This window comes from Prosopis cineraria, unplaced genomic scaffold (assembly GCF_029017545.1).
Source record: "Prosopis cineraria cultivar Desert tree isolate PC_DT_omini unplaced genomic scaffold, ASM2901754v1 PC8, whole genome shotgun sequence".
NCBI classification, from domain to species: domain Eukaryota; kingdom Viridiplantae; phylum Streptophyta; class Magnoliopsida; order Fabales; family Fabaceae; genus Prosopis; species Prosopis cineraria.
In genome coordinates this window covers 5,748,048-5,866,660 of record NW_026555339.1, presented here as the reverse complement: position 1 = coordinate 5,866,660, position 118,613 = coordinate 5,748,048, and the positions used below count along the sequence as shown (strand labels likewise).

At 31.4% G+C, this 118,613-nt stretch overlaps 9 protein-coding genes across 17 annotated transcripts; 4 read left to right on the top strand and 5 right to left on the bottom strand.

Annotated features, from left to right (window-relative positions):
* Window positions 1–10,190: 10,190 nt before the first annotated feature.
* Window positions 10,191–13,908, bottom strand: LOC129317759 (uncharacterized protein ycf20). Of its 4 annotated transcripts, none has more exons than XM_054962125.1 (3): window positions 13,723–13,904; window positions 12,107–12,175; window positions 10,191–11,139 (listed from the first exon to the last, which is right to left on the bottom strand). In XM_054962125.1, exons 2-3 carry the CDS (start codon window positions 12,141–12,143, stop codon window positions 10,637–10,639), a joined length of 540 nt encoding a protein of 179 aa, XP_054818100.1. In that variant the 5' UTR covers window positions 12,144–12,175; window positions 13,723–13,904; the 3' UTR covers window positions 10,191–10,636. The 4 variants fall into 4 exon arrangements, 3 of the variants coding, with proteins under 3 accessions (XP_054818100.1, XP_054818101.1, XP_054818102.1); XM_054962126.1 differs by having other exon boundaries at window positions 12,107–12,159; XM_054962127.1 differs by lacking the exon at window positions 12,107–12,175.
* An 11,500-nt stretch (window positions 13,909–25,408) lies between these two features.
* Window positions 25,409–26,520, bottom strand: LOC129318996 (cyclin-dependent protein kinase inhibitor SMR9). The gene has a single exon (XM_054964028.1). It carries the CDS (start codon window positions 26,482–26,484, stop codon window positions 26,041–26,043), a length of 444 nt encoding a protein of 147 aa, XP_054820003.1. The 5' UTR covers window positions 26,485–26,520; the 3' UTR covers window positions 25,409–26,040.
* An 8,653-nt stretch (window positions 26,521–35,173) lies between these two features.
* LOC129318003 (chaperonin-like RbcX protein 2, chloroplastic) lies at window positions 35,174–38,477 on the top strand. Its single transcript, XM_054962488.1, has 5 exons — window positions 35,174–35,743; window positions 36,162–36,253; window positions 36,734–36,791; window positions 37,940–38,005; window positions 38,126–38,477. The coding sequence occupies exons 1-5, from the start codon at window positions 35,426–35,428 to the stop codon at window positions 38,246–38,248; spliced, it is 657 nt and encodes a 218-aa protein (XP_054818463.1). The 5' UTR covers window positions 35,174–35,425; the 3' UTR covers window positions 38,249–38,477.
* A 2,085-nt stretch (window positions 38,478–40,562) lies between these two features.
* LOC129318002 (uncharacterized) lies at window positions 40,563–47,585 on the bottom strand. Of its 3 annotated transcripts, XM_054962487.1 has the most exons (11): window positions 47,057–47,585; window positions 44,978–45,363; window positions 44,644–44,824; window positions 44,473–44,496; window positions 43,361–43,456; window positions 43,199–43,282; window positions 42,542–42,776; window positions 42,266–42,426; window positions 41,559–41,837; window positions 41,317–41,478; window positions 40,563–40,848 (listed from the first exon to the last, which is right to left on the bottom strand). In XM_054962487.1, exons 1-10 carry the CDS (start codon window positions 47,420–47,422, stop codon window positions 41,428–41,430), a joined length of 1,863 nt encoding a protein of 620 aa, XP_054818462.1. In that variant the 5' UTR covers window positions 47,423–47,585; the 3' UTR covers window positions 40,563–40,848; window positions 41,317–41,427. The 3 variants fall into 3 exon arrangements, with proteins under 3 accessions (XP_054818462.1, XP_054818460.1, XP_054818461.1); XM_054962485.1 differs by having other exon boundaries at window positions 44,644–45,363; XM_054962486.1 differs by lacking the exon at window positions 44,473–44,496 and having other exon boundaries at window positions 44,644–45,363.
* Window positions 47,586–53,503: 5,918 nt separating this feature from the next.
* Window positions 53,504–57,399, bottom strand: LOC129317755 (uncharacterized). The gene is given in 3 exon segments (XM_054962122.1): window positions 53,504–53,975; window positions 53,978–54,462; window positions 56,546–57,399. Coding segments are annotated over 3 exon segments (1,395 nt in total). The 5' UTR covers window positions 57,295–57,399; the 3' UTR covers window positions 53,504–53,814.
* Window positions 57,400–69,838: 12,439 nt separating this feature from the next.
* On the top strand, window positions 69,839–76,208 carry LOC129318698 (neutral ceramidase 1-like). Its single transcript, XM_054963604.1, is given in 12 exon segments — window positions 69,839–70,099; window positions 70,338–70,747; window positions 70,945–71,006; window positions 71,009–71,152; window positions 71,824–72,168; window positions 73,117–73,161; window positions 73,164–73,380; window positions 73,476–73,743; window positions 73,852–73,977; window positions 74,580–74,643; window positions 75,089–75,252; window positions 75,526–76,208. Coding segments are annotated over 11 exon segments (2,337 nt in total). The 5' UTR covers window positions 69,839–70,099; window positions 70,338–70,397; the 3' UTR covers window positions 76,078–76,208.
* Window positions 76,209–77,859: 1,651 nt separating this feature from the next.
* LOC129317965 (probable sugar phosphate/phosphate translocator At3g11320) lies at window positions 77,860–94,459 on the top strand. Of its 4 annotated transcripts, none has more exons than XM_054962421.1 (13): window positions 77,860–78,234; window positions 78,415–78,569; window positions 79,351–79,525; window positions 80,514–80,585; window positions 80,688–80,804; window positions 82,063–82,143; window positions 82,817–82,893; window positions 83,249–83,352; window positions 84,155–84,253; window positions 84,351–84,436; window positions 84,978–85,064; window positions 85,459–85,656; window positions 86,323–86,659. In XM_054962421.1, the coding sequence occupies exons 1-13, from the start codon at window positions 78,130–78,132 to the stop codon at window positions 86,386–86,388; spliced, it is 1,422 nt and encodes a 473-aa protein (XP_054818396.1). In that variant the 5' UTR covers window positions 77,860–78,129; the 3' UTR covers window positions 86,389–86,659. The 4 variants fall into 4 exon arrangements, with proteins under 4 accessions (XP_054818396.1, XP_054818395.1, XP_054818398.1 ...); XM_054962420.1 differs by having other exon boundaries at window positions 84,966–85,064; XM_054962423.1 differs by lacking the exons at window positions 77,860–78,234; window positions 78,415–78,569; window positions 79,351–79,525; ... (7 more) ...; window positions 84,978–85,064; window positions 85,459–85,656 and adding exons at window positions 90,976–91,409; window positions 92,378–92,481; window positions 92,630–92,858; window positions 93,758–94,459 and having other exon boundaries at window positions 86,317–86,368.
* Window positions 94,460–99,558: 5,099 nt separating this feature from the next.
* Window positions 99,559–108,639, top strand: LOC129317964 (pleiotropic drug resistance protein 3-like). The gene is made up of 24 exons (XM_054962418.1): window positions 99,559–100,209; window positions 100,522–100,645; window positions 100,811–100,896; window positions 101,251–101,335; window positions 101,615–101,774; window positions 101,872–101,948; window positions 102,024–102,077; window positions 102,165–102,255; window positions 102,518–102,819; window positions 102,905–103,186; window positions 103,278–103,591; window positions 103,684–103,844; window positions 103,977–104,080; window positions 104,160–104,313; window positions 104,416–104,556; window positions 104,658–104,731; window positions 104,823–105,155; window positions 105,240–105,530; window positions 105,691–105,774; window positions 106,170–106,303; window positions 106,424–106,651; window positions 107,034–107,205; window positions 107,286–107,540; window positions 108,138–108,639. The coding sequence occupies exons 1-24, from the start codon at window positions 99,836–99,838 to the stop codon at window positions 108,402–108,404; spliced, it is 4,347 nt and encodes a 1,448-aa protein (XP_054818393.1). The 5' UTR covers window positions 99,559–99,835; the 3' UTR covers window positions 108,405–108,639.
* A 3,824-nt stretch (window positions 108,640–112,463) lies between these two features.
* LOC129317966 (proliferating cell nuclear antigen) lies at window positions 112,464–114,812 on the bottom strand. Its single transcript, XM_054962424.1, has 4 exons — window positions 114,291–114,812; window positions 113,285–113,437; window positions 113,099–113,196; window positions 112,464–112,950 (listed from the first exon to the last, which is right to left on the bottom strand). Exons 1-4 carry the CDS (start codon window positions 114,607–114,609, stop codon window positions 112,720–112,722), a joined length of 801 nt encoding a protein of 266 aa, XP_054818399.1. The 5' UTR covers window positions 114,610–114,812; the 3' UTR covers window positions 112,464–112,719.
* Window positions 114,813–118,613: the final 3,801 nt, after the last annotated feature.

Sequence of the window (118,613 nt, the reverse complement as noted above, 5' to 3'; positions counted from 1 at the left end):
AGACTTAAAACATGACCTTTTTTATGTGAAGTGATGTTTTTGACACTCTATAAATTAATATAAAATATAATTATTAAAATTTAAGCTGAGATTGTTGACAATAAAAGTATTATTGTTAATATAAAAAGTTTAATAACTACTTCCATTTAAAAATATAAGATATTTTTTGAAGAATTGAATATTAAAAAATATAAGGTATTTTTAGTCTTTTGAGATATAATCATTATCTTTTTTTCAAAAGTGTCCTTCTTAATAGTGACTTTATATTTAGTATAAGATATTTAATAGAGATAAATATAAAAATATAAGGTTAATTTGAAAGTAGATAACTATTTTATTAAGAAATGAGATTTTGTAAAAAATGTTTTATATTTTTATAAAGAGAGAATATTATATTACTGTATTAAAGTTATGAATATTTGTGTTGTTAATACTTAAATTGAAGTTGTTAATCACTAAACTAAAGTTGTGAAGATATCGTATGACTAAACTAATAATTATGTTTTCTATATTAATAATTTTATTTTTATTATTATAATTATATGTTTTATTATTTCATAGAAAAATATATCTGTAGATCCTCACAGTTTCACTTAATTTTGAATTAGGTCCTACAATTTATTTTGTTTTAATTGAACCCTTATAGTTTGATTTATCATACTTCTTCATTAAAAAATATAAGACATTTGTAACTAAATCTTACCTCTAATAAAATAGTTACTTGTTTTTAAATTAACCTTATTTTTTATATTTATTTTTATTTAATAAGGTGTTTTATCCTCAAATAAAGAAAAAGTAATTTATTTAATAGGGGTACTTTAAAAAAAAAGACAATGATTATATCATGAAATACTAAACATGATTTATAGTTTTTAACATCTAACTCTCAAAAAATATCTTATATTTTTAATAAAGAGAGTATATTTTAACCCTTGAAGGTTAAAATTAATAATAAATTATTAATTTTTAAAAATAAAAATACTCTTAAAGTTTACAGAAAATTCAATTTAATATTTTTAGCCAAAATTAAAAAAAGAAAATTTGATTTAATTTACTGTTCAGATTTTATTAATTTTTTTAAAAAAAATTCTATATGTATAAAAAATATTTAGAAGACAACCTAATTATATAAATTTGAATAATAAAAATTATGTAATTAATTCTAAAATTACATAATCATCTAATAAGAATATAAAAGTTTTAAATTTTGTTTTTTAAGAAAAAACCTAAGGACTTTAACTTTTAAGGATTGTAAAAATTTAATTGATCAAACTATGAGGATTCAATTAAATTAAAATTAATTATAATTTTTAATTTAAAATTGAGTAAAATTATAAGAAGCTGCAAATATATTTTTTTATTTTATTTAGGATAGAAAACATAATTTTGTAAAAAAAATATATCAGGTAAGTTACTAAAAAATTTGGAATAATTATTCCATTTTGTAAGATTCTTGTATGATTTGCATGAGATTTATTTGTAAAAATATCATACACGTGCTTTTAAATGTTCACATCTCTTTGTTAGTGGAAAAAAAATGCACAAAAAAATAGTAAAAAGAAAAAAAGTGCATCAAAGTCATGATGAGGGAAAGAGCGACCGGCGAGATCAGGTTGCCAGTGGAGTGATGACTGACGAAAGAAAAGTCCAAAGGAAACAAACAAAATTTCTGGCCCACATGACACGCACTTGACTATCAGGAAACCGGGAAACGCGTGGCCTTCAAGTGGGGACCACACCGTCGTAACATTGACAGCAACGTCAGCCACGTGTCTCTCAAGCATCTCAAACCCAGTCTTCAACTGTTTTTTTTTCCCCTTTTAATTTTATTTTAAAAAGTTTTCTCGGAATAATTATGAATTCCCCACCACTAGAAGTAAAGTCAGGCTAAGTTGGTAAAAATAATAATAAAATAAACCAAATTTAGTACGGTGAACAATAATTGAATAAAACCCAAAAAAAAAAAAAAATCAACCAATGCGGCTTAATTTGAACTTCATACATGAGCTCACTCTATTTTTAAATATAAAACACTAAAATATCCTCCCTCCCTTAAAAGTGGAGACTAATTATTTCAGTGCTATGGAGTATTTATTAAGAGTTTACTTAGCCTAGTTAAATGTGTTCCACAGACAAATACTAAACATTAGATCCATCAACCACATCCTTAACATACAAAAATTTTTCCTAGGCAGGTCAGTCTAATTTGCAAGCTCATCCTAATTATAAATTATATATTATATATAAATATGCAGTTGTGGGCAATGTTGACGTCACATGCTAACGGGGTGGCATTGTCATGGCAAATAGAGAGTGAAGCAGAAGCGATGGACCTTTTCTTTGTCTAATTAATAATTATTAATTGATAAGTCTGGATAATTGGTGATACCTTAATGGATAGGGAATCTGGATTCGTTACTTTTTTTTTAAATCAAGCAGGTTTAATTAAGAATTGTACAACGTGGTAGCACTATTACCATGCTGTTCCTCATCATGTTTGTCGGCCTTTTTTGTTTCATTGATTCTCCTATTTGTGAGATTTCTTATTTTCACAATGTTTATCTTAAATGTACACACAATTCATCAACGAAAAAAAGTTCAATAACAAGACCGTAAATACATAGTTTTATTTTGAATTAAACCATAAATTTCATCAATGGCACCTTGGAATTCAGCTAGCCAAACATTGGAATCTGGATGATTCGATGACCATGGCCGATCCAAAGTCCAGTGAATTAGACATTGAACCTAGTTTTTTATTTAGAAAAGTATTTAATTTAAAGCCTTTTTTATTTGCGTAGCATTTGATATTCAATACTAATTTCATGACCTAAAAAAGGAAAATTGATAATTGTCTTCAATTGTGGAAAGCTAGGTTGTTTTCTCAACCAGAGAGTTTAACCTTAACTGAATCAACTCTAAATTCTTTATTGGTTTATCCCCTATCGCCTTCCTAAATCCTTTTGTCGCAGCCTTGCAATGAAAATTACTATTTTTTTTCTTGAAACCATGGTGGGAACACCAATTCTGTACACTTGAAATTTCAAAGATTAAATTGCATAAGATAAAATTCAGGAATTGATTGACAACCGAATCAAAACTTTAAGAACTGAATTATAATAAGTTAAAGTTGAGGAATTAAGTTATAACTGAATCAAAACTACAATAATCAAATGATTAATTTTTTTTTGGCTAAAACTACTTGGCGAGTGATAGATAGACTGGATTCCTTATCGGGGGAGGTTTTTAGGATTAAATATCTTCAAGATGAAGATAATTTGATCTTCTGTTTTAAATCCACTGCCTCTCTTACTTAGAAAAATATCTAATCAGAACAATTTTTCTTGCGATGGTTCAATTTGGACTTCTTTTATTGCTAATCAGAATTGGATATCATCTCTATCAACATTACCGCTGATTGTTTTTCTTTCTAAGTCCTCTTACTTTCCTATAATTCTAGGATCTCAATGATTATCGTTTAGAATTTATATTTTGCAAAAGGATATCAGGGCTTTGCTCCCAATATTCTCCATCAACTCATTAATTTTAATATAATTTACTTATTTACTAAAAAAAATTCCATACCATTGTATTAAACTGAACATTTTGCTACTTAGGATTAAATCCAAGCATTGACAAGCTTTAATAGAGGATAACTTTTTCAAAAGCATTTTTGACATTTAGAACCCAGTTTTCATTTGTTTCGTATTTTTATTCCCCAATTTCATCATAAAGGATGAACACAAATGGCACACAATATATTCTAAAATGATACTATGCATGTTTGGATTGGTGAAGCTTTAAATTTGAATTTAGTTCAAGTCCTTCCTTTGAATATAGAGAAATTTGTGAATTTGAAATTCATTCAAATGCAAATCTATTTTTGTTATAATTTTTGTATAATTTTAAATTCACTTCACACTTTAGTAAGTTGAAATTTCAATTATTTTAAGCATTCCATTCTCTTCGTGTATTATTATTTAGGCCTCTATAACTCTCACACCTATTTTTATGCATTGTTTTTATATCTTATCAATTGAAAAATATAAGTAAATTTATTACTTTTAATTTTTTACTCTAGTTTCAAATACCAACTCATATATCTTCAATTCATTTGAAATTTTTAAACATATTCAAATAAAAAATTTAAAATACTTGAGCTTAAAATGTGAGATTTTAAATTTAGAATTTAAATTCAAAATCACAAATCCAAACATTCTCTTAACTTACATTCTTTGCTGGGATAGTAGAGTTGATGATTAGGAAGTCCGCATGGATTGACTTCAATTTGTGAATAAAATTGACTGTTTTAAAGAAAAGTGACCACAATTATACACATTTTGTAGCAAAAAGGTCTAATTTACAAGTGTCAAGCTATCGGTATGGCATCGAGTGTTTTGTAAGAGCTCCGGAGATATGGACATTCAGAATATAGAGCTTTTCAATAAAGCACTTTTGCTTAGTAAGTTTGAATAATTGTTTTTGGTAATTTCCATCTTTTTGTGTCTATAGTTTTGATCCTAAAATGTTCTATATAGGAAAAATATGTTTAGAACTCTTACAACATAATTAAATAATTTAAAATTCACTAGTGCATAATTATCATTTTGTTGTAATTAGTTGTCAATGAACTTTATTTCTCAATAAGTATAGATAAGTGTTAAGTATTTTTTTGCGGAAGTGAATAGAAATGGAAATGAAAATAAAAGTAGAAATAGAAATAGAAGTAAAAATAAAATAAAATAAGGATTTAAAATCATGTTTGGTACATAAATGGAAGTGAAATAAAAATTATATTTAATTAATGTAGTTATATTTTGAAAAGATCAAAGACATAAAATTTTTAAAAAATTCCATCATCTTCATCATCCACCACCACCAGTTAGCATCGTTGTCACCTCCACTAGATCTCAAAATAGGAATGCTTCTTTTATTTGTCTTGACTCTCAAGCATAGAGATCGTACATAAGCTCTTTCATCAATGGGTTCTCTTTAGCGATTCCCATCCAATGCTTCTTCCCTACTAATGCATAAAGTCATGCTCTAGAATTGGTTACTATGACCTTAATAAACCTTCACGAGCATATTGAAGAGCCAAATCAGAGAACTTCCACCATCGTTGTTGTCTCATCACTACTATCATCAAAGACTCCACCATCACTAAAGAAGCTTTGTCCTTGTTGCCTTAACACCATCGCCATCAAAGAAACAAACTGAACATGGCTTACTTTGTTGCCTTTCACTCCTATCATTAATGGCATTGATCTCAAAAATGCACTCTCTAGCTATGGTTGGGAGTTGCCATTGCCAATCAAGCACCATCGCATTCTCCATGTCATTGCTTGTGAACATTGTTGACTAAGTTGGGCCAAACATGGCAAAAGAGAGATTGACGTAAAAGATGACAAATTGAGAGGAAGTAAGGTAGAAAGCTAATTTTATGGGATTACCTAAGAGCCCCATTCCATCATATTTGGTGGAACTCACTTCCCTAGAAAATCTATTTTATGCAAACCAAACACATAAATTTACGGAATCCACTTCCACTTCCATTTCTATTTATTCAATTCCTTACTACTAAATGGCCATTATAATATTTGTTGTGACAAACTTGGGTATACTTCTTTCAAATAGTTTCCTAATAAGATGGAAGCTAAATTACAATAATAATAAAAAGTCTTATGCCTAGTGTAAGAAAGGAATTTCTAAAACTAAAGAAATTATTGTCAATAATCAATAGTAAAACATTTATTATTATTATTTTATTTGAATAAAAGGCCATGTAAAAGTGGAAGGAAAAAACTAGGTAGTTACATGTAGCTAACAACCAAAGTCTTTTAAAAGAAAGCCTCTAAACTTTAAAGGGGCAATATTCACATAAATGACTTCAACATCCGATTGATGTCCCTTATAAGCTAGTAAATCTATAACGCGATTTGCTTCTCTAATTATATGGTTGAAGGTAACAATCTAATATTGCATAGGAAGTTGTGCATTTCTCTTATCTTAATTATTAAGAGGGTGATGTTTAGAGAGCTCATTATTAATGAGACATATGGCTTCAATGGAGTCACTAATGACGACAACATTACAGTGGCCATAGTTCCAACTTAATATTAAATCTTCAAGAATCTCTATAATCCTTATAGTCGTTGTCGCCACATAACCAAGCTTTTTGATTAATCCTAATTTCTCATTTCCCTTGTCATCATACACAAGACCACTACAAGTGGCCTCACCATCTTATAGCATGAAGCCGTCAGTATCTAGTATTAGCAAACCTTCTCGAGGAGGATTCTAATTGGCAGGCATGTCCTTGTATTTAGCATTGAGAATGCTTTTGAGAGCTTGGAGTGTATCCTTGACAATCCTCTGAGTAGCATAAAAGGCACTATCTTTGCCAATATGGGTTCAACAAAAATCCTGTTGCACTTGTCTTTCCAAATATCTTAACAAACATGACAAAGAGTTTCTACCAAGGGATTTTCCTAGTATTTTGGTTTCTTGCTTCGTCTTTGAATTCCATATGATCCATTCCTATATAAACAAGGAGAAAACGAAATAGTAAGTTTAGATTGGTTTACTAATTTAATCCAAACTTTCCTTACTTGAGGATAATCACGAAGAATGTGAGTAAACGGGTCACATAAATATAGCCAAAAGGACAAGTCCTTTTATCTGTGTCGAATCCACAAGATCTGAACTTGTTAACTTGCAATTAGTTCCCAACAGCTTCTTAAAAAAAGTTATCCCCCCCTCCCCAAAAGTTGAGTAATTTCCAGATTTTATCGCAAATGAAGAAGGGGTACCTATTTTCATTCCTCCCTAATAACTAGGTGTAGGCAATTTTGATGAAGAAGTTTCTGTCGGTGGATGATCTCCAAGAGATGGCATCTTCCTGACCACAAGCGTCACAAGGCTTCACCATGACAACTTGTCTAGCCACTCAGGGGAATATAATTATTTATATTTTTAAAATTATTCTTAATTTCTGTAAATTAGTTATTCAGATCTTATATTTAGAGTAAATGATATATAAATTTTATAGATGAGATAACACATGAAAAATATAATTTTCTTATTTATTTTTATAATAATTTAAGAGATAAAATACTTTATATTGAAATTTAAATGTGAAATTCGTCATTAATCTCTTTCTCCATATATAAACTTTTTATGGGCTAAATGGCTACATATATTCCTTAGCTATGCCAATGATTCAATTTTATCCACCTTTTGTTAAACAACAAAGAAATTAAAGAGAAAGTTGGAGGCATATAGTGCGCTGGACTAAACTGAACATCGTACCAAATGCAGGAGGTGGGCCCCAAGCGACGGGAACAAGAAGACGCGTGTGCAGCTCCTCTCATCACCTTCCAGTGGTCCATAGCTCTATGTTTGATGTTTAGGAGTTTCCTAGATCAACAAGTGGCTTGAAACCAACATTATTGCAGCCTGCATATGAGCATCTAAAAAAACTTTTCATTTTCTTTCACAGAAGCCAAGGAAAAACACAATATATATGCATCCTCTTTTGTGATGGAGGATATATTTGCCTCTTGAAAAGATTGACATATCTTGCCTATTGGCATAGGGTACCTGGTATTTTCTAAAGAAAAATATATAAAAAATATTTTAATATTTTAAAATATATAAATAATAATAAAATCTCACAAAATAAAATCTCATAAAATATTATAATTTTTTTTTGAGTTTTTAAAAATCTTAAAGATATTAATATTTTTTATGAAATAATTAAAATATCATAAATTTAAAATAAAAAAATAAATATTATTGATTATTTTAGTTTAAGTAATAACTAAATTAATTATGAATATTTACTTTTAAGTTGAAACATTTTTGCCTTTGTAATTTTTTTTTCAAAGAGCACTATACACCATAAATGAAGCACTTTTTTCTCATAATTAATTTTTAGAGGAGTAAAAATTTCCCTCCACTAGTAATTCGTTAATGGGAGAAAATTTTTGCTCCTCTAAAAAATAATTTATGAGGCAAAATATTGAATTTATTAGTATAGGGTGTTTGATATTTTTTAAAAAAAATTACATGAACAAAAATACATTTTAACTTTAAAAAAAAAATTTTGTCAACTCCATTCCGAAACAACGTTCATAAGCACATCCACACTCAGGAAAATAAATAATTACAACTTTTCAGGAAGGGTTTTCAATTATTCATTCCAAAACCTCAACTGTGGCAAAAACACAAACAAGACAAGAAAAAGAGATCCTACAAGATATTACAATCTATAAGAAAATTTATTTAACACGTGTTTCAGATTTAATCTTCATCAACATATGTAGTTGAGAGATTGAACATTTTGAAATATCCAGAAGTTTCTCTTTCCATATGTAATAAGCCATTGCAGTAGTAACAGCACGTAGGACGCATTTTCTAACTTTGTTCTTCTTGAAAGAATGCAAAAATGCTTGCTTCCAACTACTACACCTTATGCTCACTGATTTTAGCATTAATCCCATTCATAGCACCCCTTAACCACTCTTTAGACCATTCACAGGTGAAAAGCAAGTGTCTTATTGACTCATTTTCAGCTTTACACCACACTGGTATGAGAATCAATGTCACAGTTAAAAGGCCTATCTTGTTGATCTCTGTAATATTCCAACCTTTTCAAAAATGATGTTCCCAAATCAGTACTCTATATTTTTATTGTCACTGTAGCATGCAAAACAACAAGAGTATACCTCACTATTCACAATTTGTAAATAAGGTGAATTGCAATGTATTTTTTAATATTTTATAGTAATGTTGATGTTAATAGTGATTTATTTCAACAGCTGCATATTTTTAAAGGATAAAGTGCGCTATACTCATGAAATTTGAATCAACTAGCCCAACTCCACGGATTAAACATTTTGCGAAAAATAAATACAATATACAACAATTCAACGTGATTTAACTTTTATATAGTATGTACATCTTTCTTCCAGCGATGCATGTGATAGATAAAATACTGCTAAAATGTAGAGGTAAAAATTATAAGAAAACGAAAAAGAGTTGTACAACATTATATATATATAGATGGAAAAAGGTTGTACTGAAGTTTGAGAAAAATTACATTGTAATCCATAATTGAGTGATGTTCAATAAATTTTATGTTTAAAATTAATGATGCTGACGGGGCTTGTCATGTCATGTGTGCCGTGATGTTCCTGGAAGAAGAAAAACATTTTTAAAATAATTAATTACTGCGTCTATCCTCTTAATCCCTTCCCACCATCAACCGTAAAAGTCAAATTTATTAGTTGGAGAAAATCATTCCAAAAAAAGAAAATGGTGGGAGAGAATCAGTCAAGATTAAATTAGTGGGAGAAAAGGCATAATTAAAAAGGAGGGGGGTTACGAGTCATTTGTTCTTGAGCTATAATAGAAAAATCACAAATAATCATAAATTTAATTATGAATTAATTTTACTTCTCAATTTTAAAAATTTTCTCTATTATCATCCTAGTGTCAAAAACACTTAACGTATATTAGTCATCAATAGATTTCACTATTTTTAAATATTTTTTATTAAGTTAAATGTCATTTTTGCATGTCAACTTCTATTTAAATGGTCATTTTTGCCCCTTAATTTAAATATTTTATAATAAAAAATATTTAAAAAAATAATGTGGAGCCCGGAGTCCACTAAAGATGAGAGAACAGTAGGGTGATGAAGTGGGAAATTCTTAAAGTTAAAGAATAAAATTGATCCATACTTAATTTTAAAATTATTTATAATCTTTTGTGTACAGTTCAAAAATAAAAATAACTCTTAATAAAAAATAAATCAGAAATCAATGGCCAAAAAGGGAAAAGAGGGGAGAGTCAAATACCAAGTACTCCATCCGTTAAAAAATGTTAAGTATTTTTTAAGAGATTGAATGTTAAAAAATGTAAAATATTTTTAATCTTTCAAGATATAATTATTGCTTTTTTTTAAAATGTCTTTATTAATAATGACTTTATATTTATTATACGGTATTTAATAAAAATAAATATAAAAAGATAGAGTTAGTTTGAAAGTAGGTAATTATTTTATTGAGAGATAAGATTCGATTAAAAATATATTATATTTTTAAATAAAAAGAGTACTTCATAGCTGCAGTGAAACTTCCCTTCAAGTTTAATGCTATCACCTAAACATTGATAAAGATGATATCAACTCTTGAAAAGTCCACAGCTACGAAGTTGCTGCTGCTGCCACTTTTGCAATCACATGCACTAAATATTATATACATATCTCTATCCAGAGTTAAGGCCTACTACCCATAAGCCCAATAACTAGATGGCGTTCATGTATGCTTTTCTCAAGATTCATGCGTTCTTATTGTTTGACAGTGATAAATAGTCTACAATCTCTAATTAATTGCTACTACTGGAGAAGATAGACAGGTTTCAAGGGATTGGTGGAATGGATCGGTAGATTGCAAGAGGAGCCAAGGTAATTACATATATCATCCAGCGCCTTTAGAGCCCAAGGTTCATGCAAGCCTTTACAATAGAATACTCTGACTTCCGATGCCAGACTTAAGACCTTGCGATAGAATTGTCAATTGCACAAGGTTTGGTGGGCAAAGGATCAGACTTGAAGAGTTCCATTAATCTGTGGTCAACTGGCTAGTTTAAAGGCATCGATGAAGAGTCCATAAGTGAAACCCATTTTAAAGTTGTTGAGAAGGGCAATTGGGAAGGTAACCTTTGGCCGGCTGTAATAGAACTTGGTCACATATTCTGTCAGAAGAACACATACTACAGCAGCAATCACATCATTTACTCCAAGAGCACCAAAAGATAGGGAAATTGTTTGTGCAACATAAAATCCACCCAACAAGGAGATTCCACCAAATAGTGCCCTCCGAGAAGGACTTCTGAAGTAATTTCTTGAGAGTTCAGGAACAATTCTAATGATGTCCACAAGTCTCCGTGATCCACCGTTCTCTTGAACTGCCCTAATGCGAAGCCCTCTGGAAGATCTGGGCATAAGCTTTCTGGAGACAGCATCTTCGGTTATAGGAATTGAGCCAAATCTGAGGCCTACTGCAATGGAGCTCATTGAAAGTGCCATTTGACTTTCTTGTGTTATGAATAGTACGGTTGACAAAGTTAGCCAACCTAAAAAAGTTGACAAGTAAAATGTTACATCTCAAAACAACCTCAAAATATTAGTAACAGCAACGATGTCACAGACAACTGATATACAGAAAAAATAACCATCAACTAGAATAAATGCACATTATAGGGGATTTATGGTTCATCTTGTCCACAAATTTATTTTTTATCAATGGAAAGTCATTCTTAGTCTTCTTTCTAGCTTTTACATTATGGTCTTTTATTGATGTACGATCCTCCACTGTATATAATCCGGAGTATTACATTTCGAATAAATTATTGAAACACATATGATGTTACCTGTCCAATAAAAGTATAGAACTAATGAAAGAACAATCAGTAGATGTTAAAGCAAGCAGAATTTCAAAAGACTTGAGCGAAGTAAACTTCGTGAACACAGCTAAGAACTGAGCAGACCCATAAGCTAAATGATTCATTTACAATGGACATGCAAGGATCTGTAACAAATTCTGAGAATCTCCGATCATAAAATCTTGAAAATTGAAGACTTAATGTCAGATATGTTCTACTTGTCCTCCTTATGTCTTCAGTATAGTCTGAAACTTGTTACACCTCAGGTTCGCTGGATCATCTTAGAGAAAAATGTTGTGTCGATTTCTGACTTTTCACTCATATAGACAGCTTTCCAACTATTTCCTTTCTCATTAACACCCTCTCTCCCAATCTCTTCGCTCCTACCAGATATGTTCTACTTGTTCTCCTTAGTGGCATAAAATATTTCAATTTTTGAAGGCTGTGAGCAGTAAATCTGCCAAAATCCAGGTTTCCATGTACACAATGAGTCCCAAGCAGTAAATATCATACTCCATCATTTGCCTTGGTGTTCACACCCTCACCATGTCAAAGGCTGATCTAAACCACCTCAACTAGGCAATTGCAGCACCAAAGGTTCGGTCACAATTTTTAATCATGAATTTAAAATAAATTGTCAAATTCAAGCCCTGATTACCTGAATGCTCAAAGACCTTAAAACCTCCTCTGCACATTGCCTGACAACAAAATCTGAAATGAAGGAGATCTGATAAACAAGATCAACACAATCAATAGCTTTGAACATTTGCCCAGAACACCCTTCCACATTTGGCATATGTGGAAATCAAAACATTTAGAATGTACCAACAAAGCTTCCTGCCACTTGCAAAGTAGCAAGATTGGAACATGCACTTAAACCTCAAGCAAAAGTTGAGAGATTTCCTGGAAACTATACCCAGTGTCCTGAAGGATCTTTATTACTCTATCTATCAGTCCTGCCTGATCATAATATTTCATGGAACTGTATCTTAATGGGATTTTTTTTTTTTAGGCAATTAATGGGGTCTGCCAATAACGATTGAAGGCTTAATCCCTTCTTCCACACCGGTCATAGCCTGCAATCATGTTATTTCAACAAATAGCGTCATGTGTATCAATTTGACTGGCATCACATATTTACTGATCCCAACAGCCATGCCATTTGTGTTGATATGACATTGTAAAGCGTCCAATAAGAAAATCCATGCCCCTCATCAAGCTTGCCAGCTGCCAGCATATCCATGACCATTAATAATTTGGGGAAATTGCACTTTACTTTTAACTCAAATTGCAATGTTCCCCCTCGTCTAAAAATATTGCAATCAGATGATAGGTGGTAAAATTTGTCCCATTACAACATGCCCCTATCATCTAAATTTGGAAATTACAAATTCAAAAAATTATTAAAATTCCTTTAGTCCTTTCATATGAGTGAATATAAATTGGCAATTGGAGGCAAAAATTAAGACAGGCAGGTTCAAATGCAATTTCTCCAAACAATTTTAATTGATCATATAAATCTTCATGAAGCATTTTCTTGAACAGCCAAACGCCTTCATCAATTTCGAAGTCTAGACATGAGCTGCAATGATTGCATTCCGGAAAATCACATCCTTACTAAGCATGCAACCAAAGAGTCTCCTACCTAACCACTTTTACCTAGTTGGAGAGCTTAGCAAATTCATACAACCTTGTAAGACGATAAACAAGATCAAGGAATAATTTTTTTTAATTTTTCTTAACAACGGCAAAGAAGAAATCAGGTCACTGAGCCAACAAATGGGTCACATAAAATTCAACAAAACCACATTCATTGACTTGCACAACCATGGTGTTGTCCAATCGCTGCCAAAACCCCCGCCCCCAGGGGAAGACGCAGATAAAATGTTCCAAGAAACAATGTTTCTCCAGAATTCGAACCATTTAATGAAACAATTTTGTAGCATCAGTTTTAGACTATTGTTATGTTCAGACAAAACCTTCAAAAGTGAGGTATATTAACAAGTGACGACAACAGAGAACGAGAAAAGTACATTACAGGCAAATGAATGCCTCATAATACAACATGAACGAAATTTGAAATCCTTCATCAAAGTCAAATAAGAAGAAGAGAAAGTTCAAAACAATCAAGAAATCCCATTCTCACCATTAAAAGTCCTAAAGACGAAAAAATAAAAAGTAGAAAGAAAGAAGAATCAGGTAAGGCATCCAGAGGAAGCAACAAGGGTTTTAATCAACACCAGATGAAGTAAATTAAACTTCGGATTAATTTACCTAATTATCCGGAATTTGATCCTATCAGATTCAGCCTCCAAGTTGAACTGTTACAGAGCATGAGACTGACCAATGTGCGATGTATAAGGTAGACAGGCAATAAAGGGGAACAGGTGAGAATGAAGACTCGGGAGATAAGGGAAAGTGGTCGTTTTGTTTTGGCGCCTCAAATGCGGAGGAGCCGCAGCTAATCGGCTTTGTGTCAGAGTAAGATGGGGTCATGGAATGGACTTGGAGAACCGCAACGCAACGGTGTCGTTCTTTTTCTCTCTTCTGGGCTGGGCTCTTCATTTGGTAAGCCCGATATGAAGGTGGGCCCAGGAGGATAAGAGCGCTGGACTCGACCTTTATGCAATACTTTTTTGATATAGAATAACTTTAGGGAAAGAACTTTAAGATCCCAGTTATTAACAACTAATCTAAAGGTGATTAAAGGTATGGTTTGATTCAATTTTAATCAAAATATAAACCAAACCAAATTAATTGATTTGCATAAAAAATGACACTTGATTGATTTTTTATTAAGATCTATTTGGTTCAGTTTTTAAGCAGTTCGGTTTATACATAAATTCTAATATATTTTTGACTCATTTTTTTTCTTTCATATTCCAACATCAAGTCACATTTTCAACTTTATTATTTATGAATGAAAATAAATTTCATATTGAAGATAAAAATATTAGAAATTTTTTATTAATAAACAATAGAGTATATGCATTGTATTAACACGAGTTAAATTTCATTACAAAATTATCTTAATATTTATAATGAAAAGAAACTTATTTTAAATTGATAAAAAGGAAACGTGTTTCAGTAGCAAGTAGTGAAATATTTGATTCTTCTTAATTAACAATGGCAACACATCTCTACTAGTCTAGACCATCTTTTATTCTAAAACTAAATAGTAAAATTGAGAAAAGTAGGTTTAGGAATTCTATTGAAATATTTTGGGCTTGTGCTGGATTTTAATTGAGGTTTAAATTTAAAAATAATAAACACTGATTAACAGTCTAATATTAATTGTAGAAACACTAATTAATTATGGTTTAGATTTGGTTAAGGTTTTAAAGGATAAAAAACCAAAACTTGAACTCAATCATTTAGTTGTTTAATTTATAAAGCGAAATAAATTTTACTAATGCTTGGTTTTATTCAATTTTGATTAGATTAGTTTGGTTTGATCGATTTTGATTTTGTTCATCCTTGAACTAAGCCTATAAAAATGACAATGACATTCTTTTGAATTCAATTGCCAGTGGACTTGAAAGTAATTAATTATCTTAAATAAATCTTGCACTTAATTCTCCCATAATTTCATTCAATAGGTGGGTTGATGGGGGAAAAACCAATCAATAATCATATGGATGCATCATATTATAATCTTTTGATACGGAAATTATCAATCTCCTGTCTTATTTACGGCAAAAAGAAATCTTAATTTCCTTCCATTAATTATCCTAATCCATTGGGCCAATTACATAATTACCTTTGTGAAGTCTTGTCCGTACCTAAACGAAGGGGTTAGTCTAATTGTAATCGCAGTGTTAATTTTTTGAGCAAAATTTATTAAATGCAAGACTTAAAGTATGCCAGTTTTTTTTTTTTTTGCCACGTAAAATATATGCTAGTTGAAATATATATCCGAGACTCAAACTCTATACATACCAACTATTTGATGTGCACATGTTTAAATCTTGGATATATGAAAATCATATATAGTATTGACATGAAACCTTAGTGTGTAAGAATCTGAAGAAACAAAGTGAAGTGGATTAAAGTGCTAAAGTCTCTCTTTATACAAATACGCATATTGATGGATTAAGTCTTGACCACCTTGCTATTTGCTTCGCTTTATGGGAAAACACAAACACAAATCTGTCTTGACTTCTTGGGTAACGATCGAAAGCAGCCATGACTTTCATCTGCAAACCATTAATGCATTGAATTCTATGGGCATCTTTTATCGATTTGAACGAATCTGTACGTGCATGATGTTTTCAATATTCTTAATCATAAAAAGCAAAGCAAGATCTCGATTCTTCATTTATCCCAAAGATTAAAAGCAGGTTTAGTTGAAAGACTTCACGCTGTTCGGAGTGAATTCTTTGGGGATCGTCCATATGTCATCAGTTCCATAAACCAATGGTTTACGTACCGAGCAATCCTCAATTCTCCATATATATCCTTTAAATTCTTTCTTTCACTTTCTCTTTTATTTTCTTTTTTCTTTTTCCAATGTAAAAGCACCCCAGATACTGTCTTAAGTGGTATTTGGTGAAAGAACCCTATCTATATACATGCACAATTATCGTCCACGTGTTGCTGAACAGAACTCAAAAGAAAGAAGGTAGAATTTTAGCAAAAGACCGTAGATGTGACATAAAAATGAATAAGATCTATTAAAATCTGAAATTTCAATTCAAGGATTAAAATAAAATTAATTTAAATGATGAAAATATTAAAATAGCTTCTGCTTAAATATTAAAAAAAATAGAGGTCAGATTAACAGGTAATGTTGGGAAATTGACAATGAAAATTGAGAAATTAATAGCTGAAGTTTTTTTATAAATTTGGATAAGTTGATTGAATAAATTTTCTCATTTTTTCAATCATTAATAAGTCAAGTAAAATAATTTACAAATAATGTTAGTAAATTAATAAGTAAAGTTGTAATATTAACAAATGATATTGCTTCATAAGTCAAGATAAATTGATTGAACAAATTAAGGACTATCGAATCAAGTAAAGTAATGTATAAGTGATGTTGGATAATAAACAAGATAGAGTTAAAAAGTTAACAACTAATATTGATTCATAAATTCAGATAAATTGATTGAAGAAGTAACTTATGAAGCAACTTTAATTGTTAATTTCCTAGTTTTGATTGTTAATTTTTTAACATTACTTGTAAATCTAATTTTTATTTTTAATGTTTAAATAGAGGTTGTTTTGGTCCTCTCACCATTTAAATTAATTTTATTTTAAACCTTCTAGACTAAATTAACATTTTATATTTTGATGGACTTTATTTGTTATTATGTCACATCCCAAGTCTTCTGCTAAAATTCTCCTAAGAAAGAGAGTGAGAGAGCAAAAATAAATATTAAATTTAGGCTAACCCTATAAAGAGGGATAAAGGAAGATTAATAAAGAGAATGCTTATTAAAATTGTTCAAAGAAACTTCTTGATAAACAATATTCTCAAAGGTTTAATTGATGATAGAATACAATAACGTAATATAATTCATGTAGTCAATTCCATTTATTAAGATAAAACTTATTGCTATTTTGGTATTGATTAAGTAAAGAGTTTTTTTCGAAATGATTTAATTAATATCAGATATCATGCGAAATCAATGATATGAATTCAAACTGTACTAAATTACAAACTAATACATTTCTTAGCATGTAGTTTTTTCAATTCGTGACATCCACATTTTCAAAATTAAACTTAAAACAATGTCTAGTCTATAATACTTCTATACATAAATCTGAGTCATGAGACATACCTGACTTATGGTGATCATCGTCTTCAGAACGCAACACACAGAAATTTTTGCTCATTGTATATGATAAAAGACCCAAAAAAGGTTGAGTTTCTTCCCCTTGATTAGACCAATATTAGTGCACCCTCTACCCCCTTTCCAAAATACAATATAGGATGTTTTCTAGAAGCTCTACTTAGTACAAAATATAGGACATTAGGTAGCTTTTATAATTATTTTTCCAACTACATCCCTACTTCATTTATTACTTTTTTGAACAAATATAATGGTGCATTGAAATTTTAATTATCATTATCAAAGCACCTATAAAGAGTATTTAATGAGGGTAAAATTAGAAAGATGTAATTTTTTTAAGAAATTAAAGTTTCAACTAATATTTTTTAAACCCGTGAATTAATTGGTTATCAATACTCTATTATTTTGGGTTAATGAGCAAAATGAACTCTAAAGTATTGCGCAAAAAGCGTCTTAAACCCTGAACTCTTAAAATATACAAAATACCTTAAACTTTTAAATTCATAGCAAATTAAACCACACCTTTAACCTTTTTTAACATTGTTACTATTCATTTATTAATTAACACCACAGACCATAAACTATTATGTGAGTAGCATCCTAAACCCTGAACTTTAAAATTTTGAGCAAATTATCCTTACTGTTTATGTATAAAACATTAATTATTATGTAAACCAAATTAACCTCACTGTGACCCATTATGGTGAATACATCGTTGGCCATGACAAAGGACTCATAATTTTATGAAATAATTTTTTTGCCCTTTTTTTTGCAATATTTTTTAAATGACTGATATCTCATGCTTCCATATACTCTGTCACTCTGATTTAATCTTATTTTGAATAATGTTTGTTTATTTAATGGTGAAAGCTCAGGATCTCATTTGAAAAGAAATTTAAGTATTAGAGAATTTTACAAATGATGGATGCGAAAGTTGACGATTTCATCAATGAATTTAAAACTCAAATTAATCGGTTAATTAAAATTCTTTAATATTTAAACTTTTTTCAATGGGATCTCAAGTTTTAACCATTAAATAAATAAACATTATTCAAAATAAGACTATATTAGAGTTATAGGGGATAGGAAAGCATGGAATACCAATTGTTTGGAAAGCTTTACAAAAAAAGGGGGGGCAAAAAATGTTATTTCATAAAGTTATGGGTTGTTCATCATGGCCAACGAAGCTTTTACCATAGCAGATCATATTTAAGCTAATATAATCTACATAATAGTTAATATTCTTTGCATAAATGGTGTGGGTAATTTGCTCAAAATTTAAAAGTTCAGGGTCTAGGATATCACTCTGGTCATAGTTTAGGGTCTGTAGTGTAAATTAATAAATGAACAGTGACAACATTAAAAAAGTTAATGGTAGGGTTTAATTTTTCATGAATTTAAAAGTTTAGAATTTAATTTAAATATTTTAAAAGTTCAGAGTCTAAGACACTTTTCGCACAATATTTTAGAATATATTTTGATCATTACCCCTATTCTTTTTTATATCAACAATATGCCATCAATATTATAGGTTCGTGGTTGACTTTGAATGTACTTAATTGGCTATTGAATAAATGTGAATTTGAGATGTCTATTGTACCTAATGCTCAAAATCTCAACCCTTCATTTTGGAGGATTAGATAAAATATTCCTGACCATTAATTGAAATAAATTAAGTATTAAAATTTTGCACATCAAGAAGACAACACTCCAAATCCAAACAAATATATTTCCCCTTACCACAAATAAGATATTTTCTAGCAGCCGTACTTATTTGATTCGAAATACAAGGCATGGGTGGATTTTATGTATTTTTTTAATTATACTTTTGCTTTATTATACTCCACTCAAGTAATTAATAAGGATGTTTTGAATAAGTTAGATATTTATATAGTTTATTCAAATTGAAAAAATGTAACTTTTTTATAAAATTAAGATTTTAACCATTTTTTTGAAACATAAATTAATTAACAGGAATTAAAAGTTGGGAGGAAATATGGATTCATAATGGGCATTGATTGAACATTTTGTGCTGGGTGGCTATATAAAAAACACAAAAAAAAAAAAAAGACATGGTGTCATACGTAATCAATGAGCTAAGTGTCTAAGTTAAATTAAAGCTAGCAAGTGAAGTGCCTAGGATTCTCCTTTGATTCCATTGTTTATGCCACATTCTTAGCTCCTGCATGTATCCTAATTATTTAAATTTGTTTCAAACACTTCGTTCTGTCTTGCAACTTGCAAAACATGCATGGACGTTTATATCCTGACAATACTACTCATTCAAGCTCTTCAAAATTTCAGGTTGATTAAAGTTATACTTTACAATGCCCTTTTATATGTATTCCTTATTTCTTATGATATTTCCATATAACACATGCGCCTTTTACTTTTCCAAAATATTAACTACTTAAAATTAAGTCCAAAAGTAAACTCGTTTTGCTCATTTTATGATAAGATTTGTAACATGCAAATTCATGTATTAATGAAAAAGGAAAGAAAATTAAACTGACGAATCTACATGTTCCATGATCCAGCTTCGACTTATATTTATCTACAAAAAATTTACTTTATTATTTAAATCAAGTAAGCAAGATTTTCAAACAATTATTAGGGTTGAAAAGGGATTACCTGCCCTTGGTTGATTGGTACGTAATTGTCGACTCTGCAAAAACGCGTTGCCAATTATCACTTCACTGGATGCACAAACTCGATCCATGTGGAGCTTTTACCTCAATTATGTGATGATTTGATATATTTAATAAGTTTAACACGACATATTAAAATATTAAAATTAAATAATTTTATAAATAAAAAGTCATGAAATGGCAAAACATTCTTCTAAATTACTAACGTTTGAAGCAAAAGTAAGTGGAAATATATCGGAAAGAGGATCCAAGTTGTACCACCAGAATTATAACTATGTTTTGACTAAAAAAAAGTGATTAAACAAGGTTTGCATCTTTTTGAGAAACAACATGTATGGGCACACAACCTCGGATTCTTGAAAAATTGGCATCTAATGAAACTTTGATTAAAAAAGCCTTAGCTAAGCTTACCCGTGTTTGGTTAATTATATTAATAAAAAAATGGTCACGTCATTGGAATTGGTAACGTACACATCAATATGCAATGCCAAAAAAAAAATATATATAATCTATCATACGCCATTCACTCCACTCTTATGAACATTTCCTCATTCCGAGGCATCTGATACTGCTTGTCTGACTTTCAGTATATCTTAGGGTCATGAAATTATTTAGTAAAGTTAATTAGCGTATACACGCTTATTTAGTTTCACCCTCTGCAGTGAATTGTATTCGAAACGATCAGGTTAAGAGGGAAATCATGTATATATAAGGTTAATATTTCATTCCCCGCTAATTACAGTTCTTATTTTTGGCATCTGATTTATGCGGTTATGATAAAGAACTTAATAATAATAATAACAATAATTTAGAGTCTGCTTATGGATGTATACATAGTACAAGAGGGAATTAATCGGATTATGAAAATTGGACACTTAAAATATACATGATTTGTATATGAAACAAATCTGACTGAGAATGATCTACCTTTCCGCACACTATAAAAGTATGAGCGTACACATTCATATTTTCTTGATCTTATCTACAAGTCATTTTTAATATATTTTACTGAAATTTAAAAAATTAATTTTATCTAAAAATTTAATTAGTTTCTAGCTCTATTCTTATCAAATTCAGAGTATACCTAATGCAATAACATCTTTCCTCCAACATTTAATGAATCAATAATAAAAGAGAAAAATGTAATTAAAAATAAAAAATAAAAAATGTGACTCAGAAATAAAATTAAAATAATTTTTCTCCCTCTATATTATGAATAGGGCCAGAGAGAGTAAGGCTCAGGGTTATAAACTTGTGATAGTTCGTGACTCTAACAGGATTGACCACCACTAAAAACTAATTAAATTGGGGTTAATTAATTTTGTTTGGTCATCTTTCGAGAGTGCACGTGTTAAACTGTCATCCACAATTAATGCACGTGCATGCATGTGTATTGTATTGCTCATCCATATATTTTCCAGAAAAAATTATTTTGGACCAAATTAAATTTTAACCATATATAAATTTATTTTCTTTTTAACATATAAATTAAATTAAAATAGTAAATTTAATAAACTGAAATTTAATGTGAATGATTAAAAATTTATGAGTAGAAGTAGGAAATCGAAGCCAGATTTAGAAGAAAGAATGAAAACGCCACCAAATTTTGAGCAGCTTCCAATTAATTAGGGCTCAGTTAATTAAAACCTTATTGAGGATATACCTATTATATATTCCAAAATTAAATATGCAAAAGCTTCCCCTTTTCAGAAAAGATGTATAAATTTTAATAAGAGGAAATATTCAAGCAAGCGTCATGACTCACCGGTGGGATCGTGTGAGGATTTTTATTATGATATCTTAGAATGAATTATAATATTTTTTTTTAGAGTTGTACATGTTATTGTGCCTTAAAAAAACCAGCCAATAAATGTTGGTCTAATTGATAAATATTTTACATATAGCTCACAAGCTTGTAGTTTTAAATACCAATGTCAATGTAAAAATATTATTGATAGATGATTTGTAAATATTTCTGTAAATGTTTTGAACCCTGTGTCTAAGTCATAATAAACTTTTAAAACCTAACTTGTCAGAATTTTTTGTTATTAAAAAAACTGGCTTGTTACTAATTATTTCAAGTTAAGTATTGCTAGACTTAAAATATTAATAGTTATCTCAAGATAATTTTTCCCATCAATTATACTTACCAAATGAAAATTCTTTCAGTCTCAATCCAACCATGTATAGTTGGTATTATATTTTTTTTCTTGAATCAAAGATATTTCTCATCAATGATCGGAAAAAAAATATAATCAAGCTGGTTTCATATAAAATATACTTATTTTTTACTATGAAAAAAATAGAATGAAATATTTATTTATGAATTTAAAAGAATGAGGTTGAGGGAACCAAAAAATTAAACAAATAAAAAAGGACAGGAATATGCATAATAGGGACATGACTAAAAAGAACTGCAGAAAGCAGGCAAAACAACAAAGTGCTGAAATCAGATATGATTAACGAAGAGGACAAAATGATGATAAAATTCTTCAGATTCTTTAATTATATTAATAATTCGAAACTGATTGAGGAAAAGGATGATATGGTCAGAGCCCCACGAGAGATCTCATTGGATTCTCTCACGAATGTCAGCCTCACCTCCCATCCATGGGTAACCATATGCGTTCATTAATTTTATTATTTCAAATTCAAATATTTTCACCTATCCAAACAAATATATATATATATATATATATATATATAGTTTTTTACTTTTTTATTCTAACGGAATCCAAAGAAGACTTTTCCCCGTAAATAACTTAGGCCTATTTAATAATTTATTTTAAAAATATTTTTTTATTATCTAAAACATAAAAATAAAAAATTATCTGATAATATATTTTTAAAAAATATCCTGAAAAATAAAAAAATAAAATATTATTTTAAAGAATAAAAAAACACCTTTAAAATATTTTGGGATTATTGTTTTAGAAAATAAAGAAGAATAAAAAAATCTATTTTTAACATTTTTTATTCTCAGAACATATTTTATAAAAATATTAATTCTCATAATAATAAAATAAAAATAATTTTAAACAGATATTTTGTTGAGTTTTTCCCAGCAGCCTCTATAGTAATTCATATTCTCAAATTCATTAGCGCAACTACTAATTTAATTCCCTGTCATGGTGTTTGTTCACCTAGAGGAACAAACGTCATGATTTAGTATTTAGTAACCTTCGATATAACCCTATTTGTAACATTCACGAAAATTATCTGTTACTGCTATATTTATTTTTACTACAGTCATATGTATGGTATTGTAAAAATATAAATTTATTTTTTGCAAAACATAGTATTGCACACTCGTAATATTTGAATTTTGTCGCATTTGTTTGGTTTTCTGTTTTGAAAATGAAATTAAGTGCATAATTATTTTTTGGTTGATAACCACAAAATCATATTTTGGTGGAAGTAGCTTTTACCAGAACACGATTTTAGATGTTTCCAACTGGAAATCAAAGTACGCTTTAAGACTATTTATCCCTCCCCTTATGTTCCCTTTACAACACTTCAATTTAATTATAATGGTCGACCTGAAAACAGAAGAGATCAGTGCCTTTTACATATGTCAGGGACTCAAACTTTATAAATAAAAAAAAATTGACTTATGTACTTAGATTTATGTATTGAATATATTATTATCAAATCAAATCAAAACATGTGAATTTAATGTATTAATAATATTGATAACAAAAATTTATTACAGAATAAATAATTTATAAAACAACACACATGTATGAGATTATATAATTGAACATAAGCATTTTAAATATATAAGATCAAATATATAAATTTTTCTTGTAAAAAAAAAATACATATCTGGAGATATGCTTCTTATCCAAGCTTGACAATGCATAAAGCCTAAAAATAAGTTATTAGTCATGATAAATACCAGACGATTATTGGAGAAAGTGAATTTAATTCAAATGATTCAGAAATCCAAATTTTTTAAAACTTGGTCAAATCTGGGCAATTTGGAAAAAAATCTAGTGGGCCCAAATTTGCACCACATGTTTATCTTTAGAATAAAATCGTCTAAACCATTATTTTGAATTCTTTAAATTTAAATTTTAAATTTTGAACTTATATTTTTTTACAAAAAACGTATAAGAGTTTGATTTCTTATTTTATATTTTATTTCCATTGAACGGAAAATACAACTTTGTATCCGTGAATAATCTACCAATTAATAGACGAAAATTACGCTACAGATCTAAATCAAAGCGGGGGAAAAAAACGTGTGTGCTTGTGTGCGTGGGATAACGATAACCGCACATTAGTCTCATACAATGAATTAAAGAAGGGGCAGTGGTGGGCCCTATAAAGTTTGAAAATAAATAAACTCTAAAAGACATTGATTGAGCTTTATAAATCTCATATATAATATTAATAATTCAAGACAAACAATAGTGCCATACGGGCTAGTGGGGTTTAATCAGCCCTACCAATTACGCTTAATTTCCCTTAATTATTGGTCAAAAGGGATAACCTGATCATAATTTGAATTTCTCACACAAATTTTGCAATCATACCTTGGAAAAAAAATAGTATAAAGTATATCTTCTGATTTAGACAACTGAACATTTTTCCACTTCTATAACGACACATTAGTATCTACTGTCCACGCTGAGAGTTTTAAGTTGTCGTGTAACGAGCAACATGACCTCAAAAATAAAATCACAAACACAAATTCAAATCACATGCATATATTCATTGTTATCAAATTCTTAAGTTTTTTTTGTCAATTAAATTAAATTCCTGAGTTTACTCTATAAGTTTATTATTCTTATATTTATAACTTATAAAATCATGTTAATTCGTTCATAAATTTAAATTAAATAAAAATTAATTAAACTTGCAAGTTAACTCTTTAAATTTATCATTTTTTACGTTTTCAATTTATAAAATGATATCAGTCTGCTCACAAGCTCATTAAGCAAGATATATATATATATACACACACACATTATGTAAAACTTAATTTATAGAAGTGGGAGATTTTGGTTCAATAAAAAAATAAAACTTAAAAAAACAAATATTAACATTAATAAAAAAACAAAAAATACCAAAAATAAGTTATCATATTTTAAAGTTTTTACATTGAGTATAATAATTTATAAATATAGTTAGATTTAATTTTAATAATTTATATTTAAAATATATTTAAATTAAATTATGGTTATATTTTATAATTTAATTATTTAATTATGTACTTTTAAAAATTATTTATTAATAAAGGTGAACTTTTACAAATTTATTATTTGAGTTTATATTTTAAATTTACATTTCTATCATGAGTTTACTTAAATTTTTGAATTTAACAACCTTACATATATTATGTTGAGATTGTCCAATCTATTTTATTAAATTAGTTTAAAATCATTTGCACATTGATTAACGTCGTGTAAAAAATATATAATATTAATTTCCTAACTATCAATTTTAAAAATAATAATTTTAATTAAAAATAAAAAAATAAAATCAGACTATGTGGACGGAAGGAATTAAAGAGACAACGAAGAAGGGTTTAATTTGCTTTGCGGGCATATACAAAAAGGAAAGAATATGTACGACTTTGCCTTTCCTCATGTTCACTGAAACAAACAAACTGAAAAGCTTGCAGAGATATGGAAACTGAAACCCATAATTCACGAACCTCGGATTGAATCCTTAAATCATACTAAAAAAGTCCGAGAATATTCTAATGATTCACATAACACAAACCAAAACCATTACATTAATCTGCACTCATCACACTTTAATTCAAATGTCAGGAGATTACATCTTTTCTGTAGGAGAGCAAAAAAAAGAAAAAAAGAAAGAAAAAACCTAAATTTAGCCATTCCCAGCTAAATTAAGAAGATTATGCAGATAACTAAAATCTCAAGACCATTGCCGTTAATAATTCCCTAAGTAAGACCAATTAACCACTCCAAAAAAAACTCTCAAGCATTAATTAATTAACACACCTCTCATCGTTTGCTGGGGGTAATTAATTAATTAGAGACCAGTTTAGAAGAAACACTTCAAAAGCGCCGTCTTCTGAAGCGAGTGACAATCGCGATCGCGATCGCTATCATATATAACCAAACTATCTAACCCTAAAGTGTATCAACTCTGGAACTAATTAATCAAAGTTGAAATCAAACCGAGATATTATCAGGAAGAGCGAGGAAGAAGAAGAGCTCCAGGTCTGGCGGTGCGAAGAAGGAGATGGGAGACCTCCGACGTGAGCAAGTACCGGAAAACAGCGAAGATGGCTTCTTCTTCTTCGGTGCCGGAGGACAAGTGGCAATCTCCGGTATTCGAAACTTCCGGCCTTTCGGAGTGGAGCAGCATGAAGAAGAAGCAGAAGGACGAGGTTCGTCCGTAGTAATTATCTCTGAAGACGACGACGACAAAGAAGACGGAGAAGGAGAAGGAGGAGAATCTTCTGAGGACACGTCTGGAATTTTGGAGATTTCTGGAGGAAGAGGAAGGTTCTGGTTCTTCTTCTTGAGGTTGTGGGTTCTTGTGGCCTTGAGGTTTCGTCGTCGTAGTCTCGTCGTCGTCATTGAGGAAGAAGAGGTTGGCGCCGGAGGTGCCATTATTTCTGAGACGATCGAAGAGGAAAGGGAAGTTTGAGCGAGGGGTTTAGTGGTTTTATATATATATATATATATAAAATAAATTGAGGAAAATCTGGGCAACGTGGGCCCCCACTGCCCGCTGCCCCATGAATAGTTTACTGTTAGTTGTAAGAACGTCAGATTCCTTTTCTTTTCTTTTCTTTTTTTCTTTTGGAGAAGAGAAACCAACAAAAATAAAATCTTCTCAAATGAATGCAGTTCAAATAAGGAAGTAGGATAAGAAAAGAAGAAGAGAAAAGAAAACCAGGCGTGAGTTGTACTCCCTCCTACTCACTGCATTAGTCGTCTTCTAAAATAATTGGATAGATCTAGATATTAGTTATTTTAGTTAAAAATGTGAAGTATTAATTAGCTTTTTTTTAATAAAGAAAGTCTTATTTATAATCAATAGGTTTTAGTCCTAGTGGAGGGGGCTATAACCGCTCAAGTACGAAGTCTTAGAAATCTGACTTTTAATTTTTTTAGAAAAATCAGCTTTTAAACTAGAATAGAGATAAATTTAAAGTTATTTTATTCTCATATCATTAGTAACAATTTAATTACCTCTCATTATTAAAAATGTTAGGAATAGTCTATCTAAAAATTAGAAGAGGGGTAAGATTTGGACTTCGATTCAAATTTTCCCTGTTTAATCTAACAAGTGAGACATTAGGAGAGGATCAGAACAGAAAATAAATCTATTCTAGATGAAAATAAATGAGTTTTGTGTATTATTCGGAGTTAGAAAAATATGACGTTAATTCATTTATAGCTTATTATGAAAGTTTTTTATATTAATGATGATTGGTTTAAAAATTATAAGTTTTTTGTAGATCAGCCGATGAGGTATGATGAGGGTGAGGAGACAAGACTTACCTCTTTCTCTCTGATCCTTCAACTAATCAACAACTTAAGGAGATGCAAATAAAAACTAAGCAACTTTGGATTATATATCCAGTAATGTTTTGATGTCACTCTTAATTCCAAATTTGGTGAATTGTTATATTATAGGAGTATTTGATTTTTTTTTAAATTCCGTAAAATGTAATTTTATAAGAATAATCCACATGAAAACATTCCGATTTATAAGTTGTAAACCTTCAAATTATATAAAAATGCAATAGTTAGGGAGTGAGTGATTAGAATTAGAAAAACTTGATGCATTTTCAAATGCTCCTTGTGTAGGGGATTTTATTAGTGGTTAATTTATAATTAATTACTTACACAAACGTTCTAAATCATCAGTTTTTCGAGCACCAGCTTAGATTGTCTGGAATTGATTACATTTTAATTTTATGTTTTCACAACTTTATATTTTAATTAATAACAAATCTTAAATAAAGATAACTTTTTTAAATATCATTATGTCAAAAATAGCTATTTAAAAAGTTGCTAGTTAATGTCATAACAAATTGCCAATTATCTTTGACCTAAACCATCTGAATTAGATTTTTATTGTCAAGTTCCCATCAAAGCAATAAGCACTTGAGTATCCAAACCACACTCATAAATGCTCTTTGAACAATAAAATGCCCTTTTCATTTCTATGTATAAGAAAAAATAAATGCATCACATAATTTAAAGAAATTAATTATTAATTATTAGCTGTAATAATTATGTTTGAAAATAAAAAATTTAGACTAAAATATCTCTGCTAATCCAAATAAGGATACATTCATTTTTATCTTGTGTATTAAAATGATGAACTTTATGAGAAGTCATTTAGCCAAACTGCAATAAAATGTTTATTAAAATATATAATTTTACTTATAAAAATACAAAACAAATGACAATTTCTTTTATATTCAGGAATGGAGGGAGTATGTCCTGACCTTTTATGAGTCTTAAAATCAAATTCACCTAAACTCTTAATTAGTAATAAAATATCACTCTTACGAATCATTCAAAATATTACATTTTAAAAATACATCACTGTGTCAAAAAAAAGTTATTTAAAAAGTTGCTAGTTAATGTTGTAAAAAATTGCTAATAAAAAAAATCTCAGACCTCAACCATCCGAATTAGATTTATATTGTCAAGTTTTCATCAAAGTAACAAGCACTTGAGCATCCAAACCATGCTCATAAGTCATAAATGCTCTTTAAGCAATAAAATACTTTTTGAGTATGTCCTGACCTTTTGGGAGTCTTTTAAATTAAATTCACCTGAGCTCTTAAAAATAAAAAATCACCCTTATATATCATTCAAAATATTACATGTTAAAAATAAAAATTCCATTTGAATATAGTATGATTATAAAGTTATGGAATCAGGGATTGTATAATTATTACAATTCTATGCGAATAATTTGTATTTTTTTGGTCAAACTTTAATTTGAACTAAAACTTGTCCATTTATCTTTTTCTTTGCAAATGGGTTTTAGAGACCGTGAGTCCGTGACCGTAGATAATTTTGTGAGCTTAAAAAATATCCCAGATAGTTTACTTTTCAATTTTGTCAAAAGGCACAATCCATGTCAGGATTAGAAGATAAACGAAAAATAAAATATAACTGTATATCATATATGTATATATAGGCATAAACTATTTTGCACTTGAGCGTATATACATGATATGGGATGAGAAGGAATCTTAAGAGAGATAATCTTGTTTATCTTCCGTGATACTATAAAAACAATTACTCTTGTAGGCTTGTAGCTAGAGAGATAGTGTTAGTTATGTTTTATTGTGCTGTAGTTATACTTACATTTAATTTATAAATGAGGTTTATTAGAAGGCTGCAAAAATCATATAAATAATATCATTTTTCCTGTCGTATTATGCGAGACCTAGTGTCATGTTAGTGTGTGATAATTTTTAATTAATTTTAGGAGTTGAAATAATTGCACAAGATTCTGGTTGCTAGCTAGCTATCCAAACTATCTTGTCTTTGTTTGAATTAATAAATCTGACACGTTATATTCTGAATTTCTCATAGGATCCTAGCATAGAGTGTTTGCTAAATAATTAATGAATTAATCTCTGCTCTGTTTGCTTAATGAAATAAATTTATTTGTTTGCCACCAAAAATTAATTATAAATTAATTATTTTTTTTCAAGGGCAACTTTTTCAAGTTAAAATTACATAACATTGGATTCGGACAAACACAAATCCAGGGGAGTTGTGCTATCTATGTAGCATTATTATTAATTATCAGACGAAAATAACAAAGTGCACAAACTAACAATGATTAACATCCTTCTTATGTAATTTTAGCTAAAATTACCAAAACATACAGTAGTAGCTTTAAAAATGGAATTATTGACTCATTAAAACCCCTACTTTGTTTTCTTTTTTTTTTTGTATGAATTGGATTCCTTATTTATATCGATATTGCACCACTTTATACAATACAATGATTTGAAATTTTTTTCAAACAATCTCTTTAAAGTGCAAGGATACATTCTAAAATCTAAATTTAATCTAAAAATTTAAAATATCTTAATTATCAAGAATTAAAATAAATAAGCCTCATGTAAATTTGCCCAGAGTACTCTTTTATATAAAAATACCTCAAATTTTAAATTTATAAAACATTAAACCCAATTCACATTCCAACTCTACTCGAGCAGTATGAAAATATATGTACATTTCATAAAAAAAAAAAATCTATATACAATTTTTAAAAAAGTTAGCGGGCCTAGCGCGATTTTAAAATTGTACTATAGAATTATAAATTATAATAATCACAATGCGGACAACGCCTTTTTTCTGTGGCCAATGCTATTCAAATGAAAGAAAAATTTGGATAGATTAAGTGCATCAGGTTATTTATAATATATTTAATTAAAATATTTTAAGTAATATAAATACAATTTTATGTGATATTTTATTAATTAATTTTACTTTTATAATAAAATTTACATTTAATTTCTTACCTTTTTTCTTTATAAGTAATCTATTGAAATTAGTTTGAAATGGATTAGATAAACAATGAATTCAGCATACGTAAATGTTTTAGGATATTGAGTGCGAAAATAAAAAAAATTGAATAAAAACCAAAAAACCACGAAACAAGCGATTATAATATATTTTGCCTCTTCTGTCACTTTTTGATTTAAATTTGGAAGAATCCGATGCTCCTGTGCCGGCCCGTCCCCACATTACCATGCTTCGGTTGGGAAGAGTGATCTGTGATTGATCATGATGACTGATATAGTGATGTGGAATTACTTGGCATTTAAATATTACAAATTATAAAATTAAAGCAATGATAAACGAGCCTAATATAATACACGTAAAAAGAAACTTGGACTCTAGTCAGGTTTGCTTTGGAAGGTGGTGAAATATTATTATGTCTATGTTAATATTTTATAAGCCAAATGAATTGTTTCTAATGTATTTTTAGTTAATATATGTTTTAAAATAAAATTTTTAATCAAAATTTAAAAAGGGAGAATGTGACAATAAAGTCTTGTAATAGGAATTTATGACAATTATATTCCCCGCTAAATTTTCTAAAACAGTATGAATATTAATTTAAATAATTGCAAGCAGGAATTTCAAATAAAAATTTAGAATTATTGTTAAAATTTAAATATATTTTTTAATTAAAGTTACTAAATTTATAACTGCTTAAATCAGTGTTTTCCATTAATTATCATGAATTCATTGTTTTGGAAATTTAAGTATTTAATATTATTCTTTTTTAATATTGGTTGAATTAAATAAAGATGGTTAAGCCAAATTGAAGGAATTTGATATTCCTTCAGCAAGGCTCTGGATTCTTTTTTTTTTTTAATGAAAAATTATATCAAGACAGTTACTCAATAATTATTGAATTTATGCTGGAACTCTTTTTAAAATTTCAAGTTAATCATGTGAAACTAGAAGCAGAAAAGATTTATACTTGCAATATTGCAAGAGTACATGTGTAATTTTTTTATACACACATTATATATTCCTTCTGTCATAAATTATAAAATATTTTTTAAAAGATTTGGTGTTTCAAAATAAAAGATACTTCAAAAAAAAAGATTAATAATACTTTTTCAATATTAAATAATACCTTTCCTTTCTATTTTTTTATAAATAATGTATTAAATGAAAGGTGTTTTTAAAAGTTTATATTTTTATTTTTTAAAAAATAAAGTTGCAAAGTATTTTTAATGATTTTTATTAATATATATAATTTTATTTAAAAATATTTTATAATTTAAAATGAAGAAAGTATTTTTTTTTTTGGGGCTGAACACACGCCATATATAGGAGCCATAGATAATTCAAATTTTATCAATTTTCCATTTTGCACAGATTTTATTAAGCTTGAAGTGTGCATTTAATTCAGCGCGCTTGGCTACGTGAGGGGTTCGGGACTGGCAAAGCATTGAGCACTTGCATGCATCACTTGTTTACGGTGAATTCCATGCATCCACGGCACAATTATATATATTGCTCCTAAATTATAAAGTATTTTAAGACAAAATTTTACATACAAGTAAATATCTTTAAATATATTAATAATATTATTTTTTTAAAAATATAAAATTTTAAAAATACTCTTTATTTAATACATTTTAATTTAAATAGAGCAGAAAGAAAATTAAATGAAAAGAGAAAAAATAATATTATAGTGAATCTATTTAATGAAATCTTGATTTTTTTGAAGTGTTTTATGTTTTAAAATACTGAATCTCTTTTATAAATATTTTATAATTTGAGACGGAGGGATTATTGAGCCTCAAAGATGCTTTAGGTGTAAAATTAAAATCAAAGTGGACTATTTAATTTTTTATATATTTTTGGCCAATAAGTAGGTAATAGAATGGGTTAATTAGGTGCAACAATTTCAGCATCAATTGCTGTTTCTTGAGGCAACAGAGATTCCACAATTAATTGCATACCACGCATACCTTGCAGTCTTCAGCTCAACTATGCATGGGGATCAGCCACAAGTTTACTCCCACAATAAATGTTTGCATTGATTATAATAATTACTTCTAATTATGCAAACCTTAATTAAAAGGTGACCACAGACAAGCTGTCAGTTGATCATGTATTTTTTAAAAGGTTAAATTGTACAGAATTTTTTGAAGGGATGATGATTTTGATATTGAAAATTTATGTATACTCTCTTCATTTCACTGCATTTGTGTTTTGAGGTTATTGCACACTGATTAAAAAAATACAATAAATATGTTGAAATATGATGTACTACTCCAATTCCTATTATAAAAGTCTTTAACCACTTTATTAAAATTAAAGAGAAGTGATTATTAATTTTGTTTGGAAATGGAATGTGTTTCCAATTTTATCCATATTTCAATGAACAAAATTTACTTTTGTATTTCATTATCTTTCACAGCAATGAATGAATTTAAATGGGAATAATGTTAGAAAAAATTGATTGATACTCATCAAGTGACTTATAGCAAGGACCATCCATCTCTTATGAGAGATGCCTTATGATAAGTATGTTAGCTTTCATGAGTTGTTTTATATTCATTGGAGGTGTTTTGTTAGAGGTGTTTTATAATAAGAAACAAGCTTATCAACTGAGCATGTCTCTTATAAATTATCTTTTACTTTTCTTTTTTGGCCATATATACATCAAATGGTTTTTATTATGGATATGTGTTTTTTCCACTGCATTTGAAACGATAATCGCATGAGTTTAATTAGATGTATTTCTTATAAAGATTTTTTTTCGCATTCGTATAAAATTGAACTCAAGTCCTTATTTTTAAGCAGTCATGGCCCCTTCTATTAGGAATCAATTTTAGTGCTCATCATTCAGATGAGCATTGGAAGCTCATCGCCTCTAAATCGTTTAGATCTAATTTGAATAGTCTGGACTTATAGCATTTTACTTTGATTTTTTGTAAAAAAAAATATTTCAATGAATACAGAATATAAAATAAAGATAATATTTTAATTGTCATTTTTTCAAAAAAAAACATAATTTTTTATTTAAAAAATATCAATTGAAAAATTATAAATTTAAATCATCCATATTAGATTTGAACGATCAAGAAGCAATGAACTTTTAGTGCTTATCTGTATGATAAGCACTGAAGCTGGTTTCCTTCTACTAAGACTAACGCTTATTATTATTTTTATAAGTATTTTTTTATTAAAGATAATTTTATTTAAGACATCATTAAATATTAAATGTTGGTGCCTTTTTTAGTGAAAATTCCAACTTTAATTCACCATGTTGTGCTGGAAGGGAAATAATCAAGCACATGAATCTAAGAAACGGACCAATTGATCCGGCGTAGCCCAAACCATAATTTCAACATGAAAGCCCGGTGAAGCACAAGTCATTATTTTAACATCAAAACCAAAAGACATCCGTGGGCTGAACAAACTACAACTAATTTTACTCTGAGGTTAGGCCCAAAGTTTGTTCTTAAATTCGTTGCAGACCAAATGTGGATTTGTTGTAACTAAACTCACAATCCGTTACATTGTTAATTAATATTAAATTTGTCAATATATATATATATATATATATCCAATTCCCCCCTTACCGGCTAGGGAATGGAATATAAAAGCTCAGCTCACAACTTATGAGATCACTTATTAAAATTTTGAAGAGCAAAAATGAAAATCATCACATAACATCTTATTGTCAAAAAAATCTGATGATGAGTATTCTATCTGTTCAAAATTATACTCCATCCATCCAAAACAAAAACATTTTCTCTTAGTTAATTTTAGTTCAGAATATAACTTAGTATGTGTAAAAAAAAATGTTTCTCATTTCACTTATTACATTCATTAACCTAAATATTTATTTAAATATATCTTTTATTTATTATAAACATAAAGTGCATTAGTAATTGAAATTGGGGATAAAAAATTGTACATATTTTTATGGGAATGAGAGTTTCATTGATATGTAAATTTTTTTTCAAAAATTAGTAATATTTTGAAGGGAATGAGATATTTTTAATTAACTTTTTCTTCTCAAATAAACAGTTAACATCATTAAAAATTACCTACTCCTTCTATAGTCATCCTTATTTAACAGGATATGTAAAAAATCTCAATAATTTTAAATATTCATTTATTCATTGAGTAAAACTTTTTTAAAAATTTCATAATTATCCTGGACACCATCAAAATGTCTTGTATTTTTAAAGATGGTAAATCTACGAATTTCACTTGCAGTTTTGATCAGAACGAAAGAAGTAAAAGGGGAATTGAAATTTTTTTGATAGATATAAAATAGATAAGTTTAGTTGCAGTTGTCAGAATGGAATATTTTCAGAAAAATTATATTTAAATCTTACAAAAAATAATTTATTATTAAGAGATCTCATAAAATTTATATAATATTCTCAAATCTCAAATCTCACACTTTTTATTAGTTGACAAGCGCTATTTAGAATTGGGCAATTCATATTTACAGCTAAAAAAAATTGATAACTTATAATGGTAAATTGTGAATGTCAAATGTCTTTTTAAAAAATTTCCTCAGGCTACAGCCACGAGCACATGCAATATTATTACGACGTGTACGCAGCCTTTTCATAAAACTCAAACAGGGCCGAAGCAATGAATATTGAATACATTTGCATCATAATTCAATACGAAGAAGATTCAATTCCAAACCACGTGGCCTGCCATTCACCAAACTCAAGATACCGTCCTTTGTCATTTGGCCGATGCTGAGGGATTCTGTGACGGAAAACATGATAAAGAATCCAACGTCCATTTTTGAATCTCTTGCTTTTTCCTTCGCAAATTTTGGACCTCACAAATTTCGCCTCCTTCAGGTTCACACACACGTCACCCTTGAGCATCCCCACCATTTTCTCTCTGCACATATTTTCTTTGTGTCTTTTCACGAACACTTCTTCGCCTGCGTCCTTCACTTCTACCTAATTGGCTTTCTTCAGTGCCTATCTCTTATTCTGTTCTGTTGAAATTACTATTGTTTGGGTTGATTTGAGATTGTCAGGAGAGGAAAAGGATGGTGGGTGCTTTATCTGTTGTGGGGGGTTCATCAGTCATGGACTCGCAGACTTCTCCATGTCTGTGTGTGGATGCTTTGCCTACGACGAGTGTGAATCTCAAGAGTGGAGATGTTATTCTGTGGAGGAATCCAACGGAGAAGAAGCAGATAGTGAAAAGTGGGGCCATGGATTTGAGAAGTTCCTTCATTGATCCTGGGCGAGAGTGGCGGCTCTGTGTTACCAAAAGTTGCAAGAAGCAGCGCAAGGGACGAAAACTGGCCGTTGTCAATGAGCTCGGTGGGCAATATGAGGACACTTTTGGTGATGTTAAGATGGTAATGTGCTTGGTTCTCGTTGATGACTCTGAATTATGGACTTTTTAGCAAAAAAAAAAAAAATCTGATAGAATTTTACGTTTTTAATCTTTATTATGGTCAATTGACTTCCCTTTCATCACTGTTTTGTGTCACATCGCTGTGGTCTGGTCTCTGCTCATGACTTGTTCAAATAGATATTAGGCAACAACCAGAGCATCTTTGACGTTGCTTCTTTATCAAAAATGTCAATCATTTGGAAATAAGTTGCCTCATAAATTTAGAAGACTGCTAGTGCTAGTTTCATGAGCACATTACTTTCCATCTGTTTCAACTTAAATAAGAGAAGGCATAATGCAACTGGTCCAAACTACAAGAGAAAATTGCAATCTGCCCATTTTTATATTTGTAATCAAACTGATGTCATTTTTGGATACAGCAACTACTCAACTATTTCACTTACAAGGCTGTGAGGACTGTTCTACACCAGCTGTATGAGATGAATCCACCCAAATACAGGTGGTTCTACAAGTAAGTACAGTATTGTTCTGTAGCTAGATTGCTTCAATGAAGATCTTCATGTTGTATTGTTTTCTGGTGTAGAGCCAAGATTTGATTATAAGGGGAGGCGAAATTGAAGGCATCACAAAGTTTTTTTAAATTTGAGATGGGACTGAAATGTATAAAATCTACGTAATATTAAAAAAATGTTAAAAGCTTGAGGTCATGTGCCTGTCAAAAGTCGCTGACAAACAGTGGTTGCTTACATGAACTGACCAAGCAGGATCAGTATATAATTTATTGGACTTAAATAAAGAACAGGTTCATCAGGCAGGTCTTCCATAATAAGATTCTCAATTCCCTTCAAGGTTGAATCAATCTGTCCAGAGATCAGCTTAGCTCAAGCACCTCTGTGGAAAGTCTCAATTTTTGTTTTACATCTCCGGTTTTGCAATTTCATCGTAAAGGTAGTTATTTAGCTAAATGTTAGTTATTTTGTCATGTTGGCAGTTTTGTTGTATCAAACAAGCCAGAAGATGGGAAACTTTTTCTCCGAACCCTTGGGAAGGTAGTCTTTAATATCCAGTTAATTATTTCATCTGTGGAGAATTTTCAGAACATAGTTGTTTTATGGCTTTGTCTTTTAATATTAAGCACACTGTATTTCGCAGACTATTCTGTTTACTTTCACTCAAATTTGCTTTAAACCATTCAGGAAAAATCAGGAAGAATTTCTTCATCCTGTATATTTAGTGTCGGCTTCATAACTCCTAAATTGAAGTGCCTACTCAGCGATACTGTTTACAGATTCGTTCACTCCATTCCTTCTCTCATTTCTACATAACATCTTCCCCTGATAGCGTTATTGCAAAATTTTCTCACCTAGATCCCTTAATATTACCTCTAGACAAGTTATCGTTTATTTATTTTTTCTCACTTGTATATGTTGTTCATACTGAAGCCATCTTCAATAATTCTTCTTCCCTTAATCTTCTTTTAAAGCAACTTGTCCTCTTGATTGTTCTCTGCATTTCTGAATCTCACCACATTTCATCTAAATGGTCCAAATACTATAAGATTATCCTCTTCAATCTTTAGTTGTGAAATAAATACTGACCAAGATTGCACAAACACTCACCAGGCCGCCCTTTGGTTTAGGAATACCTTTTTTCATTCCGCGTTTCCTTACGTAAACTTAAAAAACCTAGTCCTATTTGAGACGACCTTATTTCTTACTCTGCAGAAGAATTGATTTTTAGAAATATTTTATTCTAAACACAGAAGCATAAGGTAGAACCATAGCTAGATGCTTTGCTTTCCTTTTATTCTTTGGTGCCAAAAGCTAAGTTGTTATCCATTAAAAAATGAATTCAGCCTTGTGCCGTGTTATAGTCTTTTTCCGATGTTGGTAGAACGTCTAGAACAAAAATCAAAGGGATATATCTCCCATGAAAGTGTACCATGGTTGTATTAACATGCCACTTATATCATCAATTAATGTCTTGAGATTATTCGGGTTGCTGCTCACACATCCAGGCTACATTAAAGGATTTGAACCCTGGACACTACTTTTATTCCTATCTTATCTTTATCATGTGGGTCATACTTGTTGGTTTCTGTTAATATATATATACATATATATAGAGTTTAAAAAAAAAGGCTATTTACTTGACAATTATATTTCACAATGTTATATGAGGCCCCCTCATTTGATAGGAACACCAAGAACTTGCTGAGAGAGTGATGGTAACGCGGCTTCATCTTTATGGTAAATGGGTGAAGGTAATGGAATTCCAAAAAATGATTGACATCCAAGGCATTTAAAAGTAAAGCTTTTAGGAATCAATAGGTGGTGTAAGTAAATTTATTAGTTGTAACACTTTTCCATTCATCATCTTGCAGAAATGTAATCATGCTGAGATATACCAAGAAATCTCAGACGAGAACTTGGAGTTGATGAGGGAAAGGCTCATGGAGACTGTAATATGGCCCTCAGATGATACAAACACAGAAAAAATTGGCTGATAACAAGTCAGGACTTCTCATCTTACCTTTTGTTTTGCTTCCTTTCTATGTTTTATCCTCTCCTAAGCTTAGGTATAATTTTTGCTTCAATATGTAGTCCTTTTCCTTCAATTGTGAGCTCTGTGTTCTGTAAATTGTGTATATATATCCATGTTTTAGATAGTTTGATCCGAAGGATTTACAAGTGGCCTATATATTCTGGGCAACTGAGAACAGTATTTCCGACAAACCATTTCATGGCCTGAAAAATGGCTCTCAAATCTCCCACAAGCAATCTAAATATATAAAAGTCTCACAAAATTACAATTTCAGGCTCTCAAATCTCCCACAAGCAATCTAAATATATAAAAGTCTCACAAAATTACAAAATTATCTTGACGTTTCATATTTTTCGTTGAAGTTGTTAATTGTTGTTGACTAGCTGTAAGAAGAATTATTTGTTTGACAACTAAGCAGCAATAATTAACAATTTTAGCAAAAGACATGATTTCAAAGTAGTGTTATGATTTTATACGACTTTACTGTATTTAGATTGCTTGGATGAGATTTAAGATTGATTTTCCCAACAGTAAACTCTTCTCAATCTTTAAATCAGTTTGGTTGACTCAATAAACCATAACCATTTGAACTTCCAGATTCTTGTTAAGTAAAATTACTGATATTATTAGTACGATTTGGTGTCCTCATGTTATCATCAGTGGAAAGTGACAGAACCGGGAATTACTCATTTACATCTTAAAAACCATATTTGTTCACATTTCCCTCTTTTGTGTGAAAATATTTTTTTTATAAAAAAGTTCTTATTTGCCAACAACAATAATTATTGATTAACATTAAATGATAATAAATTTGAAAAAAAAAGTCAACTATTTAACTGTCAACCTTAATTGATATGTTTTAGTTTATATTTAAAGCAGAGGGAGTATAAATTAATAAATTTTAACCGTGAAAACTTCAAACTAATCATATTTTCACCAGAGACTCGCTTGAAATCGCATTGCAATGAATATCCTAGTCTACCAATTTCATGCTCCGTTGTGCTTTCTTAGAAATTGCTCCAAACTCACAAAACCAGGACTCGATATTTTCTTGTCTTCTTGATATCTAAGCATCCTAGTTAAGATATGTATCGCCACTAAACATGATTATTTTCTAATCTGGAAGCCAATTTTCAAAAGCAATAACATCTAAATTAAACTTTCATACAGCTAAATTTTCACCATTACATCGAATTTAATGAGATAAATCTTGGTCTGATGTAAAAGCGTAAATTACGCAAACAGTTGAAACTCTAAATACTTTAGTATAAAATCAACGCTCAAGATTTAAGTTATAGAGTTGTAAATAAAATATAGGGACGCACAATCACTCAGGACTAGGCCCTGAAAGATTTCAATAGTGCCCAAACTTTTCATTAAAAAACTAACATCGTCATTCTAGTTAGTTCTGACTTTAATTGCTTAAATTGATAGCAATAAACTTATGATGTCTCAGACCTAAATTTGTAACAATAAACTTTCAAGGACAAGCAAGGAGGATGTACCGATAAGTATGAACACATTGATAGGCCGGGTGGGGTTGGACTAACATATGCGTCATGCAATATTTAAAACACTGGAATAGCCTGACTTATGGTCCAAATCAAATAGGAAGCCTTTCTCCTCTCTTAATTTGATTCGAACATGTGACATGTGGGAGAATCATTATTCTCAACACCAACATGACACCCGAATATTAATAATAGGAAGCCTTTCTAGTAGAGCCAGAATATAATGTGTGTTCAAATAGGAATGTTGCAGGTTAAAAAGTTTAGATGAGTCAGGTCTCGGTGGCTCCCCCAAACTAGGACAAGCATTCAAACTCAAAGAGCACTTACAAAATTATTCACAAATCACCCATCAATAAGATCCTCACATTGGTAACGAGATTTAAATCCACAACCTTCCTATTTGATTATAGTGTGTTTGTGTGTGTGAAGCCCAATGAAGCTCTCAGACGAAAACCCAAAAAATTTCCCTCAGGCTGAGGCATTGGTATAATTTGAATTAAAAAAGAGGATCGCCTAAGGGTAAAGGCTGTCTAAAGCCTCTTACCAACTATATTTGACTGACAAGCATAGATGCATTGTGAGTTCACGACTCTTTTAGACGCGGCTTTTTTCAAGGATATGTAATTATTTATGAGCAATCAAACCTTCCGAATAAGCAGCAAGAAGTACCTTCGAAGCATATAGAGTGGCAAAAAGCAGTTGGGACATGTATGACCAGAGATCAAGTAATTCATGAACCATAAAAGAGAATGAGCAATAAAAGAATATCGGAAAGGTAGAAACACCCTCAATGACTATTCTTTGACATTGCTTAATCAGAATTCCACTATTTATCAGAAATATAGAAAGTTCTAAATTTGACATATACCACTAATATGGTACAACACTAAAGCCAATAATCCTATTTTGATAATCTGACTCACAAAAAGTAATGCAAAAGGCATGGAATAAAGAAACGATATTTTCAGGGTAACCTGGTGAGGAATGCTTACAAAATTGAAAAGCTCTCGCACTGCTCTGACTGGCTAAAAAAAGTAGACAAAGCAATCACCTGCAACAGGAAACATAGAAAGCACACAGCAGTTTGACTCATTAAAACGGCAGTAAAATAAAATAAAGAAAATTGAATAAAAACATACAATTGAAATGTAGTATTAGGCACCATCTTGGCATACAAAGCTGAAGTGAAAGATTAAGCCAAGACAACAAATACTTGAAACTGAACAAATAAACATATAATCTCAATCAGATTCTCAAAATGAATTCATCAGCTCATCGTTTTAAATTTGCTAGGCTCTCAGTAAAGCATTGAACCACAACCAACCTCCCAGCAGAATTTGTGCTACATATTTACCATTGAAAGATTAAAAAGTTTCAAAATTCATATATAAAAATTCAGCTGTCGCCCTCATGAAAGTAAAATAACCAGAAAGGAACTGCTACGATAGACAATAAAGAAGTCATTAAAGGACACCTATAAACATTCCGTAGTGTAAGCTGAAGTGCGATGGCTGAATACCTTTCATAGAAGGTCTGAAGGTCTGAACACAAGGGGGGAAAATAAAATTCCTATCACTATTTCTCTTCTTTGCCCGCACTTTAAGGGCTTGGAAAGGATACTTGAATACATTCAGCTTTCACCAAAAGGTAGAATCTGCCCAAGTGCAATTCTTGCACGAAGCTGTGTTGCAAGAATAAAATTGGTAAAACTATTAAAAATAAGTATCAGACAAATCCATTTTGTGATGAAATTTAAAAGACCTTCACATCCATGCATGGATCATTGACCATCTTCTTTATTCGAGAAACTATGCCAAAATTACGCAGTTTTACAACACGGCCCAATGCACCAGGACTTGCTGGATTAGTGAGATTTATTATGACCCAAACAGCTGCTGTGCATAAGCGACTGTCATTACTTTGCAAACACTGGTTGAGGAATGAGTTCGATCCGTCCTCTGCCTCAGGAAATAGTTGTTGCATAACAGCTTCCTTGTGAAACTCATTTCCACTTGCAATGTTGCAGAGTGCATACACCCCCTACATGGAAAATAAAACCAGGGACATAATTATTAGCTTGACTAAGAAAATAAAAAATATTCAATTATTTAAGGAATTCTTGAAATCAACTCCTATCTGGGGAAAATTTGCACATGGTACAAGTTATGAGAACATCTCTACAATTTCCCTTGTAAGGTACATATGATACAAGTCATGAGAACATTTCTATAATTTGCCTTGTAAGGTATTGACAATCAAATTAAATTTGGCAATCAATTAAAAGGCACATATGGTACAAGTTATAAGAACATTTCTACAACTTGCCTTCTAAAGCATTGAAAATTAAGAATCACTCAAAGAATTCATATCAGAAACAAGGTACAGCTCTATGATACCAGTAGAGCATAACAATCTACCTTATCAGTTATCAGCCTACAAAACAATTGGATTCAATAGTTATCCCTAACCTGTATCCCAATTTCAGCTTTTGAAGATTCTCGCAGTCGCCTTCCAATGGCATCAAATATGATACCATCTTCAGCGAAAGCATAATCAACAAAGTCTATGAGCCCATCAAGAAAGTTGCGAACAAGGGCTAGAGCTTGTTCTTGAACAGAAGACTCAGGATCTGCAGAGTTTACGCAATCAAGCACAAACTTTTTCATGGCCAATGATAAAAAGAATGTATTTCTTGGTAGATACCAATTAATCCAGGGAAAAAAACTGTCAATGGGAATCATTACCATGGATAAGGTTAGCTATCGAAGATGCAGTCAACTCCATAAAGACTGCTTCTTTACATGTCTTCTCTGCATGAAATACCATGTTCCTCAAGGCCCATACAGCATTCAACCTTAATGATGAATCCATAGACTTTGTCAATTGGACAAGCTCTTTAATGCCTCCACATTGTATGAATACTGACTTGCCAGGTGTAATGCCGGCCACTATGTTGCTGATAGCACCAAGGGCTGCTATCTGGATAACAACATAGAAAAAGGTTTGTTCAACTAGATCTCAATCAACTCAGAGACAATATCTGTTTCATTCTGGCAAATAATCATAACCTTTTTTGTATTATTTTTTTTATTTTGAGGGATAGCCAAATGCCTATATCTGTGGTATAAAAACTTTAAATGTTGTCAGAAATGATTTTCCTAGACCTTGGTGGTAAGCTTTAAATAATACTAAACAATTAAAAAAACAAAAATGGCCCTCACAAACAACATTTAATGCAAGATATGCCATAATTATCAATAGTTTTGAGTTTCAAGCATTAAGACTATCCTTTAGTTTGTTGTATGATTGGCAGATTTTTTTTACACCTTTCATTTCAGTGCATGAAATCAACAACTACTCATTTTAAGTCAAACGTCAATATAGATACAATAAGCACATACCTGGACAGAAGTAGACAAATCAGATAGTAGCTGAACCAAAGGAATCACAATGATTTCATTCATAAAATGCCCTGCACTCAAATTCTGAATTGCATTTTATATGAGTTAATTACAAAAAGATTTGAAAAATTAGAGTACCATACATGGTTTCAGGTTGCCTACCTTGATTGAGCGAGAGCTGTTTCTTAAGCAAATGCAAGCTGCTTCACGTACATTGACATTATCATTAACTAGGGCATCCACAACTAAGCTCAATACCTGTGTGTTTCACAAACATATGTTCAATGTTGAAAACTTTTCATCTGAATTAAAAGTATAGCTAGGGTAAGTCAAAAGCCTCATTAGTTATCACATCTACGACTTGCCATCATGAATTGAGAAAAAAAAAAAAAAGGCTGACTTCAGTTATCTACCAGTAGAAATATATTTTTGCATTGATTCAACATGTTGAAAATTTAGAAAATATGAAACAGTAAATTCATAGGAGTGCTACACTTCAACATTTACAAATCACAACATGGTTTAGGTAAAATGAAACCAGTGCACACAGAGTAATTAGATTAGTAGTAGAAAAAGTCATTCTCTTAAGTAGTTTATGAAGTTAGTAGTAGTAAAACTTATGCTCTTAAGTAGTTTATGAAGAAATACTTTTACAGATCAAATTATTGTGAGATAATACACTTAGCACTGAAGTGATAGATAAACAATCTGAGCAAGTCTTGATGGCAAAGTCTATTGACATTTAAACACCTATTTATTCTGACCTTAAAACTCAATATAAACACACCAGAAAGAAATATAAATTTCAGACAAAATCATATGGTCACCATAATTTATTTTCTATTTAATTAAAACCCAGTGATAATCTGAGAGTAATTCTAAAAAACTCCTTAACTAAGTGACTCAGTCAAACTATAGCTGTTCCATACAATCAAAGGTTAGGATGCATGCAAAAATATCGATGACCAAAGATATGCTTGGCAAAGAAATGGAGATAAATTATGTTCAAATTCCAACATGGCAAGATGCCGTGAGAAAAGGAGATGACAAAAGGGACAAGAAAACTACAGTGACAACATTTTGAAAACAAAGCTACTTGCAAATCGGTTGGTTCATGGACTCTCAATTAAATTTCTTGCCCGGTATATTATCTCCAATCAGCGATCATGTATCTCTTATTAACTTAAATCATCCACTACACATATGCGCAGCCTCTCATAAGATGCAAAAAAACTACAAGATATTAAGACTCGTGCTGAAACATCAAGACTTACTATAGAAATGGCTGGCTGGAGTTTCTATGAGTAATTTTCATCTCAAGAGAATTTTTCACCAATGAAAAAATCCATACATGTAGAGAAAAAATTAAAAAAAAAATGGTTACACTCAGCAAAAATATGAGACTTAGAATTATTTTGATAAATAGTCTCCAGGAAACAACCGACCTGCAGTGTAAGAAACCTAGACCGGCAGCACTCCAATTTCGAGCAAAGATCAGCCAATGCAAGAAGTATCCCTTCAAGGCGTTTGGGATTTAAAGGAGATTTTTGCAAGTGGCAGTAGAACTTATCAATAGCATTTGCCTCAAATGCTAGCTTATGCAAATCTTCCATCTCTGCAATTAAACTAGAGAAAGCAAAAGAAGCTTCATCTCCAACTTGACCAGGATCATCAAGGAGCTCAAGCAAAATATGCACCAATTTGGTCTTAATTCCTAAGTCTTGCAGATGGCACAAAGAAGAATTCTTAACACAAATCAAGCATGAGCAAGCAAGTAACCTTGTCCGAGAATATCTATCCTTAGTTAATTCAATAATGGAACTTAAAGCTCTTCCACTGTGAAGGTCCATAAATTTAGAGACAGCTTCTGGATTGCTTTTAAGAACTGCAGCTAGGGACTCCAAACTAGCATCTCGCTGACTTAGAGAACCATCAAGGAGGCTAATGATTTTCTCCAAGACACCAGCATAGCACAGCATATTTTGCTCTGCACTTGTCTCACATGAATGAATAACAATGGTTGCACCTAGCCCTGTGAGATTTTCATTCTCATGTTTCAATAGGTAAAGAAGAAATTCCATGTTTCCCTCTTGAAAAAAATCATATTTTGGCGCTAGTTTTGATTGATAAATCATTCGTAGAGAACGTGCAGCAGCATCTACAACCTAAAATAAAGAGAACAAAGGCTTATCATATGGCATTCAAAAACAATATGCAGTTGAAAACAGGAATATAGAGGGTGCCCATAGTAGACAGTAATATATTATCAAGGATCAAGACAGATATATCTTGATCTCTACCTACAAACCTCATTAGAGGGGTGAAAATGATACACTTATTTTCTTCCTCAGTCTGCTTCCCCTAGCATCAAAATGTAATAGTAGAAATTTATGACAGATGGGGCCGTGTGGCTGAAAATTAGCATGAGTATATAAATTGGTTATAATTTACACATTATGTATAGTTTGCAGACAGCACCAAACACATACAAATGCATATACACTCTCACCAAGAAGTTAAAATATGCAATATTGCCTGCTAAAGTCACAAACTTGGAAGTAAATACCAGAAATATGAAATAACATTGGAAGCTAAAATGCATTAGAAGCACCAGCTCATAATGATCCCATTTGCCCAGCATAGTAACTGCTCACTTTACAAATAATATACTTGGCTTTTGAAATTTTATGAAGGATTTGTGGCTAGAAGGCACATGAATCCCACAAGAATTAAAACCCGATAGTTCTCCAAGTTAACAGTGAGCTAAGCAGGGATTAAAACCAAATAAAGTAGAAAGAGAAGTAATAACCAATGCATGTAATATTTGCTACAGGGAAAGGAAGGAAAGAGAGAGGAAAGCAAGCAGACCGATCAGAACTTCCAATATCCTACAATAATTTGTTCCTCAGTCCAGACACAAATGATATGAAACAGTGTGAAAATTAGGATGAACATGCATGGTTAAAGGCACACATGCTCTGTGGCCCCAAATAAATGAAGCCATGGCCTACTAGTTGAAATTTAATTTTGACATTAAAATGGTACGCATAAGGGCAAAATATAAATTATGGATGGAAAACAATAGCCTCCCATTTGATTTATTATCCAGAAATTCTTCAGGTAAAAATTGGAGTTCTCAAGCCCTTGAATTTCTGCTTCCTCTATATTTTTCCTCTTTGGTAATCCCTCTGCCTTACATGCACTTCCCCAATCTCCAACTTGTTATAAAGCAAGCAATAGAACTACATAAGTAGCTTTTGCTCTTGCACAATTAAATAGGACAGATAAATGTTCCTACCATGTAATTTGAAAGAATATATTGAAAGGTGTTCATCTTAGAGGTACAAACCCATCATTATTTGAACGACTTGATTCCTGTGTAGACCAGTTCAAATTACAATTAAATTGAAAGGAACGGCACAGTGACAGTAAAGAATTTTATTAAGAACAAGATTTATCATATTGGCGGCAGTGGAAGAAGCAGGAGGCAAATTTGTTTATTATTAAAACCATAAGTATGTCCAAAGAGATAATTCCATTCAGAATATGGATGAGGCAGAGACCATAAAACAGACCCACTGATCAGATAAGATGTATAATTCACTTCAAACGAAACAAAAACGCAGGTAGATTTGTTACATTTCTCATGTCTTATGGATACTCAAGCAATAAGGACTCTTCAAACAAAGGAAACTCAGCAGATTGTGGATCAAATAATCCACATTTCATCCTATAATTTTTAATAATGCACTGATCACAAACTAGTGATCAGCCAACAGGTTCAGAACGTAGCAATTTTAAGTGCCCATCTTTGACAAACGGAACCGGAAAAGGGCGGTTATAATTAATTGAATTTACCTTCTCGTCGGTAGCAGAGAGGAGCCTGAATAAACGAGGTAGAGCGCCGGCATCAAGGACAGCACGTACGCCAGCCTCAACGCCACAGGCAAAGCTGCCGAGCACCGCCGCGGACTGGACAATGAGGTTGGCACCGGAATCGGAATTGGCGTCAGCTTCGGCAAGAACAGAAGCGACAACGGGAACTGCACCGAGCTTGATGTAGGAGAGCTTCTTGGTTCGGTTGCCGATGATCTTGTTCTTTACCTCTCTGATAGCCTTGAGCTTGATTTCGCAATCAGTGGAGGCGAGGCGGTCGAGGATGGGATCGGAGGTATTGGAGGAAACGGACGGTGTTGCGGTGGAAGATGCTGTAGTGGTGGGCATGGTTTCCTTCGTCGTCGGAGTCCCCGTCGCTTGTGGCGGTGGTGGAAACTCATGCAAACCGGAGACGAAGAAGCGAGCTCCACATCCACAACCACGATGACACAGAGAGAGAGAGAGTGGTGTTTCTATTTTTCTTGTTTGTCTCTCTCTCTTTTTTTTTTTAAATTAATCTTTAGATTAGTGGTGTCTTTAACTTTCTATGAAACACTGAAATGGAATGTACGGTTATTATCAGAAGGGGGCGATGCCTGGTTATACGCATGAAATTTAGCCCAATGCAAGAAATCCAAATGCCTGTGACACTATTTTTTCCAAATAGTATAATAAAAAAAATTTCTAAGAATGAATAATACAACCCTATGAGACTATGACACTTATACTGGTATGCATTATTTTTTTTAATAATTTTCTATCACCATGGGATTTATTTGGCCAAAAAAAATCATCCTGACATTGACATTAAAATGCAATTAGTTTATCACCAGTACTTGAATCAATTGGTTAGTAGCTTAGCTAAAGTTCTCTAACTAGTTTGAATCATGTGTGTACAGCAACAATCAAATTCTTTTTAAAAGATATGCCTCCTCAAGAAGCGTCCCCAAATTAGTATTGTCAACCATGTTAGTTTGGGTGAAGAACCATGATAGTAGAGAAGGCGGCAATTGATTTTGTTTGCTCTATTCTTTAATAAAAGTTTTGCTTGTCCTTAATTCATGCCCTGTATGGACAGATTTTTATTTTGAACTCAAAAGGCAAGTATAGGCGCAGTGTAAACTATGAACCCCCCTCGGGGGGCGGGAGAAAATAAAAGAGGTGTGCTGAGCCCCTTTTTTTTCGTAGGTAATGGCGGGTCAGCCCATAAACAGAAGTGATGACTTAAAAAAAGCCTAACAAGAAAAATAGAAAGCCAATGAAATAAAAGCGTATTAGCTGATTTTAATAAATATAATTCATATTATAGGATCAAACTAAATAAATAATTTAATATTTATTATATTTTATATTATAATTAATTTATTATATTTAACAATGATATACCATTGTATTTAATAATAAATTTTTTGTAAATTTTTAATAATTAACTAATTGTATATTAATGATAAACCTCTTCTATATTAATATAAACCGACAATATTTTTAAATTTTTAAAAATTTAGTTTATATTTTTCAGGTACAATATTTTTTTCCAACTAATAGGCCAATTTATCTGTCCTTTAATTAATTTTTTATATTTTAACTTTTTAAAACTTAATGTTATTATCTAAGGTAGTGTTTGGTTTAATTGGGAGACGAAATGGAAAAAAAAAATAATTTAAGAAACTTGAGAGATTTTAATAATCACTTTAAATTCTCTTAATTTGAAGGGGGAGGGTTAATAGGCTTCTTCTCTCCGTCACGCTGTTTTAATCAAATGAGGAGTGGGGAGTTATCTCTTTTATTTTTCTAAGTAAATGAGGGGAATGAAAATTTTAATGAATTTGTTTCCTTTCTCCTTTAAATAGGTTGATTATTGTAAATGATGATCACGTAACAATTGGAAAGAAGTCTATTTACTTGTAAAACTTAAATTTTTTCACAAAATATAATTTACAAATTAAAGATAGGTGAAAGTTCTCTTCTCTAATTGGATTCATGTTTTAATACTCTTGCATTCAAATTCCCACAATATAATCAAATACTATAAAATATATTAAGAAAAAACATACCTTTTAACCTCTATACTTTGTTTGTATTTTACTATAGGTCTAAACACTTTTTTTAAACATTTTGAATTCCTACATTTTTATTTTTTAATATTTTACGTTCATTTAAGATCCCTATACTTTATTCATTTAGGGATTTAGAACACCAAAAAATGAAAATGTAGGAATTCAAAACATTAAAAAAAGTGCAGAGACCTATAATATTTTATACAAGTGAAATGCAATGATCAAAAAGTATATTTTCTCATATATTAAAAACTAAAATGATTGGATCAACTAATAAAGTTTTGTTTAATTTGTAAAGATTTGATACATAATTGACAAAGTTGATGATTTAAATTCTACTGTTAATATAAAAATCTTATTAATAAATGATTTGTAAATGTTTTTATAAGTATTTTTTAAATATAAAAACATGTTTTAAGTTTAGTGAACTTTTAAGACCACTCACATGAACTTAAAAAAAAAAAAATCAAACAAGCAAGCCCTTAATTTATTGTGTTCACGTTTTTAGGCCAAACAATTTCATGCACTGCAATTATTCCATCATGCTCTTTTTTTGGTATTATCTTATCATCAATGATTCTCATTCCTAATTGCTGAAGATCTTAACTGATCCCTCACTTATGAAGAAAACGCTGCTGACAAATTGACAACTAAAGAATGAGGTTGCAATCTGGATTGCTAACGTGGCAAAGCCAGACAGGATCGTGCATTAGCGAGTGGCCAAGCCATATGATTCTTGCCGCGTAGTTTTACACGTCAGCCAGATATGCGCAAAGATTCATTCCTTCCTCCCCCTCTTATTATCCGGACGCCTGCTTCTCCAACATATTTCCTTTTCTGACAAAATATTTGCCAAGGATAATATTCAAGAAAAACTATAGTTAAGTCTCATAAAAAAATATATTATTAAAAAATTTTATAAAATATTATTAAGTTTTAAATACTGCATATTAATAATTAAATAATGGTTATTTACAATTATGTATTTGTAAATTGTCATTTTTTTTATAAGTTTTAAATGGTCATTGACAAGTTATTAATATCTTTATTTAAGTTCTTAATATATTGAATTTAAAACTTAAAAGTATTTTATGAAATTTATAAAAAATTTTAATAATAATTTTTTTGTGAAATCTGAATATAATTTTTTTCAATATTTAGAAATAATATGGTTCATCACCCTTTTTTGTTTAACATCGCCCTTGTTGATATTGATCGATATTAGTATTGATTAGATTCATTTCTTCATAAACTGTACGAAGTATAAAAAAAAAAATACTGCAGCTTCATATAAGCTTTATTATAAAAGTTTTTTGTATCGATATTGAATCGGGGTCAGAAAAACGTATCGATATTGATTAAAATGTTTTTGATACTTTATCTTCCATTCTACCAATCCACATGGAACTGCATTCAGAGCACCGCGTCCTCATTAGCTGGCCCTTCATTTTAATCTTATTTGATTCCTGTTATTTATTAAAATTAATTTTTTAAATACCTTTAATATTATATTTATTGATATAAAAATTTTAAAAATTTAATATATATGTTCATTATCAATCTGGTTAGTACATTTAATCTAACAGTCCAATTTAATATTAAAAAAATTTATATTTTTACAATTTAACTATACAAATAAATTCTATATAATTCAGGTGTAATTTAGATAACCTAATTTAATATTAAAAAATTTATAAATTAACCATTTAAATGTACTCTTAATAGTCTATATTTAACATTTATTTTTTTATACTTTTTATTTTAATAAATATAATATTTAAAATATTTAAAATTTAATTTAAGTGGACAGTAGGAATTAAATAAGGCTAAAATGGAGAGCTAAGATTGCTCCTGGCCTTAATGAGCATTCAATACTTATCACTATGATGAACACCAAATGCAGATGCCAATCCAAATATTCAAGTATAGTTTGAGAGTCATGCATGGTATTAGTAAAAATATGCGAGAAGTCACATTTAGCAAAAAGCAATATTAGTAAATGATCATTATTGTGATGAGCATCAAATACAGACGCCAATCCAAATATCTAAATATAGTTTGAGGGTCGTGTATGGTATTGGTAAAAACATGTGAGAAGTCACATTTAACAAAAGTAATATTAGTAAATATGTATGTATGCATGTATGTCTTGTAAAAACAATAAAATTTAGAGTTAATGAACAAAATTTACCTTGAATATTGCGTGAAAAACGTCCTAAACTCAAAACTCTTAAAATGTGCAAAGTGAACTCTAAATTTTTAAATTCATAACAAATTAAACTTCATCATTAATGTCATTACTATTCACTCAATGGCGCACAATTAAAATGTTGTTATGTCATTTTTAATTAACATTACAGACCTTAAATTATTACATAAATGGCCTCATGGATATTGAATTTTGAAGTTTAAAGCAAATCACCCCTTAAAACTTTGAAATTCAGAACAAATTATCCTGACTATTTATGTATAAAATGTTAACTATTATGTAAACTAAATTAGCCTCAACGTGATTCGCTAAGGTGAATTCATCGTTAGTCACAGCAAAAGATTCATAATTTTGTGAAATGATTTTTTTTGCCTCCTTTTTTTTACAATGTTTGTCAAACTATTGATATCTTATACTTCCATATACTCCATAACTTTAACTTAGTCTTATTTTAAATATTATTTATTTATTTAATAATAAAAATTTGAGATTTCATTTGAAAAAAGTTTAAGTATCAAAAGATTTTACAGGCGATAGATGCAAAAGCCGACAATTCCATTAACGGATTTCAAACTCAAATTAACTAGTTAATTAAAATCTTAAACTTCTTTTCAAATGGGATCATAAGTTTTCACCATTAAATACATAAATATTATTTAAACTAAAATTAAATCAGAGTTATAAATTATATGAAATTATGAGATACTAATTGTTTGGAAAACATTGTAAAAAAGGGGTCAAAAAAATTATTTTACAAAATTATAGGTGATTCACCATTGTCAATGATGCATTTATTACAACGGACCACAATGAGACTAATTTGGCCTCTATAATAGTCAATATTATACACATAAATGTGAGTAATTTGCTTTGAATTTTAAAGTTTAAGGGATAATTTTCTCTTCATTTCAAAGTTTAAGGGTCAAGATGCTACTTTCGCAATAATTTAAGGTTTGTGGTGCTAACTAAAAATGACACTTCAACATTTTGATTGGGTCCCACTGAGTGAACAGTAAAGGCATTAATGGTGAGTTAATGGTGGGGTTTAATTTACTATAAATTTAAAAATTTAAAATTTATTTTGTATATTTTAAGAGTTCATGATTCATGATATTTTTTCTACAATATTTCAAAGATTATTTTACTCATTAATCCTAAAATTTTATTATATATTTTATTTTAAATTTTTAATTTATTGATAATGATTAAAAACATGTTTTAAGAGTCAAGAGAGCTGAGAGCTATGCCCTGTCTAGGTAAGAAAACTTGTACGTGGTGGAAAACTTGTACGCGGTGGACTGATAGTCATGGTTGACAAAGAAGATAAAAACACACAATATTTAGGGTAATTGAAAAAAATTTATTAATATTTCATCCTGTAACTCCCTCCCTCCCTCCCTCTATATATATATATATATATGAATATCAATCAATTTGTTCCAAGAAGTGGCTCCTTTGTGCGACTGAAGGGAGTATATACTTATAATTATAAATATAAATTATGACAAACGGAAGTCCAACTAGGCCTAATCTAAATTCCCTCGTCTTTTGCTCACACACAAACTCGAACGTCATTTTTTGTTTATTCCATGTTTATTCCTACAATAGGCTTAGGATGGGGAACAATTTATAAGAATACATGGTAGGGAATGATAATTAAAGTTTGGGATAATGCAATTTTTCGTCTTTTAAATTCATTTAAATTATCAATGTAATTCTTAAAATTTAATTTTTATCGATCAAATTTTTAAAATTTCATAATCACACATAATAAGATCTTATAATATTATTTTCCCTTCAAACTATGAGGGCCTATTGTGTGTGGTTATGAAATCTTAGAAATTTAGTTAATAAAAATTAAACTTTCATGACTAAATTAATAATTGAGATAAATTTTAAAAAATAAAATTCCATTATTCCTTAAAGGTTATACAATTATGTTATCATACGTTTTAATTAAAAACTTAACACGTGCGCGCGTGCAGAATTTACCTTTTTAATATGAATTTCTGTGTCTATTTTCGAATCAGTTATTTCTAGGACCATGAAAATTTGAATTAGATGCAACCTAACACTTCACTTGTACTTGAGGTTTTCCTGAAAGAGAGAAAGGATCGTAGCGTGACTGCTACATTTCACCTGCACCTTAACTCATAGAAAAAATTATAATATAATGTTTTTGAGATTTACTGCAATAATGCATATTTCTAAAATACACAGAATTTCTAAAATAAAAATTTATGTATATATCCAACAAAACTCAGAAAAATTTATAAGCACAGGATCATTCTGTTAAAAGGATACCAATAAGCTTAGTAAGTCACAAATTAGTACAACTTCAAGAGTAAAGAAAGAAATTCAGAGGAGGAGAAGAGCAATTTACGACATGATCCGTCCTCCTTGGGTGACTAATGCAGAAGAGCTTGGTTGAGCCAGCATGATACAGTAGATAACTAAAAGAAATAGAGGAAATCTCAGGGCACCATGTCATTGCCATCATCTTCATCACCTTCTCCAGTTTCACTGAACATGTACTGGCTCTGATATTCCATCAAGTACTGTGTTGATCTTTTGACATCCAAGAACAGATGATAAACCCTATTTATATCCTCCAACTCAACTACCTTCCCTTTCGCTTCTGGCATGCTAATGCAGCTCCTGTAATGAGATGGATAGCATATCTCAAGGATGTTTCTACACCTATTTTGGTTAACAACTGCTTTGCACTTTCTGACATTTCAACTTCTTCCTCCTGGATTCTAATATCCAGAATGTTGCGAATTTCATCCTCGGTGTAAGGCTGAGTGGAGATGATGAGAAGACGATCAAGTAGATCGATTGGAATACCATGTGGGGATTTGTAATTTGTGCCTCGAATGGTTGTGATGCCTCTGTTGGTAGCAACAACTAATATAGGAGCCATCTCGTTCTCCAGAGCCCGGTTAAGGAAGGAAAAGCACTCGATGTCAAGCATGTGCACCTCGTCGATGAAAAGAACACCAGGCACAATTTCTGCCTTCCCTTCCTCTCTCCACTCTGCAACTTTTGTGTCGATTTGTTCTCTTACTTCTGAACGAATTTCGCCCGTATCACCAGTGAAAAGAGCCAGAAACCCCTGTGTTCTGAAATTGAGGTAATTAAGTTAGATGTAGGAAGAAGCAATCAGAGAGAGCCTGCAAACGGAGTCTTAAAACAGTCAATGCATGCCTTATCGAAACTGGGGACATCATTGTTAAGGGAAAAAAAATTGATTATGAAATAATGAAGAACAAGTGCACTAAACCAAATCAAAACATAAATCTTTTTCTGTAAAGGACACAACAATTTTAAAATAGCACTCTAGTAATCAGTTGTTTTAACGCATTAATTACCAGTTATGCTATATATGATTCTAAAAGTAGCGGACTTGTTACTCACAAGCTGAATAAATGACAACCATAAAATAAAGCCAAGCAAAACCTAGTCACGGATACGCTTGTCAGTTTATACTCCAGTTCTGTACTATTTTAACACAGCCAACTGCACGCTCCTACCAAATCTTGCCAGAAGAGAAGATCAAATTTGAGGTTGAAGATCTACACACAAATTGCTGAGACTTAGGACAGAGTTCAAACTTGCTCAGCTTTTATTCCCTCATCTAGTGAATTTGACGCACAGTTTGTATAGATATTATTAGGGCTGCAAAAAAGACTGAACGGGACTGGATTTCGATTTTTTCGACCTAACCTGAAGTTTGGTTTCTTTCGTAAAAAAGACTGGGTTAGGCAACTCGTAATTCGGTCTAGTCTAGTAATCATTCAAAGATTAACAAGACCGAACTTGGCCTATAAGAATGGGAGACTGGTACTGTTAGTCAAGTACTCACTTAACTCTATTTTTTTTCTTTTTTTTTCCCTCTATAAGAGGTAATAATCCATTTCAACCTAATAAACTCAATTAAGATAATAAAAACACTTATAATCATAATAAATTCATAATAATTTCCAACAACAACAAAAAAAATAGTTCAATTACAATTCAAGTGGTCCAAATTATTAAATTATTATTTTGAGCTGCGACTATGCCAAGAACCATACTTATTAAATTATTAATAGTCTTAACTTATTGTTATAAATAATTAGGAAATTAATTATATGGGTAAACATAACTTTTGGTCGTTGTACTTTACTCGCGTTTTGCTTTTGGTCTCTATATTTTTTTTTTTTGTGTTTTAGGTCTCTATATTTTTGTTTTCCATTGTTTTGGGTCCTTTCAAGGTCCTTATACTATGTTCATAGAGGGATTGAAAATAATAAAAAATGAAAGTGTAAGGACCTAAAACACAAAAAAAAAAAGTATCGGGGCCAAAAATAAAACGCAAGTAAAGTACAATGATCAAAAGTTATATTTACCCTAATTATAATCATATTAAATAAATTTAATAGGGCCAAGTGCTCCACATGCCCAGTTTCTTATCCAGTCCAACCTGAAGAAACAATCTAGTCTTTTCAGGCCTAAAGAACTAGTTTTTAACAGAACTGTACAAGATCAGACCTTCTCAGGTCAAACTGGGTCGAATAGGATTGAACGACTTCTACAAAATCCTAGATATTATAGAGCTTTAGATGTACACCAACCCAAATTTTTTTGTTGCAGTTTTTCATCTTTTCTACATTTGTTAATGTTAAATATAAGACAGGCCAAGCAGCAGCACTCTTAGCACCCAACAGACTGCCTACTATATACAGGTACAGGTTATAAAACTTGAGAAGGGAAAACCAGATTCCAGGACTTGCTAATTTCTAGACTCTATAATTTTCAGGGCTTTCAGGGACTAAGGAAAATTATGCCCCTAGCAACCTTAAAAGTGACATCTATTACTCTCCCAAGTCCATCGCTTAGCCATCACAGTATACATCGCAATTTTGTTGGTCGATCAGGAAGAACATTTTTAAGTTTTGCTAGTGATAAGCTGCCATTAATAGAAAACATCCCAAATTCAAATAACCAATTTAAATCCTCGCAAAGCCTTAGGCTATGCTCGACTCAGAAATTATATTAGCTTTGCTTTGATTTGAACCTATATGACCCTACAATAAGTTGATTCTAAATCACAAGAACAAAAGACACTGATGTAATCATAATTTACTCAAGGATTTTACGAAATAAGTAACAACATAATGCGTGACTTAAAAGCACTAAATCAAGAAAGATAATGTTAATTACCTGCTGTTTATAACATCAATCTCATGAAGAGTGACGCAATGTACCACCTCCTTCCGCTTCTGCAACTCCCCATCGGGGCATTGCACAAACTTAACCTGTGGTCCAGTGGCGTCGAAATCCCTCGACCTGGAGAACGACCTCCCGAGCTTCGTGATCTTGCCAGAAGCTTTGTCTATAGCAACCACGTCGCCACTACTCACCTTCTCCTTCCCCAATGCTTCGATCATCTTGGCTCCCAAGTCATAGACCGTCTCCATCTCCGTCGTCTTCAGTGTCAACTTCCCAGTCTTCGACGCAGCGCCAGCCACCGCCGGCCTGTCAATTTGGACTTCAACAACCTCACCTTCAATCACCTCAGTCTCTTCCTTAATCCGCACACCAATTGCTTTGCGAAACGCCTGCATTAGAGCTTCAGTTTTCGACATCTCGAGGGAGAAAAGCTCACTTCCGGCAATCATGGCAAATGGGGTTTCAAGGCCCAAGGACTTGGCCATGCCCATGGCAATGGCAGTCTTGCCAGTACCAGGTTGACCGGCGAGAAGCACTGCCCTGCCTGCAATTTTACCCTCTTTGATCATCTGAAGAATAACGCCGGCAGCTTTGCGAGCCGCCGTCTGACCCACCATGCCTTCGGAGACGGCGCGAGGTTCCAGGGACGAGTCCAAGCCAAGTCCACGGATGTGAGAGTGAGCACCTATGCGCTCTATTCGTGTGAGATCACGGCTCTCAGAGACCTTGAGCTCCGCCATGGCGACGGTGGTGGGAGCGAAAAGTTCTGAAGTTGGGAGGGTTTTAGGGTTTAGCACCACTGCTTCTCTCGCGGTTGTTGCGAATGTCACTAGTTACAGCCTATGAACGCATGACCTATTGCATCATTTTGGCTGTCCATAACCATGTGAAATAGTGTGTTCGCTTTTTTAAAAAATAAAAAATAAAAAAATAGGGTGTTCGCTTTTGTTTATAGTTCACCCAAAGGAAACGAACCAAAAGAGTTCCACTTTAATTTACCCCTCCGTTTTAAAATATAAATTTTGTAAAAAAATTAAATGTTGAAAAATATAAAATATTTTTAATATGTTAAAATATAATTATTATTTTTTTAAAAGTGTCATTATTAAATGAGTCATTTTATATTTATTTTAAAATGAAACATCCTATTAAATAAGGGTGAATATAAAAAAATAGAATTAGTTTAAAAATAAGTAATTACTTTATTAAACGATGATATTTAGTTAAAAATGTCTTACATTTTTTAACGAAAGAGGTGATTAAAAAAATTATCCTAATTTTCAAAAAGCTTTTTTTCCATTTTTCACAAACTTTACAAATTTTAATGTGATATAATATTTATAACTTGTTTATAAGATATTTTTTAAAAGGTTATTTGTTAAAAAATATAAGACATTTTTAATCTTTCAAAATATAATTATTATCCTTTTTTAAAAGTTTTTTTATTAAATAAATCACTTTATATTTATTTTAAGATAAACATTCTACTAAACATGGGTGAATATGGAAAGATATAATTAGTTTGTAACAAATAACTACTTTATTAGAATGTAAAATTTAATTAAAAATATCTTATATTTTTTTAATAGAAGAAGTAATTAAAAAATTACCCTCATTTTTCAAAAAGCTTTTTTTTTTCACTTTTCACAAACTTTGCAAATTTTAATGTAGTGTAATATTTACGACTTGTTTATAAAAATGTAATTATGACCATTTCTTTATAGTGAGGAGTTTTTAAAATTTTAAAATTGTTGTCATTAAATAGTTTTAACTATTTTTTAGTTTGAATGAAAGAGTAAACATGTACTTACAAAAATATATTGGTGGGAGTAAAGCTGGATGAATAAATTTTAAAAATGATGTGCAATTAACATTAATATTACAAAACAATCCCCTAAATTATTGTATCTAACTCTGACATATGTGGCTTCAAGCCTAAAAAGAAATTTAATAAGTGAATAATAATAACATTAAGCAACCGAATCCAAATTTGAGCTCACTGAGGCTCTCACCAAGTCCAAATTCTTTGGAGAGAGTGATGAAAAAGTTCTAAAAGAATTAACTAATTTAAATTAAGTTTCAAGTATTAAATTTTAAGAATTTATAATTCAATCTTTTAATTTTATAATTTTATTGTATCAAATTTATTACTTGTATTTCAAATTTTAACAGGAAAAATAATTTTTTATTCTTTAATCATGTTAAAATTTAAAAATAAATTACAAATTCATCAGCGATTGCAAAATTGAAAGATGGATTTATAAATTTTTGAAGCTTGGCGTTTAAGACTTAACTTAAATTGGTTAGTCTTTTTAGAGTCTTTTTCTCATTCTCCCAAATTCTTCTGGGACTTAGGCTGAGAGAATTAATTCTTTTTTAGAAGAAAATCACATTCAAAAATCAATTAACAATGTTTATTACAAAAAATGACCTAACAATTTTGAAATTACTCTATAAGACCAAGAGATATGAATGTAATCAACATTCATTATGAAAATACAAATTATTCCTCATGTTTTTTATAAAAAAAAATAAAACTCCCACCATCATCGGCCATCACCAATGGCCAAAGTATCAATAACTCTTTAGTCATCAAAAGAATTAGTAACTATTAAGCTACTAATACTTCTTAGTCATATAAAAAATACATAAATATTTATAAAAGTTAGTGCATATTAATTTTTTTGAAAAGCCCCCTTTATTAATTTAATAAGTAATCGTTTGTGAATTGACAAATCTTTATTACCAACTCTGACAATTTATCTCAATAATCTAACAAGTAAATTTTATTAAGAATACAAAGTTCACATTATTGATAAGTAAACTTTTGATAATAAAAATAAGTAGACATTTTAAAAAATGAGTGCATATTAAATTTTATTACCAAGTCCCCTGTTGGTACTTTAACAATAAACCAATTGTGAAATGAAAAGTAATTATTTATGAAATGACAAGTTCTCATTACTATTTTTGACAAATTTTCTTAATAATTTGATGGGTAAATTTTATCAAAATAACAAGTACACATAAAATTTCTAACAAGTAAACTATTGGTAGCAAAAACAAGCAAATATTTATAAAAAAAATGATGCAAATTAAGTTTTTAATGAGTTTTCATTAGTGATTTAAAAAAATAGGACTGACATTTATTGCAATAAAGGTTTTTGTATGCCACACCTTTTAAAACTTAAAAAGCTAGGCTAGTCTTGATTGTTGCAATGGGGACTTGATGTCTGGGTGCATTTGATATAGAGAGTGTGTGAACTCATATTTAAAGGGGGTTGTTAAGGTGTCGAGGTGTGAGTAAACTTAAACTAATGTCACTCATATCTAATAAAGTTGTGTTTAATTATAAAATAAGGAGTAAAAACATATAAATTTGAGACTTGAAGTTACATGAAATGGCTATAATGTCTCTCAATTTAAAAAAAAAAAGGATGATGTGGGCATATTTTGCAAATAAATAGGCATAGATTTTGGATTATATTTGATCCTATTTATCAATATTTTTATATATTTAACTAATTTTTATATATTTTTTATTTTATCACTTAATTACAAGATAGAGAAGAATTTTTATATAAAATCTATTCACATATTTTTGTTTTTATGTCATGCAGGAAAAAAAGGAATAATTCAATTGAAGAAAAGAAATAAGAGAAGAAAATCAGGAGATAGAGATTTCATTTTCATTTTTATTGGGAATTTTAAATTTCTAACTTAATGTTGTGTAGAAAATGACATATGATTAAGAACTATTTATAATTTATAATTTTAAAAATGGTAATTTTATCTGTTATTACTTTTCAATAAGATATATTTTATATGAAGTATTTATATTTTTTATGCTGAAAATAAAAATAAAAATATATAATTTTTTAATTAAAACTTTTTTTGGTACCAAACCAAATAAGATCTGGCCATATATTAGACACCGAATCACCCTCAGCACCTTTCACCACACTATAATATACTAATCTAATCTAACGCACTATATATTTAAATAATGTTCATGGCCTGAATGTCAGATGTGAAGTCACATGATAGATTAAAATAAAATAGAGATAATTATATCTAAATTCCACATAAAAAATTAATTATTATAAAATTTATTGATAATTAAACTAAAAAATATTATTTGTGTGAAATTTTAATGTAATTCTCTCAGTAAAATATAAAATTGTCAGAATACTTTTCCCGCCAACAACAAAAAAAAAAAACTAATGAGAGCTCGGATAATTAAAATGTTAAAAAAGTGTACTCTTTTATTAGCAAATTTTTCCGATGTCAATTTTATGACGTGTTCAAGCATTATTGAGCGTGATAATTATAAGTTTGATGATTTAATTTGGCTACACATTATAGACAAATTCTCTTCAAAGGCCACATTAATAGGATATATATAATTTAATACTAAAAAATATAAATGATGAATAGAAATATTTAATTTAAACACTCGATTTAACAGTAATTAAAATATTCCAGCATATTACAATCCTCATTATCATCAATTACCAATCAATCCATCCATAAATTATACAAATCCAGTGGAAGGCGTTGGTGAATACAACAGAAGGATTCGTTGAAAAAAAATCTGGCAGAATAAAAAGGGGCAAATGCTTCCTCCCACGTGGCACCCCCTTGTGGGAAATATATATATATATATATATATATATTTTATTTTATTTATTAGTCTCATTGAATATTGATGAAAGAAATTATGTTATTAACATACATATATTTAATAAAAACAATATTAAAACATTATTATTATTTTCACAGAGTTAATGATTTTAAAAAATTTCTCTTATCGTGATAAAAATAATTTATGAATAGGATAGGAGAGATTTTTTTTTTTTTAACTAGCAAGATAGACGAGATTATTCATTATTTTTCATTATCAATCACCTCATCATTATAGCACCCAAAATTTATGGCAAAAAAGAGGGGCAAGTGCTTCCTCCCACGTGGCACCCCATATGGGAAATATATATATATATATAAATTAATTTTATTTATTATTCTCATTGAATTGAATGTTGATAAAAGAAATTATGTTATTGACATACAGATATTTAATAAAAACAACGTTAAAAGATTATTAATTTTTTCATGGAGTTAATGACATTAATTTTTTTTTATCATGACAAAATGTGTTAAAATAATTTATAAATAAGATATGAAAGATTATTCACAATTTGTCATTATCAATCTCGTTGTCATTAAACGCAAACTAAATACAGCACCCAAGACCATTCTTTTAATATTTGCCCACAAAGGGATTATGATGATTCCTGACGATTATTATGCCAGGAAGGTTGCCTCACAAGATAGTTGAAAGGCCAACATCAATATGGTATCTTTCTATGATTATTTGATTCTTGATTATGGTGATCAAAACTGATTCAAATTATAAGAAACCAACCAACAATTAAGTTTGCTTCGTTTTTTATAAAATGTTAAATTATATATAACTCTCTTAAACTTTGAACTATATACAAATAACTTCTTTCACCTTTAAAACTTAATAATAATCTCTTTAAATTTATAAATTTATACAAATAATTTCTAACCATTAATTTTATATCCTTTTAAACTTTATTTTTATGTGCGTTTAAGCTCTAAAACTTTAATTAATACACAAATAATTTCTTTTAAATTTAAATTATATGTAGATAATTAATGTACAAAATTAATTACATAGAGTTATCAGTATAAATATAAGAATTAATGGTGATTCATTGTAAAATTTTAAAAGTTAAGGAAGTTATGTTGTATGGTTCAAAGTTTAGGGAAGCAATGAATAATTTAACCTTTATAATATAAGAACTGATTGGTTCGATTCATGTTTTAGTTTTGAGTATTGAAAATCATATTGAACTTGAATAAAAAATACTATTTATTTATTTATGAAATATCTAACCTTAATCCCAACCTCATTTAACATGAGTTTGGAAATAAATCCAAAACCTTACCTAACCCATTGCCCAGTTAATAAACCTATTAACCCACTTTCCATGGCCCAACTGAAATTAGATGGAGGAGATTAATAGCTGAGAAGTGATAATCACATTATATGAAAAACAAAAAAAGAAAAGAGGTGAGAGTCGCAATTGACAATAAGGTGCGACTTGACTTGGGAGTTGAGAGGGAGACCAATGAGACCCTTAAGAGATAGGGTCAACAACTTCTCAAAAAGCCTCATATTATGTGTGTGTGTGTGTGTTTGTTAAAGATCCTTAAGGGTCAACAACTTCTTAAAAAGCCTCATATTATATATATATATATATATATATTTGTTAAAGATGTTAGGATCATGCTTTAATTATTTACAATTTTAAAAGCCTAGTGTATTCAATTTGTTTATAAAAAGCATTTTATTTATAATTTTTTTATAGTCAATTTTTCATTATATTTTAAAATATATATACATAGATAGACATTTTTAATAGACCTCGACAAAAATGAATAGTATTAAATAATTTTGATTTAAAAAATTAATATCAAATTTTATGATTAATTATTGTTAACACAAAAATTTTACTATATTTGTACACCTCTACTTATAAAATAAGTGCTAGAAAGAATTAGGCTTAATTTTAATAAGCAACGCCATTATAGAGCTAGAAAGAAAGGGAAAATTTTTAAATAAATAGATTAAAATTTGATTGAGACTTTAATCAATTTGAACTAATTTGAAAATCAAAGCGAACCAAACTCATTTTCACAAAAACCAATGAGGTCCCTGACACGAGTAAAATTTAATTTAATCTAATTTTTGCTCAAAATCAAATCAAATTGAGCTTGTAAGTACATTTAATTCGTGAGATAAAAAATTAAGGATTCATTTGATTTCACTCTCACCCCTTATTTTAAAAATTATTTTGCAAACTAGTTTTTAAAAACTGTCTTCCAAGACAAAACAAAATGAAAATATATTTGGTTATATATATTTGTTAATTTTAAAATATCTTTAACATTAAAAAGTCAGATGATAATGAAAATTGTTAGTGGCTAATGGTGGTGGATAATGATAATAATTAATCAAATTAACTATAATTTTGAATAATAAAATATAATGTATTTTAAAAACAAGAAAAATAAAATAAAAACAATTTTAAGATTTTTTTATTTTTTGCTTTTTAATAGAAAAATGAGAATAATTTTGAAAACAATTAAATTTAAAATAAGTATTTAAATAAATTTTTGTTTTTTAAATAATAAAAAAAACCGGCCCTAAGCCCCTAACAAGCTTAAAGCTTCTGTCGAGCAATTTCACACTGCAATGATTCTCCCCTCCTCGGGCTTCAATTTTTATTTGCAAGTTGAAAATAACTCATCTTGATTCATAATAAAAAACATAATTTAGACTCAGAGAATAATGAATAAATTCTTCTAAAATAAAAAAATGATAAATAAATATGACGAAATGTAATAATTGATTTGAAGTCTCTAAGGATTTACCTGGTATAATTTTTTTTATGAAATTACATTTCTGACCCTAGGTAGACTAATAAAAAAACATAATTGTTAATATCCAAACCAAAGCTGTTAATATTGAAATTGTAGTTGTTACTGCATGATTATATTGTTAATACTCAAACAGAAACTGTTAATCACCAAAGTAAAGTTGTTCATATCAGAAATTTCTCATTATTGCATGACACCTATTTAATGTAATTCTTACTGGACCACTCAATTGCACGAACTTGTACGCTGAAGTTGTCAACTCCTCGCGATTCAGTGCACAGCATAACCTCTCCTTTAGGGCCAAAAAAATGCACAACAGACCCCGCAAGGTTAGATCAGTTGGTTGGGATTGTTTTAGCTTAACCACAGAGCTCAAGTTCAAACTATGAGCACGCAGCATTTTAGAGATTAGGGACGCCAATGTTAATGGTTTCATATCATACCTTGATTCAAATTAGTCTAAGGCTGTTGATGTGCTTGAAAGATGGCCTGCTTTAAGATATCAAATACTCACAAAAAAAAAAAATGCACAACATAATCTCGAGATCTTTTTCTGACCAGAACACAATATCGAATTCATATCACATATATATAAATAAATTATAATTTTACAGTAAGAAATCAGGTGAAGAGTATTCTCATGTACGTGGCACTACCATTTCTAAAGGACAGTGACGATATAATGACAAGGAAAAAATAATTACAAAAGGGATAAAACTGAATTCACATAACAGGCAGTGATTGGTGTGATGTGTTGTGAGCTGGATGATCAAAGAAAAACTTAACCACGACGGCACGATGCGATTGAATACGATCAATAAATAACTTAATATAAGATTAAGCAACCTTAAATTATAATTAAGGATATCACACCTTGTAAGTGTAAAACTAAGAAAACAACCATAACATACAACTAATCCCCACATGGACGCTTATCTCCATTTTTGTTAAAACCCTACGCGTCACTCTTCTTATCATAATTGTAAGATTATACTAATATTTATTATTTGAGTTTTATGTATATATCCTTTAATTTTCTCGCACGCTTGTACACCTTGTCAATTGTTATCAATCAAATACAAGAGTATAGAGTATGGCACAAGAAAGATATCCGGGAGGCACGCGCACAAGTTGTGCATTTATTTTAAACCGTTCAAATTTAATTTTAAAAAAGTTAAATTTTATTTGTTTGAATTGGTTGATTAATTATATTAAATATCATTTTTAAAAAATATTATTTAGAGACGTCCCTTTTTTTTTTTTTACAGTATTACATTTTATAGTCCACGATTAACTGATGCACCTCGGTCATATTTTAGCAATAAGCTGTATATAAATGTAAATGCATTTACGTGATGTACATTTTTTCCGATTACATATCATATACCACTAAAAATCTATACCTCGCAATCGCATGTTGCATCAACATAAAATATTAAGAATTTAAACACCCTTAAATTGAAATTGATGAATTATCTTAATTTTTTTAAAAAGAAAGGGAATATTTTATATTTTATAAAAAAATAAAATAAGTGAAAATACTAAAAAAACAAAAATTTACTTAAATTTATCAATCTAGGGGTGGAGAAAGGGGACTAACAGGAGCCATGGCCCCCCAACTTTTTAATTTTTTTTAGTAAAATATATGAGTTATATATTTTTTACCCTTTTAAATTGACATATTATAGAAATTACGAAACAATATATGGAATTCTCACTTTAATTATACACGTAGTCCTTTACATATATACAGAGCAAATATTTCAATAGCTTTAGGATGTGGTTTTCATAGGATTTGCTCATTTTTAACAAGATAATGCTATACATGCTCTTAAAGTATTGATGTCATTTTATTTTACTTACATTTTATATTTAATGAAAGAAATTGTGAGAATTATTATTAACAAACTTTGTTAAGCATTGCAACAAAATTTCAAAATATATTGAATGCTATGTACTTGATATCTATTATAAAATTACTTATTCAAAAGTTAAGAGGTTTGATGAAAATGTTCTAAAAAAATTACTTTTTTAAAAATAATCAAGCTATTGAAATTTATGATATGATTGAATTTCACTTTGATATAATTTGATCTCATCTACATAAAGATTTTATGATAATTGAGTATTATTAATGTGTTGATATATTTGTTCACTACAATTATGAATAAAAAAATATACATTGAAGAGAATTGTATGTTTAAATAATATATTTAAATCATTTAATGCTTATAGGGATGATAAAATTTTTACCAGTTCAATGATAATTTATTTTGAGAAGAAAATTGCTAAAATATTTATTGTAAACATAATAATTAATAATTTTTATACCATGAAAAATTGATGAGCAAAACTTTATATATATATATATATATATTAAAATATTTATATTATGTTAGTGATATATATATATATATTTAACTTTTCTTTACTTATCATATATACTTTGTTATCTCGACCCCCTAATAAATTTTTTTAATTCCACCCTTGCATCAATCCCAACTTTAGAAGATATAAATGGTATTCTTTTTATTTCAATTTATAAGACATGTTTTGATAAAATGATATATATATATATATATATATATATAAAGTTTATGAATATACTTTACAACCTTGCTTTTTTAAGATAAAAATATATTTTTATAAATGTCATTCATTTAATGTTCTATTTTATGAAATAATATAATGAGAAGATTAATACTAGAAAAATATTATAAATAAAATTTTATTTTTGTCCAAGTTTTTATATGTTAAAATGATAAATTTCTTCTAAAAGTATATTATATATTGAGGCGGAGATAATATAAAATTTGTTACAATATATAAATCACATCTAAAAACGTGTCTAAGAGGGGGCATGTTTAATTTATGAAGCTGATATATTTTCTTTGCAATTTTTAAAAACGCGTCTAGGCTACTATGGCAAGGCAAGTCTGGCCTCCGACCCTCTATAACTAAAGATCGGTAATATGTCCACGTTCGAATGCTTGTATCATTGTGTCCATAAAAATTGATTTAGTTAATAAAAATTTAATTTATAATTTATAAGATTATGAGTTCAGATCAAATTTTATTGTGAAACAATATGTAAATATTTTTATAAATTCTTATTGAGGTCGAAAACATATTTTAACTCGATGGCGTGATCCAATTCACATTGACGTTTTATATTAAGATGAAAAAGTATGCCCAGGCTGTAGACCAAGGAAAACAACGAGATTGTTGAGAGGATGAATGAGATCGCGAGGACAAGTGTGGAAAATCACAAAAAGCGAATGAGCAAAGAAACCTTCGTAGGGCCCACTGCGGTTTCTTTCGTTGACGTTTCTTCTGGACATGCCTTTGACGTGTCCCTCGGTCCCATTTTACCATTAATTAATTAACCCCACAAAGGATCCGCACGGTTCGTCTGGCAAAAAAATAAAAATAAAATATATATATATATATATATATATATATTTTATATTTATATTTATATATGTAAACCATCCCGTATCCGAAAAGTTAACAGTTTCGACTAATTGGAATTGAATGGGGATTGGAATCTTTTGGAGGGGCAATTCTTCCATCAAAAATACTTTATTTTCAAGGCTCAAATTTGAATTTTTTAGAGCCAATACGACTCTCTTACTCATTAAATCAATTTTTTTATCAGTGTCTTGTACAATATAAAATATGTATCCACACTTCATATATGTTGGTATAATAAAATTTTTATTGTTTGCAAGAAAAAAACAATTCTTATTTTTTATATAATTATTTAACTGAGTCAAGTTTAATTATTATCAAGCTCAATTGAAAGTAATTATTTTAAGTACGTTTCTTATATCTATCGAAACTCGAAATCTCATGCTTAACTATATTTCCTTCTATTAAGATGATCCCAGTAAACATTTGTTTTTTAATAGTCCGGACACACTCTCATCGTCTCGTACGCCCCAATCTTTAATTTGTTCTTCTTCACTGATGCAAGTGTTCGCGTGTATTTGCAATTTTTTCTTCGATTTGTTATCCTATTACGAGTCCCCAGTAATTAATTTGATTAATTGCAATATTGTTATTTCTTAATATTTTTTACTTGTGAAATTCACACATGGAGCGCCTTTTGTTTTGTCATTTTTTTTATTTTATGTCTGTGTAATTTGGAAGAGAATGGAATTTTCTTCACTCCTCCAACCCTCCGCTTCCCTCCATTTTATATTTAGACCATTTGATTAAATCTAAATGATTTAAATTTAATATCTTGCAAAAAACTACCAAAGCATCAAATTATATTGAATAAATAAGTATATAAAATTTATATTGTTAAAATTTGACTAACATTTTAGGGGAGAGAAAATGAAAAAATTATTTTGTGCAAAATTAAATATGTTTTTTTTTTCGAACTAGCATAAAATTTAATATCAACTGTCCAAAATTAATCAAACAATCTAATAAATGACAGGTGGGTGAGGGAGAGATAAGGGTGAGAGAAATCGAAAGAAAGCAAATGACGTGGAATCTATGTAAAAGAATAACTTATAATTTTCATTCTCAAAATAACATTTTCATAACCAGCTTTCGAACTAAGAAAACGATTGTATCATATTGGCCAGTACTTTTGACAGACAAGGGTTAGTCTTGTCGCCAGCTAACACCGTTTTAACAGAGTTGTCTATGTAGATGATCTTTCCTTAAGACAGAGTATTAGTGGCAATTAAATGTAAATAATGAACAAAATATTTAAATGTTTGATGGTTATAGATAACATCTAGATGCTTGCTGATGGTATGTCTTGAACTTGTGCCTAGCTAACCTTCAAATGAATTGCTAACTACCCATTTTGTGCACTTACATTTCATCATATAGAGAAAGCTAGGATCAAATTGGCATACATTTTTTTTTTTGGTTAACATGGCTTTTAGCTCCTATCTTAAATAGATTTTATACCCGTGCACGGGATATTATCCTTTTATTATAATATAATATAAAAGAATAGAAGGGAGAGAAAATTTTAATGAATTGAATTCTAAAAATAAGTAAAAAAATAATTTTTTAATACAGATAAAACAAATAAGAGATAAGGAAATAAAATTATTTATAAATTTTAAACCACACTTATCTATATCATTATAAAAAGTATTTAATGGGTTACATTTTAAATTAGGTAAGACTTTTAGATAAAATTAAAATATACATTTAGTTTTTTAACTTTTTATAATATTTTAGTTTAATCCTTAACTTTATAAAGTATCTTTTTAGTCATTTAATTCTAATACTATTGGTTTCATCTTAACATGTTTTTACATTGAATTTTTAAATCTTGACAAAATATTTTTAAATGTTAGCATATTAAGTTTAATTTTTTTAAAATAATAATCATTAACACAAAGAATAATTATTTAAAATTAACAATATCATGATTAAAAATTTAAAAAGATATTTTATAAAATTAAGAGATTAAATTAAAAATTTATATAAAATTAGAAGATTAAAAATATATTTTAATCAAATTAGTATCTTGAACCGTAAAAGAAATAATTTTTATTTTTAAAAGATTTTGTCTCTTGCATTTAAAAAAGCCATTGACAACTAATGAGAATTGAGTGTAAGAGAAGAGATTAATTTTTTATAGTATGATGAATTAAGAAATTCTCTTCTCGAATAGGGTTGGTTTTAATAGGAGAGGATACCTATAATTCTTTTTTTCCTCTAACAAAGTTTTGGGTTCAAAGATTACTTGCACAGATAATCTATTAATAAGGTCTTCATGGCGGATTTGAAGATATACGTGTATTTTTCTCTCTTACTTTCATAACCAAACATACGGTATAGATAGCCTCTCCTAAATCTGATGGTGTTGGAAGGATAGCTTCGTGAGGGGCTGGGGATATTGTCAATTTCGAAAGATTCAAATACTGGCAGTGTAGAAGCCAATCGCAACACACCCAACCTTCGCTTGCTTCCCAAAGTCAGTCATTTTCTTCCCTTTTACGCCACACTCGCCCTCTCGCTTTCCACTTCTTTATCATCTCTTGCAGCCACTTCGACATCATCATGTTCCTGTAAGATCGCAACCTCGTTCTCTGGCTGGTGAGGAACTGAATCATCCTCTCTAAGCTTCTTTACTAACGGCAACATATATGCATAGTGTCATCATTTCTATTTCCTGCTTTTTGGTTGATTGTTAAGCTTTGTACGGGATATCAATGTGTAATCTGAAATTCTTTTTCTCTATTTCTGGTTGTTATTGTAATCTGAAATAGTAATTGTTCGTGCGCGCGTTTTTTTATTACTTTGACTTCTGTGACACTCGGTGTGTTTGGTTTAGGGGAATGAAAAGAACTGACTAAGCCTGAAATCAGTTGCTTTTTGCTTTGAGTTGGGTGTGATGATGGAGTTTTCTTCCTGCTCTCATTCGAGCGGATGGCGGGCATGTACGGCTGTGCGAGTGTGGACCCTTACTGTGATCCTGCTGCTGAAGAGTGATATCATCGTATATTCAGATTCTGATTACTTGATTGGTCTTGGAAGTCATGACATTACGGGTCCTGCTGCTGATGTTAACATGGAGGGGTATTCTAATACAGATCAAGTCGCGTCTGGGATCCACTTCAGGCTGCGATCACGTGCTTTTATTGTTGCGGAGCCTAATGGTAAGAGGGTAGCATTTGTAAACCTTGATGCTTGCATGGCTTCACAACTGGCGAAAATCAAAGTAATTGAGAGGTTGAAGGCGAGGTACCCATAATAACTACTCTCTACTCTTCTCTTAATATCCTTGTTTTCGAATCCTTTAAGAGCTTGATATCATTACTTGCATTGATTATTGTAGCCTGACAGAGAAGCTTTTGTTAGATTTCTGCTAGCAGTAGCTGATGTTTCTGTATAATTTCCTCAGTTATGTGACTGAAATCGGGCTCTGTATTGTTTGACAGATATGATGACCTATATACTGAAAAGAATGTAGCTATTAGTGGAATTCACACACATGCTGGTCCTGGGGTTATCTCCAATATGTTGTGTATCTCGTAACATCTCTTGGATTTGTGCGCCAGTCTTTTGATGTCCTTGTTGATGGAATTGAGAAAAGCATTATACAAGCTCATGAAAATCTTCGCCCAGGATCAATATTTGTCAATAAGGGTAAGGCAAAAAATGCATGCAAACCAACATAGCTTTGATATCAATTGATGATTGATGATATTTATGATGGAAGTATCTGTTCCTACTGTTAAAGCATGCTAGTAGGAAATGAAGTTGCTTAGTTTTTATTTTACATTTCATTGGCTCGCGGTGTCTCTCTCAATATTTCTTTAATTTATTAATTATAATTATAAAGAAGAAAAGATAAGGGAACGCTACATGATTAGCGCTTGGACATTACATCACTAAAACCAGGTTAATAATGATGTTATAGTGACTCAACAAAAGTGGGGATGCACAAATGTAAGATGAAATTTTATCTTAAACAGAGAAAAAATAAATGTGTAAATACATAAATAGCTCTTTCTGTTCATTTATCCTCCTCAGATAATTTATTGAAGATTTAACATTTGTGACTTGGAGTTTGTAAGTGCAAACTCATATTACTTATTGTCTTTAAACACAAACTTATTATGTTTATTTCACTATTCTTTTTCCTTAAATTTGGGGATAGAAAATTGTAGCTTTCAAAAATAGTTTTCTTGTGTCCAGGTAATGTCTTATGTATAATCTTTGTACACATTTTCTGTTGTAAAACTATTACTAGGTTTCCCTTTTCCCTCCCTTTTGGTGACATTAATAGTCTTACAAAGGTTACCTCCAAATTGCAGGAGAGCTCTTAGATGCTGGCGTAAATCGCAGTCCTAGTGCTTATCTCAATAATCCTGCTGCAGAGCGAAGCAAATATAAGTATAATGTTGATAAAGACATGACTCTTTTAAAATTTGTTCATGATGAATGGGGCCCTGCTGGTAGCTTCAATTGGTTTGCTACTCATGGGACTTCAATGAGCCGTACAAACTCATTGATTAGTGGGGATAATAAAGGGGCTGCTGCAAGATTTATGGAAGACTGGTTTGAGGACCAAAACTCTGGAAGAAAGGTCACTGTTGGATTTGAAGATGATGGTCATCCCAGAAGAATCTCAAACATAATTCCGAGGCCTCATGATAATCGTAAGTTACTTGTGCCTTGTTTTTTTTGCTCCAAATGCATCCGTTCATGAACTTGTTAGCATTTCCTAATAGAGATCCCAGGGATAGAATAGCTATCATGATATGCTAATGAATAACAGCACAAACTTTATGTCCATATGCTAGGTGGATCTAACATTTGAGATGCCAACAAATCTTGAAATCAGGTGATGCTTAAATTAATGGCATCGACCCTTTTTCCTGGTATCAGTTTTAGCAATCAGCCAACCATGAATATCATATAAGGTTTTTTAATAATAAATAATCTGTTTATTGATCTGGTTTTGTGGTTGGAGAGAAAACTAAAAGGCAAGTTTTTCTATTAGTACCTACAATGATAAAACCTAATCTATTTTTGTATTCAAATGTTTAAAGGATCTACTCACTTCCTGACTGAAAGTTTGGAAGTAGTAAGTAGTTGATGACAGAAGGAATACTGATACTGATTCTTTGCGCATAGATCTTTAAGCATAACTAAAATTATTTTTCAATTGGCTGTTGGATTGTCTCTTTTGGGTCGGCAATACAGTATGGTTGAAATTATGGTTATATGGTTTTAAATATTGAAAACATGACTGCTCTATTGTTGGTTCTGACTCTTGGTGCTTTAAACAAGTTAATGTTCTTTGCTGCATTGGATCTGTGCAACAAGTTTCTTGGTAGTTCAGTAATATGAGATGGATATCATTGTCTAGTTCAAATGTGTTTTCAGAAGATCTGGTGCATTTAGATAACTTTTTCCCCCGGGTAAAGTGATCACTTTTGTGGAGTAAATAGGCTGGTCTGAAATCAGTATAAATGACACTGGAAGATGTGAATATACTGGCAAAGTTCTTGTTCTAAATGAGAGAGAGGTTACTCATCATTAAGATTCATCTATGAAAATAATATATTTCTATTTATAGCCTTGCATGACACTTATTGATACAGACCATGAATTGCTGGAACTTGCTGCCACCTTCCAATCTCCTCCTGGCAGACGGCAATTAAAACTTCAAGTGTTGCTAGACGTGTGAGAGGTGCTCTTAGGCAGGTTGATAGGCCTAGATTTGTATCTGCATTTTGTCAATCAAATTGCGGTGATGTTAGTCCAAATGTCCTTGGAGCCTTTTGTATAGACACTGGACTACCTTGTGACTTCAATCATAGTACGTGCGGAGGGAAGAATGAATTATGCTATGGCCGAGGACCTGGGTAATTACTTCCTGCACTGTCAAGTTTCTATATTGCATGCTGATTTCACCTACGCCTGGCAAGTACTTAATTGCTGTCTCTAACTAATGTGACAGTTATCCAGACGAATTTGAAAGTACACGTATTATAGGGGAGAGACAATTTAGAAAAGCTGTGGATCTCTTCAATGGAGCATCTGAACAGATTAGAGGGAAGATTGATTTTCGACATGCTTTTTTGGATTTCTCCCAACTAGAGGTAGCCATTAATAAAGGAGGAGCTTCTGAGACAGTGAAGACATGTCCTGCTGCAATGGGGTTTGCATTTGCAGCTGGAACAACAGATGGACCTGGAGCCTTTGATTTTAAACAAGGTGATGATAAGGTAATCAGTGACTGCTATACCTTGTGCTCATAATAAATTCAAAATCCTAGGCAACAAAGTACAAAATTGCAAACATTATATTTGCTTTTTGTTTGGTCTGTTTTTCAGGGAAATCCTTTCTGGAAACTGGTCCGAAACGTACTTAAAACTCCAACTAGTGAACAAGTAAAATGTCAGCAGCCAAAACCTATTCTGCTCGATACTGGTGAAATGAAGCAACCATATGATTGGGCTGTAAGTCATTGTTTAAATTTATCTCATCTGTCCTGAATTTTATAATCTTATAGTCCCTTGGCTTGGTTTTATCTTCGCAATGTTTGCTAAATACAAAAATGGAAGGTTAATGGCACATAGACTCTGCTAACTGGATAAATGCTTTCGTAAGTCTAGTTTATTTCCTATATTAAGTCTAATTATCTTTGTAAGATAAGGTAATTTAATAACCTCACTACATCTTATCCTTTCCTTCTTCCTCGATCATTTTGTGGTATAACTCATGCAGTTTTCTTGAAAAATAAAAATTATGTTGATACTGAGATATATTACATCCTGGATTATTTCGGAGCACGATGGTTACTTTATGTATTATCTAGAGAAGGGTGATGGTATTGGCTCCAATGAACTCCTTAGTTCATAGTCACTTAGAAGCTTGTATTCCAGAAGATCTATCTACTTAGAAAGTTACTTGTCTTGATTTATGTGTTCCTGATTATGTTTGCTAGTAACTGCTGCCTGACATAGAAGTCTCGGTATCTGGTTTCATTTATATACAGACAGGCTGATAACTTGAAACTTGTATTTATATGAATCTTTCTGCTATATTGTCCATTTTGCAGCCTTCAATACTTCCTATCCAGATCTTCCGGATTGGGCAGTTCGTGATTCTTAGTGTACCAGCAGGTATGGGGTCACAAATTTTACTTATGTCCACTTATGGTGGCACTGTTTTAATTATTGTTCACATCATCAGCAATAGAAGTTTGAGAAGTTTTAATTATCAATTGTGTTGGTAGACTCTGAAGCTGTGAATGTAATATATAAATCCATGTTGTTGTAAAATTGCTCGAAGCAAACAAACCTGGAGCTTGAGAAAAACAAAAAAATTGTAGCTAACATGTTGATGAATTGGATTCTGCCATGACAGGATGTAACTCGAACTTGGATGCACCCTAGTAACTCGAATCGATTTCTTTTATATATGTGCAAAACAGCAAAAGCATCTTAAGATCCAATAGAGTCCAACATCTGTATCTACTGCCTAAGCTTACATTGTCCTACCTAGATACTGTGGCCTACATATTTCACTGGGTGCTTCATGCTTGTTTGTTCATTGTTTTACTTTCAGAGTTCACAACTATGGCAGGAAGGCGGCTTCGTGATGCCGTCAAGACAGTTCTCAGCAATAGTAAAGACTTTGGTGCTGACATTCATGTCATTATAGCAGGGTTGACTAATACTTATTCACAGTACGTGACTACCTTCGAAGAATATGAAGTGCAAAGATACGAGGTTAGTTGACATTTTGTGAAAGAAATATGAAGCACGGAGTATAATTTCAAGATTGCAATGGTAGTAGCCAATTGCAATAGTGGATTTTTTATTATATCTGCATATCACATAACTAGAGAGAGACTGGAACAGGATAAACAGACTTTTCAAATACTATTTCAAATTTGTTCTGGTCATATGCCACTACCTCTTGCAGCTCCTATTGTGAGATTGATCAATGTGCTTGCATTTGCACATGCACCAATTCTCAAAGCTCAATTCTAATGTTGTCAGGGTGCTTCCACATTATATGGTCCACACACTCTGAGTGCTTATATTCAGGAGTTCCAGAAGCTTGCAAATGCTCTTGTCAAGGGCCAACCAGTGGAACCAGGTCCACAACCGCCGGATCTCCTGAGCAAGCAAATAAGCCTTCTCCCGCCGGTGGTGGTGGATGGAACCCCGCTTGGTGTAAACTTTGGGGACGTTATCTCTGATGTGCCTAAGAACTCCACCTTTAGGAGAGGCGAAATGGTGACGGTTAAGTTCTGGTCAGCTTGCCCTCGTAATGACCTTATGACTGAAGGTACATTTGCCCTTGTGGAAGCCCTCCAAGATAAGGACACTTGGGTTCCTGCTTATGATGATGACGATTTCTGCCTCCGCTTCAAGTGGTCAAGACCCTCCAGATTCAGCCCTCGGAGTCAAGCAACCATAGAATGGAGAATCCCGCAAAATGCATCCCCTGGTGTGTACCGAATCAGACATTTTGGCGCGTCAAAGAGCTTATTTGGTTCAATCCGTCACTTCACAGGCTCATCCAGCGCATTTGTGTTAGCAGCATAGTGGAAGCCTTACAGTTTATAATACCCTACACACCATGTTTTGCACAATGAAAGTGATCACTTCTACTTAATTTATGAATGTATTGAATTCACAGGAAAAAAGTTTTTTGAAGCTCTCAAAAGGATTTACTACGCATATCCTCTACTCCTAGATATCAATCTCGTTGTCATCCTTATGATGATAATTATTGTGAATTAACCTACAGGATTTGGTTTTGTCGCGTGTAATATATGTCTTTCTGACTGAACTAATCGTGATGTCTAACGACAAATTTGAATATTCTTACTAAAGAAAAATTCAAAATTTGAGAGATTGAAAACAGTGAAATGATTGCATAAAGCGTGCATTCACTTATATTCATAAAATTTAACCATTATCAATCAATTTCGTCTCTGTTAGAGTTATAACTTTAATCAATTTTTTGAAGACCTGGATTAACGTTAAGCATTCCCCACACTCAACAGTCTCAATAATCTTGAAATATTTACATTAGCAAATTGCAGAGGTAATGTGCACTTCTAGTCTTCTACCATTCAGAATTGTAAAGCCTTTTTAACTAATTCTAATAAGTTAATTAATTAATAACATTTAAAATTATATATATTTTATATTTATTCTTATTTAATAAGATGTCATGATTAAAAAATTTATTAGTTACACTTCTAAATTAATGGTCATTTTAGAAAAAAATTATGAATTACACTTTCAAAGATCCAAATTGATATATTATTTAACATGATATTTCAAAAAAATGATTTATAATAATCAACGAAGTAGTAAATTGTCGTTATACAAGAAAACACAGTGGAAAAAAAAAAAATCTTTTGAAAGTCACTGATATGGATGATAACCTTGATTGGCGAGTCTGGGCATTCACATCAGTAAATAATCAATCAATTATTACCATCAATATATTGATATTAATATAAAATATAAAACTTATTCTAAAATATAAAATTTATAACAAGGTTACATTAGTCGAAACACATTTCATTTTTATTCTTGTAACTGTTATAAAATTATAAAATTAATATTTACCTTTAATTTAGCTTCTATTAATTTTTATAATTTATTTAAATTAAAGAAAATGGTGGGGTGTGAGATTTTAAATTTTAGTGTCTTTAATTTTTAGAAAAATAGAGAATTATGGTTTGGAAGTTTTTAATTGATTTTTTATTTTTTTTCTTTTATACCTCTTATATAAAATTTTATAACATATTTATCTATTTTTTTTAAAAATGAACTCGTTAAAATATTTTTTTTTATTCACTTTGAACAAGATTAATATTCTATGTACCGTATGGGTATAAAAATTAATCATTTATTTTTTTTAATTTTAATTTAATTATAATTTAATTTTGAAATTTTAACTTACTAAAATTTATTTTTTAAATTTTAATTCTTGCAATTCAATTCTTATAATTTTTATCATCTAAATATTAATTTTTATATATTAAAAATAAAATTTATTATTAATATTTTAAATTATTAAATTATTTTAATATTTATAAATATTGTAAACATTAAAATTTTAAAATATTTTTAATTTTTATAATTTTATTTTTAAAAATTATACAGATTTATTTAAATGGTTGAAATTATAGGAATTGAATTAAGAGATAAAATATAAAAATTGAATAAAAATTATAAAAAATAAAAATAAATTAAAATTTAAGAATTGAATAAAAATTAAATTAAAATTATAAAAAATAAATATTAATTTTTTTAAGGAGGTTTTGTTTAAACACTATGGCAAGGAAGACCGAAGGCTGCGACGTCGTTTAAGTTGGGGGTTACCGCAGCGCCAATTCTACTGTGACGAGAACGCGCTCCATTTCCTGCACAGTCGAGGCCACAACGCCGTGGGCGTCTTCAGAAACCAAATTGGCAGTTGGCGAACAATTAACTAGCCATCACCGAGCGCACTGAGCCTATTCGAAAGCTTCGAAATTCCAAGTCTGTTGGTGGGAGAGTCACAGACATCGCGAAGAAGGAAACAGAAGAAGCAGCTCTTGCGACTTGTTCAAAGTAAAAAAAAAAAAAAAAAAGAAAATGTCAGTGCAAGAATATCTGGATAAGCACTTGCTTTCCCGGAAAATCGAAGATGCCGTCAATGCTGCTGTTAGGGCCAAGACTCCCGATCCTGTGCTCTTCATTGTAACTTCCTTTCCGTCGTATTACTTTTTATTTTTTTAATTGATTCGGGGAAATGCAATCGTGTAGCTCGGATTGTCTCAGCATCGATTTTTTTTTTTTTGGCAGCTGAAAGAATTCTGCGGTCTTGCATCAACATGACTGTTTACGTTTTTTTTTTGTGGTTATTTTTTGTGAGGTCAGTCCAATCATATGAGAAAAGCAGTTCAGTCTGTGATAACGAAAATTAAGGCGAGGCAGATCCTTGATAGCCGAGGAATTCCAACTGTCGAAGTGGACTTGTACACTAATAAAGGCATGTTCCGTGCTTCGGTTCCCAGCGGCAACTCAACTGGGATGTAAGTGTTGTTACTTCTTGGTTTAATGTATCTGTTAAATTAGAGCTTGAAAATTTTGAAATATGTCATTGGGGATGACTTCTGGAAAATAAGTAGAATAATTTCGGAGAGGGGGTAATTTAATGATATCTTTGTTTGATCAGAGTTTCTTGACTTGTAATTCTCCCTGGGGTCAATGGTGGTCTATCAATTTCTGTAAGCTTGATTCAGTGGATTATGCTTTCATTTTATTATCATCGGCCAATTTTTACGGACCTTGTATCATTGAATTCATTCCTAATGTAATTACTGTATTATGTTCGCTGTTCTTTTTGTGAGATTGTGGTATAATTAGGAAAACTATTAAGAGTTGCATTTTCCTGTTGCGAATTAACTTTAGTTCAAGGCAGTTCAGCAGCTGAGCATTGGTTTGAGTTTTTTAATCACATTTTATCATGGTTGATAGTCCACATTTATAATATAGATATATTCATGTGAGAAGGTTGATCAGTTTTAAATTCTTATCACTTGGTGCAGCCACAATATTGTGGTTGCAGCCAGATTGGACAACATCACATAATGTTAGTTATGTAATGGCTGCATTTCGTGTTTTTCTGCTGTCACACTCACTGCTGCTTTTATTTAAACCATATTTTCATGGATGGGTGATTAGGTTCAGCCGTCTGCTTGTGGTGTTTATGATGATTGTTTCTAGCTGTTTGATTATTTATCGGGTTCTTTTTCTCTAAAAGTTCTCAACCATAACATAACTAACATTAACAGTTTGGATTAAGGATTTCAGGTATGAGGCTGTTGAGTTACGTGATGGGGACAAGGGTGTATATCTTGGAAATAGTGTGGCTAAAGCAGTTAAAAATATTAATGAAAGAATATCTGAAGCACTGATTGGTATGGACCCAACACTTCAGTCCCAAATTGATCAGGCCATGATAGATCTGGACAAAACAGAGAAGAAGGTACTTGTTTTCCTTTTGAATGTAAACACATGTAATTGCTTGTTAGAAGCATAATACATGTAACTACACCACAGCAGCACATAGCACTGTAAACAAGAACATCAGCCATAGAATAATGAAAAAGGGATGCAGTTATGCTTGACTCGCTTTCAAAAGGCTAGCACTTTCCATAGACCTCCCTTTAGTTTTTGCTCACCCTTTTTACCAATAACTTCCTCTCCCAATAGGCCCCTTAACTGCCATTTGCCTGGTAACTTCCCAGTGACTCTTTAAACCACCCTGCTTGAACAGTTATTATTCTGAATTTTCCTTTTTCCCACTTCTACTTCCATTTTTCCCAGATTCATACTCCTCTGCATTCTCGCTCATCGTACTTTTTTTTTGTGGGCCTAGTGAGCCCGCTATTCTTAATATGGCTGCCTGCATTAGGCCTGTCTGATTTGAGTGAGGGAGTGTGCGTGTGTGTGTACAGGGGAATGTTAACATCTGCACTAGTTTTGTGGAGGTCCATGATCTCTGGGGTAATTTAACCAAACTTGTCTCAATCATTTTCTGGAATGAAAACAAAAATAGTGTTATTGACATCATTCCCTTGTGAAAGAATCATTACTGCTGGTGCTAAATCATTTTCACGCACCACAATAAATGTGAGGTCATGAAGAAGTCAAATGACTGGATGCCACTATAGTTATTTAGTTTTTTCGTGAAAGTTTAAATTTTTGTTTTGGTCAAAAAATTGCTTTGTGGAGATTGCTAATCTACTCACATCATCTACTCAACCCTTAAAAAGGAAAGCTTTTCAATATTTTATATTTTTACTTCCTATAGTATTTTCAACCTTTTCATTTTCCATCTCAGTCAAAAAAACGCTCCTAGTGTCACCAGAAGAGAATCTGTTTAGCTGGCTGTAAACATGCTGCATTCAAAGAAGTTTATCTTGCAATCCTTGTAGAATTCCTTATTGTTGTGTGTTTGCTTTTATTTGTAGGGAGAGCTTGGAGTCAATGCTATATTAGCTGTGTCCATTGCTGCTTGTAAGGCTGGAGCTGCAGAAAAGGAGGCATGACTCTTTGTTAATTTGAAGTATTCTTCTAGTTTGTTGTCTGAATAAATCTTCTTGTTCTTTCAAAGTGATTAAAAAAATAAAACACAAAAATATCAGGTTCCACTTTATAAGCACATTGCTGAACTTTCCGGAAAAACTAGTCCATTGCTTCCTGTTCCTGCCTTCACTCTTATTAGTGGTGGAAAACATGCTGGAAATAATCTGGCCATGCAGGTAATTTTACCTCTCTTACTTAATAACTTGCAGTGTGATATGTAAAGCATAAATAGTTTAGTTAGATTCTGTTAGAATAAAGGGATGAAGGAGCCTATATAAGGGGTCCTAAGTGTAGTTAGATATTATGCTAAAATGAAAATACAGAACACAGTTCAGTTCTTCCTATTCTCTGTTTCCCTTTCTCTCTTGTCTCTCATCTCTTCCTCTCTTTCACTCCTCTGTTTCTCTCTCTCTCTTCTTTCAACCATAACACAGTGTAATATCTTTTCACGCTTTCATTGTTATTTCATTGATTTGACATCTCTTACTTAACTTGATCCCCCATCCATCCGTAGCTGTTATAAACAAAAGATCAAGGACTGGGATTTCACATCTGGATTTTCTGTAATGTTCTTTTTCCACATTTTATTAATGTCTGTGAGAGTTTTTCTGTTCTTTGGTATATTGCTTGGAACATAATGCCTCTATTTTAAAGGGGTTTGACTAAGGCTTATGCTCCTTAATGTTCAGCCTAAGACCATGCAGCCAAAGCTATGGTGCTTATACTTCTATCTATAATTCAAAAATTGACTGTTTATTAAAAAGAAAGAAAGAAAGAGTTCATTGTAAGGCATCTATTTCTGATATAATTGAATCATGATACTATTCATGATCTTTTATCGACCAAATTGATGCAAATCCAGGTTAATCAACTGGCTCATGCCACAATCTTCTCTCTTTCGGGATGAAGTAAGCAGAAACAGCTGAGCTTGTGAGACCGTTTGAAACTTGATGTTTTGGCTGTAAAATTGTTTTTAGTTACTTAAAAGGAATGCTAGCATTGCAATGAAGATGAATACAATATAACCTATAAACTAAATTACAGTGTAGTCCAGCAATTGTAAATTTCTCAGAATCTAAACGTTTAAGAAAATGTGTGACATTCCTTACAAATTGGGGACGTAAAAGCAGAAGTATGTTTTGCAAACAAACTTTACCGAGAATTTGACATATAATGCATACATTTTAAAGTTCATTTGGCATTTTAACTTCCTAGTTCATAAATTTGTATACATCTTTGATGATGTTGAAATCACTTGGGATTCTACTACTCATTCATATATATATATATATATATATATTTGCATTGAGTTATGATCGTAATGTTTGATTATGGTTATTGGCTTTTTTGTTTTGGGACTGTTGTTTGCCTGACCTATTTATTTCAATGAACATAGTTTCACTGTATTAAATTGATAAACTTAATCGTGAATAGGAAATTATGATCTTACCTACTGGTGCAAGCAGATTTGAGGAGGCATTGAAAATGGGTTCAGAGACCTATCATCACTTAAAGGTGACAGTCTGTTTTCTTCAATTTTTTATCTGTACTATTTTTTTCTTCTCTGTTGAAGTTTTTTTTCCCCTGATCTAACATTCCTTGATATGTTCTAAAGCTAAAAATATATTAAGTTTGGGAGAGCATGGTTACTTAGCACTCAGGCTGTCTGTGAGAGGGAGATTTAGAATGGAAGCCCTAAATTTAGCATTTGAACTTTTCCTTGTGTTCTTGTAATTTTATGGGTGCAACATTCATGCTGCAACTTAAAATGGCTTCTGAATAACTTATCTTTTTCTGTGAAGTATGTCTTTTGAAAACTAGTTCTTGGTTATGTGGAAGACATTTGGCAAGTGTTTTGGGTTCTCCTTGTTTCAACTCAATTTGCTGTTTGCTCATGAATTTCTGGGATCTTAGTATAACCATCTTGCTTTGTGGTTTCACAATGTCACAAATATCATTGTGCAATTGTTGGCCACTCTTTGATAGCATTATTCTTTGTTGCCGATTACTCTTCCTATGGTTTTGATGCTGGTTTTTAATTGGTTTAGCAATCAGATGTGCTATATCTTAGCCACAAATTTGTATATTTCACTGATGATGAATTTAAGAATCCTGACGTAAGCAGCCACTGGAAGATATCATGTTTATACTGATGCATTGACTTGTATTCATGATAATAAAATCGCAGGCTGTTATTACAGAAAAAATTGGTGCATATGGCTGTAATGTTGGAGAAGATGGTGGCTTTGCTCCTATTGTTTCCAGGCAAGTGTTTTGCGTTTGAGTGTTGCTTTAACAGACATCTATAGCATTCAAAAATCCATGTTCGCAATTAAATGAGTAATATTCAGGGTAAGTCTCTTTTAGATGTAAAGCTAAGCAAAATGGAGATGTATTCAGAAAATGTATTTTTTGCCCTCGCCTTCTGAAAATTTTCCACAATAATACAGTAGAAATATTTATTAATTTTATAATCAGATTTTAGTGTAATTAAGTGGCTAATTATTATGAATTTCATGCTTAGTTTATGTGGTGGTCCTCCCTAAATAATATTGTTATTCTAAAGGCACCTTTCTCTCTTTTGGGGTTTTGTCTGACTGCATTTAAATACTCTCATCAGCTTTAAAGAGGCCCTAGATCTTGTAAAGGAGGCTATTAGCAGATCTGGTTATAACGAGAAAATAAAGATAGCTCTTGATGTTGCTGCCACAAATTTTTGCATAGGTAATTCTAATTTTTTTTTTGTCCCGAACGTACTTTAAGATTCTGAACTCTAGCCTGCTGACTCTAAATTGTTTTTTTTTTTTAAATAAAGAAAGTGACCATGTTGCTACTGAGCTTTTGCTACTGAGCTTTAGTACTTGTGTTTAAAAAACTAATGCAATTTCTGTTTTTTTAAATACTAACTAATACAAATTCTTTTACTTTGCTTTATCTCTACAAAATATTGTCTTACTGAGAGCTTTTCAAAATAGTAATCTTGCCTGTTCAGGGTTAATGTTTCAATAATTCTACATACACCATATGCATCAATTTTAGGTGATATCTCACCTCCCCATTTATTTCTCTACTCTCTGGAGATGCTATAAGAAATGTAAATCGGATGTGGTTATCTGTATATTATAGTATTTGTTCATCCTGGGAGCCATCTTTTACTTTTTTTTCTTGGTTTATTTTCATTAGTTCTACATATTGAGGGAACAATAGTGTGAGCCAACTATAATAAATTGGATTATATCATTGTTATTGAGACCTTTATTAATTTTAATCTTGAAGGGTCGATATTAATTCTCACTTTCCAAGAGTCACTGTTACTGTACGTGTCATAAGAGGACTGGTAGTTAAAGAAAGACTCTTGTCAGAGCATGTCAAATCTAAAGGATAATGAAGGAAAAAAGAAAGTGCATGGCTCTCATAACTTTTTAAAGTTGGTTTTATCTGCTGGATAATATGTTTGAAACTTTGCAGTCAGTACAAGAAGTCTTTATCCTTAACTGTTTTAATTTGGATTTTTATATTTTTATAGGTACAAGGTATGATCTGGACTTTAAATCTCCTCAAAAGTCAGGACAAAATTTCAAGTCAGCAGAGGATATGATTGAGTTGTACAGGGAACTATGTACTGGTAAATCATTGTCTTGACTGTTGTTTCAACTTTTTCTTTAAAAAATTTATGGAGCTATATTTTATATGCTTATATTGTTTGCCCCCTCAATTTGTAGAGTATCCAATTGTATCAATTGAAGATCCATTTGACAAGGAAGATTGGGAACATTTTAAGCATTTCTCAAATCTTGGAATTTGTCAGGTTTAATTTCTAGAACGATTAATGTTTAACTTTGCTAATGTGCATGCATCCAAGTAATACTTCCTCTATTAAAAAAATATAAGACATTTTTAGTATTTCGAAATATAATTAATGTGTTTTTTTTTTCAAAAGTGCCCACAATAAATAAATTATTTTATATTTATTTTAAAGTGAAATACCCTATTAAATAAAGGTAAATATGGAAAGATGGTGTTAATTTGAAGACAATTAACTATTTTATTGAGGAGTGAGGTTCAATTAAAAATACTTTATATTTTTAAACGGAGGGAGTAGATGTTATGAAATAGGCATTTACTTTTGGTGTTTATTGGACAAATGGAAAATAATTACGTAGTGATTGTAAGTATGTCAATGCCAGTGGAGAACTACATTTTGATGGTATTTTTTTTGGGTCACAGTCATCTTGTGGCATTGAAGAAAGGTTATTCCCATCTTACTACTCAGATGTTTAGTTGGTCTATTTTGTTGCTGAGAGGAGCTTCTGTTTATATTCTTCAACCGTTTTCAACTGGTCCTGCAGGTAGTTGGGGGTGATTTGTTGTCATCCAATGCAAAACGCATTGAGAAAGCAATCAGCGAGTCTGCTTGCAATGCTTTTCTTCTTAAGGTAGCTGACTATTATTTTATGATGAACTTAACACAATTCAAGTTTAATTTTTTTAATAATTAAATTTATTGTTCATGAAAGCTATTCTTCTAATTTAGTATCATCTAGAACAGTTGGAATTTTGTGGGGTGTGGGTTAAAAGATTACTTTGTGTGGATGCTATATTATGCTAGTTAATGTAAAGGGGGAGAACAATTTATAAATTGCCTTGCATGTATTTTAGTTTTCTAACCTGTCACTCTGTTATTTTGGACGGATATTGTGATCCGCCCTTTTGCGCTCTTCTATCTTATTCTGGAAAGAGAAGTCTCTTTTTCTGTGATCTTGGTCCATCAAGTTGCAACTGGTATGTCATGATGGTTAAAAGATATGATAATTTCTCATCGAAATCTAGGTCAACCAAGTTGGAACTGTAACAGAGGTCATTGAAGTGGTGAAGCAGTCGAAGGAAGCGCATTGGGGAATGGTGGCTTCTCATAGATGTGGGGAAACTGTAGATTCTTTTATAGCTGATTTAGCTGTGGGACTTGCTTCTGGTCAGATCAAAGCAGGTGCACCTTGCAGAGGAGAGCGGCTGGAAAAATATAACCAGGTCTTTTAGGACTCTCATACTGATTATTTTACTGCACTGTTGTGAACGCATCAAATATCATTAAATGTTAACTGGCTTCTCTTATCCACCCGTACTTCATCTTCCAAGGAGAAAAATATCACGTTTCCTGGAAGCATAATGTTCAATGGTTTTAGTAGCAATTAAGCATGGTGTTCTTTGGGACATTGCTGTTCTTGCAGGCTTATGATATACGTGGGTAGTACGGAATGCCAGAGTTTTTAATAAGTTTCTTTGGTTTAGATCTTTGTAAAAGAATTACTTTGGTCTCTCTTTGGATCTCAGCAAATGGATTTTTTTTTTTTAAGGCTGTGAGTCCTCCGGATTTTGGGAAAGATCGCGAGTGGCTTTTGAACGAATGTCTGTTTAGTTTCTTAACCGTGATTTGGGAGCATTCCTTGTCCTTCTATATTTGTATTGCTTTCTCTTTCATCAATAAATTATTTTTCTTTCATTAAAAAATTGTCATACAAAGTTAATCTAATCACTTTTATTAAAAATAGGGAAAGTAATCGAATTTAATTCTTGTACTTGACGACTTTCTGTTTTTACCCTGATGATGTATTCAAGTTCTTTACTAATATTTATTTATTGTCCTGTGACTCTTGCCTTGAAGCATTTCATTCTATAACCACATTTTTGATGCAGTTGCTTCGAATTGAAGACGAGCTCGGAGATCTAGCGATTTACGCTGGTGAAGATATTAGACAGTAAGAATGAGCATTGTCCTTGGTTTTACTGATTTTTTGAGTTATGATTCTCCATCGGTCATTATTGTACCATAGTTGTCAACATGATGTACCAGTTTCTCCGCTGTCCTTGCCCTTGGATACTTGTGATAGCAAGTGTTTCATTGAGTTTTCTAGCTTGTGTAGGAGATAGCTTGTACTATTTATTCATTTTGTTGGAATCGAGGACGGAAATTATTGCTCTTATCCATCACTGGAAGTTTTGGATTATTTGATCAACCACATTTTCCTGAGCAGTTATGATTTTTTTATACTATGTTGCCTGTGTTCAAATATGCGATCTTTTTGGAGCTGACTTCAGGACGAAAGAACCTGGGAGATGATATTTCACCCAATGAAACAAATACGCATATATGTGTACAATATAGAAGTACCAAACATATAGGTAAGAAGAAAGGGGGCGGGGGATAGAAAAATCCCATGACGCAAAGGCTGAAGCAAAAGTCTTGATATTATCGAGGATATGCCGTAGGTGCGAACCAATCTTTATCCTCTGCAGCATAAGAATCTGGCTTTTATTATCAAAGACAATATGCAATGGGAATTGAATAGGATCTGAAATTTTCTGCTGATCAAATATGAATTTGATGCCCAATTTAATACCTTCCAGAAATTTTGTGATGCCGCAAAAGGGCATCAAAAGGTTTCTATTCAACCACCAAATGGGTTTATTACAATAAGAGACAGATATATCAAATTTCATGAGAACTCTTCTTCCATAACAAATCCTCCTGACTCGAACATACCAGTGAAGAGGCAAGAACATCGAAACACACGAAAAATTGAAGTTTGGAGGCTTCGTCGTAACCTTTTCAGAGAGAGTGTCAATTCTTGCAATCAGTCGCTTCCATCTCTTGAATTCATGCACAACTTGCATCGGATCAGGATGCTCCTTTTTTGAATCTCCCACTTTATTTCTATGCTCCCAAATTAGATAGAGATTCAGGAAAATCCATCTGATCTCCAATCCTTGCAAATGCGAGTCGGAATCACTTGTCCTTGAGCAGAGATCCGCAATCCAATCATCAACAGAACCTATCTGCAAGTCACTAGTACGAAGACTGAAATCAATTGCAAACCAGACGGATCTAGCAAATGACCAATGCAGGAAAAGATGTTCCCTTGTTTCAGAAGCGCTTCTGCAAAGGAGACACTTTTCGTTTCGCAATCTTGAATTACATTTCAACGGCAAATCATCTGGTAGCTTGAGCTTCCATAAGAACTTCCCTGAAACAGAGTGATTCTTAAACATGCCTCCCCCCTTGACGCCTCTTGAAAGGACTCCCGCAAAGAATATGATGAATACCATCCTAACAAATTTTCTTTCCAAACTAACTAGATTTTATGCTCCGTATGCTGCAGAGAACATGAGTTGGTTGAAAGCTACGGTGTTTACGACTTTTTACGAATATTGATATCGATTCTTTTGGACGGAGTGCAGGAAATTGGTAGCGAAGAAATGGCCTCTTAATGTAACATTTAGCCGGTGCATTTTTTAAATATACTACCCTACGATACTTTTTGCAAGTTAAGCGTGTCTTCTCCTTGACAAATTTTCTTTCCCATCAGAAACTAATTTTGTTTTTTGACTATGGAGTGAATGAAAGTGGAAGAGAAGAAATGGCCATCCGATGTAACATTGAGGCAGTAAATATTTATATATATCACCCCTCGATGCCTCTTGCAAGGTAGCTTGAGCTTTCGTTAGGATTACACAAATGGGAGGTCATGGGTGAAAAGTTTGAAGAATGGAATCGGTTTTCACAGCAATCAATATTCCCTTCACAAATTTAAAGTAGACTATCAAATTGGAAGGAAAATTGGGGTAGGTGGTAAGCGTTTCTCATCACTTAAATCAATGGCTGTAGATTCAAATCTCAATTCTGGTGTATGTTATAATTTAATTGGAAGAGGTCTACTTCCTACTATCATTATCTTGGAGGAAATAATCTTTGTTGTCAATGGAGTCTACTTCTTATAGTTATAAAAGGGGGAAAAAAACTACGCCATTACTAGCCTTGATATTCTTTATTATTCAAAGCTTATCGGACTCCAACTAATTTGAATTTAAATGGGATTGAGCTTTGAGCCAAAGTAGCTCTTTATAAATATTTTACACATTTACATGAAATTAAATTTAAACTTGTATACTTGAATAACCATAACCCATTTTATTAGAACCAATGGCCTGTTGGTTATATGTCAATATTGATTTTTTCTGGATAGAGTAAAGGAGAATGGCAAGTAAGAAATAACCTTCTGACGTTAACGTTTAACCGATGAATTTATATATATATATATATATATTTTTTTTTTTTGCGGGGCCTCATCGCCTTTGCTAGCTTTTATCTATGTGTCGGTTAGTTGGGTTTTCATTCCATTTTTATCTTTACTCTCACGAACCCGGCCTCTTGAGCATTGCTTGCTTGAGAAAATTTGAAAATGCACTTTAGAGCCTTTGTTAAACTGGAAAAGAAATACTCTCAATTAAAAAATATAAGCATTTTTAACCGAATATTATCTCTAATAAAGTAGTTACCTATCTTTTAAATTAATCCTATAATAAATATAAAGTCACTATCAATAGGGACACTTTTAGAAAAAAAAATAATGATTACACCTCGAAAGACTAAAAATATCTTACATTTTTTAACATTCAACCTTAAAAAATGCCTTACATTTTTTAATAGAGAGAGTATTATACAGCACTAATATTCTGCACACTTAGACCATTAAATATTCTATTATACTATTTTTCCTTTTTTAAGTCTAATTTTTTTATGAAAAGAAATTATGGCATTAATATTACCATTAATTTCACAAAAAATAGAAATTAATAGTTATGTTATTAGATGATTGAATTTTTATGCAACTGAATAAATGATTTTTGTGTTTGAATTTATTTGTACATAAAATTATAAAGCTAGCGTAAGGTTCTTGATATAGTATTTGTATATGTTATTAAAAAATAATATTTGTACAAAATTTTTAAATTTTGGACCAAGTTTCACAAATGTATTCTGCATAAAATCATTTTTTTTTCTGAATGCATAAAATTATTTAAACAGCGCAAATTTTGGCTTGATTTATAAGAACATAGAACATCAAATGAATAATCAATTTGGCCAAAAAAAGAATCTATAATCAATAATGTAAAATATAACACTTACAAAACAGTATTCACGAACGATGTGAAGTTTTGTGCAATCGTGACGCGAACAGACGGTTTGATAATGAGGTGAGTATGTGACAACGAACGGATGGAAGAGAGCGAGCGTTGCTTCATGTGAATATCGACATGTCATTGTCGTGGTTCTTTATTTTGTGTGTGTGTGTATTTAAAAAACATTATTTTAATTGTTACAAATAATTAAATCAAGGCATTCAAATAAAAAATAATTTGTTGGCAAAAAAAATACAAAATAATCTTAATTTATGTAAACATTTGATCGAAGGATCATAGTATGCTTATTTATGTAAGAAATTATGTCGTTAATATTATAACAAAAAAGAATAGAAAAAAATTATAATAGAACATTTAAGAATTAATTTTTAGGACAAAGTTAACTAAATTTTGATTATTAAATGTACTTTTAATTTAAAATTAATAATATTTCTCCAATTTTTATTAATTTAATATTGATTGAGAAGCAATTCGTTCTTTAATCCTGAAAATGATTTTAGTAGCACTTGTTTATATGCTTAATTGCATCATTATCATCTTCTAATTTTAATAAATACGTTCAGTTTTATTTTCTAATCAAATTAAATTAAAATATTTTATATAAATTGTATATCGAACTATTTGTTCTTTTGTTGGGAAAAAAAAAATCTGTTCTTTCCATTTAAAAATATCCAACGTGCACCTCCTACCTACATGTTTCTATTATACGTTAGCAGCCAAAATGACATCTTATCTTCTCCCCAAAATACTAAGAAAACCACAAAACTTGCAATTCTAAAAATAGGAAAAAAATATCAAATAATACTAAAAGCTCAAAAATATTTAGTATTTCTTATGATAATATAGACTTTTGATAAGTCTTTCAAATATTTTTATAACTCTTTTATTTGATTCTCTCAGAAAATAATAAACAAAAGCTTTATTTTAATATATTTATAGTAAAAATGAGGATTCCTCACTGTGCTATAGTGAAATGCCGCTAAATTTTCCTTGTCCCATGCTACCTCCTTCCAGAGCTTCTCACTCTGCGTCGTTCGTTCTCTGCGATTACTTTCATCTTCCTCCCAAAGCGGCAATCCCAATTCTTCAATCAACGCACATTCTAATCCCTCGTTTTGAAAATCCTCTTTTTTCTTAAACCATTTACAGAAACTTGCGTGCTTAAGTGCTTTGACCTTTTTGGGTTCTTTCCAGATTTTCCTTCTATTTTCTCTTCTCTTCTCCTCAACCCATACTCTTCCTCCTATTCTTTTCAAGTTTCGTCTCTGGGAAAAACCTAACCCTAAGCGAGTCTCTCAAGTCCATTGCTTGCGATCCAACAGTTGGGATTTCCAAAATTGGAATTGCTTCCCGTGATGAAGGTCCCAGCCTCGGGTCGGTTATTCACCTTCGGGCTCATAACGTGCTGGTACTCGTCCAACATTGGGGTGCTTCTTCTGAACAAGTTCTTGCTGAGTAATTATGGGTTCAGGTACCCGATTTTTCTGACGCTGTGTCACATGATGGCCTGTTCGATTCTTAGCTACGTCGCTATTTCTTGGCTCAAAATCGCGCCGTTGCAGACGGTGAGGTCGCGGGTGCAATTTGTGAAGATATCGTCTCTTGGTCTCATCTTCTGCTTGTCGGTGGTAGGAGGGAACATTTCCCTCCGGTACCTGCCGGTGTCGTTTAACCAGGCAGTGGGTGCGACGACGCCATTTTTCACTGCCGTGTTTGCTTACCTTATGACTCTCAGGAGGGAGGGATGGCTCACCTATATCACTCTCATTCCTGTAGTTGCCGGCGTTATGATTGCCAGTGGGGTATCTGTCTCTATCTCTTGTCTTACTGTTTGTCTTATTTTAGGACCTTTTACTTTTTATTCTCCATATTTCGTAATATCAAGACAATGTGAGAATGGGCTATATATATTACGATGATTGAGAATTGGGAGGACCCATGTGATTCAGATTCTTTTTGGCGTGTCTATATCTTCTTTGGCTGAGCATAATTATATGGAAATGGTTTGTTCAGGTTCTTTTAAAGAAGACGAAAGATAATTGAATGGTACTACCTCTGCTACTTTTTATAAGGATATTTTAACAACTTCATGGTATTAAGAAGTTTAGTTAAAGTTAATTAACATTCTTAAATTTGTTCAAAATTTTAACAAGTTTTCAATATTATCCTTAAAGCTCATCAAATCATTGTTTTCCTATCATAATCTCTCTTCAGTAACAAAGGGTACCAAGGGAAAAAAAAAATGCTTGAGACAAATTGAAAAAATTTTTATAACAAGGACCAAGCAACTCTTCTAAAATAGTTCCTATATTAAGGACAGAGGGGGTATTTAACTATTTATTACTTATGTCGCGTATGTTAATTTCAGTTTTTGTGTTCGTAATTTCTTTTGACAATTCAATTTATTTTTGTGATTTCAATAGTAAGTTGCATGCACACATATTTAATCAAGAGGGGGCCCTCATTGACTGAAATGAAAATAAAATTAGATTTTATTTGTTTGAATTTTCTGAGTACAGTTTGTTTATGCATGTGAAATTAGAGGGGGCTGAAGAGGTCTGTGATTGGCCATAATTATGAAATGTAGTTAATTAACCAACTTTGTGTGGGCTGCCGATGTGATTATTAATTTTGACATTGTTGACAATGGATCGAAAAACTGTTGATTAAAAGTTATATTCAATAAAAAGAAAAAAGTTTGCAATTGATTTCTGCTTGAAGTTAACATTCTATAATTCTCGTTGCTTATCATCTTTTCTCTTGCGTGAAGGGAGAGCCAAGTTTTCATTTATTTGGATTTATAATGTGCGTTGGTGCTACAGCAGCTCGGGCACTTAAAACTGTGCTTCAAGGAGTCTTGCTGTCTTCTGAAGCGTAATATGCTTAAACTTTCCTGCCATTCGATATGAGTATTTGTGAAATAATCATGCACTGCTGATTGAATGAGTACCATCCATAAAATAATGAGTATCTTAGTATTTAAGGCCTGGCTGCTACTGAAATGGACTCGTTGACTTCTCAGGGAAAAGCTTAATTCTATGAACCTTCTTATGTACATGGCACCAGTGGCTGTTGCATTTCTTCTTCCAGCAGCAATAATAATGGAGGAAGATGTTGTTGGGATTACAGTTGCACTTGCCAGAGATGATTCCAGGATTTTGTGGTTACTTATCTTCAATTCTGCATTGGCGTATTTAGTCAATTTGACCAATTTCTTGGTCACAAAGCACACCAGTGCCTTAACCCTTCAGGTAATCATTTATCTTTCTACCCATTGAAATTTTAGGAATATCTTAAATCTTGATATGTGAAACATGGCAATAAATATGGTATATTTTATCCTTCTGTTTTATTCTTCCGTCTAACTCTGATTTTTTTATTTAATTTGCCATCCACAAATCAGTGAATAATAATAATATCTGGTTGAAGAGAAAGAATAATGGATATTTCTGCCAGCTTTTGTTTACCCTATCATTATACTTGTTGAAATAAATTTCTACCGTTTGGGCTTAATTTTTTTAAAAGGAATACGTGCCTTCTATGCATTTAGGCATACTCAACATGTGCCAGTAACATGTACATCCTGGTATGCCGTATGGGTATGACTAATTTGTAGCTGAAATCACAGTGGTGACATGAGCTATTACGTTGTATCAGTGCGATTTGATGCATTTCTAGAAGTATTATGCGTTTTAGAATACTCTGTACTTGCATGTTTACGAAAGGTTGTTGGCCAACCAAGATGGTGCATATTATGAAGGTTGTCCTAGGGTAACATTTTCTGCTGTTAGACTAAGTAACAAATTTTTGCATGACTTTCTACATACTGCAAGAGGCTATTGAAAGTGGTCATGGAAAAGCTTGTTGCCAATTTTCATCTAAACAGGCTTCGTTGTTTTTTTTTTTTTTAGTTTCTTTTGCCAGAATCTTGATGGGCTTCCCTGATTCTTTTGAGTTCTGGTCCTGTAAAGCATTTGTGTAATATGTCTGTCAATTCCTAATCCTTCCCTATGTCAGATAAACAAGTTCTGGCTTGAACAAGTTCAATTGTAATATGTATATCTTTTCTGAAAGATCATTAATATACGTTTTTTTAATGATATATTATATTGTACATTACTTAACTTGAAGGATCAATGGCTCTTCCTAGGTCCTAGGAAATGCTAAAGGCGCTGTAGCAGTTGTTATCTCCATTTTGATATTTAGGAATCCTGTATCGGTTACTGGAATGCTTGGATATACTCTCACAGTTTTTGGAGTCATCTTATATAGTGAAGCCAAGAAACGGAGTAAATGAGGTACTTTTGAGCTATTTAACCCCCATTTTGCTACATTGTTCTTTATCATGGCAAGACTGCTTCTGCTCATGTTGTAGGCCACTTGTGCAGCACCTGGAAATTTTACCCTAACGATTTTTTTAAATCAAATGTTGGAAGTTGGGTTATTTGTCACAGCGATTAGAAATTCAGCAGTGAACTGAAGAACGAGTTGCTGAGAAATATAAGCCTTCCAATCGGAATAAGATTGAGAATTTGGGATTGGGAGTACTGGCGAAAGATTTTGATTCTCTTGTGTAGCATTTCCCTTTATTTCTTTAACTTTTTGTCAAATACTTTGTCTATTAATTCAATAGGAAGGCAATGTAATTTATGCGCTTATGTGCTTCATTAATGTGAGCTAGTAGTGATGTTCGGGAGAAAAAAAGAGCTACTGGTGTTTCTACTTCTTAACGTAAACCTTTCCTTCTAGAATTAGTATTCGTTTATTATTATTTTTTTAAGTACTTCTTTTCATTTTTCTGAAATGTAATGTTTGCTGCTTTATGTTATAGGGTATCATTATCATGTTGTTTTGGTTTTTGTTTTATATTTCTTAATAATTAGTTCATCTAATCAATATCGAGTAGTTTTGCAGCATTACTGTGGCTTGGCTTCTTTTATGTCTCTTGTAATCATATATTAAAAATGTTTTTAATGAAATTTATGTCTGAATATAATTTTATTTTGTTAAGCATGAACTTATAAAATTTAGCCTTTTAAACGATTTTGATTTCCATGCTGTAAATAATAAATCCTATCATGAAGTGAAAGGCTCAGCAATCGTCCTCCAATTTCTTCCATGGCGCCTTGTATGTATTGTCTGGCATATTTTACCTATTTTGATTTCAATGGTGCTTTGGATGTACACGCAGCTTCCAAAAGCTACAAGTACATAAAAGAAACTATGCTGTTTTTGGCTTTTGACCTGACTCATGAAATTCATGTCATATCTTTTATCTTTTATTTTATCTGTGTATTCTTAATAGATCAAGCCTACCATTGTGGATCCAATCCCTTCCTAGGAGGGGAATGGCCAAAACAAGGCAAATCCTTCAAGGATCAGGAACGCCTTACGGGGCTTTAACATTGAAGACACTGTGTCCTGTTCTGCCATATTTTTACGAGACATGTTTATGAGGATTTGAAGCATGCATACACTGAATATATATATTTTTTTTTTTCACTGCATTTGTTTTTCAGTTGAACAAGCTGCCATATTTGAGGCTTTGTGTATCATTGTTGGGGTTGAAACAGGATGGCCTCTTTGATTGCATTAATCTGTATTCTAATTGGCATTTGGATTTTGGTAATCCTTCTTTCTTATAGTCCATTCCATTGGTTACCCTCATAGAGATAAAATCTAAATGAATTGCATGCAGTAATAGCTCAAGAGTTCAATCACAGTCTGAATTTCTTCTGGGTGCATACATGCTGCACAGCACAATTACAACATGTTCTAAACATTTGGACTCTAACATGTAATATTTGGAAGAAGTGCTCTCGTATTTGTGTGATGAGGCAAAGTTTTCATATCACTGTCTGTTCTATTTGAACTTGGTTGGTTGAATAGAGATTATCGTCCACGTGTTTGGGTGAGAAACTATGAATTTCTAAGACCATGATTCTGAATGACCAAAAATATAAATAAATAAGCCCATGATTCTGAAAGCTGGTCATACTGTGCCTTAACTGGGATGCGGACTGGAATGTACTGGCCACTCATGATGCAGACCGGTTTGCTGAATCAAATTGCCAAGGGAACATGAGAATTAAGGAAACTGGATATCTGTTCAAGGTTTTTTTTTGAAAAAAAAAAAAAATTGCTCGCAGGAAGTAATAATTTTCAAACCATATGTCTCTTCTAACAAAAATTGGAAAACAAGTCCTTGCTTTTTAATCCACAAAAATTCATTTATATTAATTTACATTGTTTTGCCTTTGTCATTGATTGGGAAATTCTTACTAAAAATAATTGCCTTCCTCCTATATACTCTGTATTTCTTCTGGTCCTAGCATTAGTAAAATTAATTAATTTCACGTCTCTTAAAGAAAAGTTATGACTACAATAAAATTTAACTAGGAAATACAATTTCGTGTAATTAAGAAGAGATAATATTGGGAAAAGATTTATGATATGATAAGGATATGAGGGAGTAGATCGGTTAAATACTGCTTATTCGTGAAAAAATTAATTCATCTACACTCACAAGTATGAACGGGATCATCCTAAAGACATTGATAATGAACATACATTAATTTCGACCTTTTTTAAAGGTTGAACTTAAAACAAAATAGCCCATCAGCTCATGTCTTCAATTCATCTTCCTGTAATCCACGAATTCCACAGATATGTAATTAGGATAAATTCTGATGGTCTCTTAATGGCAGACCAACATGATAAGGAAAAAAAATGAGGTTGTTAAGGTGAAAGTTTATCTCTTTCTCTTTAATAAAATCTCACATCACATGTTTCTTTTATGAAAGTTGATTTAGATTTTCATAAGATCTGCTGACGTGTCATCTATCTGATTAATTTTTCTCGCTAACTTGTATTCTGTGGCAGAGTTGGGGCCAGTATTAATGGAAAGTTAGGTGATAAAGTTGATTATGAACAGTGAACAAAGCCACAGGAAAAATAATGTAAAAACAAAACAGAGAGAGGGGATTAAAAAAAAAAGAATCTTCAACGAAAGCACTCATTCAGAATAAAGCATTAGAAAATTGGGAATTTAGTTATGGACTTGTGTACCCCATTGACTCTGCTTTATGACCCGGAAAAGCTCTGAAGGAAAATATGATACGAAAACTTTGAAAGTGAGATTAATCAGATTCAAATGCATAAAAACAAAAAACAAAAAATTGATTCAGTCAATTTAAAGATCTTTTCCCATTTTTGTCCACTTTGAAAATGAAAATTGGTATTTTACTGGTTTTTCTCTCCACAAATTAGTAAAACAGAAAAATTTTCAATGCTATGGTTTGAAATGTTGTTGTTCGACCCAAAAAAAAAAATGTTGTGCATTCAACTTTGTTTATGTTTTACGTCAGTTTTTTTAAACAAGTCAACCTCGTTTACGATTAAAAATAATTATAAAATTTTATGGGTTGAATATAGATATAATTAAATTAAAAAAATAAAAGTACATTTGATGATAAAAGGTTTAATCTCTTGAATGATAAAACTCTTCATAATTTCTTTCCAGTGTCAAAATATTCACAATTAAAAAATCATAGCAAGTAATTACATAAATGAAAAAATTCTTGTAGCAATTAATCTAATCTCTGGATTAAAACTGAATTAAAATTCAAAGCAACCTCTCTCTTAATTTTTCAAACAACTTGAAATGATAATTTTATTTTTACTAACACAGTTCATGTTAATTTTTATTGATATGAAAAATAAAAAAAAGGATCAAGTTTGAAATTCTTAAAATGGAAGAGATATCACAGGGAATTTAACTAAATCCCCAAAATCTAATTAACACTAAATATATCAATTTTTTAGACAGGATAAGATAAGAAAATATGCTCTATTCATCTTTTTTTTTTTTATAGTACAAACACACAGCAAAATCCTCAAGGCTCAACTTCATGTGTATGATGAATCATAACTTTGGACGAAAGGAACACGTGTTTTTTTTTTATTTTTTTATTTTAATACTATATATTTATTATCCCCACTCAGCCAGCCACCGGGTGGACCTTGAATGTCCCCATGGCTGATGAATAATTATTGGGCCCTACAAATAATATAATATCAAATGAACTTTTCTTCCTAACAATTAGTTTTTTTTTTTTTTTGGTTGAAAGCGAAGCATTCCTTTTTTCCCAAAGGCTAAAATGCTTAAATTAATCAAAATCAAAAAGTAAAATCACATATCATGAAATGTGATTAGATTAAAAAATTCAGCTTAATTATTATAGCTACTGCTGCGGCTAAAGCTGTGTGGATTCCAATTGCAGTTAGCAACGTGAGAAAAATAAATAAATAAAAAGATAAGTAATGTAAAAAAGGCTCTTCCTTAGTCGCAAATGTCTGCCGTTATTCAATTTAATTTTGTTTTTTTATTGCATAGTCTAACTTAGAGAGCCAAGAGAGTACAGTTTCTCTGCATTCTCGATGGAGACATACTATGTATCAAATTTTTACCTTGCTTTGCTTTAATTTAAATTTTGTTATTTATTTTTAACTATAATCATTATTTTTTTTTTGGGGGAAAGAAATGATAGTTGAAAATTATATCTATTTCAGATTCCTCGAAGAGAAACACATTAGAAGTGGGGGAAAAAAAAATTAAAACCCATGTTAAATTTAAAATACAATTGAAAAATGTTCATATTTTACTTTCCTCCCAATGCACTGAACATCCAAATCAGACTATCAGAGCCGAGAGACTTTCGATCGTATCTTTTGGTGCCTTGCCATTAAAAGCAAAGATCTCCGTACGAGTTTTAGTATGGGGGAATATCGCGAAGGACCTGAAAAATAATTTGGCGTAAGACAAGGATTTTTAATAAGTAAATATTAATTAAATTTTAACAAATATTTAATCTGTCCAAATTCTTATATGATATTAAATAGTTTATGCCGTCCTCAATTGATATTCTCCCTTTTAGAATACATGGTCTATTTTTAACTTTATCATTTCAAAAAAAATTGAAAAGTCAAACTTAAAAAACGTATGCTAATAACATTGAATAAAGACAATATAGAAAAAAAAAGTAATATATATGACATATGATTAAAAAAAAAGTGGCAAAAAAAAAATACTGAATACCTCTCGTCTACGTACTTTTAAAAAGGAAAGGGATTTTTTTATACAAGCATGATACTTGAAATTTTTTATAATTTAAAATTATATAATTATTTTTTTAATTAAACGTGCTTGCATATAACTGATTATCACTCAAAGACATAATAATTAACAATCCACTCATTTTTGTTTGAACATGTATTTTACATTTTTATCATTTTTCTCAACCCTTGGCGGCGGCGACATTTCCAGCTACGTCAAGGATAACGAAACCGAAAGCAATTGATTGGTTTAGCTACCACTCAAAATTTCTGATTATATATTATGTAAACCGTTACGGGCTTAAATTTATTTATTACAATCTTGAATCGGATCATTACTGGCTATTTGAGCAATTCAAATTACAATTATATTCTTTTGAGTAGCCTAATGTGATTTCTTTCTCTTAAAACTTGCATTCAAATTGAAGTTTAGAAGATATCGAGGTAACCATAAGTAATTTATTATTGTTATTTTCTTTTCAAATATAAAAATGCATGAAAATTACATTTTGAGGCGACCTCTGAATTTTTGGGTGATTGATTAAGGTTGTTCAAAGTCCAAACCGATCCGGATCTCAAGCATGACGGTATGAAGAAAAGCACTTGATTTAGGGAATAAAATAATCACAGAGACTTTGAGCCGGATCAACCAATAAAGAAGTTATATCATTATGAGTACATTATATCAAGAAAACAAATAAAGAAGCCATATGATTCTTTTTAATGCAAAAGTTGGTAGCAACAATAAATTAAACGTAGCTCCATTCCAACTACCCTTTTGTACAAAGCAACAAAAACAGTTCTTATCATGGCAACTAAATGAACATTTGACAGTCAACACAATATTATTTGATTCTTTCAAGTTTCCTTCCCCATTAAAAAGCAAAACCCATTGTGCCACTTCACACTCACACAGGGAGAAACTCAGGGAGTTCTCTCAATGATAGAGGTGGAGCTTGCAGGTTCTTTCTATTCGCACTCCGCTTCGTGATCTATAAGAGAATCAAGTTCCAGAAAATCTCTGCTCGGAATCGTGTGTGTGAATAGCTTCAGACTTGGGCGTTTCAAGAGTGTCGGCTAGGTGTTTGAAGAAAGACCTGGTTGATAAATTCTGATGGAGTTAACTCCAAGAGGAAGAACCCAGCACTCTCCTTTGACTTTGAGCTTTGACAGAGATGCAGACTCTGTTTTGGAGCAAGATAGGGAGATTCTGTCGAAGTGGGCTGCCATAGAAAAGCTTCCCACTTTCAAAAGGATTAGAACTTCGTTTATTGATGTGATTGAAGATGATGATGGTCAAAGCAGCAGCAGCAGCAACATCAATTTAAAATCGGAGAGTAGAAGACAATTGAGGTCAGATAGTAAAAGGGTCGTTGATGTTACTAAACTTGGAGCACTTGATAGGCGTTTGTTGATTGACAAACTCATAAAGCACATTGAGAATGATAATCTCCAGTTGCTGCAGAAACTAAGGGAAAGGATAGAGAGGTGCCTACTGTTGTTCTTACTATGCTGAAAATAGAGTAGAGTTACTTTTTGATTGAGCATACGATTCAAAACTCTTCATATTTAAGCTAATTCTGTGTTGAAATAGCTCTTGACATGTTTTCATGTTGATTGATAAAGCCTTGGTTTTTCTAGTTCTGACAATAGTCACTCTTTCTACTATTCTATTATGGAGTCTAAAATCTTTCCTTCTTTCCTTTTTATCCCATTTCATTTATCTGCGAGTTCCCTTTTATTAAGATCTGCGTTTTTTCCCTGAAAGAAAAGGAATTGACAAGTAAGTTTTGTTTCTAGAGTGAATGTGAAGATTCCTACTGTGGAGGTCAGGTATAAGAACCTTCATGTAGAAGCAGAATGTGAGGTTGTAAAGGGGAAGCCACTCCCTACACTGTGGAACACTATTGTTAGCTTCTTTTCAGTAAGTATGCTTTCTCCTTGAACAACTTATTAATTGAAATAAGCAGGCCATTATCATGCAAAAACGGGTAAGATTAAACTACATGTATTTTTCAACGAAGATAACTTTACAAAAAAAAATTGTTTTTCTACGTGCAAAAATCAACTAAGTTTATCACATGAACAGGGTTTTAGGAAGGCAGTACCTTGTACTTCTCAAGGAACCAACATAAGCATTCTTAAGGATGTAAGTGGCATCATAAAGCCATCAAGGTTAGTTAATAACTGAATATGACTTTTGTTTATGGCAATATGGTTCTTTTAATTATTAGAATTGATATGATGATGATTATGCTTATATTATTGAATCTTTCCTCAATCGCATGGATATGTTGCAGTGCACTTTCATATCTAGACGCTTAAAATGTTTAGGAAAACTTTTGTTACGATGGCTTTCCATTTGGATGAGGTACTAGGTTTAAGTCAATAGGAAAGACGATAATGCTTGTGTGTAAGCTGGTTTCATCCCATATGCTATGAAGGAAAACATTGAAGAATCAATTAGAAGAGTAAACTTCAACACGAGTGACTGGATCACCAACTGATCAAAGATGGTTCTGAGTGCAGGCTTACCCTTCTCCTTGGCCCACCAGGCAGCGGGAAAACGACCTTGCTATTGGCACTGGCTGGAAAACTTGAGCAATCTCTCAAGGTTTGTATCTTAAACAAAAAATGACTTTAACGGAGTTAAATTCTGGACTATCTAACAGTTCAAGTCACTTATGTTCAGAATCACTAAATTTCGAAGTCAATATGTTTAAGCATAGCTTAAACCAATAGAGGATGATCTGACTAGCGCCGCTTTTGATGCTTCTTCATCCATGAGTGGAAATTTACGAGTCTTTCAAAGACTTGTGTAAAGCATAATTTTTTCTTGCATTTACACGTCCTGTAATCCCTCTGACATTTTTCAGCTTTTGCTTCTCTTCAGGTGACTGGAGAAATATCTTACAATGGTCACATGCTAGATGAATTTGTTCCTCAAAAAACATCATCATATATAAGCCAGTATGACCTGCACATCCCTGAGATGACAGTGAGGGAAACAATTGACTTTTCAGCCCAATGCCAGGGGGTTGGCGACAGAGCTGGTATGGTTTCTTATTTGTTAATATTCAGGCCTATGTCAAATAATTTGTTAGATAGTAAAGTATCAGCTGATCTTTACATATATAATTTGTCATGCAGATATAGTGGCTGAAGTGACAACAAAAGAGAAAGATGCAGGAATCATCCCTGACCCAGATATTGATGCCTATATGAAGGTACTATTAATAAGGTAAACAAACACGTTATAATGCAAAAGAAAGTTGACAAAGAAATCAATGAAACGTGTGCAGGCAATATCAGTTGAAGGACAAAAAGAAAATCTACAAACTGATTATGTTTTGAAGGTACATCCTCTTCCAAGCACAGAAAAATTGCAGAACGAAATCATTAAGTGTCTCAATTAAGATCTTCCTATTATTTTGACCTTGTAGATTCTTGGTCTTGATATCTGCGCAGACACAACAGTTGGTGATGCATTAGATAGGGGCATTTCAGGTGGACAGAAGAAAAGGCTTACAACAGGTATGTAGAAATTCACAAATAAACTTTGTTGTGTGCTTCTGCTTCAATTCAAAAAATTCAAGATTCAGATATTAACGTTTATTCAATCAATAAGTTTCAGTCATAACTGAAAAATATAATAGAAGTGCCTCCTCTTTACTAGACATTGAAAAATGAAGAGCTACTGAGACCTTTTGCCCAGGCTGAAATAAACATGTTCATCATACAGATAATTTTTTTTGTTTATTGAGTTTGAAAGTAATTTTTCCATATAATATTGCAGGAGAGATGATTGTTGGTCCCATAAAAACTCTGTTTATGGATGAAATATCAACTGGCTTGGACAGCTCCACAACTTTTCAAATAATTACCTGTCTCCAGCAGTTGGTGCACATCACAGATGGAACTGCAGTGGTTTCACTTCTTCAGCCAGCTCCTGAAACCTTTGAATTATTTGATGATCTTATACTGATAGCTGAGGGGAAGATTGTATATCATGGTCCATGCAGTCAAGCGCTCCAATTTTTTGAGGAATGTGGTTTCAAGTGTCCTGAAAGGAAAGGAGTAGCGGACTTTCTCCAGGAAGTAGGACTGAAAAAGAAAATTGAATTTCCTTGTTATTTAATTCAGCCACATAGCCTCACTAATCAAAATTTTCAATTATGTACAGGTAACCTCTAAGAAGGATCAAGGGCAATACTGGTATCGTACAGACACTCCTTACAACTATGTTTCAGTAGGTCAATTCTCTCAAATTTTCAAAGCAAGTTATTGGGGACAAAGTTTGAATGATGAGCTCTCAAAGCCATATGATAAATCTCAATCCCATAAAAATGCTTTATCATTTAGCAAGTACTCCTTGGGCAAATGGGAATTGTTCCAAGCTTGTATGAGGAGGGAGATACTTCTCATGAAACGAAACTCTTTTATCTATGTATTCAAGACTGCACAGGTTAACATCTGCTTCTAACTCAAAAAGGACTTGAAATGCTTTAATCATCAAACACTACAATCTTACTTGTTTCCTTTTTCTTTTTTTCCAGCTCACAATCACAGCAATCATAACGATGACAGTGTTTATACGCACTCAGTTGAATGTAGATATAAAGAGTGCAAACTTTTTACTGGGCTCGTTGTACTATACACTTGTCCGCCTCATGACTAATGGAGTTGCTGAGCTGATCTTGACTATTACTAGACTTCCTGTTGTTTACAAGCAGAAGGAATTCTATCTATATCCAGCATGGGCTTACTGTCTTCCAGCTTCGATTCTAAAGATTCCATTTTCAGTTATTGATTCAATTGTCTGGACTTCAGTAACTTATTATGTTATAGGCTACAGCCCTGAAGTAGAAAGGCAATGAATTTGTCTAATCCTATGTACAAATTACACATTTGTTTCCAAAATTTTATAAGCTTTTCTGAATCTTTTCTAACTTTTGCATTCAGGTTCTTCCGCCAGTTTCTTCTGCTTTTCACTCTGCATTTATCATCAACATCCTTATGCCGTTTCCTTGCCTCAGTTTTCCAAACTGATGTTGCAGCTACAACAGTCGGTTCCTTGTTCCTAGTACTGATGTTTTTGTTTGGAGGCTTCATTCTTCCCAGACGTAAGTTCACTTGTAATTTCTTTTCCAATAAAGTTGCAGAAAATGCTAACAACAACAACAACAAGCCTTTATCCAACAACAACAACAACAACAACAACAGAAAATCCTAACAATGGAGTTTATTCATTTCAGCTTCATTACCATCGTGGTTGAGGTGGGGTTTTTGGCTCTCTCCCATGACATATGGAGAAATTGGATTAACAATAAATGAATTTCTCGCTCCCCGCTGGCAGAAGGTATCTGCAACTGCAAGATAATTTTTGTGGCTTGATATTAAGTCATATCGTAGTCATTTAGTTTATTTATCATTTGCAGATTAAAGAGGGAGGCGTCCCCATAGGGGAGAAGGTTTTAACTAGTCATGGTTTAGACTTCAATGCAAACTTCTACTGGCTATCAATTGGGGCATTGCTCGGTTTCACAGTACTTTTTGATTTTGGATTTATCTTAGCATTAAGTTACTTAAAATGTAAGTCCAATCTAATTCATTTAAAATAACAAGCCAATGTATATGTACATATGTGTGTGTGTTTGTTTCACAATGTGCCTACTTGATGGAAATCATATACAGCTCCAAGGATGTCTCGAGCTCTTGTTTCCAAAGCAAAGGCCTCTCAACTGCTAGGAGGAGAAGATGGCAAGAGCATGGAACTAGAAAATAGATCAGTTACAGTGGACATCAGCAAGACCTCAAAGGAAACACAAAACACAGGTGACACAGCTATTACATGATAAATTATATCAAGGATTGGCTTTCACATTGAAGTTATTATTGATTTTTTTTTTTTTTTTTGTGCATGATTGGTCAAATAGGAAAAATGGTCCTGCCATTTCAGCCGCTGACAATAGTATTCAAGGATGTCCAGTATTTTGTCGACACCCCTCCAGTTAATAAGTTTTCTAATGTAATTGTTTTCATGATTTAATATATTCTTGACAGTCTCTTCAATGAAAAAATTTCTTTGTACTTCTAAGCAGGAAATGAAAAGGCATGGGTCCAATGAGAAAAAACTTCAGTTACTCCGTGATATCACTGGAGCATTTAGGCCAGGAGTTCTCACAGCACTTATGGGAGTTAGTGGAGCAGGGAAAACGACTCTTATGGATGTCCTTTCAGGGAGAAAAACTGGAGGTATCATTGAAGGAGATATAAGAATTGGAGGATACCCCAAAGTGCAGAAGACGTTTGCAAGAGTTTCAGGTTACTGTGAGCAGATTGACGTACACTCCCCTTACATAACAGTTGAAGAATCTGTGAAATACTCAGCATGGTTGCGATTACCAATGGAGATTGATTCAGTCACAAAAGGGGTAAGAAACTGCTGTCATAGTCACCATAACTTGTCTGACTTAGATAGCTGATGCACTTTGTTTATCTGAATATCCTCTGAGCAGAAATTTGTAGGAGAAGTCATTGAAACAATTGAACTGGATGATATAAAGGATTGTTTAGTTGGCATAGCTGGCCAAAGTGGCTTATCAACTGAACAGCGTAAAAGACTTACCATTGCAGTGGAGCTTGTTTCCAATCCATCAATAATCTTTATGGATGAACCAACATCAGGTTTGGATGCCCGAGCAGCTGCCATAGTTATGCGTGCAGTGAAGAATGTGGTTGCCACAGGCAGGACCACAGTTTGCACCATACACCAACCAAGCATTGACATATTTGAGACTTTTGATGAGGTAGGCAAAAGAATCCTGATCCACAACCACAGGAAGCAGAAGGAAGCAAAATTTTACTTTTTCATGGCTTCACTAGTTTCAAATAGATGCTATTATCTATCAAGCCAGGTCAATGGTAAAGTGAAGTTCAGCAACTGAGTTAGTTATTTTTTTGTGGCAGTTGATTCTAATGAAATCAGGAGGACAGATTATCTATAGTGGAAAACTTGGTCACCAGTCAAGCAGACTGATTGAATACTTTCAGGTATGCTCCAAGCACCAATCATGCTTCTAAACGGTTCATTAATCATCCTGCTTTTCTAATTTCTCTTTCTGGTATAAGTTAGAGATGTGAATGACTGATTGATTCCCACAATGATAGTGGATTGCAATTAAGTTCAATTTTCACCAAAATTAAAGTAGTGGTGTAGAAAGGAAAAATTAAAAAAATGAGTCAGAGGTTATGGATCGAGTGATTTCATATTCTTGTGCAAGTTAAAATCAACGGTCCATGCAATATACAGAAGAATAGTGATGTTGATAAAGCGTCAACATGAAAACTTAATGAAGAAAAAATAATGAATTATTATTTAGAACCTTTGTCTTTCATCCTTTCAATTAAGCTATTAAATTTTCTCTTGAATAACTTTATTCCATCAGGCTATACCAGGAGTGCCAAAGATCAAAGACAATTATAATCCTGCAACCTGGATGCTAGAAGCTACCTCTGCATCTGTAGAAGCAGAACTTAAAGTAGACTTTGCAAAAGTCTATAAGGAGTCACCTCTTTACTGGTGAGCGTGATTGGCCGAAAACTAAAGTCATCAAATAATTTTATTTTAATGGTTTTGTCGATATTGGTTCAAGTTAACGAGTGAAAGAACATGGCCTGACATTTATGTTTATATGTATAGGAACACCCTTGAATTGGTACAAGAGTTAAGTGAACCATCCCCGGGTTCAAAGGACTTGCAATTCTCGACTCGTTTTCCACAAAACAACCTGGGGCAGTTTACAGCATGTCTATGGAAGCAACACTTGTCCTATTGGAGAAGTCCTGAATACAACTTGACACGTTTTATGTTCATGGTTGTAGCAGCAGTAATATTTGGGGCAGTATTTTGGCAGAAAGGGAAGGAAATGTAAGTCTTCTTTCATACATTTGGCTATATAATTTTTTTCGCATGTGACATCTCAAAATCATCCTTCACTTGTCTTGGCAGTATTCCAATCCAATCTCAAACTCCAGATTGTATAGCAGCATTTAATCAAAAGTTCCCCTGGCTAATTTCTTCAATAAGTTCTTGAAACAAAAAAAGATCTGTCCCAGTATAATCAGTACTGAAACAATTAAAAACTTCAATGTGTTCAATGAATGCTATGCCTTACTATCACTTTTATAACTTCCATGAACTCTTGTTTTGTATGTTGGAGACAGCATTTCTTAGTTTTGGGTTCAAACTATTAGTATAGGTTCCAAGTTGTAATGGCATAATTGTTGACACGTATTTTTTCTGTTTAAAGAAACAATGAGCAGGATTTGTTCAACGTACTGGGATCAATGTATATTGCTGTCATATTCTTGGGCATAAATAATTGTGCATCCATTTTACCATATGTGGTAACTGAGCGCACTGTCTTGTACCGTGAAAAATTTGCTGGAATGTATTCTTCCATGGCCTACTCATTTGCACAGGTTTGGAATTAGTTCAATAAGTTCAATTGATAATTATTGGATTAAAAAATCCAGTGCATGAAAATTGCCTGTTGTTGCAGGTGACCATTGAGATACCATATATCTTAGCGCAAGCTATTGTGTATGTGGCTATCACGTATCCAATGATAGGTTACTATTGGTCGGTTGAGAAGGTCTTTTGGTACTTCTACACCACATTCTGTACATTTTTGTACTTCGTATATCTTGGAATGTTGATAGTTTCGTTGAGCTTGAATCTCGATTTAGCTTCCATACTAGCAGCTGCAGTCTACACCATATTCAATCTTTTCTCTGGATTCCTCATGCCAGGACCGGTAATGCCACCCAGATCTCTGAAAAAACATAGTTCTTCTAATTATTAGTCTCCTATACAACAAGAATTAGAACCTGTTTCTTAAGTATCATACTGCGGTATGTGTATTGAGATGTGGCAAATGAGAGCACACACTCGCATGATTCCTGAGCATATACATACTTCTGAAGTGATTTCATGCAAATCCAGTAAGATTTATCTTTGTGGACCAATGAATGCATCTAAACTGAAGGAATTTCATGAATTTTGCTCATGCGAAAATTGACCTGAAACTCAACAAAAAGCCTTTGGGTTAGCAGTTTTTTGTCAACTTTTTTCTGATTTCTCCCAAAAAGAAATTTCTACACCCACCAAATTACTGACTAACATTTGATGAAGAATTTCTAGATTCCATTCCATTTGAAGGACCATATGTTTCAACATAAAAAGTTTGAAATCAAACAACTTTCATATGCATTTCATATATCCTCAAGAATCTGGAAAGTTCTTCAAAATCTTTCAAATGTCCAGAACCTAGTTACTAGTAACTAGAAATGTATTTGATGATGCCTGACTGTTACATGAATTAGCCTTATTGTGGCTTTGTTTTTGTGTGCAGCAAATTCCTAAATGGTGGGTTTGGTGTTATTGGCTTTGCCCCACATCTTGGTCTCTAAATGGCCTCCTGACTTCACAATATGGGGACATAGACAAGACGATACTCATATTTGGGAAGCCAAAACCAGTTGGGGCCTTTCTGAGAGACTATTATGGGTTCCATCATGATCGGTTGAACATTGTGGCTGTGGTTCTTATCGCTTTCCCAATTGTTTATGCATCTCTGTTTGCCTATTGCATAGGGAAATTAAATTTCCAGAGAAGGTAGCCAAGAGATATTGAATGTTCCTTCAGCAGTTGTTCGCTGCAATTTTGATGTATAGAAATGGAAATGCATGGCTACATCAATGAGCATTGTTCCTTGTTTGAGTTTTTTTTTTATCTTCTGTAATTGTTTATAGCTTAAATGTAAAAATCCATTTATCTTATGAACGCACTATCTATATGTCATTGATTGATGAAGAAAATACAAATGTAATAAAGTTTAAGAGCACTTATCTCAATTGCACCCATTTCTCAGGCACCGGCTGAATCAATTCCACATTTTAGCCAACCACTCATCCCCCTGACAAAGCGTAAAACTGCCCTTACTGTGAAAAATATTACTCTAATATGAATGTGTTGGACAGGAAAGCTAACGACGAGCTTGACCAAATCACAACCTTAATCTCACATTTTTGACGGAACCAGAAATTGCTTTGGAACTAAAGTTTTGGAATGTCTAAAGAAAAGTGGATCATGGATGTGCAGGCAATCTCTTTTACAACGTCTATTATAGTATGTCTCTCTTTATTCCTTTCTTAAAGTACCAAAATATCATTTTTCATTCTATTTTATCTTCTATTCTTTTCCATTCTATGTATCAAATTAAAAATTACATACAAGTTTCATACAAGACAATTAATTACTATAAGGTCCAGTAACAAATGAACTTAAGCCAATGGATTTCATCATAAGTCTCCCTTGATTTTAGGCGCATGACATGACAATTCAATTTGCATGTAAACATTGAAACCATGGAGATAAATTAGCTCTAATTTGTTACACAGTGTGTGTTTGGAACCTTAGAAAGTAGTATTGTAGTAATGTCAAAATCTAGGGTTTTGAACTTGTAAACAAGCAGTTATTGCATGTGATCTTATATGAAACAGTCTTAAATAACAATTATATGAAGTTGCTCTTAAGTGACGTTTGGTAGGACAGGGCCACTTTTTAGGAAAATGGAGAGGGAGGGAAAGAGACCTCTATAGAAAGGCAATTTTTAGGCTAAGAATGTGTTTTGTAGGTGGAGTCAAAAAAATAGGTTGAATTTGTGGGCTAACCTGTTTAACTTATCAAATCTGAGAGTCAGAAAAATGAGTTGAAGCCCGAGAGTTAACCTACCAAAAAAATGGCCCATTTTTTAAAATAGGCTGGGCTAACTCAACCCCAAAATTAATAGACTAAAATGGATTGGCCCACGGGCTAGCATGTTTTTTTTTAAAAAATAATTTTTTAAATTTTTTAATCATAATATATTTTTTTATAAATCTACAATAATAACAATATTTTTTAAATTTATAATTTATAATTTTTAAATATGTTCTTTACATTTGAAAAAAAATGTAAATTTTTCTTACGATTTGCAAACAAAATTTTTGTTATAATTTGTAAATCGATGATTTATTAATTTTATAGAAATATTTTGAATATATATTATTTGTTAATCTCATAAGATCTATTAATTGAAATTACAAATGTGAATTCACTGAAAAAAATGATAATTTTATATTCAAGTTTTCTTTCTCAATGAGAAATATAACACATTTAGGCGAGGAAATAATTAAAAGTAAAAATCTAGCAAAATGAGCCAACTTTTTTTCTATATTCAATTTAAAAATTTAATTTTTCCAACACCTATCTAAACCTAACTCACGGGCTAGCCTGCCAATCTATTTTGTCTTTTTTATTTTTTTAAAATTTGGAGTAGTGAGTGGTGGAATTCATCTTTTTTTAAGCGAGCGCGCGCGCATATATAAAGGTTTGTATTGTAGTGGGGGGGAGATGATGAACTTTTTAGCTTTCTATACAAATGTATTATGAAGTTTTTGTTAGCTTCATTGTTGCTTAATCTTTTTGTATATGGTTTATGGTTGAGTTTGACAGTGGATAGTATTAGGTAAATTGTTAATATGTTCTTTACTGAAAAATAAATAAATTGTTAATATGTTTGTGTGTGATTTATGGTCTTGAATTTGACAGCTAATAAGATTAGTTAAATTGTAAATATGAGGTTAATAAAGGGAAGGTGAAGATGCATTTGTATGTACAAGCTTTTATCTCTTATGTGTTGAATAAAAGAAAGGCAAGGATTTAATAACAATATTTTGAGCATTGTGTCCACTTAAAAGCTGAACTGTTGTTAATTTTAAATTTGAGTGGGTTTTGAACTCAAGTAGTGTGCTATTAAACAATTTAAATTGTAATGGCTGTATTTGGATGCTTGTTAATTGTTACTTTATCATGGATTGTGAACTAAAATTTGCTTAATAAATTTTATATTTATTTTATTTATTTACAAGGTCTTCAATTGCTAATTTTCCTTAAAATGTGGACTAAATGTATATATTTATATTATATAAATTTTAAATTGTCAAAGAAAAAATCTTGGTGAATTTTTGTGGACCAGCCCTTAGGTTAGTCAATCTGTCAGAAAATGAGTTGGATTGAGTTTTTCAACCCATTTTATCTGGTGAACTGGCCCGTAGCCCATTTGTCTAAGGTTAAGTGAGAAAAAATCATGGTTTTTTTTTTTTTTGGGTATTAAGTATCGCCTTCCAGGCACAGACATGCTTAGAATATTCACACATGTAATTGATATCTGTGTAGCTTGCATGTGAAGTGTGGAACATTCCCTTGAAGCTAAATGCATGGACTATCCAAAGAGTGAAGTTATTACTTGTCAATTCTTTTCCTCAGTTTCTGCAACAATGGAAGATTGTCATTTCATTGTGCTTGATAAGCCTCTATAAACTTATGCCGTTCATGAGCTCCAAGCTTGCTGACATTAATCACCTGTTTCCTTTCAACTTCTCCATCTTTGTCAAAACCGTCATAAACATCGAACAAAGCCGAAGTAATCCTCTCAAAAGTGGGCAACCTTTGTATTGCAGCCCATTGCAGCAAATCTGCCTCATCACCATCTTGTACGAGATTAATGTTTGAAATGCTCCGCGAACTGGAATAATGACTGCCAAACGAGGGCCTTATATTCCTTCCAGTCTCCACTAGCTCAATTCTCAGAGACTCTATCTCATCTGAACCTGCCAGCTGAGCCATCACCACGCAGAAAGAAGGAACTTAGTCTCAGCCATTCATGATATGTTCAGGATATTTATACATCTAATGCAATATGTCATGTGGTTCCAAGGCATACGGATGGATTCTGAAAATGCAGTTAAAGCATCAAGACAAACGCATAGAAATTATTGTTTTGATTAACTGTAACTGTAAGTTTCTCCAGACGCTGATGCATATTTAGAAATAGTTTGCAAATAAATAGGAAGGTGTACGTGATCAAAATAAAATGAAAGCACGCAAGCATATCAAGGCGTGGTCCATGTTTCCTTGTTCGTCTTTTGTTTTCTGTTTATTTTACTAATGAAGGCCATTTTCAGCAGTTATGATGTAAAGTCAAGAACACAACCAAGCCAAGATAGTGGGAAAAGAACATATTCTTCTTTCAAGAGTCCTATTAGAAAATCACAAAGTATTGAATTTAAAAGAACATATTAGTTGACTTAAATCTCAAGTCAAAACATCAAAATAATGGAAAGAAGCATTCCTAAGAAACCTCACTGATGTGTTGGTATCAAGGTAAAATTGTGTCACTTCCGCGCCCTCTCTGGACTCTCTTTCCATTACTCAAATTTTTTCTTCCCGTGCAAAGTTGGCTTCTCCCTATATCTTTTCTTTCAAGAAATCAAGAAAGGACGTTTTTTTTTTTTTTGGGGACCTTGCTTAGACGATTGTGACCTTTTGGCTTTGCCACGGACGATTGGTATAGCACGTCCCTCTCTTAGAAAATAATCATCCTACTCTTATATGGACGTTCGTGCTAAAATTAAAATTCGATCAGTAAAATCATCACATTCCTACCCCTTCGGGCTTTTTTTTTTTTTCATGTTTAGAAGTCACATGACAAACGAATAACTGAAAATATTGAATACCAAAACATTCCTTGAATTAGATATTTCATATTTGCAAGTAGACCTCCAAGAATCATGCGAGCTGAGCTGTAAATATGCTCTTTATGCATATTTACATGAGCTAATGAGCATTCTCAGAATTGGGAGCTATTTAATACTTTGAATTGCCACACTAAACAGTTAACTTGCAACAAAACCGTGTGAATTCATAAACAGGAGCCACTTTGACTTTAGGTATGAGAATACAGATCCCCCGTTTAATTGGTCTGATTCAAAGAGACGGAGTTAAAAAAGGAAGAAAACTCCGTATGTAAAATTTGTAACTAACTTCCAAGCCCATAAGTGTACAATACAGAGATTCCTACAATAATTAAAGATTCCAAACCAAATCAAAATCTAAGCTTCAGGCTTGGTCTCTTCTTCGTCCTCTTCTATCTTAGGGGCCAAATAGAAACGGACATAACCCATCTCAGCAATCTTGTACTCGACCACAACTGGCAGATCGTTTGACAGGCTGATGGTCACTGTGTTAGACAACGGTGTTGCCTTTGTAAAGGAGTTCATATACCTTAGAGCAAATGTCAAGGACACGGGCTCATTCATCTCTATTACAGTCGCTTCTTCAGGCTGTAACATCAAACCACAGAAACAGGCGTGCAAAAATGTTATCATTAAACCATTTAAGTTATACAATGGAAACCACTAGAAACAATACATACACAGATATAATTACAAATTACAATTTGTAAGGGAATAATTTGTGACGCCATCTTACCTTGTCCACAGTAGTATTCTGCCTACATACTATATTTGCAGTTCCAATATCTCCCCTGGTGGAAAACTTTACACCTTCCTTAGTGACCGAAATTACCACTACAACATATACCACAAGATGGTATCATGTATTGGCCAAAGTTTAAAACCAACATGTTAATTGTTAGAAATCCAATAAACAAGTTACCAGTATCACCAATACTGCTTAGATCTTTGCAAATCCTAGCAAACTCAGCTGAAGGCATCCTAACAATGGCATGATATTCTGCCTCAGGAATTCCAAGGTGTTCACTGTCAATGTCCATCAGCTTCATCTCGAAATCAGAAATCTTGTCCTGTGCTATAAGCCATAACCCAAAAGAAAAGATAAAGTTGGCAAAAGCTTAAAAAAAAACATAAAACATACAGTGGCCATAACTCAGGTCATCTAAAAGCCGATGAAACATTGAGACCAGGAAAACACAATCCTCTGCCTCAATAAAGTTAAACAAAACACTACTCGAGCTAACAAATTTAGATGAACCCAGATCGTCTGGACCAGATGGTAACTGTAAAAGAACTCCACGAGAAAGTAAAGAAAGAATATTCAGTTCTACTCCTTGGTCGCTGTCATTGTTCAAAGAAAGAATAAACATGTCTACTCCCCAGACGCCGTTGTTGTTCAAAGAAAGAAAGAAAGCACACCAGTTCGCCACCACATTCCTTACAGCTATATATCATTTGAGGCCTCTAAAACTTCAATAAGCATTTCTACTCCTCACTCGCCATTATGTTCATAGAACAAAACATTGAAGAAAATGAAAGATTAGATACAAAATTTATACCCTTTTATAAGGGGTGAATTGATAAGATCTTCATCGAATGCATCATGACTACGGAACAAAACTGATATATATATATATAGACAAAGAAATTTCTAATAACAAAATGAATGAGCCCTAACAGGATTGCTCTGAGTATGATAGCTGCAAAATTAACCTAACTGAATCCGCTAACCGACTCTCGCAGAGCGAAGCAAGACATTTGATTTTTGTAAGCCAGTAGAAAAATAACGAATCATGTGTAGAAAGAGAGAAACACTCGACAAGAAATTGAAAAGCAAACGCGCGCGGTAGAAAACAGATCAAGCATTCAACAAGACATCAAACACAAACAAGAAAACCAAGAAATTGTTTTCGGAATATCAAACGTACTTGGACTTTCAAACATAAATGTGACGGTATCACTTCCATCATCAGCCTTAATGGTAATGATGTCATCGTTGCCGGCACATTTTAGCATCTTAGACATGTTGTTGAGGTTCATGCCCATCGAGAGGTTGCGGTCGCAGCGGTAGTGCTCAAAACCCTCGGATCTGAGGAGCAGGGCCACGAGGGCGACATGGCTGGAATCCATTGCCTGGAGCGAGAACCCGCTGGCCGAACAATCGAAGTTGGCATCGTTGACTAGCTCCTTAATCGCCTCCAACACCTTCTTCAGAAGCGAACCTTGAACGAGACGGAGTTCCAACATCTTCTAGCTTTGCACAGTGTCGCCTTTAGGGTTAGGGTTTGATTTCAATTTTCTCAGAGAAATGGTGAGTTGAAGCGATGGAGGGAAACCAAGGGTTTATAAACCAGAAGATTCTGGACCCGATTGGCGGGATTGGGTGAATTATTGAATTCCCGCCAGAGTTTTGGAGCGAATTCTCGGTGCTTGATTCTGTGGCGCTAGGTGTGTCTACTTGAGATTGTATTTAAAATCATTTAATTTAATTCTTTGTAAATTTACAGAAAACAGATCAAACTTCCATCAAGATCAACACTTTGAAAAACATACACCTTCCGCGCTAAATATAATAATTTATATTTTAAAATAAATTTTTTTTACCAGTATTTAAAAAATTATGCTAAATATAGTAAGTCACTTTGTATGAACTTTTTTAGTATTTAATATTTCTTAAAATGTCCTATTTATAATTTTCAGAGCAAAATACTCTTATCACATTTTTATTTTGCCTTAATTAAACGGACCTCCCAAGCAATTTAGTCCTGTTAACTTCAATAGGAATATTTTAAAAATATTTCAAAAAATTATTTTTAAATTAAAATTTATATTAAAACAAATTTTATTTATTAATTTACCCTCACCCTGATAAATTCTAAATTATATTATTTTGAAAATTACATAAGTTCATTATGAAAAACATGTTTACAAATTTTAAATTAAAATTATTTAGAAGTCTCTCAAACTTATATTATTTTATATATGTGATGAACAAAAATATGAGTTTGATATATGTTCTTAGCAATTTTTGAAAAACATAAACAAATAAGTTTTGATAAATTTTATAGAAATTAAATTTTTATAAAATGATAAAAAATAATAAATTTTATAATGCAAAAAAATTAAAAATATATTTATTATATTTTTTTGATAATTATTTATGTTAAAGAGAGGGCATTTTAATCAGATTAAAAATTTAAAAATCAAACTTAACGATTAGATGAATAGAAATATAATATCAAATATATAAAGAAGGTTTGTGTAACATGTATATTTTAGTTTTAAGAAAATTTTAGATTAGTTTTCAAAATAGGTGGGAGATTTGTGTAATTAAAGCACTCGGTGTATTTTATCTATTTTTTAATGAATATATAGAGAAAAAATGTATTTGTTTTCTTTAACTGATGGCGTTAATTATGTATGAAAATAAAAAATTGTTTTTAAAATTGATAGTATTAGTTAGGATTAAAATAAAAACTTTTAAAATTTTAAGACCTTTTTTATTGGATAATTATTTTTAATTGGGATAGTTAAAGATAGAATATGTTTGGAATTGGAGGGCATTTTTTTTATTTAACCATCATTATCAGCTAATCGAACACATTTTCCCTGGGTTTAGAAAGTATACAAAGTGATTAAAAAAACATAATCTGTTGCATTAAAACCCGTGTTTTGCTTGTCCATGGTTCCTCCATCTAGCGGCATACTGGCACTAGATGTACTATGGCCGGGGAAATGATTAAATTATACTTTGGAAGAGGCGAGTTTATTTAAGTTAAATTTAAAATATCTGAACATACGCTATCAATCTTATTTAAGTTGGCCCAAATATTAAAATTGTTAATTTTTACAAATGTGGGCACTTAAAGTCTAAGTGTCAATATTAAAATACATTATAAATATCATTTTAATATATTTTATAGATTAAAAATAATAAAAATATAACAATATTAACGTTTTAATTTTTTTAAAAAATATATATAATATAATATTCTTAAATATATGGTTTATTAGTACAAAATAAGCAAAGACTTTAAGGATTAATTAATATTTAATCTATTTTATACTTTTGAAGAAAATTAAAATACTATTCAAGTATTAAGGACAAGCCTTAACCTAATCCGGCCTAGCTCAATTATCTCAAGCTTAGTCAATCCGGCCAAAACATGACTGAACAATTAAAATAGGCAATTTTGTTAAGTCTGATCTTAATTTTCTCATGTTAACTTTGATTGACTCATCAAACTTGGCCAAGACGCATTGATAGAAATTATTGCATGCACTTAGAATCCTACTGTTACCACTTCATCCGTAATCTGTATAATGACCAATTAGAATACAATAAATTAACTTATTTTAATCTAGTGAGAAAAATTTTTGCATATGCTCAGAGCACCAAGTTATCTAAACCTTGGTCAACCAAATTATAATAAGTCACCTTATTTTAATCCTACCTCATAGCTCCTTTATTTATGCATTTTATTTTTTAAATATAATAGTTAAAGTGAATGAATTATTTTAATCAATCTTTTTTAATCAAGTTCGTGTAAGAATTTCTGTTGGATAAAAATTTGGTGCTTCATTTTTTTTTTTAATATACGTAGCGGGGCGCAAAGAAAATCAGACCAGATCGAGATGACTATTTTATTAATTAAAATTAAATTACCTATTTGGAAAAACAAGTGCTGCGAACAAGTCAATGTAATTATTTTCTCGTTGTTAAATAATAAATAGACAATGTCAAAAAGCAAGAAGCTAATGTTTAAATTTCTATTAAAAAAAATTCACATTTCATATCTATTCATATTTCAAATAAGATTATATTTGATTAAAAAAATATTTATGAGCAATAAAAAGTAGTTAATGGAATGAATGTCCTTTTCGAAACATTTTTCCATGGATTCATTTCTCATGCGAGAACATCACAGCTTTCATTGTTTTGAAAAGCAAGGGGTCATTAATCACATTTATTAATCTTATTCAACACCACACACACACGTTACGTTAGGTTAGGGTAAAAAAGCAGCCTATATACCTCTGATAAAATCAATTACATTGCTGGCCAGGAAAAAAAAATCAATTACATTATTATTTAAGAAAAGCTTGTTATATATTTAAGGTATTTGTTTCAATTGAATCAAAATATACGTATCTGTTAGAGATTATGTATTTTATAACAAATTCTTATTAGCGATATTATCAACACATCAAAATTCGCAAACCTTAATCTCACTGCGTACAAACATATTAAATATATAAAATTAGGAACATTAATTTTGCCCCTATTGTCTTTCGAATAACCGGGGCACAAGACCTAATACATCACCTTCGTATACTATCACGTGAGTAGCGCCTGTCATTTCTGCTCAATAAATGCTCGAGTGTAGGCATGCTCACATGCATTTGCATAATCACCGCCGTTAGATTCTCTCAGCAATTGGAATGTGCCATCTCCAATTCTGCACATTCTCAATTCACCTGAAAATGAAATAGCTGATACCTAGCTGTTATATCATTGGCTCATGTATGAAATGTAATTTATTTGAAACTGTATGGTTACTATTTATTTTTAAATTTAGATTGGTATAATTATTTTTAATACATATCAATTTTGTGATTAAACATTTAGATACCAGATATTTATTGATGTGTCATGTGAGTTGCTCTTTTGCGAGCTTACCAAATATTTTATAATTTTATTTTTTTAAAACAAAATATAAACTTTTAAAAAATATTTTCCATTTAATATTTTATTTATGAAGAAATATTAGAGACAGAAAAACATCATGACACCTTTTTTTAATGAAAGAATTATATTAAAGTTTCATATTAAAAAATTAATTATTGTAAAATTTATTGACAAATAAACTAAATTACACTGACATTGTTAGTGCAGTTTAGGTCAATTATCAATAAATTTTATAGTAATTAATTTTTTTTGTGTGGGATCTAATTGTAATTCTCCTTATTTTTATCAAGGTGTCTAATATTTTAAAATATTAAATCTCCTTTAAAAGTGTCTGATAAATTAGGATAATAGTATTATTTTTTAAATATCTTATTTTGCACTTATACTTCTTAACAAATGTAAAATATTTTTTAAAAAGTTAGTTGTTAAAAAATGTAAGATATTTTTAATATTTTGATATGTAATTATTACGTTTTTCCCAAAAGTGCCTTAATAAATAAATTATTTTATATTTATTTTAAAACAAAATACTATATTAAATAGAATTAAATGTAAAAAGACA

Bases quoted from the DNA above. Each gene is read 5' to 3' on its own strand.
- LOC129317759 (XM_054962125.1), bottom strand. From the start codon at position 12,143: ATGTGCAGAGGAGGTTTTAAGGTCTTTGAGCATTCAG. The intron at 11,140-12,106 runs GTAATCAGGGCT...CAACTTTTTTAG, and splicing joins TAAGGTCTTTGAGCATTCAG to GTTGGCTAACTTTGTCAACC.
- LOC129318996 (XM_054964028.1), bottom strand. From the start codon at position 26,484: ATGGCACCTCCGGCGCCAACCTCTTCTTCCTCAATGACGACGACGAGA.
- LOC129318003 (XM_054962488.1), top strand. From the start codon at position 35,426: ATGGTGGGTGCTTTATCTGTTGTGGGGGGTTCATCAGTCATGGACTCG. The intron at 36,254-36,733 runs GTAAGTACAGTA...TCATGTTGGCAG, and splicing joins AAATACAGGTGGTTCTACAA to TTTTGTTGTATCAAACAAGC. The intron at 36,792-37,939 runs GTAGTCTTTAAT...CTCATTTGATAG, and splicing joins TTCTCCGAACCCTTGGGAAG to GAACACCAAGAACTTGCTGA.
- LOC129318002 (XM_054962485.1), bottom strand. From the start codon at position 47,422: ATGCCCACCACTACAGCATCTTCCACCGCAACACCGTCCGTTTCCTCC. The intron at 45,364-47,056 runs GTAAATTCAATT...TCTTTATTTTAG, and splicing joins TCTCTGCTACCGACGAGAAG to GTTGTAGATGCTGCTGCACG. The intron at 42,777-43,198 runs GTATGTGCTTAT...GTTGTTATCCAG, and splicing joins ATTTGTCTACTTCTGTCCAG to ATAGCAGCCCTTGGTGCTAT.
- LOC129317965 (XM_054962420.1), top strand. From the start codon at position 78,130: ATGTCAGTGCAAGAATATCTGGATAAGCACTTGCTTTCCCGGAAAATC. The intron at 79,526-80,513 runs GTACTTGTTTTC...TTTTATTTGTAG, and splicing joins TGGACAAAACAGAGAAGAAG to GGAGAGCTTGGAGTCAATGC. The intron at 84,437-84,965 runs GTTTAATTTCTA...AACCGTTTTCAA, and splicing joins CAAATCTTGGAATTTGTCAG to CTGGTCCTGCAGGTAGTTGG.
- LOC129317964 (XM_054962418.1), top strand. From the start codon at position 99,836: ATGGAGTTAACTCCAAGAGGAAGAACCCAGCACTCTCCTTTGACTTTG. The intron at 100,646-100,810 runs GTAAGTATGCTT...TCACATGAACAG, and splicing joins CTATTGTTAGCTTCTTTTCA to GGTTTTAGGAAGGCAGTACC. The intron at 102,820-102,904 runs GTAGGACTGAAA...AATTATGTACAG, and splicing joins TAGCGGACTTTCTCCAGGAA to GTAACCTCTAAGAAGGATCA.
- LOC129317966 (XM_054962424.1), bottom strand. From the start codon at position 114,609: ATGTTGGAACTCCGTCTCGTTCAAGGTTCGCTTCTGAAGAAGGTGTTG. The intron at 113,438-114,290 runs GTACGTTTGATA...TATGGCTTATAG, and splicing joins ATTTATGTTTGAAAGTCCAA to CACAGGACAAGATTTCTGAT. The intron at 113,197-113,284 runs GTAACTTGTTTA...TATATGTTGTAG, and splicing joins AAGCAGTATTGGTGATACTG to TGGTAATTTCGGTCACTAAG.